Here is a 124,768-nt window from a genome sequence, read left to right as displayed (position 1 = left end):
TATATATATATATATATATATATATATATATATATATATATATATATTTATGAAAGGAATCTGTTAGCGGTCTTCAATCAAATTAAATTAGCGACTTTCATTCATAATTACATAAAAACTGCTAATTAAATATGCAGATATACATATGTGTATTTGTTGTTCGCAAAAGTTGCTGCTTTCATGCAGGTGTTCGTGCATGAAAGCAAAGTTGTTTACTTAAAACTATAAACAAAAAGCAAAAGTAGAACACTTGTACATACATAATTCTCCGAACAAGCTATTAAACCTTTTTGTATTTTTCTTTTATAGATGCGTGTAAGCTAAAAAAAACAAGTAAAAAATTAAATGCGGTCGAGACAGAATCTTTTATCATCGTTTACCCCAAAAAATGCCAAAAGAAGTAAAAGAACAAAATTCTCATGCTCTATATATAACATAGAGCGGGCGCAGTTGATTTCGTCTACTTTCAAAATAAAAATTTTTATCGTAGAGCCATATGGGCGTTGTAGGCATGCCCTTTTAAAAGTTTAGGTCAATCCCAAATTCTTTTGTAAACATGTACGCGTTATCTTCATTTTTTGAAATCGTTAACTCGATATCCACAAGTAGACTGAGCAACAAAGAAAGGCGTCTATCGATCGGTATATCGATATACTTTGTGGGGTCACTGATGCTTCCTTCTGGGCGTCGCAAACTTTTTGACAAAATCAATATACCGCTCATTCTTCGGTGATGGGTACAAGTAAAAATGTCCATGAAAAGAAGTTAAACGCATATAATATTGAAGAGATTACGTTCAGTTGTAATAAAAGTGAAAGTTACGCTATTTTTTCAAACTTCTTTGTATAATAAGAATGAACGCATATATGTAAGACCATAGCAAAAATCTGTCGAATGTCTGTTACAGCTTCTTGCAAAACATAACTAATGGGTACAGAAAATGATTTAGATTTGAGCTTGTCTGCCTGTTTCTTCTTTCTGCCCATCTAACGGCTGGCCACTTATTTTTGTGTTCAGCCTAGAAATAGAAAAATTTTTACGAAAACGAGGGGGAAAAAATTGAATTTGCTAAATTTGCACCACGTTATGCCGATGCGCTTTGCCCAACGACGGACGCTATAGAAAATAGTTCGGATCGGCCACTTTTTCACCCACTTCCTATATAACGCCTTATATTGAAAGGATTTGATATGAATAACTGAAGGATGGTGTCAACTATCTAGTGTGGAGCCGTAACCCATTGTAGTGTTTATAATTTTGGATTGTGGTAAGCAGAGTAGTGTAGAATATTTAATGAACGGTCTCGCCTGATTGTAACACTTTAGATTGTTTTTGTTAGTGTTTGCTCTTTCCTTTTTATTAATACTTGATAACCTTGTCTTTTTTAAATTTTTAGAAAGGAAATAATTGCGTACGTCTGAGAAATAACCCCTGGTACAGAGAAATAATTGTGTATGGATGAAAGATAATCCCTGGTAGAAAGAAATGGTAACAAAAAAAGTCGGCTATCGCATAGTTTCCAAATGGACGAAATAAATTCGAACTTTGCATGGCCGCTGAGTCCATGTTGTCGTTACGTTGGTGATTCATATCAATCATTGTGTTCTTTCTTCCACGAGTATCGATGCTGAAACTGGTTTCTTTTGTGTTCACAATCACTGCAGTTTCCATATAAATTTCGCAGTGTCTATAATTAGCAATTGTTTTTATATCTTAGTAGACTTTGGGTACATCTGAATGGGCGTTCGCGATGCATGTCGTTACGTCCTGCCTTTGGCCATTGCCCACTTGAGAAGAGAGAGAAAGCAGAAAAGTCAGCCATCGTCTAAAGATTGCCTCGGCCATCTTCACCAAGTTTTAGCCTAAAGGGAGCTGCTTCGTTCTTATGAACCAGCTTAACTTAATTTATTAGATCGGAGGAGATTTGAGCATAAAACGTGTGTCAAACGGTCAAAACTTTTTGTTTCAACCGTTGGTGTGGGGCGAGGAAGTCGAGAGGTTTTGAAAGTCGATAATTTTCTTTATGGTTTAATTAAGCTGAGTAAGCTAAGAGCTTAATGCCCTTTGCAATGATTTACTCTTGATTACCTTTTTTGAGCTCTTCGGCGCATTTTTATATCCAAAACTTTACACATGTTATTGATTGTATAAATTTTTGCAAACTCTACGTATCCCCTGGTAACTAGTATAACTTATATGCTCCTAACCAGGGATGATATTTATCAGCATGTCGCTTCATGCCTGTCTGAATAAATATCGCAATCGCATTTACAATGACTATATATATTGGTAAAATACTGTCCTAACGGTTATCTTAACGTTTTCATTCATTGTTTCTAAGGGTCGATTATGACATTTGTTGCAATTTTCATTGAAATTTCCACTTATCGAAAATTAGAATATATTATGAAACAGTAAATGCTTGAAGAAGGCTTTGTATCCAATAAAAAAGTCATATCTGCTCATAGAAATATTTCATGAGTTGACGGTAGCTTATTATTAGAATCGAAAGTGCTTTCCAGTTTGTGTAAACAGATGCAAAAGTTTAGGAAAACAAGAGTATGTTCGCGAAGAGAAAAACGTTAAGAAATTATGTTATACTTTCAGAAATAAAATACATAACCGAGAAGTAAAACAAATCAATGATTTCCTCTTCTTCTTTACTACCTTACCTAAATAATTTTAATAATTTCATCGATCAGCAAGATCGCACAGCAAAACCGACACCCATACAACTTTAACGTATAAATACAAAATTTTAAATGTATATTTATATAGGAGCTCTTGTACTACTACGCGTTGATTTGCATTCCACTTTCCTGTCGAAAAAATATGAATTATTAACATAAAAATTTAATCGTCGCTAACTCAAAAAAATTTAATCCAGTGCATATAAGAAATCTCTTAAATTTATTGTTTTTTATTATTGTTTTCATTTCGCGTAATGTGAATTAAAAATTTTAGAGTAGGAAGTAGAAAGAAGAGCAACAAATGACTTATTTCTTTCGATTCTCTTCGATTCACTGTCGTTCAATATAGCGTATGTAGCGTTTGAGAGACGCTTATTATTAACCGAGAGAGAAAAAATGCAAGAGATTAAAGGTGAACATTTTACTATGAAAAGTAAAGCCTTAGTGTAACGTAAGAGGGCGTTTTACGCTAAATTTAATACTATTGGAGTAGTGTTGGCAGCACTGCACATGTACACAGAAACTGTCAGAATTAGTATTTGTTAGTATTTTTAGTTTACAGCATTAATTCAAGAGTGCAGGGTGTGTGAACTGCGCTTGCACAGATGTGTATATAACAAACAACAATAACATAAGAATAGAAATAAAATTCTTTTATTTTCTGTTATAAATTTGGTGCGAAAAGTGGACTTAAAATAATAAAAACAAAACTAAAATTGGTTTTATACAATCCAATTATATTCAAAATATCTTTAAAACAAAATTAAAGGAAAATTTTGTGAACTAACGAAAACTAATTCGGCAAATGAGAGGAACAATGTGAAGAATACAGATTTTGGCTTTTTGTTTACGTTTATTTTCAATATGTATTGCAGTGTATGTGCCATTGTGTAAAACAAGTATAATAGAAAGAAAAAAGAAACGCATTGAGAAAAAGTGCGAAACATGAGTGAGCGCAGTGAGAGAGAATACCAGAGAACTTTTAATATAGCTGTTCTGTTTGCTTTTGTTTCAAAGGAAAATATTCTATTGTAAAAAAACAGAAAAAAAAATTAAACAAAAAAATAGTGATTACAGAAAAATAATGCTGTGCTTAGTGAAGTTGTAGAAAATTCCTGTAATAATACCTCAATGTACCGGTAAATAGAGTTAGTAATAATTGCAAATGAAAATTTATTTAAAAGATAGGGTCTTGAATACAGTGGGAAAAACTTAAATAGAAAAAAATAAAATGTTGTTACCTCCGTTAACATTTAACAGAAGCCGGTTACAGTCTCTGTCCCTGGGAATACTGTTATTATATATGGTAACCGGCTGTCAAAGCCATTTGAATTTGTATCTGAATCCGCAGGAAGTAATGCGTCTATTAGGTAAGTACAGCTCGTTAAACTAAACCATTATAAAATTAAAAGCAAAAGTATTTTAAAAAACATATAATAAATAATTTGAATTAAACTTTCAAGTGGCACCAAAATTGAGAGAATTTCTGTTAAATCCCTAATACTTCAATTACCAAGCTTTTTTTATGTTGCGATTGCTTTGCATTTATAGTGTGATTGCGTGTAAGTGTCAAGTGTTTTCTCAAAATTCTCCTCTGTTTGTATTTGTTTTTCTGAGTGTTTAACTCGGCACAGCTGCCTTTGCATACGCTGCTGGATATCGACAATGTTTTGTTTTCTTTTTCGTCTTCCCTTGGGTTTGCTCATGCTAGACTGTAAAATAAACATCATTATCATTTGTCTGTTAAAGTCAATATTAAATTTCATGTACATTCAAATTAAAATGAAAAATCTTATGAAGCAGCAACAAGTACAAACATTTGCCTAACTATTTGTAAGCTTTTTATAAGTAAATGAAGAAATTTCCTAAATAAAAACGCTTAATAATATTTGCGAAAATCCTTAAAGCCAATAACGCAGCGCATTGTCATTGGAAAATCTGAAGTTTATTGTGTGTCTTGACTATCGTAAAAACTTCAACAACAGTTCCAACCTAGGCTTGCTTTTCAGCCTACAAAATATGAAAAAGTTAGCGTAAAAATTACTGAGGTTTCTCACCTGGTAAAGATCATTTTTATTCACTGACTTTAAGTAATAGCAATTTAAAGAACTTCAAGATTAGTCAATTAATGAAATGTGACGCTTATAGAAACATTGCTTTAATTTTTGTGCCTATTATGTGCGCTGAAAATAACAAGTGATTATTTGACATAAACATAACATAAACGTTTCCTTATGTTCAATGTCAGCATAAATTCTTGCTATTTTTCTTGGAAGCTTTTCCGCATTTCCGCATTTAGGATAAGGAGTAAAATTTTTGCGTTACTTTTAATCTTACTTATGTGAAACATAATTACTCCATGACGGAAATGGCAATAACTTGGACGAAGGATGTTTAGAAATCTTTTTCGCAGAACAGCTGCTTTAGTTTTAAACTATGATCAGATGATTCCTATGATAAAATTAAAAACGACAGTAAGTCGATATGCACGTACAAGGACTCTTGTAGTACAATTTCCAGTTTCCTGGGATTTATTTGCTTATTCCATTATCCCTCGTGTTTCTGGCTACTATGTACTTGTTTCGCCATATAAACTCCCAATCAGTATTTTTGGCACCTTGGTATATAGATTTATGGAAAAATTTTACGCTGAACTTTCGCTTCACTGACAGTATAAGGATGTACAATCAATACTTCTCTATATTCAAAATGATAAACGCCACGGCATGATAGATTAAACTTTTCTTAACAATTATCTTGATCTAGAAGTTACATGAAAGTCCGGAGAAAGTAGAGCAGGAAAAGATTAGAAACTTTAACGACAAAAAAATGCACTTCGTTCATGGTTTGATATAAAAAAAGAAAAATGGTTAATTAAGAAGTAACAGTTACAAATTTGTATTCAAATACAAAATTTGCGTTAGGACGTATAGAAAATTAGAAGCAAAAAAGAAATATATTTTTATATATATACGCGTATATATAAAAAAAATTGTTGTCAGAACAGGTATACCTGTCGTCTGCGATGGGTTACTTTGCAGATTTTCCAGGCCATTGTTCTTCTTATGCCTCGGATATTTATTGAGGTCCTCTTTATTAACGAAATTAGCATGATTGTCAACGCCATAAAGAGTAAGTTTATAGTCCTCCTCAGGCAATTTAATAAAAATCCTTCTGGTTAAACGTAATACGGACCTGTCCTTAATGAGCGCCTCTAAATGCTCACCAAATTTGCAATAAGTGCAAACTTTTTTATTCTGGGGAATCATTCAACAATTGTTCCGCTATCTTTTGTCACATTATGAAACTGTTTTTGTCGATAAATAATTGTAGATAGAATATCACGGGTGCTTAATTTTTCATATAATTCCTCGTATGTTTTGTTAATTGAGGAGCGCGGACTGCACAAACGCTGTAATATACAACAACCAACACTTCCAATAAATTTAAGTAGCTTAATCTTTTGCATTATCTTTTTGGCCATTTACTTCACAGATATTAATATCTAGCCTCTCTTTCCAAATATTTCACCCGTCTGTTTTTGGAGAAAATTCTATTAAACGTGTTATATTATACAAAGTTGATGGCTGCGCACTATTCTCATTCTTTGTAGTCATTTCGATTTAGTTTTAATATATTGCTGCTTAATTCACGTTTTTACTATTTTGTGCATATATGGAAGAATTGTCAGATGCAAGGTTTAGTAATTAAATATAAAGGCATTGCCACACAATTTCTTTTTTCCTACATTGAAGTCTGGCAGCGATTTTTCGGTTGAGAGGCTGGTTTTCTTTTTCTTTTATATATAAAAAAAAATTTTTTTTTCGGTTTTATTGAGTTACTCTGCACAGGGGGATGCGCATTCAATGCGCGGCAAGACCGGATGAGTTTAATTAATTTCATTTTTTTATATGTTGCTGGATTTATTACTAAATTTTCTTTTGTATAAAATATTATGCATATTGGAAATTTTTTTAGTGAGTATTTGTTTTTATTGCCAAATTGGTGGTATTGAGCCATCCCATCTCACAACGAGCAAGTCCTAGACTTTTGATTGAGTCCCCGTGACTGTTGCTAAACTAAAGAGCAAAGAAGTAAGAATATTATTATCACGTACGACTAAATCTTTCGTACCCACCGCCTCTTTCATAGAAAAACCTAAAAAAGAAAAAATTAAAATTCCAGGTTCTATAATATTCCACGTCCGATAATACATTAAGATACACAAGAGAATTTTTATTGGATGTCTACGGTGGCCTATGAGAAGACCGGGGAAAAATAGCTATCGTTTTCAATGAAGGCCGTCTAAGTATTATTTTTTTCTTACTCTTTTCGCTTGCCAAGAGTAGATCCGACAGTTTGCTAAACACAATCTATACTTCCAGATTTATATGATATGCAACCTTTCCTTTGTTTGCTAGATCTGCTAACCATGCATATTCATACAAATTTCTAACAATAGATTACTCTGGTGTGGCGATGATAATTGATTATTATTTTTTATTTTCATATCGTTTGCTAATAGTTATTGTGTTCATATATTCTTGATCGAGTTCCAGTTCTGAACCAAACTAAGCATGTCTATCTGTCCGCCTGTGTAACGTTTGTTGTAAACATTCTTTTTGCCGCAAAATGGACTTCAAATTTGGCAGAAACATTGGAAGTTCTTGAACATAGGCTGGTATGGAAAATCGGTCGAAGGACACGCCTACAGGACTACTTAACATCTCTGTTTTTGAAAAGTAATAAAAAATGGTCTTTTACTGATTACTCATAAAGTACAACAATGCGCCATACAAATTTTCACAGAATAGGAAAATAGGAAAAATCAACCGCGCCCATCCAAGTGTGAACATTTAGTTCTTTTCCTTCTTTTTTCATTAGCGATACTTTTCTACGATCAACAGCAACTTCATGTGTATCATGTGTAACATGTGGACGAAAGTTAAATAAAAGGTGTATTTGTTTTATGACATCAGAAAGGTGGAAATCTCGCCGCGGCCCAGTGAGCCACAAAGACACCTAGATGATGATGTCTTATCTCGACAAAAGCGCTGCGAAGTTTTACTTCGTGGAGAAATGCTTGACAACAATTTCCTATAAATTATATATTATATTATATATATTATATTATATATATTATATTATATTATATATTATATATTCTCCCCCAATCTGCTGTTGTGGACAAACTCTTACTATAAAGCACATTCTCTGCGACTGCCTCAACTTTTCCTTGGCTAGAAGTATTGCATTTGGAACGATTAACCCTTTGTACATTCTACAATCAACTTCAGAACAGAATATCAATTCAATATTTTACTTTATTAATACTACTAAGCTTATTATCTAATATCCATTTTTTTAAATTAGAGCCGATAGCCTGTGTTGCTAGTGCTCAATGTCTCTTTTTTTAGTCTAAGAATTCAATTCATTAGTCTAAAATTAAAAATAATAATAATAATAATAATAATAATACATAAATACATAAATGGATTGCCAATTGTCTGGTAAAATTAGCATGAATAGCATTTCATGAAACACCGTCTTTTGCATCAATGGCTGAGAAAAGGATGTATCCCGTTTTTTTTATTTTGTCTCTAATACATGGTATTTCATCGGAGAATTTGTAAGGTAAATATAATTTTAGGTCGAGCCTGCCAAGGCATGACTGTCTTTCTCAAATATCTCTCTAGATATTTTATTAAAGGTTCAATGGGAAATCTGATATAAAAATATATTAATCGCACCTTACAATTTAATATTTTTTTATACAATTTCAAAGATTTTAGTGAATTTGTAAATAGAACCTCTACGGTAACCGTAATTTTGTTCTCTTTATGCTCTTAAGTACGTGTTATGGGTGTGCTTATAACATGAAGCAAAAAGTGTTTGCTGAATATTTTACTCTTCTACTCGAAATACAATTTATTTGCCTTTGCTCAGTTCCGCAGTTCAGAAGTGGCTTCGCGGACGATGTTTTGCCAGAAACAACCAGACAAAAACAAAAAAAAAAAGATATATTGTGAAGTTTGTCGACTTTTTCCATTTATTTGCAGATTTGTTGTAGGATCGTCCGTCACATACGTGCAAAAATTATTATTGTTGCATCTACTTCAATTATTGAGTAACGAGTAAAACCTGAATTTTTTGCCTTCGGAAGCGGAGATCTTCTCAGCTTAAGTTGCACGCCTATAGCGCGTCATTCAAGCAATTTCATCCTTTTTCCACCCATTTACCAACTGGCACGCGACAACTTCCAATGCTTTTGTCAAATGTGAAGGCAATGTTTTAATTTTTGCAACCCGAAGAATGTGTTCCACGTATGCAGTTTTAATTCGACGCACAGGGAAGCTTGGATCGGTGCAGACTTTAATATCAATGGCGCGTACATATTTTTTATTTTCTGAATATCTTTTCGGAGTGTTGCAACGCAACTGGCAAAATAATTGTCTCCACTGTGTCCCTGTGCAGGGTGTTGATGCGACTGATATTAATCTCCCGAATTCTAGTCTTGAAAAATAGACTACAAGAAGAGTGAAGTAATATCCCTGTTTTCTATACAAGAAAAAGAATACAAAATAAGTTAAACGACGTTTTTAAACAAAAAGGATACCCCTCCAAATATTAACGTCTAATAATATGCTGTTTTTTATCTTCGCGTCCTCCCTTATATGAAAAAAAAAAAAAAATATTAATGAGGCTACGTTTTTTGACTTCTTGAAGTTAATTAATTTTCTTCTCTACTGGAATAATGAACACATTAAGCAAAAGCTTGTCTCTTTTTAATATTTTAATATGTATTCCTTAGTAGTACAAAGTAGTAAAAATTTCCATTTTTGAACCATGGGACTAGGTTTAACAAGCGTTTGCGGCTTGTCGGGCGAAAAGCTCAATATTAATGAGACTCACTGCAATTAATTAATTAAACTGCATAATTTAAAAAGTTCCTAAAGTAAATCGCGTTTATTTATTTTATATACACTAGGCTCGCATGATTTTAGAGTAGAAGACCACGACTTTAAATTATGTCTTTTATCGGGCATTGAGAAGTGCAAAAATCAATTGTTCAAGCTTTGCGTTGATATAAGTTTGCCTTCAACGTAATAAATCAAGCAATGTGAAGAAGTTTTTAACTCGGCAAGTTTGGACTTGCTTTTTAAATTTATGTGCATTGTTTTCCGGATGCTCTCAAAAATGCAATCAAATCGGCTAGCAGCCGTTTCCAATCTTTGGGATATTTTCGTGGGGAAAAAATGTGAGCGCTCTTTCACTCTTTACATACTTTAAACAAATTTGCGCTCGGAAGCAATGTTGTGGCTTGACTACTTGGCAAAATGAAAACGTAAGCGTCTTTTTTATACCCTACTTTTGTGGGAAAGGCTTATTAATTGGCGCGAATGTGAAGAGCACCTGAATCAGTTTAAATTTAAATCTGTCTGTATCGCATCTATAATTCCCGAATTTTCAACATATATTCATGAAATTTAATACATATTTTGGCTCCTAAACTAAAACTCTCTTCTGAAATAGTAAATAATTGTAAGAAACACTAACTCTTAATTACTCTTAACGAAAATCGTTCAATAACAATATGGATCCGGGAAACATGGTTGGTACAGAATACGATATTTCGGAAAGTTTTCTACAAACTTAACGTAGTAACAAAGCTGAGTTTTTAAACTGGAGAACAGGGATACAAGTGAAAACGTTATAGTGGAGGGTGGCCAATCTTTGTTTTATTCAATTTATTTGTATAATGATTTTTCAAAATAGGGCGAAAAACTGGTCGATTCGAGAGTTCGCTGTTGGGCCAACACTGGTCCTTTATGACACGTTTTATCAAAATATCTAAAAAAGGTTAATTTCCAAGTTACCGAACAAAAGAATACAAGATACGCAGACGGACGAAGAAGAAGTTTAGATCGATTGCCGACGGGCATAACAAAAGTCGCATCTATCTCAAATCCTTCTGGGTATTTGCCTTTAGCCGAACAAACTTAATATGGCTTTGTGGGGCGTATAATAATTTACAAAATTTTCCGTATTTTGCGCCGAAAATAGATAAAGAATTCTATTAGCCGAAGTCTTGTAGTGGACTGAATGGCTGGCTTTTTCCAACTATAACGGTTTAATGTGCTTTGCTTATCATGTTATTACTTGAAGTTCGAAGTTCACGTTTTGTTCATTTGGAAACATCTATTCCAAACAGGACAGTACAGAAAGTAAAACAAGTAAGAAAATTATATTCGGTCGTGGCCGAATCTTTTATACTCATTACCGTTCTCATAAAAGAGACAGAAAAACCAAAACGACTACACGAAAAGACGGACAGTTTAGATGGATTCCAAATTTGAAACTGGTCCAGAATTTATATACTTTATGGGGTTTTGTTTCTGCGCCTTATGAAGGTATCGAAAAAGAATTTTTTTTGATACACTGTAATATTGGGTAGGCGTGGTCAGCATCGCCCATAGAATATATTTTCAACTTTTTGTAGACTTTTTGTAGAGATTATGAATAATAAACAAACAAGCAATTTTTCATTCCTTTTGGAAAACAGTGTTGTTCTCAGTTTTTGCGGTGCTGTAGGCGTGTGTTTCGACCGATTTGGCCCATTTTCAATACCAGCCTCTGTGCAAAAACTTGAAAATTTTCAGGAGAATATTTACAATAGACATTATACGGAAGGACGGACAGACAGACATGCTTAAATTGATATTGAACTTGATGTTGATCAAGAATCTATACACTTTATGGGATCTCTGTTGCGTCCTTCTGGGCGTTGCAAACATTTTGACGAAATGAATAAACCACTCACGCCTCGGTGTTGGGTATAAAAAAAATAAATAAATCTAAAAATGTTCCGAAAATTAATTAAAATTATTTTAATTCTTTCTCCAAACTTCATACTTAGAAATGTATTTATTTTGGTCGTGGTGTAGTAAATTGGCCTGGACTGAATTAATTTTTCAGTATGGCCTAAAAATGTTAAATAATTTATTAAGCGTTACGTTGTGTTTGTGAATATATGAATGAGTTTTATGTGCGTACATATAACCGAAAATGTTTCAACACATTTGATTTTCTTTGTTTTTTTTCTCGTTTTTTTGTCTGTTTTTGTTTTTGGTGGTTTATTTATTTTAATGGCAACAAATGTTTAAAAAGAACATTTAAAGTTTATTTAGTGTGAAATTGAAAACTAAACGGAGGAAAAAATCGACAGGCAATTTTTCCTTTCTTTTTTATCTCATTTGGTTTGTTTTTTTTCCGTTGTTTGTTTTTAAACCAACTAACAAATCGTCATAAATTTAAAGAAAAACATACACAAATCAAAATTAATATTTATGAGATGATTTGTATGCCAGAATATAAATGTATGCATGTGTGTGTATTTGTGAAAACGGAAAAACAAAGAACAAAAAGAAAAATTTGTTGATTTTATCTTATAATCTTAAATGCCACCGCAAGACTCTTTATATCATAGTGACAGTGATGATGATGATGATGATGATGATAATAATAATGATAATGATGATGAGGATAATGATAATGATGATGAGAATGATGACAATAATGGTGATGATAATGATCAATTCTCAAAAAGTGGCCTGGAGACATGAGGAGACAATCTGGTATCAAAATACCAAACAACAACGATAACAACTACCGCAAATGAAATATTATTTGCACAGAGAAAAGAGGTCCATGCATGGATACTCGTCTGCACAGAGAATGCATTCCTCCATAACACAAATTAACGACTGTGATGTGCTGTTTTTGGTTGAAAATAAAACCGGCAATCAACACCAATACACAACAACAGCAACAGCAACAAGAACTACAATAACAGCAATTAGAGCAACATAAGCATCAACTTTAACGAACAACGTCATTATCGTGAATTTCCTCTTCATATAGAGAAACTGAGCATAGTGAAACAACAAAAAGGGAAAAATAGCTAACGTTAGTAAGTGTATGTCTCCCAGTGCATATGCATAAAAATTGTTAAAGCAAATATAGCACAGAAAGAGGTAAATTAACATTCTAACGAATATTTTTAACAATGATACTAGCACGATTCACACACTATATAAGTCCCCATAAAGGACGAGAATAACTATGTCAAAGGATCAGATTTTGTGAAATCAAAATATGGAAAAATATTGCAAGAAATATGCGTTCGTGGCACAAAAAAAAGCTTATGGCAAATTAGTAAAGTCCGCTATGAAGAAGTCATCGGGCCTTACGGAAAGTTTAACCTAAAGCTGCTTCATCAATTACGAACTTTTGCCTAAAAAAATTTTAAGTCCGCATTTGAGTATTAAAGGAGAAAATATGGAAATGGTTTTCCAAAAATATGGAAAAACTGGCAATTCCGACGCCATCCTCACTATAAATCGTTCAATTAAGAATCTTTGCGCGGCCCCTTGTGTTTTTATTGCAAATTTGAATTTTAAAAAAATCATTAAATCCGAATCTCTGTAGCCAGACAAACACATCGTGGTATTTAAAAATGTTCATGTTTCTAGGACTGGCGAGCATCCAACTGGCGAGCGTTGATACAATTGCGGCAAAAAATTGATGTGGTCGTGATACGGTAAGCTTTCAGTATAAAGAAATTCAGCAAAACACGGCTAGAAAATGATTGCGATTCTAATCTTGAAAGTCTTGAAAGTTCCTGCTGCTATTAACAGAGTTTGCTCATTTGTATTAGCACGGGTTGCAATGGATAACTTATTGTTTGGTCGAACCGTGCTTTCATTCTTACGATGACACTCAGATACGGATTATTAGCTCGATAGCCTTAAAAAGCTAACGTTCTCAGCTTTCCTGTCACCAGGTCACTGACGCCATTTCGACGAATCTGACATTGGTTCTTTGAAAGTGCTTTTAAATGAACATAGACATAAACTGTTAAGCACATATGCAAGTGTTTGAGAAGTTGGAAATAAACAGCTTAAATTCAAGGCTGACACATCCAAGATAAGATACACATAGGCCTCGGGGAAAAGTTAGAAAATTCTAGGAAAACATTTTTGTTGAGCTAATGAATTTCTCCTCAGGCATTCTTAAGGATTCAAAGCATCCATTAAGCTCTTCTTCCCTTAATGGAACAGCCCATATCCGAAAGCAATCTGGGATGTCTCCTTGGCGGCAACCTTTTGTCGTAAGCAGAATATTTTTTTTCATGGACCGAAAGACTTTTTACGAATAAATAATTAAAAGACTAGAGCCACGTTTGAGAGATTAAAATTTTTGTGAAACGCTTTTTGCTTTCTTGAAAAAAAAGGAAAAAGAAGCGAATCATATACATCCAAAATAGAGGAAGTGGGGAATACCACGTGTCAAATGTGATATGATAAAGCTCTGTACTGTTCTATACGAATATATTCATTAAATGTCAACAGTGGTGTTTAGATAACTTTGTGAAAATATGTTTTTCTAGCTATAAAGGACAAACTGATTAAAGTCTGCAAGGCATCTAACAAGCTTAACGTAAACTCTAAACTCGAAAAGCATTCTACTCAAAGAGGACAAAAAATTGAAATAAATAAAACTTTAAAACGATTTAAGCCAATGATAAGTGCAACGCGCTTTTGTCAACATCCGCTCGTTTAAAGTGTTTAAAGTTTTTTGTTTTATGGCAGCAGTGTGATAGTTTTGCTTGCATCCTAAATGAAGATTCGCGTATGTTTCTAAGCATACGTACGGGATATCATATTTCTCAACATTTGTCATGATTTTATGGCACTGGAAAGTGTGTTAGTATTTAAACCACTTACACACAAGTCGTACGCACCGCGTATCTCAATTTTTTTTTTTGCTTTATACAGTCAAACCTATTTTTGTGCGGTTGATAGGGACCGCATAAAAAAAGTCTCACTTAGAAAATATGTCAAAGCTTTACGAAATAGCAAGAAAGTGCTTTCCAAACAAAATAAATAATTAAATTACACATTGAAACATTTAAAAAAATTTTAATTTCTAATTTTAAACAAGGAGAAATTTTCAAAATGTACATAATTCAATATGTACTACTCGTCGTAGTTCAAAACGCGCATATTTTTGCGATGAACTGGTTCGTAATCGCTTTCGTCACTTGAAGATACTACAGTTGATTTATTTTTTGTTAACATGTAGTCGGTGATAAGTTTTTGCGACGACGGTCGTTTGGTCAGCTGTTTGTAAACGTCGCGATAACCAGATATACACAATCGAAGCACTTTTTGGAATTTCAAACTTCTTTGAGAATTGTTATCTATTTTGAGAAAATGCTTTTCCAATTTGCTGCAAAGCTGGATCCCTGCATATATTTTATCCGCTGTAATAGATTCCGGTTCTTCTTGTCCGTCTTCATGATCTGTTAAGTTATTGATAATGTCACTATCATTTACGGTTTCGTCCTCAATCATTTCAATAAGATCATTTTCGCTGAAAGAGTCAAAACCTTCTCCGCAGATTTGATGTGCTAGCGCAATGATATCTGATGATAAAGTGGACGTGTTGCCGGTTACATTTCTATTAATGACACATTCAGGCCAGACCGCTTTCCAGCACGAATTTAAAGTGTTTTGTTTTATTTGAGTAATTGCTGATAGGCTGAATAGGCTGATGCAATAGGTATGAAAATGGCTGTTGCAATACACACTGATAGCAAAAAAAGTGATGCCAACACAGTTCAGATTGACCTAACCTCTCGGCGAAATTCAATGTGTCGATATTCATATACCGCACAAAAAAAAGAATCGCACAAAAAAAGTGCATAAAAAAACACCGCACATAAAGGTTTGATTGTAATCTTAAATTTGTGTATCCACAAAAAAAACAATATGAAGAAGAAGAAAAAGAAAAACTTTTTGACTCTTTTATTTTTATGTGTTAGTTGCGGAATTTGATATCACTTGGGTTATATTTATTACAGGGGCGAAGGGGTACTAGGAAGCAGCAGAGTTTGTCATTTCATGTAATTAAAGAGAAATTATAAATAAAAGTAAAATGTAATTGTTTGTGAATAAAAGATCATGTCTTTCATTTACGTTTATACGTAGAAGAATTTGTCTTGTTTGCTATTAAAGAAGTTTCTTAGTCCAAAAGATTTTGATGGCCCTTTACATTAAAAGTTACTATGAACTGTTGATTTGATGCAAGAGTTCATACAACCCTAAACCATTTGCGAAAACTTAAAAAATGAAACTTTCACCATAAGCTTCACAAATAATAAACTTATCCTTTAAAAATTGTAGGAAAAGTAACAAACTTTTAACAAATATTGAAAATTTTATACACATTATGAAAAGGCAACGTAGGTAGAGCTATGTGAATATTACTTTGATCGTCTGAAAAAGCTATTCAGTAAGTTTTTTACATTGTCTTAATAAATTCAAGTTACGAGTTAAGCAGCAGTAATAATAGTTCGTACTGGTTATCCGATATGGATATTAGAAATAACGAAAAACTAAAGCGGAAGTAATGCAATTTGTTTCTATTAACTCGTAAAGTAAAAAGAAAAACTTTTAGTATTTTATTGCACAAGGAATAAAGATTAAGGAAAGTAAGTCCTTGTAAAATTCGATTTCATTCGGCAACGTTATCTCCTTCAAGATGATACAGTCGATGAAGTTTTTCCAACATTTCGACGCCTTTTTTTAGAACTGCTTGTTAAGACATTCGCAATACTATTCATTTCGCAATGACTCCGTCGTTTGATCCACATATTTTTCACTGGAGCATCCTTTTGAAATTTGAAAACTGCGAATGGTCGCTGAGGGCCAAATCTAGAAAAAACGATAGACGTAAATGGCACTATAATCATTGGGACATGGCCTATTTGTTCTACTGTGAGTACGCACATACATATACTTGCAAACAGTTTAAAAGCAGCTTTCTCATTCCCCAATTTTCATGCAAAATAGTGAATACACGGCCTTTTGATATCTTTAGCGTGTGCATTATTTCTTACTACTTCACTTTTTGCGATTTTCGGGAACAATTCTCATTTCATGTTTTTGGCGTAACCACCTCCTGTCATTTTCCACTGCGTTTAACACCATCTTTGCCCATACGACCACTCACAAAGTGTTCTTTTCAGCGACAAAGCGGTCCCACAGCCTTTTTCAAATCAATACTGTGTTCGGAAGGTTCCTTTCGCATTCAGAAGCTCAGCTTAATCTACATACAATGTGTCAGCTTTTCGATTGCTTTCAAAATACGAAAAGTAACGTTACTAAAACAACTGTAACCTATGAAAAGACCTGAGAGACCTGAATGTCTTATAAAATCGAAAACCAGAAAAGATTTTGCAGATATCTTGAAACTTATATTGTTCGACATGAAAAACGAACGAGGTCCACCGACTGAAAAGCGATAAATTTGCCCCGATCTCAAACGTTTTGACTCCTGTCATCAAAACTTTAACCCGCGGGACCAAATGCCGCCAGAAAGACCTTTGATTTTAATCAACAGAAGAGCTTTCTACCGAATGCCAAGATTCATCCAAACCAGGAAACCTGAATGAACAACGGATGGTAGATAAAACTGCAAATTGTTCACGAAAATGCTATCAAATTGAACTTTGCAACGACAATAGAACCACTGATTGCTGTGTTGGTTACACTGATAAAATTTAAAAGTGAAATTATGATTTCTTAAATTTGTCATAAAAATTATGTAAACAAAAAATAAACATTATATTACATGTTTCTAAACAAGTCAGTAAAACTAAATAGTGAATCCTTTACTTGAAAAACCGTCTGCGTCAAAATGATAAGTTGAATATACATACACATGTTTCTATTGTACATTTTTAATTTATACTTAGATACTATTATTTTTTAAAAAGTTTCTACAACGCGTGAGTTGCGCTGTGGTCCCATAAACGAACGTTTTACGGAAATATCTGGCCGCTAAGTCGAGCCATTGAAGCTAATTGAAAGAAATCGTGAGTACTTCTTAGTAAGTAGTGGAGATCAAAGCCTCTTATAAGGATTTTATATACATCTAAAGAGTACGCTGATACTATCTTTGCTTTAACGGTGCATACAAATATGCATCGTACCCTTATAAAATTCGCACAGTCTTAATGAACACAAGCAAAATTTCAGTTGTGATGCGTTTTACTATATAATTCACACAATAATCATAAATATGTGTTAATGCTGTATTTAAATAACATTTAATCGTAATTTTTAACGTTTATTTGTCATCATTTATCCACGCCGTTATTTATACTTATATATATTTATGCGATGCATTTCCAGTTTCATTGTTTTCGTTACACTTGGTTTTTTCCTTTTCAATCGTAAAATTTTATTGAAATTCCTTTAAATGTCCGATATGCGATGATTGTTAATGACGGGGCTTGTGAGTTTTGGGCTTTTATTTTGTTTATGTTGACAACGCGCTTTTATGCAATTTATGCTTAAGTGCGGTGCATGTGCGCACTATGTTATAGTAACTGTGGTCGGTTGCCATTCGATCATAAAGAATCAAAATTTACGATATTTTAATTTTCAATAGAATTTCAATTTTTCCCCTTTTCTACGGTACATATTATATTATGCTACTGCTACTGCCATCATTTAAATCGAAACGTTTATTTCTTCCAAGTAAAGTTTTAATTGTGAATAATTTCATATTAAATAAACGTCAAATTAATTCGTTTGTGTTTATCAGCTATGTAAGCGTCCTTTTTTTTATTAAATATAGCATTAGCATCATTACATAGTTGAAATAAATTGGCTGCAAAGGAAATCTTAACTAACATATTACTTTTATGCTGTTTCTAGATGCAAATTAAGAATCCAATCATGAATGTATGTCGTCCTAGGTTCGAATGGGATAGAAAAACGGATCCCATTGGTTCTGGCCGTTAACGGTGAAAGTTAATGTCATTATCCAGAGTTCAATCAAAGGTTGAAATTGAAACTTTTCGTTAGTTAACAATTGAAGTTTGTCGACCACAATTTTAAGAAATATCACTTTATTAATGGAGGATCGGTTTCTAAAATCCAAATTTAAGCCAGTGTTAAAAGTTTACCTAGTGTCAAAAAAGAAATAAAAAGCTAAACCGAATTTAACTACACAGTCATCCATATCTAATCTATAGCGTCTAGAGTGACTAAATCAGGTGCCATTGTTGACAAAGAAATTATTTATCAAAACTATTGTTTTAAATAATTGCTTCATACATTTTTTAAGAGAATTTCCTGCTTTAATTTAATAAAGACATTTTGGAAATTGACCATTAAGATAGTATTCAATATAAACCTTATGGAAAGGTAGTCTTTCTTCTACAAGCTACGATTTGCTCAAGAAAGGCTGATTCGGTTTACTCAAGATATACGCTTTTTAAAGGTATCACATTATAAAAATAAACCTCAATTAGTTTTTTAAAGGTCTCCGAAAAGAAGCATGAAATTAGTTCAAGATTAAATCATAGCCGTTAGTGATAATGAACGAGAAATCCGAATTTTCAACTCGCAACGAAACCTTTAAAGTAAAATTCATCTTAATTTCTTTCGTCGTCAAAAGTAGTTTTCATATATATATCAATAGAAATGCCAATGATAAATAAATGTTGCTATTCTATAATTTGCCTTGTTACCCATCACAAGAAGGCTTCAATTTTTGGAGCTGGCGGCCAAACTAGAAACTGCCAACTGTTTTGTTTGACTATATATCAGACGTATCTATAATTATTTTGCTATAAGTCGTTTTACAAGTTTCGCAAATTTGTTAAAAATAGTTCTGAGAGGAAACACTTGTGCTCTATTCACGCTTTCGAAATATGCCTTTATATATACTTGTGTGATGCAGGTGAAAACAGCTGACATTTTCTAGTTTAACCACCACGAGGTGTTTAGATGGACTCTTTTTCGATGGTCCTTTACCATCAACTTGGCGGTTTTGAAGCTTCCATTAAAGAATGTCACGAAAGAAAAGGTTTCTTTCTTTCCAGTCATATCAAAACTATTGATATATAGATTTAAGTTGGGTCTATATATATCTTAAGTATTTTTATTTGCAGGGACTAAACTTCCAAATCTAGCCAAAGTCTGACGCTGACTATTTTACAAAGCTACGTTAGTGTCCTTGGCAAAGCTGTGCTAATTTATTCGAGACGCATTGCACATTCTAGGTGGGGCGCATTCCCAAAAAGCCGTCCAATGTAATTGCACTGTACTGATCAGTCAGTAATAAAAATGCAGTCATCAAGATAAGATCGATTTGATATAAAAAATATATTATCAGTGCATAATAATAAAACGTGGTACATGTTTCGCTTCTGTCCGTCAAAATGGATTGCTTAAGGCCAGGGCCATCAGAAATCTATACAAAGCAATGTAAGGCAAAAAAGAGAAAAATGCATTGTTTCGTTGAGTATCACAAAAATAAATTATTATTTATATAAATATAATGTTTTAGCACTAAACCAACTAATTCCAACAAATGCTCTTAACAATGCAATCGGCGAAAAATAAATTAAGTGGCCATACAACTATTATGACGAAATCTTTGAGATATTGCAGAGTACAGGGTTGTTCGGAACCTTAATTGGTTTAAAAAGCAATAGCAAAAGTAATACAAAAACAAAAAACAGAAAAAAATAAAAGCTGACGGCGGTGCTTCAAATAGTGCGGTAATCGACGTTCTGCATGCGGAGGGCGGCTTAAATGATATTAATAAAAATTAGGTTAACCATTAGGAATCAATTTAAAATGAGTTGAGTGTACAAAACAAAAATCTGTTTTGCTTTGTTTAAAATCGCAATAACAATACCGATAACTTTTGCTTCATTTCTTTTGGTTTTTTTTTTTTTTTTAATATTATTTTTGTTACATAAAATAATCAGTAAGAGTATGATTGTTTCATACGTTTCTCTCATTTATTTCTTGATTACTTTTGTTTACCATCCATTTTTTTCTATTTATTCCTTTTTTTCCCGCATTCTGCTTAATCAATATCGGCAGAATTTAATCCAAATGCAATAAAAAAGTTTCGGGCTGCGTGTAACAGTTTTAGTTTCTCTCTATTTCCCTTTTTTTATAGCCATTATGTTGCCTTCAGCTGATAACCTCTCCGTACGTTCAGTAAAATACGAGCAAAACAAAAGGAAACAAAAATAAAATCAAATGAAATGAAATGAATGAAAGAAAAGGCTGGTTTGAAAAAACCATCATAACTATGAGCTAAAAAATCCTATTAAATTATTTATAAGGAAAGCAAAACATAAATAAATAATAATAATAACAAATAAATAAATAAAATGTAATCAAAATGACTTTGATGAGTGCATTTGATAGCAAATCGATTTGAAATTTATAAACGCGAAGGATCGAAATTGCTTTGCCTGATTGAGTAGCTGACGTCGACCTTGCACACATCTCTTTTCGAATCTAAAAGAAGAAAAGATCCTATGTTTTCTTCCAATCTCTTTCCTGCTAGAACTCGTTCAACGTTAGATCGAATGGCGAAAGTAATAACCAGTAATGCTAGCGAAAATGTCAGTAATCCGTTGCGAAGTAGCGCTCGGAGGAAAAGAGCCCTCCTCACAAATAAATCGAATAAATGGATAAGGTGGCTCAATAAAGTAAGGGGTTTAATCAATTCCGAAATTCCAAAATATAAATACGTCATTTTTTATGAGGTTCTTTTTAATAATTAGAATATGGCGGAAAGAGAAAATGCTAAAAAGCTGTAAGCTTCAAGGTACCGATTAACTTAAGTTCGGACAGAAAAAGTGTGGTTGGAGATGAGAGAATTAAGCCGCCAGGTAGTTAGACGTATGGACGCTGCGACGTTGGGTATCACCATTCTACTTGACTTCGCCTAAATGCAAGAAAAAGCTCGCAAGGGTATTCGTTGTTTTCTTTTTCATTAAGGACATAGGCAACTGACTTTGCTATTGTGTTGCTGTGTGAGGTGGTCGTTCCCCGACCTGACAAATCTGTTGTACTTGAGTATTAAAACGTATAAAAAAAAAAACATACAATAGAGAAGCCTTTTTGATGCCTACCATATCAGATAAATTACTGGGTAGTTTGTTAAATGTCAGTTAACCAATAAATGCTGTTTTTATGTTTAATTTGCAAGTTATCATATGGAATAGTTGGATAAAACTATTGATTGTCATTTGCGCTCGCCGCCAGTGCACATTTTTATCGGCTGATCTATGTCAAGTTTTAAAAGATTCTTGTCGATATTCGAATAAACTTTCAAAGCAATACATATTAGGGATTGCAGGTTATAATTTTCTGTATGTAGAAGTTGTAGATGAAGCAAATTTATTTTCTTAATATAAGAACATTAATTAAGAAGATAAGTGCTTAAACGACAATACTTGACATTATACAAATCTGCTAGTAAATAAAAAAATCGGATTTAGAAACGTGGCTTAGAAATAGTTACAACGATTTATTTCAACAGCAGAGATACAATAAAAGTTTAAAAAAAAAAACAGCGATGAACAGTAGATCTGGTTCACTCTTAACAAATGAAAACCTGTTAAGCAAAGAAGAGAGGAGATCTTCAGTAGGCTAAGCTGGGTCTATAGACTGCCAAATCGCTTAGTTCTTTTTGAACAAATTTCACGCCATACAAGAACGAATACTGGAGACAATTACGCGAAATTCCTACTAAGAAATGTGTCTGACACGTCGGCAATGTAATTAATGATCTTTTAAACACGTTTAAAGCGACTTTCTATTCGCCCTTAAGTAGTCTAACGTGGAGGCCAATAAATAATAAAAGATGCAATTGAATAAGTATTGAATTGAATTCAACATACCTTTGATTAGTATATACATAAACAGCTTTGAACAAAATATTAAAATTAAAAGAAAAAATATTACCTTAATTTATAACAATGCTTATCTTGTTTAATTTGCCTGTGAAATGAACGAAACAAGAAATGAAGGCACGCGAGCGAAAGTGCTGCTTTTTTTACATAAAAGGGAATACAAAGGGAAATAAGACCAATGATAAAAATCTTGTCGATGAAGAAGACATAGAGACAACAAAGTACAAACATAATGTTTTCGATAAGCGTAAAGGATCTGTAGTAGCAATCGACCGGCAAACATAACGAGATAAAAGCTGGCATAACGGGCAGAAGCGAGAAAGTGGGAATAAACAAGAAACAGATTATATTTGACTTAAGCTAAATCTTCTGGAACCCATCACTTGCCTGCTTTTTTTTCTTTCCTTCTTAATAAAGACATTTCAAGATTAAATTTAAATTAAAGTTCTTCGGTAACAGCACAGTAAGCATAACTTGTTACAGCATGTTCATAAGCAAAATCAAATAGAATATAAGCAACAATGCATTATTTTCATCTCGAATATCTCTCAGATTTTGGAGTATTTACTGGTGTTTACTATATAAGAAACGATTATTTGAAAATAGCGCTAAGTGGTAATGTCGATTTAGCTCACTTCATTTTACAAATTCTGAAATCGGTGTACGATTGGCTAAAGCTTCTCAGCATGATTTCCGCAGACAATACAAATCTGTACTTATAAACTTCTAACTTCGATCGCACAAGGAAGACCAGTACGGATATTCACAACGCATGAAGTATCGTTGTCGTTATTTTACTAACTTTGCATGTCGCTATTCTTAGCACTCATACGGAAGTCCAGACAACTTTAATGTTGCTAGCGCAATTTCAACAGATAAAAGGACGAATATACAGATCGGCGAACAAAAGTATCCTTGAACTTTTAAATTCGCCTACTAATAATTTTTGAATACCTTTTGTTAATTCGAATATAAACACGCGCTCCCAGAAAGATCAACTAATGCATTGTAATTATGATTCTAATAGAAAAGGCAGACAGATAAATCGGTGAACGCCATCATTCACACCATTTCTGTTATGTATAAGTGGTGGAGAGGTTAAAGTTTTTCGCCGCCCGACAACCCACAAATTTTTCCCCTTTTTCTTCTCGTTCCCTTTTCCCTCCTTTTCCCTTTCCATATATATAAATATATATCATGTCAAAAAGAAAGGAAATTTTGAGGTCAAGAATAACCGTTAGTACCGTTTTTTTGTCCGTTAATCAATACCCATGGTCACATCGCTACGCGCACACGCACACACACATATGTCCAGTCTTCACGGAAAAACGTCAACACGACAATCAATATGCTCCTTAGGAGCTAAGTTAGATGATGATCCGCCTTTGCAGACAGCATTCAAGAGTTTTCTTCCACCAAATATTAATAAGAACAATATTCTCGAAGATGTGCCAATGCCAATGTTCAACTGTTATGTTGATAGCAAACAGTGGAACCATGGACTTACGAATATGATTTCCGATGGCAGACCCGCATAACTGATTATCCACAACCAATGAATTTTAAATCCAATAAACGCGTGCATAAATGGACATATCATGATCCATTGACAGTTGCGCCAACATGGTTTCCCATCAACTTTTGCGTGTGCTCTAACACGATTTCAACAAAGACATGCAGGCACGTTTATGCAGCATGCTGTCTCCTAACAGATAGAGGAAATAGTGCGTAGCCTGTTTTCTTAGGTAGATAATTAGAATGTAGTTCGCAAGTGTGGCCGGAAGATTGGAAATGTGGCTGGGAAGCCCGAAGATCACCTAGAGTAAAAAATACAGCTGCTCATGGGTGACGGGAGCATGTCCTGGAATTGGCTGCATATCGTACGACATATTACCGCGACTTTTCGTTCTTCAACCGCATTAGTTGGAAAAAACCCAATCAAACAACGTTGGCCTTCCCATCGTGCCTGACACTTTCAATTTTAGGTGCAACGCAAAGGAATATTGCTTCCCTCTTCCAATCCTCCTACCCACACCCACAGAGCACGTACAAGGTATGCTGATATAGGTGCAAATGTGGATAGAAAAATAGGCGCCAGGTCTACTTTTCACATCTATGCCATAGAAATTGCAAAAGGTAGCTTCTACAAATCTCAGGCAATGTTGTTACACGTAGGAAAATATCCAAAGTTAATTCTTAAAATCCGACGTGAGCTAGTTCTGGGAGGAAAAGTTGAACGCTTTGATGTTGCTAAGCGTAGGTTTTTCTACTGGATAGTGAAATAGGTGCGGTCTCTTTAATGTTGTGAACAGCGAAGTTTCTTGCAAAATTTTGATGCAAAGGTGGGTTGTGAAGGAAAATGGTATTTCTTGGAAAAAATCTTAGGATATGGGGTTGCTTTCCTTGAGAGGGTGTCGATTTGATAACACAAAAAACACTACGGACAGACTTATATACAAAACCTTTTGGAAACAGTAATCTTACCGCAAATCAAAGAAAAGGGGAATACCTAAGCGTTACGTTTTCCCTAGCATTAAAAAAGAGTTTGAATTAATTTTTTAAAATGATTGCTATTGAGTACAACGTTTTACGTCATTTTTTAACGTCAGTTTTTGTGTATACACCTGAGCTGAAATGAAGTTCTTTTTGCTTAAACTTCGCATACGGAAATGTTTCTAATTTTTAAAAATGAATGATTAACATAATGTATTATGGGAGCAAAATGGCAGAGAAAACCCGCCATAAACTTAAAATAACATACACTTATTTTTCTGTCTGTTATATATATATATATATATTTATATATATATTAGATAAATATATAGATATATTATGTTATCGAGGCTTTAGCAGAGAGAGATAGATTGGCAAACTAGCTTCGATTATGTAAACTCTTTTGACGTCCATTTCAAAGTATTTGATTTCAATAAGCGAGAAGACTGATTCTGTAGGCTACTGTATTTCCTTCTCTCTCTCTCTACATCTATCTATTTTTCTCTCTCTCTCTCTCTCTCTCTCTCTCTCTCTCTCTATATATATATATATATATATGTCTTTCTTTTTCTCTCTCTCTATATATATCTCTTTCTTTCTTTCTTTCTTTCTTTCTCTCTCTCTCTCTCTCTCGTGATTCGAACAGAGCAAAATAATTTAAAAAGAAAGAAAACGAAGATAATTTGAAGGTCCATGCTTCTGGGCCTATGCTATGTTTTTTAGCAAACAGAAGAAATAGTTAAACTAATTTCATTATTCATAAAAAAAATGTTAAGGGTCTTCAAATTTAAAGCATATTCGCAAATGTTTCAAACATATGATAGATATAATACAACCACCGCAGTCGATGTAAGAATTAATTTCAAACATATTACTAATATTTGTAAAATACCATTAAAACCTCAAAACCTACACAAAGAAAGATAAGTAATTGTGTATCTATGAACACTTGGGGTATGGGAGCGTGCTTAGGTATATATAATATTTGCTTAGTGTAGTGTTCGAATCTTGTGCTGAAGCATTTCTGGGAATGAGAAAGAAACCTTATATTGTTTGCTTACGCTTGAAAGTCCGGCTGCACATCATGTATTTTCGGTCAGAATCGAATACATTTCAATTTTCGGAAATAATTGTATCTTACACACAGGCTACCGAGATTTTAACTGAACAAGTACCAAGTTAAACGGGCACAAAACTTCCAAAAATAATTGTGTTTGTTAATCTTTTACAAACACATTTACAACCATGAACATAATAATATTCATCATAATTTGTTGTTCCAACTTTTCAAAAAACAAAACACTTTTGGGTTCATTTATGCGGAAACATGTTTGTGTGTGCTTTTGTATGCTTAAATATGATTTTCCAAAACATTCAATTCAGTGAGTTTCGTTCCTTTTCTTCGTTCACTTGTCTTAAAGGAACTTAAATACCATAGCGTAAGAATGGTAAAACAATGCTTTTCGTGAGGTACAGAAGAGCGGGTAGTTAAGGGTGCGTGAAAAATTTTCTTGAATTGGTGGAAAGCATTGCAACCACTTAAGTACTTAAATTCCACTACGGTTTTCCAGCTATTGTTGATAAGTTGCTGCTGCCCCATGTGTTTATTATTAATGGAAAATTATGTTTTTGATGCTCTACACTTTCACAAATCATTTTTAACTGCACAGAGCCTCAAACGCCAAACTCATTATTAAAATTTTATTTTATTTTATGTTTATTTTCTTGCTTCTTTTTTTTTTTTTTTTTTTTTTGTATTACAATGTTCTTTCAAACATGTGTAGTGCGTACAACGACCTACATTTTGTAAAGAAATGGAAATGAAAAGAGAGCAAAAGTTGCTTATTATAAAATTACATACAGTTGAAGAGGCAGTAAGTAGTGCTCGCGTAAAGTCCGCTTAATGCAATTGCTTGCCTAAAATATTCGACCTTAAACTCTTCAAAGCCATTAAGGCACGAAGCCAATTTTAAATAAACTTTTTCGCTATTATAGGTCAATGCGTAGCTTTAGTACTTTCACGCGTTCGGAATAATTACCTAAAATGGCAAAAAAAAAATTGCTTCTCCGAAATAATAGGTGTCCTAGAACATTATATATCTTAGTTAGTGAAATAGTTATTTGAAAGTGCACCAAAGATATTCGCTAAGCCGTGCTCGTTAATGATATACGACATTTGAAATAGTTTACGTTTTGCTTCGGAAAGAATTGTTTTTACTCTAATTGCAACACGGTGTTTAGTGTAACTTAGAAAGCGCATAAAACAATTAGCGATAGCCACTGTCACATAACAAGAGATGCGTAGATGCGTAGCTGCGTACGTTAACGGACAACAAACGCTTTTCTTTATTATACTTTGGACACACCTTATATAAAAAAAGGGTACAGGCAACACTTTTTAAGATTTTGGAAAATTTTTAAGGTTATTACATACACCAACAAATTTCGAAGGGGTAAGAATAGACCTTTTTTATGACTATAGCTTTTGTATATACCAGACTGGGTTGAACATGTGAATAGCAAAACAAAATTTTTAATTATACAATGAAAAGATTTTATTTACAGTGGACATCCTTCATTGGTAGCAGCACAAAAGAAATATTCCGATAAATAAGTATAACTTTAATTTACGAAATGTTCTTGACGTACAATAAACAACGCAAATTCAAAACATAACTTGAACAATAGCACTTAAACAATACGCAATAATTAAATGACTATATAATTGCCTAACAATATCGCAACGTTGATATCGAGCAAATATTGCATTGTGAACTTTAATTTAAATACTGACATGTTTTTAAGATACAAGCATTAGCATCTAAATAGCGCAACAATTTTTATTTAATGATAGTCTTTTAAGTACATAAATTAAGAAATTTAACAATTTTAATTCAAAAAGATTGGCTATGCAAAGTTGCTCTGCTAAATATTTTAAGTTCATTTGCCGAATGCTTCCCACGCAAGAAATTATGGATCGCAGACTGCGTAAAGCATTGATATTTTTGATCAGCGTCGAAATTTGAACATATTTAGCCAATTGTCACTTTCTGTTAAAATTATGATTATGATTTCGAAATTTTCTCTAAAAAACTAACCTTGTCTCAAACCTATCTTTACAACTTCAATTAGATTAAGTTTAAAAATTAAGAAAGCCGTTTGGTTCATGATGCCAGTTATTAGAAAGTTTCATTCTAATTTATAATATTTGTGTTTGTGGTGAATTAGATCCTCACAATTGTAAAGCAGTTTGAATTGCTATTAAATAATTAATTTACTAATATAAATGGTGTAAGCGTAGGTCTGCACTTGATTTTATTCAAAGCTGGCCGAAATACCCCTATTCGATGACTGTTCTCTATGCATCGTGTGTAAGTTCTTAACTTGAATAAATGTTGTGAAGATAAACTCGAATTTAACTAGCATAGACTAATACCAAGTCCAATAACAGAGCCCTGTTGAAAAGCTCGGAACAGTTCTGCAAGTCTGCACCCTGTGGTTGTGCTTTTTTTTGCTATGCTTCTAAATTTGACAATACTGCATATTATTGTTTTGAATGATTATAAGGCCTAAATTATTGTAAAAGTTGATAATAATCAAATGATATTGGAACTTATGTCCGTTCAACAGTTTCTAACACACATTTGCACACTTGGTGTTCTCAAGAAGTCGTCAAAAAATCTCTTTGTCGCCTTTTCTCACTCCTTTTTTAATTTGTTTTATTTAATATTTTTTTTGCTTATCTGGCTTTTGAGTTCCATTCGTAACTATGCCTTTCAGGTGCTTCTGGTCGGTGTTATTCATTGTGTTCAAACTCTATTTTTAAATAGATTTTGGTAGGCTTGGTTTGTTGTTGCTTTCCAAACGTTTTTTTTTAGTGTTTGCATCCTATTTTAAGTAAGCACTGTGAATACTTGGGTAAACACTTTTCTACTCTTTTGCTTTTCCTCTTATGATAAATTCTATTTCGTCTGTTTTCCTTTTAATATGAAATGTTTATTTACACCATGCCGTGTTAAAGCAGGCCCCTGCCCTTGAATTTACTCACTTAATCCATGGCCTGGCTATATTAAGGGAGGTATAGATTTTTACAAGCTTTTGATGAAGAAAAGAAAACGTTCTTCCGCAATCGGTAAAGAGCTCGCAACATTGGAAAATTTGAAACTGAATTGAATTAAACTGATATTTTTAATCAAAAGTTTTAAATACAATAAAATTCTTTAAACCGATTGCTTTCAAAACTTGCGTCTTTCGCTTGGCTTAGAAAATTTAAAAGGAAAAAGCTGGATTAGTGAAGAAAAAATCTACTTCAATAAAAGAGAGAAAGATTCCTATTTCAGCAGTGAGAGATTCGATATATTTAACTTAATTAAAAAAAAAAGAAAAAAAGGTTTAACTGAAAATGTATTTTAATACTACGTACCCATCAACATTTGTAAGAAATGTTTTAGTGTTCGCTGTGCAAAGAACAGTGATAACGATTTTCTCCCTCATTGTTATATTTTATAGTAGTTTTATTAAATTTTAAATAAATTTATAATTTTATGCTGAATGATACGGTAATTGAAGCTGGAATCTTAGAGGAAATTTTTAGAAAAATATTTTTAACGCAACGTCGCAATTTTATTCGTCGTGCTTCGCAATTAGAACACAACAGAAAAAGGTACACATATACGTACGCACATAACTCTAAATATGTTTATGAACAAGCCATAAATAACTTTTTTGTCGTATGTGGCACGCACATGTTTTGATAGATCGTTTGTCACTTCTTTCAAGCACTTGCAACAACATGGGGAGAAGCAGAGAATTTATTAAAAATAAAAAAGAAGGAATAAGAATATCGAGATGAACGTCATGTTACTCAAACGATTGCTATGAACCATTTCCTAGCTTAATAAGACTGTTTATCGGACACTTCTAATTAATTTACGGTAAAAGTAAGTTAGTTGAGACAATTTAAGAAACGCAAAAAGTCGTCCGAGTCTAATCCATACTTGAGGTAGACAACTGTTGCACGCTTTAGAGAGCATTTTTCAATAATTTTATGCAGATCCGTGTCTTTTTATCTATCGCCAAGTGTCTGTAGACAAAAATGTTTTTGTAGAGCAGAATTTATTTCATTACATTGCAGTCATCCTCACCAGATTAAAGTATATTTTTTTATTTTCCCATTATGTTTGTGACGCCGGGCAATGGTCACCGGATACACCCCTGTCTACGTCACATAACTTAATCGGTTAAATCGATATAACTATATTTGTCCATTCGTACTTTGTTGCTGTTAAAATGTTAAAATGCTAGGGCATAGTAAAATTACGACAAGTTAAAAAGGTGCATTGACTTCCATAATTTACAACTAGAAGCACATATACATTTGCAATTTTATAAAATAATACACAAGGCCTTCTGAATGACTTGTCAGTAGATAACAAACCTATAACTGTTTACGGCTCTCGTATATGTTTGCTTAAAGTGATGGTTATTTAAAATTCGACTTCCTGGTATGCATAACCTGCTTACTTCTTCCATTTCAGAATTGCTTTGATATGCGCACTAAAGTTTGAGAAGGGATAACTTACCTCTAAAAGCGGAAAAGATTGATTTTTCTTTTTCTTCCCGTCTTCCGCTTATTATATTTCTTTGGAGAGGAAACGAATGTTTTTCTTCTTAACAGGGTAATTGGATGATATCTCTTTTTGAAGCATCAAAAAAGGAAAAAATTTAATAAAGAGGTCGTGCGTGTGAGAGATAAATGAGAATGGAATGATATCCGTAGACTGAGTACTGCTGACGCTCACTTATATTTGTGTGGATTTTTTAAAGCTGGTATGCGTAAACAGGTAAAATGTTAGGAAGATTTACTTTACGCCTTACACGCATTAAGTTGCTGTTCAGAGATTTACATCAAAGCATTTGCAACAATTGACATTCCTTCTTTACCTCTCTTTAAATTTTCTTCTTCATTATTGTTGGCTTGACATGCCTTAAGTGGATGAGATAGGCTATTATTGTTCTCATTTCAGTTGCAACATTCAGCAAGAAATCTATTAATTCGGAACCTGACTGTGGTTCGTCTACTTGCTAAGTGAAGTCAAGACGGGCAACAAAAAAATTGTTCATGTTGTTTTCTAAAAGTTTATTGTTGAAAATTGCAATTTTTCAGGTGTAAGAGTATATTTTCTTGATATATGGAACTTCAAGAAAGAAAATCATTTGTGAAAATGTTACTAAAAACGCTATCACAGAGCAACAATATTTTTTCTTGCGACGCAGATGTCGAGTTTTGTGCAAATAAAGTGAAATCGGGGACAACATACTTTCTTCGTTAATGGGGATGAAAAGGTATCAAAAATTCATACATAGAAAAAAAAAAAAGAATATCAAAGAAAGTAATACAAAACAATTTTTCACATGACGTCCGCCCATCTATAGGTCGATATTAAGCAAATGTTGGTTGCGCTCCCTGGCCTGTGCGGCATTCTCTCAAGACAAGATGCGAAAATGGGTCAAACGAGAAACAGTGTCTGTCGCGTGGCATTTAAAAATTGTCGGATCGACAATTAGCGACGGGGAATACTTCCAATAATTTTTTATCATTTTCATGCAATAAAACTGTAAATGAAAAATGCGTTAATTCTTTAATAAATACGATGGGCACCGCGATGTGGTGGATTAAATTGTTGTTAATGATACCGCCGATATAGGTATCAAATGAAAGGACTTGAACTAGAATGCAACAAACTAAGTATGATAGTTCTAAATAACTTAGGGGGTATGTCACAACGAGGCGGATTATGATTCTTCTCTCACTAAAAAGCGAAACTTTATCACAGTTAGTTTTTTATGACCATAAATAAAAGCACGGGGTACTAAAGATTTAAATGCTAATGGCTCTGCGAGATTCGGTGTTGAATTGGAACGGGAACGACTTGCCTCCGAACGAATATACACCGCGTATCTATCTTAAAATACATTGATCCATGATTTGGCAACACTTTTCGAATAACTGTATTGAAGCTAATTGTAAACAAACAACGTCTATTTGAAGCAATTTTGAACCTTTGCATAGAAATTAAAAAAAGAATGTTTAACCTAGTATGCACTCTTTGCTTAAGAGATTTCATTGGACGGGTTTTATTTTTAGGCTTAACCTGATAAAAATGATATTCAAAGTTTTAATGCTTAAGGAATGACCGCAGGCGTATATAGTAATTACTAAATGGATTTCGAGATATACGCTGATCAGGAACAATCAGACTTCATAGGCACAGTGATGCACATTGGAGGCGAATGAAGATAACTGTGTTAAGAAAAATTTTAAATGACAACTGAAAGCTTTAAATTAAAAGCTTTGCAATTTTGAGACTACGATTTTTGTGACCTTGTGTGTTTACTTCTTCATTTTATTCCTCTAATAGCAAAGTTCTAAAAGCAAAGTTCGAAGTAAACAATTTTTCAGTTCAGGTTATGCAATATATTTTAGGCTTGGAATAGTAACAAGCGACTTATAGTTGAAGCTTAAACTTATGACACTATAGAGAACATATAAATAGCTACACTTTAATGGCGACAAAGTATTGTATATCTCCCCTCTTTAAGAGCAGAAAAAACTGCCTCTTTTTATTATGGATGTGCGAGACCGGGACTTTGGCAGAGATATTTCATTGCGCACATTATTAAGACCCAGCTTGGAATTTTAGGTTTCAACTCTTATAATTTGAAAACGATTACTTTTCCTTCCCATTGTGAATTCATTGAACTTAGCTTGAGATATATTGAAGACTGTGCCAGATTGATTTTCCTTTTGGGATTTTTTACGCATACTTCTTTGCCTCACAAACAGTTTCAAAATATAAAATTTTCAATATGTGATGATATTATAATATAAAATATTGTGAAAATATGAACAAACAAAAGTACGTATGAATGAAAGTTAGCCGGGTCATCCGTTACGTCAGTAAAGCAGAATGTTACGAAAATTTATGAAAAAGGATTTGGTCAAAGACAAGCCTAATTGATCGCATGCTTATAGTTTTTGTGTATTAATTTTTTATAAATTTCCGTACGTACAATCACATATTAATCATAAAGATCTCGAATCATGAAATATTTCATAGAAACGTATCGTAGCGGAAACTGCAAGGTGTGCCTCAGCATTAATAAAGCGTTGTCGTTTGTCACTAATTTTCAGCTGCCGTAACATGCAACAAGTCGGGCTTTCTCTGTGAGGTCCATATGAATTATGTGAAATATGATTCATTTACATTGCCACGAAATCCGCTTAATGAATTATGTATGTTATCAAAGCTTTGAACTTTACATTTTTTGCTTAATTTCTTCTCTATGCTTCTTCTTTTGTCGTTTTAGGTAAGAATATGTTTAACAAATTCATACACAAAACGCGTATGCTTTTTCGAGATAATAAAGGCTTTCATATAACTTTAAATCAGATCCTTTACAATGATATTTTATGTGCATAAAACTTATGTGGTAAGTAGGAGGGAATATGTATGTTTGAACGAAATATAATTAAAGAAAATTTGAATAAAATTCTTGTACTAGAAGTCGTTGTTGCCTGCTATTCTTTCTAGGAATAGAAAATTTGCAATTCAATTTGAGTTTTCTTCTTCATCGGCATCAGAAGACGTTGGTATTGCTGTTGCTGTTGCTCTTATAGTTTTGGTAAATTTCTGGTGGGCACAAAACACCAACTAATACATAATGCATCGCATTGCATGAAGACTTAAATTTTATGGTAATATCCTCTCGCCCCTTTTCTCCTTATCTCTCCGCCTCTCCCTCTCTTTATGCTAAAAAATGGAATACGAAAGATGTTAAAGGATTGTATAGATACATACATAAGTATAGTAATCATAAAAAAGGGTCACATTCAGATGCAAAAATAAAATGATTACAAGAAGTTCATGCAATATACATATGCATAATTACGTATGAGCTTGTGTGTGAGTGTGTGCATACATACATCCTCTATTTAAATTCAAATCAATGCGAATAGTTTTATATATGAAAATCATAGGCATGATGTTTACGAGAAAACGCACGTAAATGAATCAAAAGAGCCAGACTGAACAGATAGACTGACAGAATGAAAACTTGCACACAACTGTTTAGCTGACATTGTGACTAACTGGTTGTTGGTTTTCTTGTCATATGATTGGCCTAATAGACGCCTTAAGTGTGCGCACATATGAGCGCTTATCATACATACTCTCTACCGTAATGGTTTGCCAATCTTTTAAAGTGAAAGCATCATCGTACTGGCAAAAAGTTCTCTCCGTTTATAACATTTTGACAAACACTGCCTAAGCAGCTCCATCGTCAGCAATGGCAACAGCAACATTACATCAATTGGCCAACGTGTTTACTACTTCTTATTATTATTATTTGTATTTTATTTGTTAATGACGCCTAATCAATCTTCAGCTTTGTAAACGTCAAATGAAAAAATTAGCTAAAGGAACAGCAGGGACGATGTTGCTGATCTAAAATTCATAGATATGTAACAATAAATTCAAAGTTTATTTATGTGCGCTTCACAGGTACACCTAGGATAGACATAATATGACAACATTATTAAGGGGGAAAACTGTATCCCGAGTAATTCTGGTATAAAATCAATACATTTGTGCAAATATTGTAGAATTTTTTAATAAATCTATGGATGAAGAGGCATCTTAAAAGTATCCGATGAAAAATTGTGCCATTTGTAGTATTATCGCATTCACGTGTTTGGTTATGCTTCAGCCATCTACTTCCTAATTAGATTTTCGTTTATGCTTTCGTCACACCCTCTTCGATGTGGTCATTCTCACTTCGGAATCTGCAAACTAGAAATTTAGACAGGAGACCTAACCAACCTCTGCTGCGTTTTTATTTTCTAGTCGGTCATTGGAGAAATTTACTGCGGAATGGACGTTTTAAGAAATGCCGGCTTGATTGTCGGCTCTATCGTGTGAAACACGCCAGACTCAGACATGGGAACGTTGAGACTCTTACCGACTGTGTTCGTATCTAGCGTACTTCAGCGTAGATTTGCAGTGCAACAGAACTTGCAGAAATCACTTTGACAAAGGGTTGGTGTTACGTGATTACGTGAAGAGTGACCTCATTTTAGGTGCCGCTTTAGTTTACACAACAAAAAGACAAATTGTTGGGTATAATTGCAAAGTTGTACGAGTAAAAGTTCAATCTAGCTCCTGCGACTATTATCTGGTGACAAACCCGATAAAGGTGCTCAAAACGAAGAGATTTTTGTGAAATGATTAGATTATTGTAGAAATTGAAACATGCCTTGGGAAAATGTGTTTTTTTTTTATAAAAACAATTTGTACCGTTCTTGAACGAGATCATGTTAACGAATAAAATCCAGTTTTACGAAGAAATATTTTTTGCTTGCATCGAAAACATCTCAGACATCACTAGCAAAAACTTTCGTGCTTGTCCAATGTTTGTGGACGAAGGGAATAGATCTTCAACCCATCGCTTGTATGGGCGTTTCCTTTTGTTTCCAAAAAGTTTAACTGACGTCGAAAAGCCTGAAATACTTAAATATGTTCGTCAATTAAGCCTCTCCATATGCTTACGCAGCCTTAAGATATGCTGGGCTTTTTTAAGATTAGTAAAGTAAAGTAAAGTATCGTAAAGAGACCTGCAGAACTGGGGCATTAGTATTTGAGATTTTCCGTTGTTACATGCAGTTTGAACAAAGTTTGCCTGTAATTTAAATATTGAACTGGTGATGTATATTGAATGGATTAAATAGTCAAGTACATGCACATAAATATTTGTGTCTGTGAAAATTACTGGATGATTTTTATATTCGATTTCCAGCAAGTTGCAGATATAGGTGTATATAAAAGGCACATGTAGCATTTCTTCGTTTCATATCTTTTATACGTAAGAAGGGGCATACATGTTCACATATTCTTATCACTCTTTGCTATCACAATTTAGTTCAGGGGTCTATTGTTACTCTCAACACTTGCTATCAACAAAATTGGCATGCAATTGTGGCCTAAGGATTGAGTAAAACAACAACAACCAATAAAAAAAAATTTATATAATAATTTGAAAAAGAAAGGGGAAATCCAAAAACAAATCTAAGAAAGTGAATTCGGGCATTGTCGGACATGTTGCTTGTTTACAGTATCTGTCTGTCGTTGTGCCCGTCCTCTCGTATGACTTTCGCCTCATAGTGCGTGTGCCCGTGTTGATGTTTGACATTAGTGCAGAAACTGCTAGCAGTACTTTGGGCTGCTGATAGTAGTGGTAGCACTCGTGGTGGGTGCTGCTGCTGATATTGTTATTGGCTACATGTCATCAACAAAATATCGTATGGCAGCAACGTCATCATTATTCTAATCATCATCATCGTTCTCATGGCATGACAGTATATTAAGGCAGCCCTTCTCTACTCTAACAAGCGTACAAGAACAACGCAAGCAAACGCGCAAACAAGCTTATATATGTATGTATCGGGGAAAAAAAGTATATTTTTTCTACTTTTTCTGAGAGTTGTTTTCATTTTTTCTTTTTCTGACGAACGTTGGGTTAAAAATGAACATTCTTCTATAGAATGATGTTGAATGATGTTGAAGCCATTTATTCATGTGTGGTTGATGGTATTGGCAGTTGTTGGTTGCTGCAATCATTGCTGTGGTCGTTGTAGTTTTTATTATTGTTGGCTATACAAACATCTAAAATTAAAAACTTATCAGCTCGTGAAAATCTTATAAAGTTCTTTAGAGTCATAAGTAAATAAATGGTTGTATACTATATATATAGATATATTATATATGTAACGATGCGTTTGCGTGTACATTAGTATATAACATTGACTCTCTATACTTTCGTTGCCCTAAGGTGAAAACTACACATAACATTTCCTATACATATGCTTTAAACTTACCATCGTTTACTTACGTACAAAAATATAAGTGCTTTCATACGCACACATAAACGCACACGCATTCACGCATTGATATACATGCATACTGAATAACAAGCTTATAGCTGGATAAGTATTCTACTCTATGTGTAAACTCATGTGTTTGTTCAGAGTTTATGAAATGTACGATCTAAGGTCCGTAATGAAACACATACACCTTTAAGCCATTCCCTGCTAACAATTTTAACTTCAATTACTACTTAAGAAACAGTCAGGGCAAGAAGCTGAACGCAAGTAAAATCCGGAATGGTTGAGATGTTTATATTTGGGTTCATATAACAGGAAAAAGGAACGCAGAATGACTAAGACTTTGTTGTACATATGTAATGATAAGAATAAAAATATAGGGATATTGGTATTTTGTGATAAAAGTGGAGTGATCTTCATCGAATACATATAAAGAATTGGCGGAAAAATATTTTTAGTTATTCACTTAAAAGTATATATAAATGACCACAGCTTCTTTCTTACCGACTCACCAATTTATGCTTACATTTTTGCACTTTCTTGACCACAGTCTTCCTTCCTTATTCTTTAGCAATCGAGATTTAATAAAAATATTTATCTTTCAAATGATTTTCAGAATTTACAAATACATTTATTTCAATCAAAATGAAAAAATGAAAATCCTTTGCGAACAAAACGGGATATTTGCACATACCTTTGTACTCTTAAGCATTTAAAGGAAGCATTTTGATTAACTTTTACTTTAAAGAAAACAGGCGAGAAAACTATGCTCACCTGTAGCCACGTGTTTTGTAATCACAAACTTTATTTTAAAAAATCGAAAGAAGATACATTTTTCAACAGCGCTCACAGGCGCGCCCAGTTTGACTCATTTTCCAGAACTTTTATCTTACCCGGATGGACAGAAATGCCATTTTCGTGTTGCAAACGTTTTGATGCAGTGAATATACCCGCACCCATACAGTCATTTGGACTAAGAAAATTATTTGTATTATTTTCAAGATGAAATTCTGATATCAATGCCTTAAGGAACCAACAGTCTTTTGTCCTTCTTTTAGCACAATGTTTGCCACATTCCTTTACATCCTCTCTTTCAGTTTTCTACATTGTCTGCACTCTTTTTTTGTTTGTTTACATATTTTTTTATTCATTTTATTATGATATTCTGCATTTCTTACTTACTTCTTCTACTTGCACACGTAGACAGAAGCACAGAAAAGCAATTCAAGCAATGAAAAATGCATAAATCTCTTCGGTTTAATATTTACTGTCACCGGTGAATTCATCTTTTATAACATTGATGCTATATGAGGATAATAATCTTAATATTAATATTGACGTTATTACAATTGACCTTTCTAAGTTTTTTTTTTTCAATATCTGTGTTATCTGTAGTATGTACGTATGGATAAATACTTTGTATATTTTTGTAGGTATTTATGGGAAAGAAAATTGGCACTTGAAGTTTTGCCTTGCACTTAAACGGAGGAAATGCAGAAAAGTATGCAGAATTTGGGGGGAATCGAGATGGACTGGAAAGTGTAGACAAGTCGGCGGATAACCGGGTGAACGAAAAAGGATGGATCACATATTACTGTTAGAGGATAAATGCAGGTATTGCAGGCAGGCAGGTTGGCATTACAAACTGATAGACTGTTATCATAGATTTACTCCATTTTTGCATTGCTTGTTAAGGTCGCAATAGTTGTTTATTATGAAACAATTTTTGCTCTTTTATAAGATTTTACCAGGCCATTTAATTATTTATTACCATACCATTTAATTATTTATTATCCGTAATGAAAATTTTTAAAAATTCAGAATTATTGCTTTGCACGCTCTTGCATCCATTTATTTCTAACACGATGTGATAAATTGTGTTTTATTTCTATACATCTTGTGGTATAAAGATATAATGATTTGTGCGAATGTGTATAACATCCAAAAGGACCTAAGGTAGATCCATATTTTCTTGTGTTAAACCTATAGGTTGCATTCTTAAAAAAAAATGTAAGAAGCTTGGATTCGCAAAGAGGGGAAAGTGGAGGGCCATTCTTCGACTGGGGGTAGTATTTGTATAAAGATCACGTTTCAATCTACATATTGAACTTAACATAAATAAAGCAACGACTTCTTTCGGTTTTGTTAAAAGACGGTGCAGAGAATTTGACGACGCTTATGATACAAAAAGTTATACATAAGTATGGTGAGGCCGACACTGGAGTATGCCTCTGTTGTGTGATCCCCTTCTTATAGACTTTATGATGATGTTATGGAATCAGTTCAGAAGGAATTGCTACTTTTTGCGTTGAGGAATTTAGGGTACGATCCGATAGTCTCTTTGTCGCCGTATGCAAACAGATTGCTACTATTAGCCCGTCCTTTACTTGAGAAGCGAAGGTTTACATTGGGTATATCCTCCCTAGTTAAGCTAATATATGGCGGTATTGACACGCCAGCCTTATTAGAAAGACAAAACCTTAAACAATATCGGATTCGTTAAAGAACATCAAATTCGTGCTCCTTAATACGTGCAATCTGCCGATGTCGTGTTTGAATGGAATTTATTAGTAAATTTAAAATACTTTTCGTTTCGCAAACCTAATCAGCCATGTTTAGTATCAGTGGCCAAGTGGCTACTGGAAAACCTTGACATAATAAGATTTTTGCCTCAATTACATTGTTTTGAATTATATTCTTAAGAGTTTATATAAGTTGGCTGAGCACGTTATACGAGCTACCATTTGGTATATTAAATTAATTAGTATTTTGCACATCCCTTTATGTACTACCAGGTTTGGCAACTCTGCGTGCGTCTTGTAGTCGCGTTTTTATTCTGTCAACAAATATTTCAATTTTTTTAGTGTATTTCTTAGCTTTTTTGCTTTATTCGTGTTTAAATTTAAAAAATTCTCTAAAAGAATAAAGTGTGAATTTAATGTATATGGATTTATTAAACATTTATGTGAAAAAATCATTTTGGTTTATTGTAAGCAACAATTGAGCTCTTAGTAAAAGTCTCTCTTTTTGCCCGTTAATCTGTGTTTACAGTTTTCGTTAGTTTTTGCTCTACATTTACAGTGGGCAGGGAAGTGAGAAATTTGCTTTAATTTTCCTGAAAATTTGTGCCGTGAAAAAAAAACATTTTTTTTTTTTTTGCTTTTCTTTTTTTCCTTCATAAGCTCCTTTTTTTGTTTTTAATGTACATGGATTGTTTATTTACTCCATGTCCAAAACCGGCCCTGAATCTGAACGATTCATTTCTTGTTGGTTGTGTGATCGTTTTGGACATGCAAAGTGTGCTGGTATTACCGGCCGCGCTGCTGATGCAGTCCTTGACCCTTCTAAAGGTTTACGATGGTCATGTCCTGACTGTAGAAAGCGGGACATTGATTTCCACAAACTCTTCACGGAGACGAAAAATTGTTTCTCAGATTTGAGCAAAAATCTCGGCTCTTTGTGGGAGAAGTTTGAATTAATCAAGACTAGGTTTGATGAATGTCGGTATATTGTGCAGTCATCTTCCTCTCCAGCTAACAAAGTCTCAACGCGTAGCGTAGCGTGTGGTTCGTCACCTCCTAAGTCCGTTTCGTTGGTGCAAGTTAGCGATTCCCTAAAGGCTACAAATAATGTTAGTGTTTCTGCTACGGCTGAGTTGGTTGGTAACATAAATGTTACAAATAGGCAGAGAAGTCCTTCTGGCTTGAGCTATGCTGAAGTGGCAAGGGTATCTCCTCCCATAGATGTCACTCAATCTTCTCAGGCGTCATCGCCCAAAACTAATAAGGGTAATAGTAAATCGTCCTCTCCTCCTCGCTTTCGAGTGTAAATGCTGGTCGCCAAACTGAGCAGGTCGCACAAGCTGCTCGTGCAAGTGTGGTTACCCCCTTTATATTTTCCACAACTCATAACTCCCCATCCGTTAGCCCTGCTGCTCCCAGTACTGATGACATATGCTTGAAGGCAGTTCCTCCCAGAAAGGCAATATTTGTGTCAAGACTGGCACCAGATACATCTGTTGAAAACATAAAGGGTTATCTGGCAGCGAAAGCCCCTTCTGTTAATTTAAAGCGAGTTAGTATTTTCAAACCGGGTCCTTCTCAATCTAGAGCTATCTCATCTTTTAAAATTCTAGTTCCGACTGAAAATATGGATTTGATTTTAAGTAAACCTTTGTAGCCGGTTGGATCCTTAATTAAGGAATTTATCCCTCGGGACCGACCCCGTAATGCGAATGCAGTAGCTCTTTCCCCTTCAAAAAACTAAATATTTCTTCAGCCTCATTTTCTCTCATTTATCAAAATGTTAGGGGCCTAAATTCAAAAATTCGTTCTACGTGAGCACGGAGTTTTCCTGTCTGGTCTTCACTGAAACATGGTTGAAGCCGGATCTACATTCGTCGGAACTTTTCCATAATTCGTTTCACGTTTTCAGAAACGATCGTTTGTATCGCAATGGTGGTGGTGTTTTAATTGCTATTTCTACGGCACTCCCCACCTATTCGTTGGAATTTCCAACTACTCCCGATGTTGAATTTATCACCATTCGAGTGAAATTTCCTAAGAAACACTTATATGTGACCTGCTCCTATATTCCCCCAAATTCGGATATCTCAGTATATAAGAAACAGGCCGCCCTCATTTGTGAAGTGGCCAAGCAATCTAAACTTACCGATATAGTCCTTGCGTTGGGTGACTTCAATTTGCCTCAAGTCAATTGGTTTTACAGTGATAGTTCTGGCTGTTTGATCCCTTCCTCAACATCTGATAAAGCCGTTGTGTTCTTCAATGAATTATTTGATAATAATTTAGTTCAATACAATGGTACCCCTAATTGTAATGGGAGATTTCTTGATCTCTGCTTTGCAAATTTTCCTGAGGTTTGCGTTAATCGTTGTCTTCCGTTTAGTTTACCTAAGGATCCATATCATCCAGCATTGGGTGTTTCCTTTCATTACAAGTATGTTGGTTCGTTGAACTTCTATAACGTTCAAAATTCAAATTTTTCATATCAACTTTATGATTTCCATAAAATCAATGTTTCCATACTAATATCACATCTTTCTCATTTTGTGCTCGATTTCTCAGAGGGAAGCATTGATAGCTTACTGTCGTCGTTCTACAATATATTAAATCAAGCTATTTCTGCATCCGTTCCGATCAAGCAGTCCCGTCCTCGAAGCAAGGGTCCCTCGTGGTTTAATAAAACAATTAAATACTACAAGAATAGGAAAAACAAGCTTTTCAAAAAATTTTCGAAAAGTGGTTCTTCTCTCGACTATTTCGCTTACTCTGTTGCAAGGCATAAATTTAATTCCCTCAACCGCCAATACTATTGCAGTTACCTTCAGTTTGTTAAATCCTCCTTGTTTGCTAACCCTAAATACTTTTTCAAGTTCGTTAATTCCAAAAGAAAAATCTCCATAAATCCGTCGTTTGTGTCTTTTAATGGCTCCGAGTCCGCGGATGATTTTGAAACCTCAAATTTCTTTGCGGAATAGTTCCGACAGAACTTTTCAACTGCCGATTTTGATTTATCGGTAAATTATCCATATCCGATTTCTAATTCGATTTCAATTCCTAACTTTGTTATATCTGAAAATGACGTTTTTGAAGGATTGAGCTCTCTGAAATATAATTGTTCGCCTGGACCTGATGGGATCCCCTCATGTGTACTTATATCTTGTGCTGGCGAGCTTTGTGATGTTATCTCAAAGATTTTTAATAAGTCTTTGAATTTAGGTGTTTTTCCTTTGTGTTGGAAGATTTCTTTCCTTATTCGTATTCACAAAAGTGGTAGTAGGCAACTTGTAGAGAACTACAGAGGCATCGCCAAGTTGAGTGTCTTACCTAAACTGTTCGAGCGAATTGTGGCTCAGCATATAGCCTTTTCCATGAAATTGTATATTTCTCCTTTCCAGCATGGTTTTCGAAAGGGAAGATCTACGGTGACCAATCTGTTGGAGTTTACTTCTCATGTTTTCAAGGCTTTTTCTAGTGGTTCTCGCACTGATGTCATTTACACTGATTTTAGCAAAGCGTTTGATATGGTTAATCATAGACTTCTTAGATTTAAACTCCAGACCTCTGGCTTTCCTCTCTTCTTAGTGGAATGGTTAAGCTCTTATCTGTTTGGTGGATCATTCAGGGTTTTGTTTAACCTCATTACCTCGGATGAATTCCCCGTGACTTCTGGCGTACCTCAAGGTAGCCACTTGGGACCTATTTTATTTAATTTATACATCAATGATTTGCCCTCCGTGATTACATTCAGTGAGATTTTAATGTATGCTGGTGATGTGAAACTGTTTTCTTCTTTTTCCGTAGAATCGCAATCACATCATCTTCAAAGTGATTTGAACAATTTGGTTGCATGGTGCTCTCTCAATCTTCTGAAACTAAATCTAAATAAATGTAAGAAGCTTTATTTCTTGAGAAGGAAGTCGTTCAGTACTCAATACTTCATTGATTCGCACAGGTTGGAAGACGTCGATTCGTTCATAGATTTAGGCGTTCTATTCGATTATAGGTTACGTTTCAATTTGCATATTGAGTCCTCGTTAAGCAAAGCTAGGTCCGCGCTTGGTTTTATAAAGAGGTGGTCCAAAGAGCTTGATGATCCTTATATTACGGAAAGGCTTTACACGTGTTTGGTTAGACCTATACTTGAGTATGCCTCCGTTGTGTGGTCTCCTTCATATAGGTGCTACGTAGATTCAATTGAATCTATACAAAAGCAATTCTTGCTGTTTGCCCTTAGGAATTTGGGTTGGGACCCGATTTCCCCTCTTCCACCCTATGAAAATAGGTTGCTTCTGTTATCCTTACCGTCACTCGAGAAACGTAGATTTGTTCTTGGGGTTTCCTTCTTAATCAAATTAATAAATGGTGCAATTGACTCGCCTTTATTACTTGGTGAAATAAGCTTTAATGTCCCTAACCGTTTCTCTAGGCACTTTATGTTGATAAAGCTTAGTCAATGCAAATATAATTTTGAACTGTTTAACCCGCTCAGAGTTGCTTGCAAGAACTTAAATGATGTCTATCATCTATTCTCATTAACGGACTCTTTAAAGTCCATTAAAGCAATATTGCTTAATAAGCGCGATTTACCTATGTCATACTTAAACTGACTTAACCTTAAATATGTCATTATGAGTCGAAAATTAATTTGTTGTTAACAATTATCGGTTGCCAAGCTTATGCATGTTTGCTATGGCTTAGGGGTTCACTTGCAATTTGGTCCTGTATCGGTTGTGGGTGTGGCTCTATGCTAATTGTATACATGCTTTTTTTTTTTTTTTTCTTTCTTTTTTTTTCCTCCTTATTTGTTTTATTGTAGTTATACTAAGTTTTATTATTAATTAATTTTAAGATTTACTTAAGAGTCAATTGAACTCGACTGCCATTTTGTTTTAGTTGAGTTTCTTGTATAAGTGGAATAAATAAATAAATAAATAAATAAATAAAGGCATTACCAGTTTAGCTCTCGAAATTGTATATTTGCTCTTACGCGATCATTGGTTAAAATATTCGTATGAAAATATTTTGATGAAATTTGGTACACATTCATGCTTTGGAACAAGGGCGTACGCTATTGAAAATGTTTCGGGCCGGACGACTTTTTCGGCCATTTCCCAACTAATTCTTTACTTTGAAAAGTCGTTCTATGAACAACTATATTAAGCAGTGATTAAGTGATGACGGAAGTTAAATGTTTTAACATAAACTTATTTTCAAAGGACGTCCTTGTCAATTACTGGTATTTTCGGAAAAAGACTATGTAGTCAATCTGAACACAGAAGTGTCCATTCTAATTTTTCAAAACGGAATTCACTGCGAGAATTCACCGCATTTGCCGGATGCGAAGGAGGATGTTTCAATTATTTGCAACGTTTCGATTTGATGTGTCAATGGGCGAAACCAAAAGAGGAGGGGCCGCAAGTTATTCGTCCACGGAAACTTTCACTTGGCCGTTTAGGTATTTGTGAATTTGAAAGCCGTACATACGCAAGGAAAAGACCTTTTCTCTTTCTCAAAGTCACAGTCGCTGATCCCTATGCGAAAAATAACATGGAAGTACCTAGATCTTTTGCAATAGGAAACTAAAGAAGCTTCCTTATTGAATGCCTTCGAAAGTTTTAGGCTTTCCTACTTTAAAAATTTTTCTTGGTACTTACTTTAAGTTTCCACTTTTCCAGATTTTTATATTTTTTGAGATTTCTCGGCTATCTTCGCCAAGAGTCGACGCAAAATTTTAAAAGTCATGATCAGATTAACATATCGTTTCATTAATCGGATGCAAACAATCACTGATTTAACTGAACGCAAATACTGTGAAAATGCCACCAACAGACAAACGAGTCGACGTCGTATCACTGCTTTACGTGCGCATTTAAGGTGGAAGAGGAGCGAAACGTTTGGTACCATGTATATGATTGGGTTGTCTTTAAAAATTTATACATTTAAATATTTTGTTATACAAAACTTAAATAAATAAAAAAAACCATAAATAACTTTCAAACAACTTCACACATTTATATGTGCGTTTCTAGGTGTGCGTGTGGGAACGAGCAAGCTTTTTTGCACAAGAACTTGCATAAACAAGTATTTGAAGTGACACCAAAACCGAGCGCGATAAATGTCAAGGGAAATGACACTTTTGGCTCGACACTTGATGTCTTTTAACGTCCAGCATATACCACAAGCCGAATATAAGAAGAAAAAACAGAAGTTTAAGGAAACCGAAGGGACGGAATGAATAAAATGTTTTAACCCACCTAAACAAGCAATATGTCTGTCTGTCTGTCTGTCTACACGTGTGTATGTCTCTTTTGAAAATTACAGACAAACCGACATTCATTTGCCTCAGCTCTACAATATACATCAACAATTCTAGTACCTTAAAGAAAATATACACGAAACGAACACACAGACTCACCCATGCATACGTGCAAGCTATTTCTCAGTTAAACTTGTTATTCACTGCTTTATATTGTAATAAAGTTGAGAAAGAAGTAGCAAAAAATATCATACAATCGCATACTATCATATAATGGTATTGTGCGTATATGTATACGCCTATATAATCATGTAAAATTAAGCAAGACATAGCCACAAGCTTGTTAAAGTAGGCATTTATGGGTATGTGGTCCGTGTGGTAGGACGCCATGCCAGAGTCTCTCTTTCTCTCTGTGTCTTTTTCTCCCTCTATCGCTCTGTACATTTCTATTTCCATCTTTCTCGTTAAAACGCTATCTTCGTCTGGCTGTGGTGGTGTCTTATGAAATATGACTTTGCAACAAGATGATGACGAGGCGTATAAGCAGAAAATAAGCATTGCAAATGTAATATGAACAATATCCCTCTGACTGATTGTAGGTATGTGCGTGAGTGCACATAGCATCAATGGTAACAATAACAGCAAGTAGCAACCGAACGCCCATAATGATGGTGGTGTTAGTGTTTGCGTTGGTGCTGGAATATGGCGCTGTGTGCTATGTAAATGTGTGTAGAAACAGCGGTGGCAGTAGCTGCTTGCATATCTTTATCTGTGACGCTGAATATGCCCGATTTCACGGTTCATGCTGACTTGGCAAAAATATACCCATGCAGGAGCGACCCGTAGAGTTTTGAGATACAAATACACATGTCAAAAATTTGCAAACGCTTGTTAATTTATTGCAATACTTGTTAAATAATATACACTTGCTTATAGCTTTGCAAGCTCTCATTCATCCAATAGATATTGGAGTTGAAATATGCCTTAGGAACGTACGCGCAGTAGATTTCCTCCTCATATTAGGATTGCTAAAACTTTTTACTAAGTTCTTTGTGGACATCACTCACCGGATATATTGACTTTAACAAACGATTGTAACACATAGAGACTTTATTAAATCAATTTAGCCAATTTTCGCTATTTGTCTGTACAACTACCCGTTCACATCAAACTGCTGAATGATCTAATAGTAAAGAAAAAGAAACTATTGCTTTACTGGCTTCCTTGAGAACGTTTATAAGCAGTTTGGATCCTCATCCCAAGATGACTATAAAAAATTCGCGAATAAAAAGAAGATAAGATCTATTCGAATCGGAACGTTTGTGCTTACAAAATGAGTAGGAGAATTGTTCGCAAGACAGGCTAACGGTGGAATGAGGCAGTGTTCTGTGATTTTCGATATATAAATTAATATTTTCATGCAGCTTAGTCCATCTTCTAAATAGGTACACGCAAACATACTCCCCCTTCACTTACTCGTCGTACTTTTTAAATGATTCTGTGTAATTATATTAGAGCTGTTGAGCTTGTTTACCTAATTGTCCAAAAACTTTGTCCAAGAATATTTTTCTCAAAGAAAGTCCATAAAATTGAGATACCAAGGGAAAAGGTGGGTAAAAGCACATACGTAATGGTAGCCGTGTTTAGCTCTGATCTCATTAAAAGAATTTCCGCAATATTAAGACCAAAACATTTATAACGAGTGAACAAGACTGCTGGAGCATTAATTAAGAATTGTTAAAAATTGTTAAGAATATGTTTAGTTCCATTACAGATACCGGGCAGCGGATTCAAAAATTATATCACTTATAAATTAAAGTTTGAACAAAAATTAACAAGAATTTTTCCATTTTCTTAACGTCCAATAATTTTTCGATCGTGTTCAATGTATCCTTTCTTATCATGTAAAGTTTTAAATTGGTAAAAGACTGATGTAGCGCCTGCTTGACTGTTATCGACTTGGGACTACAACACTTTCCCAGCTACATATTGTTAATGAAGACCCGTTTTTGATGGTCCTTCCGCATTTCAGCATTTAAATATTTTGCTGCATTTAATTAATTAATTCTTTAATGCCCTTTTATACAAAACTTCACACAGACTCTTTTCCGACTACCTAACGAAATATATTATGGAAGAGTAATCCAAGCTTTCTCGTTGCTCGGTGGAAAGGCATATTAATTACCATAAACACTACTAACAATATTTGCTAACAGTATTATCAACTGAATACCTTAAACGGAGCCCAAAGAGATTTCAATATTGCCATAGGTTTTTCACCAAATCAGGCACATGTCCTTGGACGGATGAAGTTTTGGGTCAGGTTGCACATTTTAGTTATTTACTGATAAAGGTCTTGAAAAGTCATAAAAATTGAAACAAACCTCTAAAAGGCGTTGCCTATAATCTGCATTCACACATCATGTATGAAAATAAACTCTACACAAATCCACAATAGATGAGAGAAAAAAATTAAATAAAATTTGTTCAAAATATTTTTTATAACCTACAAATTTTAATCTGCAATTTGTTATGAATATTCAAGACAGTACGTCTCGATGCGAAAAAGAAACGAGGTCTGCAAAACGATTTGCAGTACGAACGACTGTAATTTTTTGTGTTATTTTATTTTTGTATTTACTTTTAACAATCTTCATAGTGCTGGCATCCTTCATATTTTTGTTCAAATGCATACAAATTGGGCTCAACTAATAAATAAATGAAATCCATGTGAGATGGTGGGCATTCAACATTCACCTTAAGATGAATGTTGCTTTAACGTTTTTTACATTTTGTAGATTTTATGTGCAAGCTTTACAAGGGAAAATAGAGGAAGCAAACGAAAGGCAGAATTTCTTTTTTTTCGCTCAAAAACCAATACATGCATATGTAGACGCATGCACACGTTTGTTGAGGCAATATTTTTAAACGGCAGCCAAAGTTATTCAATTACAGCTGAATGTTTTACGGGTTTTAGGTTTTATTTCGTTTCTCTTCTTTTTATGCATTTTTACATTTTGCATTTTAAACACGCGCGTCAATTCAAGTGTCAGTGTGACAAGACTCTTTCTACTATAATTTCAGGGCATTTTTTTTATTCTTTGTTTCTTTCGTTTTCCCCCATTTATGCATATATTTCCTTTGTGGTAAGCAAGCAAGCAGGCAGCGGACAGACAATACTAACAATCGCGGTTGCAATTGCATTTATAATCGGAGTCATTGCTCCTACTACGACTACTAGTGCCACTACCGCTTCTACCACTACTACTACTGTTACGGCCGCTGTTACTCTATTGCCCTTTGCTCTTTGCATAGCATTGCCGTCGCATTGCCAGTACAAGTGCAACATTGCGTTGCTATTACATTCCTCTTCAGGCTAAATTGCAATCATACTTGTGTTGTGGCTGTTATTATTGTTGCTGTTATTCTCCTTATTATTATTGTTGTTGCTGTGCGTCTAAATCACATAATTATGCTTGCTCGGCTGCTCTGCTTCGGTTAATTATTGTTCATGATATATGCGGATTGTGTCAGTTGAATTTTATTGTGAGCAAACATGCTGAGCATTTTGCATACAATGTCATGAATGTTTGTTTTAATTATCTTCCTAATAAATTATGCAAATAATAAATTTATTAATGTGTGCAACTGCTTGTTTATATATCTATATATGTATAAATAAATATGAGTTAGTTTTTTATGAAAACACATTTAAAACATTTCTCTGCTCGTTTATAAACTAAGCATGACTGTTAGTCGGTCTGCCTAACTGGAAATTTATTGATTTGTTTTTCCCATTATAAATTTTATTTATATATATATACATATTATTAATTGCTTGAAATCTAATTTAATGTCGTCATATAAAATGCAATTAATGATATTCATCGTTATATTTTTTTGTGAATCCTTCAAAAGCATTAAAAAATAAATTAAACACATTTAATATTGTCAATTAAATCAAACATGTGTAATTGCAGGCCTTTTTGCATACAAATGCGTTATCCATTAATAATTTCTATTAATTTTAAAATTGAAATTTTAAAAAAATCAAAGTTTTTTTAAATCTCGTTTTTTACACATCTGTACAATAAATAAGATTAGATTGAGTTGGCTGCCTGTAGAGGAGCTGCTGGTCTCATTTTAGTGATGCCATCCGGTCAGGATAATGAAATTAGATACGACAAATTGCATTATCTAAACCTAACTGTACGATGACTAAACATGCACTTACTGTCATTGAAATGGTAAAAAGATCTCCTCGAAATTCTTTCCAATAACAGCAAGGATGAGAGATGAAGTGCGATATGGTTGTGGTCACGAATGTTATACACAATTAAATGATCATTAACGCCCGGAAGTATGCTTAGAATAGTGTATAACATTCCCGCCATGACCACAACCACATGCAAAAATCAAAGTTTCTTTAAAACTTATGTAGTTTTGACGATCTTAACTTTTCGGCTCTCTGAAGCCATAAACGATGTTGTAATCGTTCACGGTGACGCTTAGGTTAACCTTTCGTAATGATCTCTCCGTACGCTACGCATCTTTACATGTAATTGTTTTTGCACGGGATTTTCCTGAAAAACGAAGCGCTTCTGATATGCGTTCGCTCTTGGACCAAAACATGTCACTGTACCGAAATTCGCCAAAATATCTCAAAATAGTACGGACAAGACGGGCAAGCGAATAGGTACGAAAATCAACCGATGTAATAAAAAATGGACCTATTTCGAATCCTTCTGGATATTGCGTAATAAACTTACGCCCTTGTATGTATCAATGTAAATTGTTTATGATTTGAAAACCATAGTACGTAAGAATTTATAAATGTTACAAATAATGAAATAAATAAACCCCTTTTTCGGCTCCGTGGTTCTCCGCATATACATTCTATAATTTACTTTCCCAATGACTAACAAGTAATTTTGAGTCGCGTTGCGGTCCGTTTGCGCTTTGGTTTCTGCAATTTCGCTGCATAGTATCTTGTATGAAGTTTTTACTTATCATAATAAAGGAGGATAGCATGCTATTGGACTAATATAGCAAATAAAAATTTTTTAAAAGAAAGGAGACAACACCCATCTGCAAGAACGCAAAATACATAATAAATTCCAACGCATTCAAAATCGTCTACTCCAAACTTTAACCTAACAATCGATTACCTTCGAAAGCTATTAAGACTTATTTATTGATACCCTCACGAACATATGAAGCGGTCGTTGCTCGAGCCACTTAAAATAATCAACATTCGTCTGTCTAAGGTTGTGTGCGTTAAACTATTGATCTTATGGGCTAGTGTTGACTATTAATAACTTTTCGCCGCTGTCGCAACCAATTGCTTACTACCTAAAGCATCAAAAATATTTGTTTTGCATTCTTTATCCTAAGCAATGATGGATTACATTAAAGTTTCTTCCAAGGTTTTATCGTAAAATCAAAAGAATTGATATCTTGACTTCAGCTTGAAATGCTTCAAATTGTTCTCTACTTACCGGTCTTAGCATTCGTTTAAGCAGCCACGTATCAGTCTAGATTGACGTAACTATTCTTGGTAAAAGCTGTGACTTTTGCAACCACAATTTTGTCAATAGCATTATATGCACGCTCTTTATAATCAGCATTGTTAATAGTTGGGAGTAAATTCTTTGCTTCTTATCTACCTTTGAATCTTTTCTTATCATTTTCATTAATTCCTAATCGGTCATTGTAAGCGCGTCGTGCAAAATATTTAAAGTAAGTAAGCAACCCTCGTTCACCATGGATTGTTTGGAGTTGTGATGATGGCTTTGAGATGAACTGATTTGCAAGGGAACAGCTAAGATACCTTTAAGTCTATATTTGATTAGAAATGATTTGGTATTTTCGCCCCAAACGAAACGATGTTTGTGGTTAAGATTACCTCCGTTTGCTAGCTTTTCTTTGCGATGTAACTGCTGCGAGCAAAATCAAGATGGATTTTTGATTTAAATTGGAAATCAAGAAATTATTTTTTTGTTGGTTGGTAGTAGGGCTCTGTCTTCGATATCTAGTTAGAGTTTAATATTTCAATATGTTTGATTACTGCAAGATAACACGTGTTTTTCTAAATATACAAGAGTAACTTTTCCGGTTTTTACTACTTCTGTGCAACAACGATGTCTAATTCGTGAAAAGTATTATTACGGAAGATGAGACTGCGAACTATGCATATAGCCCAATCGCGTGGGTATTGCTTACGGTGGAGATAAAATAGATTGTATCCCCGTATAGCTAAATATTCTAAACAATGGCAAACATGCCGGGCTCAATTTGCATTGCAATCGTATCGAGAAACGCTCGCAACGTCAATTTTACAGACTTAAAAGATCCAATACAAGTGCTAAAAAGAATATCGAATGAAAGACTAAAGGAGAAGAGTCTACTTTATCGAAAACTCCTCTTCAATAATCAAAATTAAAGTCCAAACCAACTTTTTTTTTGCAAATAATTGATTACTACTGGTTAGCCCTAATATATGCCTTTTGGCGCTTCAAATTATTTAATAAAATTATTATATCACCAGTGCGGACGGTAGCGAACATAAAAAGCAATGTGAAATTTGAAATGATTGACTGGCTTAAATATTCAACAGGTGCTCGTTTTTTTTTTTTTTTTTTTGAGTAATTATAACATTTATATACTTTTATATCATCAGTTTTTATCACAAAGCATGCAACGAAAATTAAAAATATATGAAAAAATGGAAAAAATATAAAGAGGAGTTTCATCAAAAATGGAAAAGTACGTTTAATATTTGTAGCTTTTTCTCACAAAAATGTATTCCTCGACGCCTGTGTATAGCTTTTCACTTAGCACCATATTTTCGTGATTATTCGTTAGCTTGTTAACTTATTTTGTATTGGCCGTTAAAAGAAGAGAGTAAATTAGGTTTATAATTGCATTCGCAGCACCCAGAAGACACGCATTAGTGATTTGCCCTCTTTGATCATCAATTTAAAATCTAAATTCGGCCTAATCGGGATGGCCCGTTCTTGCCACTAATCCACTAATCCGCTAATACCAATAAAATGAGAAATTATAATATCGACTTGAAATTTAGCGCACAATCGGTGAGGAGTATTAAGTCTAAATAGTGCGAAAAGAGGCGTAATGCCCGTAGCTTGCAGGCACAAACCAAAGGCTTATCCCCTAAGGCGAGCAAACGTTGCGAGAATGTTCTTTTAGATGTTTTTTTGGTAAATTTATCCCATATTTTTTGTTCGAGAGCTAACGAACGAACCCGAACAAATTTGAAATACACTTTTATAACATACCGGGCATGATTGACGTCGTCAAAGTTGGTTGGTTTCCATAGCTAAATTTGTAAAATGTAAAATTTTTTTCTTGAAAATTAAAAACCAACTCTCTAAATTGATGTTGAACATTGACAAACAGAGTCCATTTTTCTTTTGTTCTTTTGTTTTGTGACCCGCAAGTCTATAACATTTCAACACTTGGCGTATGGTTAGTTTCTGCACTCTTTTAAAAGCTCTCCTGTTTGGATCCTAAATAAAGCGCTGATATAAAAGCATTTGTAATTTTTTTGCTCTACGTTGTGTCTATTACTATAACTTTTGTGGCATAAGAACGCGATGTCGCGGTTTGTAGGGGTATTCAAAGTTTACCTCAAGTCAAAAGCATTCGTTTTCTTATTTGTTATTCGCTTTACGGTGATGCTAGTACCATAACAGACAGACAGTTAGATAAACAGGCGGTCGTGCCGTTTTGTTTATTTGTTTTTCTACATCAGCGTTTGCTAAAAATTTGTGTATGCGCGTTTGTTTGCAGACAAATATTATGTTGTACATGTCGCGCGATTTAAATTTGGTTGTATATGTTTTCCTTTATCCTTTATTTAAATCAATTTTTTTTTTTTTGTATACATTTTCGTTTCGTGGAAAGGGTTTGTATCTTTTTAACATAATTTCAACTGGTTGGCTTAGCGAAGTCTTGTTAACTACGAAGAAAAAAAAGAAGAAAACGAAGACGAAAAAGGGAACATAAAACGCATCATGAAAAAAGTAAAAGTCGTATTATGAACTCACATGTATTTATATATATTTATACATATATACATAGATATGTACAAACAAGTGTGCACAAGCCTGTTTGTATATATTGCTGCAAGTTGCCATAGCTTCACATCACATTTCAGTGTAAAAATTATCGTCTGTCTGTTACTGCCACCAACTGAGTGAAACTTTTTCTTTTTTTTTTTTTGTTGTGTTTTCCAATTTATACACAGACAGACAGATATGTGTTTTTGTTTGGATAACAAGGATGCTTTCTTCAATATCTTGACATTGGAGCAGTCAGGCAGACAAACGAATTGATAGGCTAAGAGGCGAACCAACGCACAAACCAATAAAACGTATTTTGCATTCGCATTGCTTTTTTGCCTGATTGTGTTAACTGCAGACATGTTTTCATATCTGCTTATACGTCCTCTTGATATATAAACAGGTATGTCCAACCAACATTTCCATTTCCTTTGTAAGCTTAAAAGAAGATCGAAAAAATCAATTCCAATCAATTTCATTTCATCAATTCATCAATGCAATCAAAAGATCAATTAATTTCTCTTACAATTTAATTAAATAAAATAATTGATTTTCCAAGGCACCTTTAGTTACTCTCTCACTTTCACTTCCTCCCAACTTGAGTGGAGGCAATTTTTGCGAAATATTTCTAATGCAGGAAGTGATTTATAGGAATCGTATTCGGAGACCTTTCTCCATAACGCGATAATCAAAATAATTACATTTCTGATTCTTAAAAAAGAGAGGATTCGCTTAAAAATTGTCTTGAGTTTCACAAGGCAAGCACATCCCGAAAATTCCGGCATTGTTGAAAAGCGATAAATTGCCGTTGATTTAGAGACGAAATATGGCCCATAGATGGCATAGAGTCAAATCTCATAAATTTCTTGTAGTGTACGTCTATACGTTATAATGGTATACACTTGGGAATGTATATCCCGTTTACGGAGAAGAAAATTAGTTAATATTTAAACTTGGTTTCTCAATACACTTCTTTCGCTTCTTGCGCTTTCAAATCTGATCTGAGTTTCAGATCTGATCATGATTAAAAATGTTATACGCTTCAGCTATTGCTAGCTTTCGCTTTCGGAAAAATCAATTAGCTTGAAGAAGAACGGAAAGATTTTCCGGAAAGTTGTGGGACGACTCACAATACTTTATATATTTACCTAACGAACAAATTAAAGAAGATTAAGAAACGGTCGCTTGGCTCACTTTGGTTATCTTGTCGGTTGCAAAAAAGCCTTAGTACATGTACGAACGTTACAATGAAGGAAAATACTCCCCAGTGGCTAATTGTAGTATGTAGGATTAATCTGTTGTGAACCGGCGTAACTGACGACAGAGACAGGAGTTTTCTGATACTTACAATTGCTGCGTGGTTTCTCATAAAAATTATTATTGTTTTATTTTCATTAGCACATTTTAAATTATTGGTTAGGAAAACAAAAGAAACCGTCTATTTGTAATGTATGTATGTATGTAATTTGTCCCCCGCGTTATTATTTGTTTAAAAGGCTGCCACTGGGGCCGAAGGTTAAGCAATCTGGGCAGACGTATACTATTGCAAATGTATGTTCACATGATTTGCTCGCATATTTGTGTCATATGTTAAGCTGATCGTAACGTTTAGCAATCAATAAGAGTAAGAGTTATTTTGTTTTAACAATTTTTGAAATTTTTTTAATAATTTTGAAAACTTTTTACTTTTATATAAGCCATCTTCAACTTATCGCTCTAATCATGAGCGAAAATAATTGGCAATCATAAAATCAATGTATGGTAATGGATGAATGAGTGCATGAAGATCGTTAAGGCGTCGAATTGAGCTGAATATTTCGAATATTTGTTTTTAACGCAATAACCAATAAAATCATTATAAAAATATTGCCTTCAGAAGACGGGATAGTATTTATTTAAAATTTTTGGAAATAACTTCCTTCGGTCAATTAGACTTTTACGCTCAGCATGTGGTTTACGGTAAGAGCACTTGCGACAAACGAGCTCTGATGTATGTTTTCGTTAAAGCAACATAATCCTAAATAAATGTTTTTAATTCTGTGTAGTATTGTTCCTTTTTATTTTAATATCTAAGAGAAATTGGTATGCGCAGCAAGCGCTGCTTTATGCTTTTTTGCATACTTCGAATTTGTTTTATAGCTAAAGTGGTAAAATTATGAGATAATCGGCTGTAAATCAATTTTTTTTTTTTTTTTGTTTTCGCTTCCATATCCTCTTCATTTTTCTTACTAATACACAAATATACTTAAATAAGTATATATATGTATATATTTATTTGCATATAAATTTACGTCTCTTTTTTACTTCTTTCAGTTCTTGTTGTTGCAGTTGTTCTTCCTGTCGTTTTCTTTTTTTTTCTTCGAAAATTGCTTCAGAATTTATTGATATCGCTGTGTAGGATTTTTTAAAATGAATTTATGTGACTTGCGAATTAAAAACCAGGCCGTCTCTTAATATTTTGTATGTACATACATTTTTTATATAATATCATACTTGTGTGAGTACGTATATGTTTGCTTGTATTTCCATTCTAAGCATATTTGCAAATAAATCATTTTTATTTATCACATTTACCACTAAAGTTATAAATTTCGGATTAATATATTTTTTTTTAGAATATTAATCTCAATATTTAATATTCTGCGTAGGCTTATGGTTTAGCGTAACGACCACAGATATGTTTCTATAGCATATTAATTATTTTATATTATTTTCGTTTGCGTTCTTTTTTTTTATAATTATTAGGAAAAGTGTTTGGCGAAATACTGAAAACTACTACTGAAACCATTCAACGGACTAATAGTGTACGTGCACGATCTTGCCTTCCTTTCAACTGACTGCTTTCCTGCAAGGGCTTTTCCTTTTTCTATTGCTCATTGGTTTCATTGAATGGTTTAGTGAAAAAGGAGTTCAAAGCAGCCCGCCTATTTTAAAACGACAACAGATTAATAGACCTTCCCCCTCTCGTTTCTGAATAAAGTCATTTCATTGTTAACGTTTCACGAATCGAAATATTACATTTTGCAATACTTCCTGACAATATATGCTCGAATTTGCAGAGTTCATAATCCGAATCAAACTCGTCATTTTCCTCGCAGTACTCCAGCTTAGGGAGGCAACAACAAAAAAGGCACTTTGGAGCGAAAAAACTTCGTGAGGAACGCATAAGAAGAATTATTTATGTAGAAAAAGGCAGCTTTACGGTGCTAGAAACGCAGACTAAAAAAAAACATGTTTCAAAAACACATTTCAAAATTGGAATGCATTTTTCTCGAAACAGGGTTTTTCAGAACCGCAAGTAGTGTAACTCCAGCAAGTTGTATTCATCGTTCAATCGAATTTTTTTTGCAAAGTGTTTAAAGTAATATTTCAAAGAGAAGCCAGCGGGCAGTCTCGATTGAACATATAAATATGAAATATTCGCAAAAATCGATATTTTTAAAATCCTCTGTTTACTGCTCCAGGTAGGACCATGTGAATTAACTGGCTTTCTTTATTATTTTTTCGATTCTAATTTTCATCATTTATGCCGAGAGCCGATTAAATTAGAATTGCCTTCCCCTTGCTGCTATTTAATATTTTACGTGTCAAAAATACACTCTTTTAGGCTTTTACAGTGTACTCACCCTTTAAAAATACGTAGCTATGTTCCGTTAAAGTCTGTAAAAATTAAAATTTAGGAAATGAAAACTTAAAATCGATAAAAGAAAAAGAAACGAATGTTAGCAGTAGTAAGTAAGTGCGAGAGAAAAACCTTGACTTAAGCACAAAGAAAGTGAAAACTTTAGCTATCCTCCCATGTGTAGCGACTCAAAAGTTGTGGTGACACGAAATTAAATTGGATAATACCTTCGTCGCCATAAACATTAACTTAAACTTAAATCGAGATCACTGACAAAAATGAAAAGAAAAGTCGACCGGGACAAACTGTCCCGCAATACATTCTAACTACTCCCGTTAAGCTTTCTTAAATCGAAAACTAATTCAAGTATAAATTTTTAATGAAAAGTTTAGGAATTTCTATAATACAAACAGCATATCACGTTTTGTGGAGACGAGTTTGTTGTGTTTTTCATTTCGATTAGACGATTAATTAAGATAAACTTGTCCGTTTTTCTCTTATTTAAGGAGGCAAACAACAGCAGAATAAACAAAAAATTTAGAACATTTTGCTTTGCAAAAAATAACAAAAACTTTATTTTACTACTTTTCCCTATATTTTCGCGGATTATTTATCGGTCTGTAGTGTTGCCACCATAACCGCAACCATTACATAGCCATAAGCCATAAACCGTCACTGACTGGTGGTGTTTGGTATTTGTTTGAAAAATGTTAATCCAAGCGATCTATATTCTAACTATATATATACGGGCGTCGATATAGTTATGCATATCTAACTATCGATGTTTTTCAACGTGTCACCTCATGCTGTGACCGTTCAAGCAATTAACAGATGTGTGTATAAAAACTGTTTTTATTTCAGTTTTGCTTCTTTTGTTCTTTTTTTTCGCTTTTTCGCCAAACTCTTATCGATTAGTCCGTTGTATTGTATTTTTATGTGCAAACTTTTTTCGCGTTTTATTTTTACTGCCCAGTTTATTTCAATACAAAATGTTTTGTTTATTTTCATTCCTCGACCATGAATAGCGGCAGTCATGGAACATTGACCGGTATTTGCATTTTGTAGCGAAACGATGCTCTTAACTAGAAAACCATAATATACCCCCCAAAAAAAAGCAGAAAATAAACAAAGCAAGTAAAAATATTATAGTCGGGTAACACCGATCATTAAATATTCTACAACACTTCGCCTGATCTTCCATTATTTTCATAATAAAATAAAAAAATTGTACCTTAATGTCATGTAAAGGCATTTTCTTCATGCGAACCATTTTATGAGAAAAGGCCAGAAAGGCGAAGTTAATTTTCTTGTCAAAGATCTTCTTATTCCTTACTGACTTTCGGCTTAAGGTTCTAAAAATTTCACATACATTTTAACCGATGTACTCCATTTTCATTAGGGGCCGTCCTTAGGCTAAAGAATGTCGGCACATCAAATTTCATCACAATAATTCAAAAATTACAAAATTTGGCTTACGTACAAGTATACCCGGAGAGACATTAGACGGACGGACGGACAGACGGTAAGCTTAAATCTATTCAGAAACTCGTTTCGAATTGCCTAATATTATAATACATGGATGAACCTGAAGCCCTTCCGAATGTTACATACTTCCGCACAAACGTAATATGCACTTTACCACAAGCGGTGTGCAATTTAAAAATTTTTCAGTGGGTTAAGAAGGATCTTGGGTACCTCATTATTACAAACAAAAGTGTTTAAAGTTATAGTTTTTTCATGTTGATTATCAGTACTATCTTAGTAGACCAATCGGGCCGATAATAAAGTCGATGGGCGAACCATTCCCTCTTAGTTAGCTCTTACTCTTATTTAGCTTCCATATTTGCGACCTGTTTGGTTTGGCACGATTTTACATCTTCATAAGTTAAAAGCAGAATACAGAATGTCTTAACAGGTTCGAAGATAAATTGACCAAGTTTTAACTTTATGTCACGATTTCCGACAATAGATGAAGAGGTGATCAGGTTGAGGTTAAATTGTACTACTAGCACTGAAATCTGGTTGTTACAAAAGGATGCGACAAATCCGGTATAACTGTCAAGTTTCGACATTTGCTACAAAATAGTTAATATTCACTAGGTAATGACGTGAATTGAATGTCACTGAAGCGAATGGCAATAAACGAATAGAGCAGCAACCAAGCGGTAAACGCTGAAAGAGTTGGTAGAAAAACCAAATTCGTATTTCTCGGAAAGTAGTAAAACATTGTTAAAACAACTAGCTATAGCAACAACAAAGGCATTTGACACTTTCACGGACGTAATGTTGCCCGGGAGACGGGGTCGCCCGTGTGCTCGTCTCTTCGACTGATACTTAACACAAATAATCTAAATTATTTCTCTTTTTCTTTGAACTATGTAAAGCTAATATTATGTTTAGAGATTTTTTTAAATGAATTGTCATTAAAGAAATATGTGTTTGCTTTTGTTTTTTGTTTTAAGCTCCCCTTCTAGAACGCTGGAATTCCCAGTGAAAATACATTCGCTCAGCAGAGGTATTTTCATTGAATTTCAATAAGTGCCAGAGATACGTTTTAATTAATGCCAGCAACATGTCACACATTTCCAACGTCGACATCACAGCATCATATCAACGAAAACCTCAAATTTATCCCATCCCTATGCAAGTTTCATTCATGATCATTGTTTATATTCTGCAGCCCGTTATCACCGTCTATGTATTCATTGGCGTTCTGTTATTTATTTGACTACGCCGAACGGTTTAAATGAATTAATGTTTGCTTTTTTTTGAATTGTTATGCGCGGTAAGCGTTGATGAAAAATCCGTTGAAAATTACTTTTGCCTGCGTTGTTGTCGACATTGTTTTTTTCCTTCTTTTGTTTTCTTCCATGTTATACCAAGAAAACATGATATAGGCGGGCTAACGTGTGTATATATTATGCGCGGCGTATGTACAACTGCCATGTGTATTACAATCTTTATGACATGACATTGATGGTTTTTGTTATTTCGTTCATATAGTAAAAAATGTCGAATTTTATTTTCATTTTCACATTTATTTATTTTTATTCTTTTTTTTGTAGATTTTCTCACTAACTCATAATTATTCTGAAACATAATTATTCATGTCCATCTGCAATTGGAGTTGAAATATTATTTGCTTTTTACACAACAAGAAGCCAGAAAATTTTCCATTATTTACACGCATCGTTAAGTTGTATTCAACTGAGTTAAAAATTTTTCGATTCCTAACCGAGTCTTTTCAATAAAATTTAACATATCGCTAATTAGCTTAACATCTGGTTGAAGCCCGCTTACATGCTAAGATTTCTTAATTGTTTTCTTTTGTCTTGAATCTTGAAAGTTAATGTTTGGCTTTAAAATGTTTCTCATAAAATGTTTTTTATTTTGTTCCTTTTTAATAAAACAACCCGCTGAGAGTTTTCTGATTATTTAACTCTGTGTAAACAGGCAAAGTTAAATTTCATTTGAATGTTTGCCTGTAAATTTTATTACTTCGTGCTAAAAACTTTCATTCGAAATTCGAAACTGTCGTCATTATTAGCTTGCAAGAGAAAGGGAAAAGAGTACGATGGTCAATAGAGCTCGATCATTATTGAGGACCAGCTCAAAGATAATTTTGCGCAACTTTTATGCAGACCTGTTTTGTGGTTAATATAAAGTTTAATGCCGCCAACTATTGAAACCACTAAAAAAAGCCTTTGGTGACTGCACTTTACCACAAACTCTAACCAATTTCTGGACGACACCAACGATTCCAAGAAGGCTATGAAGACGCAGAAAAAGGTTTGATATCTAAGTGTCCAAGCACGCGAATTCCTGACGAAAATAATATAGCGAACTACAAGAAACCTTATTAGAGGATTCATTGCAGAACCAACACTTTCATATGGTCCCTACAATGCTATATAACAAAAATGTGAAGCAAGACCAACATCATTTTGATGCTGCTAACCACCATATATGATCTATTACGTTTTCTTTTTAGAACAATGTTTGCGAATAGTGATAGACAGACATTCAGAGTGTGCCTAAAGTATATTTCTGATAATAAAATCTGATGCATATATGCAAAAAGCTGCTAAAATCCAGCAAAGTTGTCGGCATTGAAGATTACAGACAACTTGCATGAGATGGATCTCCATATTGCGTAAAAGTAGAATTAGCGTAAAAGTGGAAGTTGCATCTTACACAATAGTTGAGAAACTTTACATTGATTTGATGGAGACGCCTCTCTACATTTACCTAAGAGATGTAGCCTTAAGCCACAACGTGACCATTGCCTATCAACTTCTAGAAGTCTCATTCATTGTCACGAAATTTATGTATTACCTGCAAAGGTCTTTAAAAGTTGCAGAGTTGGAAACCCATCCAAAGCTGGGATTACACAGTTCTATAAAGCTCTCGTGCTCACAAAGACAACATCTTTCCCTATTGTGACCGAACATGTAAATATCTCTAGAATGTGGACATGCAACCTACAAATATCAATTATGCGAAATTGGCACTGCATCCCCAACCTTAAAGCAGCTTGCACTCTAAATAGAAAAACATCTGTTGGAGTAGAGTTTGCCAGTCGTATGATGAAAGAACGAACATGGCCATCGAACTACAGTCTACAATGGATCAATTATTTTCAAATTGAGGAAAGTTTCAGTGGTATTATCGCATTTACCGAACAACGCTAATGTCCAGTTCCACATTTACTTATAAACGTCAGCCTTCATGTCCTTGCTCGCAATACTCTGATAAAAAACTTCTACTATCAAATGCGGTGTTTTTCTAAAACAAAGAGAAATACAATCTACTTTTTTAATATTTGCAAAAAATGTCTTTGCTTCTAACAGTTACATTATTGAGTTCTGAAAACAGTTTCCTTTGAACCAATTATTTTTAAACTCAAACCTAATTTCTTGCTTTTCCAACTGTCTTGTCCTTGAGTAAAAAGTGCAAATTCATTCTTGTTGTTCGAGTAAATGCTAACGAATAACTTTAGACAATAAATCAAATCATCGGTGTGGAATAAATGCTTACTTATTGTCCTTCAAAGTGTTTTGCATTAGTTATATAAATGCATTTCACTTTATAATACTTGTCAACGTTACGACAATGAGAACGACGAGGCCGATTAATACAATGCAAAGATTTCCCTTTTTTTTCTTTTTTCCCTTCTTGTCATTATTTGCACTTAAAAGAAATAAGATACTACTAAAGAAATTATCCTAAAATGTATTTTGCAAGTAATAGCAAATTTTTGAGATGACGTTTTGCATGACTATTAGAAGTGGCTCTTGGTTCACACCATACACGTATACAATCAATCGAACATTGATTTCCATAAAGCTGTTTTGCCTTCGCCGCTTCAGTTCGCACTAGCAAAACACTTTTAGTTGAGATGTTATTCGCTGAATGTTGTGTAATACGATACGTATATAAGTGCATGTGTCGGTATTAGTTTTCCGGATTAAGTTTCATTTTGTTCGTTTCTTTTAAGTCTTTTTTTTCCATTTACTTTTGTTCTTTGGCTTTTGTTAAGAAATTTAAATTCAATTTGAACGGATCCTCCTTAGCTAAAATAAATAAAATAATTTTATACTTATCAAGTCGCAATAATGGCATACTAATTTGATTTTTGCGTTTGTAACCCGTGATTGTGTAAATAAAAAACTTGATAGATATCGTTATTGTATAGGGCTATAGTGCCCTATAAACATATGATTCAGTATACATTTTGCACAAAGATGAGGCTACGAAGATCGTCAAAGGTTTGCAGTCTGGCGATTAAGCTTTGTAAGTCACCCAACCCATGTTGTTGTGTAATTAACGGACCGAAACCAACCCAACAGAAAATGCTTGTCTGAGTTTTCTCACGACATCATTCCTGATACCACTTTCTAGTCACACGACTTCAGCAATGATCTTATCTGTTATTCAATTTTAGTGATACTCTTGTCGCACTCTATAAAGAATTCGCAGTACATATGCTATTTGATAAAGTTGAATCAATTCTATACAGAGTATCAATTCAATCAAAAAGTGGAGTTCTATGTCGAATTGATTCAATTCGGTATCAGTAGATGGGCGATGCCAAGTTTTTGCTCTACATGTGTTATTATAATAAAAAAAGTAGACCAACTGAGCTGGGCGGGAAAGTTTATGGACAATATGGAAATGGAAAAACTCCTCGAAGGACAACTAGAAAACAGAGAGAAATTTGCTTTAATAAACAAAATGTTGAAACGGAAAAAGAGAACAACAATAAGTTCAAAGAATACTTACGCATATAGGTGCAACGCTTCCTCTAGTAATCTCTGCTTCTTCGATCAGATTTATAATAAAATGTTAATATTTGGCGAATGTCGTAATTACATGCTTATAACTCTGCTATCACGTTACTGAATAATAGACTTTCTCAGAAGCCGTAAAAGCGGTACAAAGTCGAACGGGTGTCATCATATATAGTCTTAAAAAAATAATGCGTGCCAGCAAAAAAGTTCCTTTTACTTTGCGTTATTGCTCCTTTCGTATGCCGTATTAACGGCACGCAATTTTAAATTAAAATGATTACATATTTGATATAGACCGCGCAAATGTTAAACACAGACGTCTTTCCTCTAAGTCTTCCCCTAGCCTATTGACAGAACAGAGTACATATTGAAGAGATTTAGAGGTTGAATCTGAACTTACAAATAGACCTTAGCATCGTAATATGGATTAATCCGGTATCGAAGAATGAAAGAATATTAATTTTCCATAAGCATCATGAATCAAATCGGAGAAGCATACGAAATATGCATGTCTGTATAGCGTAACATACTCTGCAGACTTATCTATGTCATTATACAATTGTTTTTTTAATTTTCAGCCTGAAAACCTTAAATAGAAACGTGTGTCTTGGATCAAATACAAACGCTAAATACAAGATGGTATGAAGTAGCTTAAAAGTTGAAACCAACTCAAAAAGGAAAAATAAAAATGTCAGTACTCGGAATTTATATAGATATAAATATATAAATTTCAGATCGAATCTGGAATACTCTCCGGTTACTCAAAACTGTAATCCTTTCAGAACATGTTAATGTTATATCCTAAACGTGTCTGCGCATGCAGCAAGTAATAAGTTTAGGTGCCTGGAGGGTGCTTAAGATTCTGCTTGAAACTTTCTCACTTTTTGTTAAGACCTTATTTACAAGTTTTTATACTTTGACATTATCATCATCATTCTTATTCTGGCCGTTTTTTGTTTTTTATTGTGCATTCGTTTTTTCTCTTTTAATAATCGTATGGTGAAAATAAAAGAATTTCATCGCCTGCCTACCATTCAACAAGAAATTGTGAAGAGAAAAACAATAATAATAAGGAAGAAAAAAACTAAAGTAAGGATATTTGACACTTTTTATGAAATTCGATTGTTTCTTGTTATTTCTCTATGTATATAGTACAATAAAACGTTTACAGAAGTTGTTGACTGCGTACGCGGTATGCGGGTGCTCCTGATGTTTGATTGTCTCTCTTTTGTCGGTAATGGTAAGGATGGCGGTAAGATGTTTATGAAAATGTGACGTACATTGTTTTCATAGTTCAGTCACTCCTGAGATCTTGAATTTTTACGCGCGCGGTTTTGCCGTAGTGCGTCCATATACGTTCTATTATTTAATGTTTGCGTGCATGCTTTTATAACGTACATAAGATTTTTTAGAAATTTTTGATGTCTTTGTCTATAAACGTTTATATGCGGATGTAAGATTGTTTTACGTAGTTCTTTTTAAGTGCATTTAGTTTGCATAGCAACTTTTTTAAGCCACCAAAAAGGGAGGTGCAATGAATTTGTAACCGCGTTCGCAACAATCAAAGAGGCAGATCTTAGATCCAATGAAGAAAATCAAATCTTACTTCAGATAAAATTTTGAATTGATTAACGCATGTTCGTTGGAATTCTCAAAGTCGCGCCAACCGAAACAAGATGGATGATCTTCTTGTTGTAATTATCATGAAATCGTACGTTAGTTATATAATATCTTGTGAGGGAACATGCTTTCCTGGCTTCTGCACTTTTAGCGTTCCTAGGGGTTGAAATAGCTTCTTAATGCTAATAATGCTACTCACTTTTCTGGGGAAGGATTTTTTTCTTGCACAAAGGTTTCTATATAATTATAATACCGACTATAAACTCGTTGACCTTTATCGAAATAAATACCTTTTCTCAAAATTATAGTAGTGCAGTAAAAAAGTCATGTAATTCATTTCCTGTTCAGCTAACCACTCATGTATGTGAGAAATGTTCTCAACTAAATCCCAGACCCTTAAGAAATATATAGGCTATCTACTCTAAAGTTCGATTCAAAATTTTTTCTTAAACTTCTTTGGGCTTTTTTGCCGTAACACTTTTCGATGTGAACAATAGTGTTCCATGACATTCCAAATGTCCGAATATACAAAGAAAAGATAGATTTTTTACGAGTCCAAGAAAACGTCCTTCATGGCTTTGCTGGTCCTTTCATCGAAATTCTGATCACCAAAACACGAGAGAATATCCTATGCGGTAGTTGTTTCGCTGCATGTATGGATCGTGGCAACAACTTAATGAAATCACATGCCGTTCGCATCAATATAATCCAAATTAGTCTGAAAGAACTGCGTTATCATAGCGCGATATCGGGCATCAGTAACAGGCGTTACTTTAGCAGCCTCATTTTCGAAAATGTATGGCTCTTTCTCGTGCAATGCTTCATTTTTAATAATCCCAAGTTGTCAGCTGTCAAACTGTTTTCTTTTTTTTTTAAGTTGCCAACACTTTACCCACAAATGGTGTCAAATTCAAATCCTGTGTAATCGTCTAACTAAATGACCGATAATTCTTTCTTCGGAAAAGAAATTACTAAAATATACAAAATTTTAATTGTTAGAATTAGCAGAATTAAAATTTTATTTCGATGATTCCAAAGCTTTAATATTGCAAGTGTTTATAAGGACGTTCTTATTATTCTTTTTTCCCTTTCGAATCTTGATACAGTTCTCCTGGATTTCAATAGTCATTTAAATAAAAAACCTTTGTGTGGAGCCTTCGAGTGCTTATAATGTAATGAACTTTCATTTGCACCAAGAAAGGTAATACTATTATAGCCCAGTTGTAGGGATTTGTTTTGAGCAAGCCGCGATCTGGAGTACTGCCTTCCTTTGCCGATGATGGTTGCTACTTAACTAAACTATAGTTGGGCGATGTGATCGTATCTGTTAGTCGGAAAGATATCGTCTACAGACGTTTCTCGCATATACGTTACACTTACGAACTGCAGCGTCTGATTAAGGATTTAATTTGTACCGAGAATTATAGCGAAACGAAAAAACTGAAATTAGAAAAAATAGTTAGTACAGCGTAGAGAGAATGCTCTCAGTGGGATCATGCGTCGGAAATTCTTTGCGAAAATTGACCTCAGACGCCCGGTAATTAATGTCAATTGACAAAATCGAGATTAATAGACATAGGGCATAATTTCAATCAGCTCAATGGTATTCTGGTTAGTATCTGAACTATGTGCCGAGAGTTATATGCAACAAGTTGTTGCATGATTAAGTGCATGTTTTAAGACATTTAGCATATGTTTCCAGATTTACTTACGTTTAAAGCGTTTTTTCGCTTTGCTTGGAATTGAACTGTAGAGGCTTTTTAAATTGCGTTGAACTACTCGATTCGTGTACATTTTTATTATTGCTTTTTTGCCTTGAAAGATATATTTCTATTGGCTTTTTCTAAGTTCTCTTTTTATGGTTTTTATCCCTTTTTTTAACAAAGGATTCTTTTATTTTTTGAAAATTTATTCCTTTTTATAAGATTTACTTTCTTGAGTGCTTCCGCATTTATTGTTATTTTAGTTTTTTCCTTTTATTGTTTTCTTTTTCATGCTTCAGCTGAAATGTTTCTTTTTTCCCCCTTAAGCGTTTTCATGGTACTTCTTTACTAATCCATAAACATTTCAACACATTTTCCCCTCAGCGACGATAAGAAGAGCAATAATAAAGTAGCAGCATATGATAATATGACATTTCAATTGTTTTATTATAGCCATTTGTTCCAGTGGGTGTTTTCGTTTACTGTTCGCCTTATTTTCCACTTACTGTTTATGCGACTTCTGTTATTAGTCTGTTACTTTATATGAATTTTTCTATTGTCTTTACGCCTTATTCAAGCGTATGACACAATCGCATATTATTCAAACTGTGTTGTCTCGTAATTTTTAATTGCATTTCATAACAGAGTTGATATCAAAAATAATATTTTCTATCATACAAAAGTACCTTTTGAGTAAGAACAGTACTTTATTAGTACATAAATAATACAAAAACAAGCCAAAGCATTATAGTCAGGCAAGGATTACCGTGAAATATTATCATTGTCGTGATAAAATATCAAAAACTTACTTTACTTTACTCAACACAGTTAATTATCTCTTCTCGATTTGCCGACTCACAGAAAAAAAATGACACTTCATCGTATTCTTGGTAAAGAACAGTTTTCATGGCAGCACTTATATGAGAACGGGCATAAAACGTCAACGGACACGGTTCAAATGTAGCAGAAGTGAATTTTATTGTCAAATATATTGTTATTCCTTATCGATCTTCGTAAAGATTAGACCTTATTTCGATATAAACACCATCATGAAACTGAGAAGCAAGATAAAGTTAATTAAGTTTCATTTTAAATTACTATTTTGAATCAACTTTCGCCATGAAATATTACAAATTAGATCTGTTTGTCATATAAAGGGATACATTTCATAGAAATGTTTGTATGAGACGGAGTACGAAAGGTGATCCATCGGGTACAAATTTTTCTCATCAATTAAGTATGCCGAAATACTAACACTTAGTTTTTTTTGTCGAGAAAGTCGGACGGACGGGCAAAAAGAAAAAGTTAAACTGATTCAGAGAACAATTCTGAATCAACCGATTTAACAAACAATGCAGCCATCTTAAGCCCTCTCTTCTTCTAGTGCTCCGCTCTTCAGCAGGATCACAGACTAAGTAAAACAAATAACAAAGATGCTCTCACTTTTTTTGATATGTCTTATCTGGCCCGCATATAAAAATATTTTTATGTTAAAGACGTGCTACTACTATTAGTCAAAGCACTTTTGATTTAGTCAAATCAACTCAAAATTGCACGATTATTAAAAATATCACTACTTGACAGTGATAACATGCACGTACCAGGGTGTTGCGACCAGAGGTACAGTCTAGCAAATCGCCAATTAGGGGAATATAACAGAAAATCATAAGCGAGCTACTAAACACCCGAGCACGAAAAGCAATACTTCGACGCATGATGTTCGACGGAAGGAGAGAACTTAAGTGGGTATTGCTTCATTTAACTTGAGCCTTTGCAACAACGTAAGACGCCTGTGGCAAAAACCACAAATTTGCGCTCATGCTTAGCGGTATTCACTTTTATAAACGAACTTGTTGCAAATATATATATTTTCTTTTCATTATTCGAAGCCCTATATTCCTACAACCCTCTATTCCGTTAACCATCTGACGGCTATCTTACTAAATAGCATAAGTATTGCTCCAAATTAGTTCGGTGCTTTTCGTCATCATTGCGATTTATTTTCGTTTATTTTATTCGTTATTATTTTCGTCAGGATTTCGAAATATTCGTTTCATGCGCACTACTGTGAAATTGTCATCTTCATTATATGCATTACTGTTTTGATCCCTAACTACTCTTTTTGTTATTCTTTATTTTCTTAATGAAAATTGGGAAAAAGGCATTAAAAATTTTTTCGCTTAGATATGTGCGCGCGTGTAACGAAAGACTTATATTAACTATTATCACCTTAAACTTCAATAATGGCTTTTTGTTGTTCCGTTATTGTTGTTTTCAGTCTTTGTGTAATTTGTTTATTTTTTTCTCATTTTTGTGTTACATTAACAAAATCCTCTTAAGTCTTCACATTTCATTTTCTTTAGTGTCGTCAGTATCGGTAGTGTAGTTGCACATGATGACGAGAACGATGATGACGATGACAACGACAACGACAACCGTTATGATGACTATGGCACTGACAAGGGTGTGACATTATGTTTACTGATGTATGCGTATTGTTACTACAAACACATGCATATAGAGTTTGTAAATAAAATTCATGCGATATGTGCACATATCGTCGACTGCGTTTAGCAAGAAACGTGTGAATTGCCATAAACTACTCGTATGTAAAACTCCGTTTAGAAAAAGGTGTATAACATTATTCGTAAAAGAGATTACTAGTGTTTTTCATTCATCTATTCATTAATTTACATGAGCTCTTTAGTAATTTAGGATTAGAATAGATTAAATTAATTTGAAATTCCCGGGATGTTAATTTTCATGCGATTTGCATTAAAATATTCTGTAGAAAATTTCTTTCTTTTCTCTTCCTCTTTCTCCTCTTTTCCTATTTTCTGTATATTTCTGTTTAGTAAAACTCTAATACTAATTTAATTTACATTTAAGAGTAATACCTATTTGGTTTAAAGACTAGAAACAAGGTAAAAAAAGAACCAACATTTTCAACTGACTATGACTGACAAATTTTGAATTGATGGTTTTCCTAATTTGATATGCGCGCAGGGAAGGCTCGTCCTACCAGACAACCTCAGTAAAGCATTATTGAATGAATTCATTTAATCAGATCGTGGATACTGGCCCAAGATGGTCCAGGAAGGTTAAGCGTAGCACAGGAAGCAACTGTAGTGAATTACAAGGATAGACGATGATGACGAAGTTTAAACGAACTTGTTTTGCTTTTAAATTGAAAAAGAAGCAAGCCTTTCATTTGTCCGTCGTCCACTACAGATTAAACCATCGACCGGCCAAAGAATTTTTATTTATTGTAGAATTTGCGTGCGAACCGCGCCTTTCACATTATTCTGCTTTTGAGTCTACGATAAACTTTCTTAAATATCATTGCATAACAGACTTGGCCATGGCACACTAGTGTGTGTTTCAAACGATGTCAAATGAGCTCTTTGAGCAACATTTCAATAATTATGAAAAAATCTATAAATGATTCGAAAATGGTCTTTTAAAATCGAAGCCACAGAATCTCTGAACAACATAATAACTTTCTACCCTTTTGAAATGTTTTTTTTCCTTAAAAAAATCTTGATGGCCCGACTCAAACTGTTTTCAATAGCGGCCGGCCACAAAACACATCCGCAAGCCAAATTCATTTCACCAATATATCTCAACAATTGCGACAACAATACGCAACAATTTTCTTTTGCTAATGTAACCACACAAACGGAGATAAGCGTAATCATTAAAAATAATTTTGTTTAAGAAATTGTTGTTTTGTTTACACAGTTCCAACACACACTAAACGAATATATCTGAAAATCTTCCCATTAGTCATCGCAAGAACATTTAAGACGACATCTCTTGTGAGAAAAACCTACAATTTAGAGACTTTTGCGGAAGATATTTAGCTTCACTAATTTCACAGTTACTTATAATTAGTGAAATATAGTAACTGATCGCCTGAAAGTTGGACGCAAAGCTACTACAGCTAAATTTTTACATATTTGACTGTAGCACGTCCATCTGACCGAATAGCAATTTTAATTAGTCTAAAGAAAAAAAAAAAAATGGAAAATAGAAAATAGAAAGAAAAACACAAAGCTTACAAATCTTCACAGTTGCACACGCACCTACATACAGGCAGTCGGTGATATGCACTTAAACATGTGCATTACATAGTGCGATGCATACATTGGCTGTTATTGTTTTTATTGCTGCTATTGCATCGAGACAAGTCAAGAATTCCCAAATTGAAATAATGATTTTAAATTACAAGAAACCACAATTTAACTGAACAAACCTATTACCACACATACACAATAAACAAATTGAAATTTTAATTGTACCAGATTGAAATGGCTTTCTCACTCTCTCTCGTTCTCTCTTTCTCTCTCTCTCTTTTCTTTTTATTTCTGCTGAAAATCTATACGTAACGTCTATGACATTTTATATGCTTACACGCCAAGCCTGCTCGTATGCGTTCGGATGAACAATTGTGTGCGCCTGCACTTTATGGCAATCAAATATTTATTGTGTCTGTATATGTCATATCATGAATACGTTTACATCACAATCACTTGCATGCAGTGTCGGACGCAAGGCATATTACATATAACCGCATGCATCTCTTCAGAATGAATTCGTTTCGTTTATTCTGCTGATTCTTCTGCTTCTGCTTTTGTGATTTGACGTAGTTGACGTGATGCGGTCTAATGGAAGTTTAAAATTCCCAAAGATACCATTTTCATAGCCATGCATGCATACACAGGGATATGTATAACATTTATTTCATATATTTGATTCAAAAATCTTGTATGCCATGTTGTGTGCTGTGTACGTCCAGCTGACTGCTAACCATGAAGCCAGACAACAAAGTGTATAAAACAATTAAAATTGTTGTTTTTTTGTTTTCAAAATTGTATACTTGGACTGCAACTCGATTATGTGTAAATTTATTGATAGTGTAACAAAAAGAAAACAAGAAAACATACGCACACTTATAGCTAAGATGGCATGTTACTAATGAATAGTGCGTGACTTGGTTTGATAAGCTTTGGCATACGCAGGCAATATTTAATAAAAAATTACTACTATTATGAGACATTTATTCTGATGGATGCATCCGTCGCACTAAATTTTGTCATACTGTTGTGGTATGACCCAAAATTGTTTTCCTGAAATAAAGTTATCAATCATCGGAACAAACAAAATTCAGAATACAAAACCCGAACTGTCTGCCTTAATATATTAATAATAATTTGCAAAGATTGGAATGTGAACGTTAAACAAAATAAATGCCACGATGTCTGATATTAGAAGCAGTTGATATCAAATTTCTCCGGCTGTAATCGAATTTTACAATGACGTGCTTACGAGGATCAGTAAATTACAATGCATGATGATTTAACATATTGCAGTGTATTGCAACTAAGCCACATGTGCTTAGCGAAACTTTTCGCATTAAATTGCTTCGGATATTCCGACGCAGAAGTAATAGTATGTTGTATGTGCCTAACATAACTTAGGTAGGAAAATTATCGGTGTGCCTGTAGTGAATCTCTGAAGCGCGGGAGCTGTAAATAGTGACGTCCAGGTGGATGTCGACCATTCGCAAAAGTGAGATTACTGGCCCTACAGTTTAAATAAATCTGGTTTTCACAAGATTTATTGCAGGACGCCGGTTCATGTTTAAATAATTCTTGCGTTCGTCGACATAACGCGGAGCGGTTGCTCAGGTTGAACCGCTTATTATAATATATATGCACGCACCTGCGTTTGCAACCCTTGTGGTTAGCTATGTGATAACTAATTACCGAACACCAGTAAATAGTTGCTTTCTGTGCCTCGCACTAAAGGCGATAATGAGTATTAAGTAGTAAGGAACACCATCATGGTGGCCTAAAAAGAATGTTGTTCTTAACAACTGCCTTGGCATGAAACAAAGATAATAAAAGTTATAATCTTCGCTGTTAACCATACAGGTAAGTATTAAACAAAAAGGTTATCGGTGGCAAACACTGAAAAATGGCGAGCAAATCTCTCGAGGCGTATTTCGTGTTAAAAAGCACTCTAGCTTTCATAATGCAATGCATTAAACATATGGCTTGGATTTCATTACTGCAGCAAATCCGTAAAGACCTCGAAAGAAGATTAGGTTTTAGTTACCTAAACATAAAGTTGGCCATCTTCATGCATTGCTGAGTACTTTATTGATTCACACAAGTTGGAAAAGTAGATTTGTTCATCGATTTGGGATTCTATTTGACAAGAGATTGCGCTTTAACTTGCACATTGAGCTCTCTTTAAGTAAAGCTAGGTCCGCAATAGATTTCATTAAGATCCTTACATTACAAAAAGATTACACACGTGCTTATGCCTACGTGAGTAAGCCTCCCTTGTGTGGTCTCTTTCCTATGGGTGTTATGAATTCATTCAAAAGCAATTCTTGCTGTTTGCCCTTAAGAATTTGGGTTGGGACCCATTTGTTTCTCTGCCTTTTTATAAAAATCAGTTGCTTCTGTTATCCTTACTGTTACTTGAGAAACCTAGATTCATTCTGTTTTGGTGGTCCGTTGTTTCCTTCTTAATTAATTGCTTCGCTAGGCAGTTTATCTCCATGATGCTTAGTCAATCTCTCGTCGCTTGTGAACCTCTCACTAGGTACACCCAACTGCAGACTTTTTTTGTCGCGTAACGCGGTGACGGTCACAAAAAATGTGAAGAAAGAGAAACAAAGAAATACGGAAGTGGTAGCCGCAATCCAACTCTTTTTTAAATTTTTTACCCATAATAGGAATGGCGGCAAACACGATTAGAGCTGGTCAAAGGCTCTTTATGAGTATTCGTTATGAGGATAATTTTAAACCAGCAAATGAATTTTTATATATATTTGCTAGTCACCAAGGATAAAGATCGATTGTTATCTTAAACAAGTAACCCAAGAGGAGTGACAGCTCCTAGAGAATATAATAAAAATTTTAATAATCCGAAATTTGACCCGAACCTTCTACTACCACACATACTAATAGCTACTAAAAAGCTCTGCGCTTTTTTCCATTTTTTCTGAAAGCTTTAATCTTTTTTATTTGCAGGTGTATCAGCTGAAGTATATTATGTGCGTGACGGTCAAATCAACAATTACGCCTTGAATTTTATAGTACCGGTGCCGGCTAATAAACGTGAAATCAGTTTTACTTGGCAAAGTTTGGCCGGTCGTCCGCTGCCTTATAGCATCAATGTATTGACTTCAGATCAAACAGTGTTGCCACGTCCCTCGCTTAACATCTCACAAATCGGAGAGATTCCCACGAGCGTACAGACTTTTTCAATTGGTATGAAATGTTCAGGTGTACGAGCGGCCGAAGTAGATGTCACCATTTCCATTGAAGTCATATTAAATCGGGCTCTAAACAATGTAACTCATTTAGTTTTTCGTCGAAAGAAAATCTGTTTACTAGCGGAGGAAGAACAGGAAAGTAATCTTGATGATCCCTTATTGCTGGAAACACTAGTACCGCCTCCCACAGGCCTTATTACCCTAGCAGTGGGAAGCGTTTTAGCTTTTGCTTTAGTTCTAATACTTCTAGTCGCCGCATACTGTGTGCGCGGTTCAGCGAAACGACAAAATCACGGTCAACCCATGCGAACTTCAAGTTTTCAAAGGTTAAACACTAATCCACCGTGCCAATCTGCTTCGTATATAACACCGTCTGTAATAGCGCCCATACATAATTCACTGCCACGAAAACTTGAACCTCAGCAACCGGAAGAATTGCATCGTCGTATATCAGAACTTACTGTAGAGCGTTGCCGTGTTCGACTATCAAATCTTTTGCAAGAAGGTACTTTTGGCCGTGTTTATCGCGGCACTTACAACGAAAATCAAGAAGTTCTAGTTAAAACTGTCGCGCAACACGCCAGTCAAATGCAAGTCTCTCTACTGCTACAGGAAGGCATGTCCCTATATGGAGCCTCCCATCCTGGCATCCTATCTGTTTTGGGTGTTTCGATTGAAGATCATACGACGCCCTTTGTTTTATACCCAGCCGCAAACAATGCAAGAAATTTAAAAATGTTTCTATTAGATCCTTCTTGTGCCCGAACTATTACTACCATACAAATTGTACAGATGTGCACTCATCTATCAACTGCTTTAAGTCATCTGCACAGTCATGGAGTTGTCCATAAAGATATTGCTACGAGAAATTGCGTGTAAGTACAAAGCGAAATTCTAATTTTACTTTTAATATCAAGACAATGAAGCGAAGGTTGCTGTTACCCGGATGGCAAAGAGAAAAATCATTACTGCTTCCAAATAATAAGGGAGACAAAAACTTCAAAGACGAAGTTGTTTGAGAGCGCAGGTCCTACGCGGGATAAACACTTAACTCTCTTGCATCTCATTTTGTACATGAGTGCCACCTGTTTCAATACTTTTGTGTCCCTTCTACGAAATGTATATAAATTTATGAGTTCAACAATTAAAAACAGTAAAGCCCATTACTAAACAACATGCATCATTTCCCTTAATACTGCTGTTCATTTGGCGACTTCTTAAAATAAGATCCGAATCATTTTCAAATGCGTTGCCGTCAGTGGACCAAATTTCGTAAAAATATCTTAAAACTTGGAACGAATAGGTTGAACACAAGAATATAAGATGGACCGTACAATCATAGGTGGGACTACATACAATTTTTCCGGGTGTTGTATATATCCTCACAAACTTAATATGCCCTTGTACCACAAAAGCATAAAATAGCAAAAGCGTAAAAACATGATGAATCGGGAATTTCGTTCAAATAACACCTGTAAAGAGATAAATATGGTGTACAAGAAATATACTTTCCGTGTTTGGAAAAGACGGGGAAAACAAGTGCATTAGTATTTGCAATTGTTTATAATACCTTATCTTCTGTAGCATGTTGATCATGGCTGTGACATTTAGTGAAAGCAATCCTAAATTGCGCAATAAGTTTAAACTTTAAAAAACAGAAGATTATCTTAACTGCTGTTACTAGATTTATGCGAAAATACGCATCTAAAATCTGGAACCACAAATTACTATCAATTGGTTAGGTATTGGTACGACAAGCAAAGAAAGTGAAACAACGCTATTACTTCGTCACTTCACGGACAAAATATTCAAGCGTTCGTGTCCTGTTTTAAGAACTTGCCTAAAGAAAGCCATTAAAAATAAATTTAAATAGGATGAATATGAACAGAATACTATTGAATGAAAATTGCAGTGGGGGCTGGTAACGCGCTCACATATATAAGATATACTAGAAGCTGTCATTGTAGTTGCTTTGCCCATATAAATTACAAGCGAAGCTGGTAAGGCTTAAAAACTTTAATATTAAGGCTTACCAAGTCTGCGGTAACTAGATTTCCTTCGTAAGAGGTTACTTCCAACTGCCGTCACCCATTGGAACCGTCCTAGTTATCTATCGCAACGATCAAAATGCTAAACACTATCAACAAAAGTCAACAGGGTAAACATTTAAACGTTCATTTAATTACCCAGAGTTTAGTTGTAAAATGTGGAAGCATTTTGGTGGGCTATAGGAATTTTATAGGTTGTTAAACTAAAAACGGTTAAGTAGTAAATTACGCCTGCAACACGCCAACAACTGTAAGAGTGTTCTCTGGAAAGCTTGGATCCTTTTAAATTCTCTTCCAAGTTTGTAAGTGATACTTCCATTTTTACGAACGGGAGAGAGAATATTTACCACAGATACTACACGGTTGCACAAATGGACAGATGAACAGACGAACCGCAGGCATGCGTATGTACATTCCAAATTTCAAACTGGCTAAGAATTTATATACTTTATGTGGTTTTTGATGTGTACTTCTATGCGTTTTGAAAAAAAATTAAATTATGATGCATTAAAAAATCGAGTGACCGGTTTTTTTCAATTTATTAGAAGCACTACAGCATCGTCAATATACAATATACGTTAAAATTTTTTTAGATCTATCTGCTATTGCTTATGAGTAACGAGAAAAATATAAAATTTTTATTCCTTTTGAAAATAGAATAGAAACAGCGTCCTCAGTAATGCAAGCGTGTCCTTCGACCGATTTTGCTTATTTTCAACATCAAACTGCATGCAAGAACAGACTTAACACTGACGCACAGACAGCTAGACGGGCGCGCCTAAATCGATTCCACATTTGATGCTAATCATAACATGCTGATGCTAATCATATAAACAAGGAATGGACTGTACTATTTATATAACAGAAAAATTCGACATTTCAGAAAATAAATCAATGTCTTACAGTTTGATCTGAGAAATAAGTCGACTTGCTGACACAAGCAAGAAGAAATAAGTATTGTATAAAGTATGTAAAAATGTAATGAAAATGCTCGCCTTAAACGAGACGTTAAATATGAACAAATCTACAGTGGATAAGGAATTTGAACCATAGGTTCATTTAACGAAGAGGCTATGACCGAAATAAATATTCAGAGAAATTAACAAAAAACAAAGCAACGGAGTCGAAAATGCCAAAGAAACCTTCGATTTTTATTAATTTTTTGAGAGAACACTGGGTCTAAGTTTTGTTGCTGCACTTACAACCTTTGCAAATTTTATTCATAGAATGATTGTGGAGAGAATTTTTCCTTGAGAACAAATGTTAAAAGAAGTAAAGCCCACAACATACGTAAACTTTTCTAGTTATATAAAACCTATTTTTCCTTTCTTGATAACTGCAAGGCCTTAAACAATGTTGCTATTTTTTCCCCGCCTTATTTTTATAGAATCGATGACCAATTGCGCGTAAAATTATCAGATAGCTCACTATCACGAGATTTATTCCCCGGTGATTATAATTGTTTAGGTGATAGTGAAAATCGTCCTGTTAAATGGATGTCATTAGAGGCATTGCAGCAGAAACAGTTCTCAGAGGCAAGCGATTCCTGGTCTTTCGGAGTGCTGATGTGGGAACTGTGTACATCAGCCAAAACGCCCTACGCCGAAGTTGATCCTTTCGAGATGGAACATTATCTAAGAGACGGCTATCGCTTAGCGCAGCCTTTCAATTGCCCAGACGAGCTGTAAGTTATTAAATAAATTTTCTACAAATGTACTGCAAATGAAGTTTTATTTACTCTCAAGCTTTTGCTCTTAATGCTACAACCATTATAATTTATTCTCAATTTTTATGTTGACAGTTTTTTCTTTGTCTTTCTACTTTTTGTTTAATTTACAGTTTTACCATAATGGCTTACTGTTGGGCTCTGTTGCCAAATGAACGTCCAACGTTTTTGCAATTACACGGCTGTTTATCAGAATTTTATGCTCAAATTACACGTTACGTGTAATTTGCGGTATGTACATGTATACTCGGCCAACCAATACTCTTCATAAATACTGCTTCTTCTCGTTCTCTCTTCTACACTACTATGCTCCATTTCATACACTATTACTATTATTACAACTTTATCTAACGAAACAAGAACCATTTTATGTTTGGTATTACGTTTGTTAATATTTTCCTCTTTAAAGCGGATCTATAGTTGATAAGTGTTTAGTACCAAAATCCTCCATTAGTTTACGAATAAGAGAAAAAAAATTGAAAAAAGATATAAATTGTAAAACTACGATACTACTACTTAAAATAGTTAAATATATTTTATTTGTTGTGCGATAATTCATTACTAAAACAGTGTGTAAATATAAATTATATAAGTATCCGTATAGGGTATACATACGTATATGTATATGTATTTTGTCTACATATTTCCTGTTCGACTCGCCGATTAAGTTATTAGCATAATGTTTTAACAATAAATTTTATGAAATAAATATTTAAATAATTCCTTGTAAAAATGAATATGTGTTTGCGACAATTATTTCTTCTCATTTTCCAACACACACAATTCACAATTTTTGTTTTAATTTTTTTTTTTCTCCCTCACATTTTTACATTTTTCAACCGGCAAAAAAACACAGTCAGTAAAGATAGGTCCATGGAAAGTATGTGCATCCATTGTTAGAAATTAATGTTTATGGAAGGAACTACAGTTTCATCCCCGATAAATATTTCAATTGATCTCTGTGTAGCTGATGATGGACAGAACTTTGAACAAAGCACTTCCTCTTGGTGAAAAAAGTCCCTGATCACTCTGTAGATTTGCTATCTTCTGTACATTTCAAGCTCCATCGAAGTAAACAGGTCCATGTCATCTGCATAGCGGCAGTAGACAGACGTGCGGATACAAGTAGATCAATTACGAATATTTTGCTGCTGACGCTTATTTCTAAGAGAGCAAATCTGCTATACTTTAGTTAGATTGGACATATCTAATTTAATTCGCAATTTTACGCTGCTACAGTATATGTATGCTTTAGTACCCAATTCCCTTTTTTGGTAAGGTAAGCCTATGGAAGGCTCTTTCATCGGTAATGAATGCTGATCGAAAACATTCAAAGATTTTATCTTGATTTCGTTTCAAATTACAAATAAGAATGGATTCAGAAAACGAATAAATCCACGAATTGTACGAAAAATTGTTAAACATATGCGATGAAGAATTCTCCGCCCTTCATTTATTGCCGTGAGTTTTTGTATTTCCATTCGATTTAGAGTTTTAAGTACTTGAACACATGACTATAAAGTTAACTTTTGCTACGTTAACGCTTATATATATGGTTGAATTGTTTGAAACACTCAAGTCAATAATCATATAATTTTTCCATGGTTAACCGTTCAAACGATATCGATTTAATGAAGCGTTTAAAGTGTAAACACTTGTTAAAAACTATTTAAGTGTCAGTGCAAAACACTCTCTTTACTTAGATGACATGAAAGCGGTCAGCAGTCACGATATGAGAAATCACCTAACACAGGATTCTCAAACGTTTCGCTGATTTTTTTTTTTTTTTGAGTCAAAAGAAAAAAACGAAATGCAAATAATTTTCAATTTTGTTTAATGTAATCGTTAAAGGTCTAAATAACTATTCAGACCATGAATGGAATGCCTAACTAACAGCTCGGACCGCTTTGCCAAAAAGTTAGCTTGGACTCGACGTCAAACACCCGCATTTGATATCTTACCGAAGAGGGAAAATAAAACGCGTCCAGTGCATAAAATATGTAAAATTAATAGATGATTTCTTGATCACTTTATATAACTTATTTGCTTAAATAAATATTGGGTTTTCACTTACCTCACCGCACTTCGTTTTTGGTCACGCAATTTTTTCGCCAGATGCATAAGATATTGTCACAGAAATGAATTTCGTATAGCCGTTCTTTGTGCGTACGATCGTTCGAATTCATTTCAAGAATCTCGCTGGCCTCGTACTTTAACAAACGATCTTGCATTAACCGACAGGAATTGCGCGCTGTAAGCATGACATTTACGAACGTAGTTGAATGTTACGTTCGCCTTGCTTGACCAAATGATGTCGTCTGCGTCGTATTGGTGAATATGAGCTTGCGATTTCTCAATTTTGCATAAGCTCCAAACAGTGTGGTAATATTGCATGTTACTATTATTTGCGACCACCTCCTGAGCACGTACGGATTTAAAGTTTTGCCCCGGAACTAAGAACTGGTGTAAGTTTGTGAAATTTTTTTCAATTTCTCCCTTATCATCCAAGCACAGGAGCGTGCTTGAATATGATCGCCGATTCAAATTCTCTTTACAGAACATTGAATCGTCCGTTTATCTCGGCAATTGCAAGATTGATGCCAACGAAAGCTTGTTTGGATGTAAACTATGTACATTTATGTGCACTGTTGCGCGATTAAGTGGCACGGATCACGATTTAATCGCAAAACAAACAAAATAGAAGTATTGCTGGTGCGAAGAACGAAAATAATAAAAATTATTATATATCTAATAAACGCATTAAATCAAAAATTGTCAGACAACTCCATTATGCCGTTCACAGAATTATGCTAAACGAACACTTGAATAAATAGAAAACAATTCCAACTTTTTGCTGGAAGTATTGTAGGCAACACAACTTTTTCGTAACTCGTTAAAATTTCAAACGAACAAATTATTCAAATGGAAAATTCTGAAGGTCTACTTGGCGACTACGACTGAATCCAGCATTGCGGAAAAAAAGAAGCTAATGTGGCGTGACTCTTTCATCAGTACGCTTGTCAATAAAGTCTTAAGGAATTGCTTTACTAGCTATAATCTTTACAATTACGCATAAACTAGAACTGGTTGGAAGGTCTCAAACCAACTAGTGGGCTTGAATTTAATTGACTCTCCCTAGAGAAATTCTTCTCGTCATATATCTCTAAAATGTTTAGATCTTTTGGCCAAAATGACTTTCTCATTAAAAATCCACAAGTTTAATCAATAGACAAAGTTAATCCACACAAATTTCCACTTTGCTGAAGAGAACCTTCCAATCCATTACAGGAATGCCACAAGACATTAACACGATAATTTGAAACATTTCACTAACAATGTCATCCTTCAGTTCCGGGTGTGAAATATGAAAAATATTCAACTGTCTTCTGCAGGGATGGTTTCTCAAAGTTCGATGCGAACTACGCACTATTTGATAACGTTCATTTCACTTTGGTTCTTTCTGTTTTTCAACAGGAAACTTATTAACCGATATTTTTTATTCGTTGCTTTTAATGTGAATTTCGTGTATTTTAAATAATTTTATATTCATTTGAATATATCCAATATTAACAGCGTTTTTTTTTCATTTACAATAACAAGTAAATAAATATACAAATTACCGTATCAATAAACGGATACGATTGTATGTAAATGTGTGAGTCCATAAACTCATTTGTATTGTAATGATGAATAAAAAAAAAGAAAAATGGAAATATTTAATTATTTTTATTAAAACATTTCCATCCACTTACCACATGTAAAGAGGAGGACACATATAACATGTACGTAAATATTTGCATTGACGCTATCATAAAGAAAGCAAAGTTTTGCTCCCACTTTGGAATAAAATTATATTTAAATGAAAAAAAACGAATTCTTTAAAATTGACAGTCCCAGAGTTACTCTCTTCCATGTTTTCTGTTACATTTTTCAATCACACAGACTCTTGTTTTCCAGGAATTCATCGTCAGAATTTTTGTATTTTCCTGCTAATGCAATACAAAACAATTACCCCTACGATTTCAAGTATCGGATTAATTAGTAGCAGTGGAGGACAATTGCGTACGTGCACAGTTCGTTTGGAGTGCCACGTAATGAAAGTCGAGATTATGAACATTTTCGTCTTACCAATCATAATAGACTGCTCGGCTACATTTACTATCACTTTTCGCTAAATAGCATTTCAAGTATGGGAGAAAAGCTCTTCTTTCATTTCTGCAACACCCAACAAACAATTCGTAGTGCGCAAACTGGACTTGTAAGGAAATAACTGTCGGTTGATAACAGCAGAAACATTATTAATCTCAAAGTTAAAAAAAAATCCAAAACGTTCCACGGGTCGTCATCGCTGCCATCATCGTTGAGCATTAAGTTGCCATAAGAACGAAAGACTATATCATTCACTGAAAACGCAATGCACCTGATGTATCTTTAACCTTGCAAATTAAATATTTTAACACGATATCAACTTGGAGTTACAGCCAGCATTTTTACCATCAAGATACTTAGTTAATTGACGACCCATACTAAGGTCTTCAGTAAAACCACTTACATATTCACCCGAACTCATAGCGGATATACGCATAGATTTATCATGGTCGTGAAACGCCACTCGCTGCACGTTGGAAATGAGTTTGACAGAGGATGCCCAATTTTCATGGCTCCACGTTCAGTTGTAGGTCGTAGTTCAATTGACTAACTGATTGGATTAGTTACTACCAAAGTACCTTCGGATGAATCTACAGGTTTGCTCTACGCCGAAACTCTGCAGCAATAATTAATTTTGGTAACTTTGGTGATCATAAAAATAAATAGTCACCAAGTTGGAGTTTTGCGATCAGATGGCATAGTTAACATTATCAAGAAAAAGCGCATGCAACGATCAGGTTATTTCAGATCCCCTGAAGCGTCGGAATCGCTGCCACGTGTTGCGACTGGTCCAAACATCGATTCGTAAATTTCTCGGGATTCGTTTTTTGTGTTTATTTAATAATTTCTTAAAGAGATAAGTTGATTAAGTTGACATTTTTTTAAAATTGTCAATCATTATGAAAATTCCCTCCACAAAATACGCTTTCTTTGTTCATGTTATTAATTGAAATTATTGACAGAATTATTTTTTTTATTAATTTTTTGCCTTTATTATATTTAACAATATTTTGACCGGATATTTCAGTAAGTGCTTCTGATGTATGAGCAAAACCAATGTATATATATATATTTATGTATGTAATAAATATGACGGTGATGCGTTTGTAATTATTATCATAACAATGCGACTGAAGGCTTGTATGCTACCGTTTATTAATTAATTACGTGTGTATATGCGCGGCAGGTAATGTATAGGCATAACAAGCCCCGGGCACTTGTTAATAAACGTGACAATAATCCAATTTTTATTTCTTTCGCTTCTCTCCCTTCAGAGATGGATAAAAATACATTAGGCTTATCTACAGACTGGGTTTAAAAAATCTCAAAATGCTTATTAGAATTCTTGCATAATACCCCTTAGATTGCAAGCCAAGCGACAAGAGTCCGCAAATTCGATTTGAAACGCATATAAATTTCTAAAACAATTGTGCTTTCTTATCTGGTCTTCCGCTCAGCGTGAGGCAGCGACCGAAAAAGATGGAAACTTGTAATCTCCTCCCAAGCTCAGGGGTGCTGTGTGCTAGCTTCTCGTAGCTTATGGGTAGATTCATCTGCCAAAAAGGGCGATATATCTATTGTCGATAGAAAGAAAATCAACAACCGCCAAAAGACAGATTGAGTTGAGCAAATCGACTTCGATCGAATCGAATATCGTTATTTTGAACATATTCATAATAACCTTTCCAAGTATCTGAAACTTCATTTGTTCGCTTTGTTCGTAGGGAACGTGAATTTGTAGTCGTGAAAAACCTCTCTTCCTGTTAGTTTATTAAGTACTGGGCGCAGAAAATGTGGAAGTGAAGAATTAGGCCAATGAATTTCATGTAGAGCAGTGTGCAGCAATCGTTAGACGCCACAATTAAGGGCAATATGGACAAATAAGATCAAAATAGATTTCATCTTTAATGGTTTCTTAAAATGTCACAATCTTACTCACTAGCATTGAGTCAAAATAAGGCTCCGTTGCTGAGAATTCACGAATTCTTGTTTTTGCTAAAGGGAGAAATTGTTATTTTCGTATGTTAGTTTCTTATGTCTTTACAGAAAAAGAAAGGATTTTTGAATGTGTAGCCCCATATCAATAGTTAATCACCAAATGAAGATATGCGGCATATATTATTAGCACCTACAATAAACAGACGATTGAAGGTAAGTTGACCTATATCACCACACAGATTGCTATTCCTTCATCATCTCTTCTATCGACCACACATTTTTCTATTCAAGAGACGCCTACACATTGGTTTTGTGCCTGAGTGATATTTTTCGAACAGATTAGAAATAGTGTTCATTAACCAGTTCGTTTTACTTAATTATTCGATTGTACAAGAACGCAGTCGATGAGCAAAAATCTTTTTTCCATTCGATTGGCGTGAATGACAAACATAGTTTACATCCAAGTCAAACTTAGCCTAGCCTATTTTTATTTTAACAATATATGACCATTTCATATGTACTGGACATAGGACAAATTGTTCTTTACCCTCATGTGTTTTTCTATATTAGAATTGTGTTGCTGAAAAAATGCCTTGTTATTTTCTATGCTAACCAGATTACCTAACATTAGCTGACACTATTCAGTATTCTTTCCAACATTCGGTTCAGTGCTTAATATAATATTTAATTCAATATTCGAGCTAGTATTCAGATCAATAATCAATACCACATTCAATTCAACTAGAACCGGTTTTCTTTAGATGGGGTATGACTCACACGTTCCCAGCTAGTCTGTGTCTGGAAATTTTACGGGTGTGGAGTTATATTTAAATATAACTAGCAAAGACACAAACTAAAATGTTTTGCAGATCTCTGTAAAGCCGTTAACAGAATTCTGCTAAACGAAGTCTCAGAGGGATTTAACTCAAAATACAAGTAAAATAGAACTCTTCGAGAATTTTTTGGAAAATTCTGCAAATTTGAAAAGCTGCAAATAAGTAGCGGCATACACGCGAAACTTCGCTGTTGTGGGAGTAGTAACTATAGTAATAGTACTTCACACCACGTGTGTTACGGAGTTTACGGGTATCAAATTTTATGCAATATCCAGAAGGATATTAACCCAATATAAACCAAATCTTTTATTAAACCGAATCGATTTAAGCTTTCTCGCCGCCTGTCTCCACTTATTGTCAGGAAATTTTTCCGATACTTTGGTGAAATTTAGTTCGTTGACGTATTTTAGCCGAAAAGTAAACCCCTTTTGAAAATGGATTCGATGGAACTATTTTTACCACCATCAGCCATATAATGCGTTACTTAAAAAATAATAATAATAATAACATGCTGGCGATCGTAACGAAAATTGTCTTTTCAAAGCATATTCGACATGTGTACTTTAAGAGAAATGTAAAAGCTCTAAGAAAATCATATTCGCTGCCTTGTAACAACGCTAAAGCTGCAGTACAGATGTGTCGTGGTGACTGCGGCAGCAACAATTACTTATTTTTTGTCAACGCGAGATATTTTTTGTTAAATTTCTCCATTTTTTTCAACTTTTGTATAGATTACAAACAATAAATTTTTATAACTTAATATAAAAGCGTTTGTTTATATATGTGTCATATTGCACATATATATACATGCTTATGCATACGCTTGCGTATACGTGCACAGATAGTGTTTTTGTTAAAGTTTTCCTCTTTTGTTTCAATTTTTTTACGTTTATTTCATTTATTCAGTTGTCTATGTGTGCGAATGAATGTAAGGCTTTTAAATCCATTCATTACATGAAAAACACACGCTCACATCCATAGATGCAGAAAAAGAAAGAAAGGGGAGAGGTGAACTTATGTAGTGCGTCTATGTAGTTTTGCGCTTATGCAAAATCTGTTGGCGATGCCAACTGGCAGCTATCCATAGAAAGAAATTGTGAATCCATTTCCGTAGTTGCCGCCATTATAGTCGCCATTGCCTTCATTGGCTAACATTGTGCAAAGTATTTCCCAGCAAGCAGGCGAGCATAAGTTATTAACTGTAAATTAAATTTAAAACATGACTGAGTTTGCAAGCAACACACATCCGGTGTCCCATAGTGCCCGTGCTCGTACAAATACATAATTATATATTTTGCGCTATATAAATTTATAAAACTTCCACACAAACACGCGCACACAAAGTCACAAATGCAAAGAGGTACACTTACATTGTTTAATTATTATTTGCCTTAACACAATAAGATAATTAGCTCAACATATACGCAAACAAATAATAAAAAAAAATCAATATAACGGAAATTTAATACGACATTCATACACAAATGCATATACATATCCATACACGCAAACAGCTACCTATACACAAATACATATATAACCGCATCAGGCACAAATTTATATACATTAAATAAATGACAGTGTGACTGCCTGCCTGTTTATCCGCCTGCTTGTATGTTTGCGTATCTGCTTTATGGTGTGAAAGTGGTTGTAACTGAATGCTTTCAAATTTGTGAACATTGAAAATGAAAAATGCTCTCCGGTTTTTGACGCAGTTGTTCGTTCAGTCAGTCCGTCTGTCCTTTTGTGAGTTCTGTCCGACATTATCGATGATAAATTTAATCAAAACGTTAAAGTGCGGTGTGCACACGCACTCGATCACACATCCGTAAACATATTATAGAAATCACGTATTGTGTTTATATATGAGTAATTGTTGTTTGTATGTATGTGTACTTACGGGGACAAGTGCTTAAATGAAAAATGCTTTACATTTCAATATATTAACCAGATTCATGATATTTGGATTGTATTTAATAATTAGCCCCGTTGTCGGCCTGAGAAGCTGCCAATAGCTAATTTTATGCGAATTAAAATTTTTGCTTAAAAATTCTTATATTAAAACAATTTGAAATTTGACCGTACAGTGTTAAACGAACGTACCGTTTAGTATCAAACGAATTTTATAAAGAGAGCATAGCTTTCATTTTATATTTTTTACAATCACATCCTGGAATTTTAATGCCTGCAGGCACAAGGTACATTGGATTAGTTAACCAATTTAAGTAGCCCGCCTGGCGGCCTATAGCAATCGTGAGTGTCCCAACAAAATTTTGGTTTATCGAAACGAACTTGTTCTTCCCTAGCGTGATTAAATTAAGTTGAAAATCCACTCATGCCACTCTATACGTGACGACAACTTGTTGCTTTTTTTAGATTACGATTGTGATATATACGTTAAAATTCCAAATTTGGATTTAAATATTGAATTATTATAATGATGTGATTAAAGTAGAAATCGCTTAAAGGAGTCAGCCTAAGATTCCAAAAGAGCCGTATATACGCGCCCAGTAACCTGGAATCGAGATATAATACAATTAAACTTTTGCGTGTAATAGTCAGAAATTCGCATTAAGATATTCATAAAGTTTGTATGTTGTGACCGAAGTACAATTTGTGGCTGTCGCGTGTTATTGAACGCAGAGAGGTAAAACTTATTTGATGCTTCAAGCTCAATGAAATGTATACAGCCATGCGTACATTTGTACAAAGCGTCATGATCAGCATAAAATCACTCCCACGTTATTCAATAAACTTTGATTAGCTAAGCTCTAAAGATGTCTTAGTTCGAAAAAAACAGTGTTAACAAAATAGTTAGCCATTAAGAAAGCTGTAAAATTACCTTCTAATTTGTTGTTTTTTTGTTATTATATTTGTTATTATAAGGCGATATTTTCAAGAGCAATTCGTAAAGAAAGAGTTCGAAGCGTTAAGCGACCCAAAAAGTGCAATTTCCGATTACAATTGGAGACTCGTTTTACATGCATTTTGTGTGCACTGAACAGCCCACTAAATATAAGAGGAGGTCATTGTAGATAAAAAAGACTTTTTTAAATACATTGTCAGATCCATCACGCTGAATATATGATGCGCGTATTGCAGATTAAAAGTAAAATCAAAATGAAGATTTAAACGTTTAAGCCCACATTTCTCGAAACAATGGCTTTCGAAAAAAAGTTCAAGTTTATGCTATTCAGTATAAACCCTGCTCGCTAAATTCTGTGTAATATTTTTAGGAAATGTCTGATTTATTATCCCAGGCGCAAGGATTTGCAGCGATGCGGCTCGGTATACGAAAATCTCACGTCTAAACTCTGTTTTTAAAATTCCGAGCGAAGATTTTTATGCACTTCAGATCTTAAACTTTCACATGTGGGTACCCGTACATTAAAGCATTTGTTTCACTTTTTCTGCAAGCGATAAACTAAGAGGAGAAGTTAATTTTCAATTGTTTTTTTATATATTTTCTTTTTATTATTTTTATTATTAGTAGATACAAGACAATATTACCGCTAATAAATCATATTAATAGCAGACGTTAAAGTCTTAACAAATACTTGGCCTCTATGTGTCTACTTAGTGTGGGCAGTAAGGACACACTTTTCTTCTTTAATGGAAGATATATTAGCGTGTGAGGATGACTTAAGAAGACGAAACTCAAACCAGCTAGCAAGACAATTCTCGCAAGACAATGCTATATCGAAAATGGAATACCAGATATCAAAGTTGCGAATGTGTTGCGAACCGTTCCGTCTAGGCGAGGCCACCTACATGTTGGGGGCAAGTCTGATGTTTTCGTAATAGGGAAGCAGACGACTCCTGATCTCTTGCCGCCGGAATCTAAGCCGAAGTGGCACTACAAGAATATTCTCCGAAATCCGATTTCCTGACGCCAAAAGTAATGACAGCAATCATGTAATTGGAACGCGAAACACTCTCGCTTAATCGGCAAGTTAGGAATAAACCTGCGAAATGATGAAATGCAATAGAGAGTATGGTAATGAACCTTCCGTAAAGTATTTATGTGAAAGGGATATAAGCTTGTAGGAGAACGCATTCAATGAGGGAAAAATAACATGGGTATTACATAATATAGGGATAACGAATTAAATTCAAGTCGATTAAAGATACCATGATCTAATCGAATACTCAACTATTTTCTGCACAAGCACTTCGAATAGAACAAATAAAGATCAGTTTCTGTTCCTCACAAGTTACAAGTTAATTTTGTTGGTCATAGCGCAGACGAAGAGGTTTAAATCGTCTAAAGGAGGTTTGTCGATCGAGGTCTGCTAATAAAAATCTTCCCTTCTCTGTTGGTAACCGTAGTTTTCTCAATTGCCATCTCTCCGATCAGTTTTGTAAAAAAATACAAAATTATAGCTGCTACTTGAGTCTAACTGATTATAGAATTTTTATTTATTTTTTGCTTCCGTTTTGGATATATTTTGTAACCGGCGTCAACTGAAATTCCTGTTGCTTGAAATAGAATAAAATAAATGCCATTCAGAAGAAATATTGCTGCTACATTAATTTTTCAACAACTTATTACAAAATCAACAACATTAACATCAATAGCAACGAATGATTGTTATGTTTGCGTTAAAAAATATATGTACGTATGTAGCAGATGCCATTAGCGCCATTTTCATAAAATAAACAATGAATGTTTACAATACTTTTAACGGCACTTTATGCCGGGGTATGTTGTCGCTTCACTAGCCCTCTTTGGCTACGATTTCACTCTTATGTTTACAGGCATCATCAAGACAAAAAGCATAAAACTTTAAGAGCATATTTATGTCTATGTTTTGTGCAAAGTAATATGGTTATGAAATATATATGTATGTGTGCGAACATGTTTTCTGTTTTCTCTCGTTTTTAGCGAGTGGTTTATATCATAATTCTGCTATTGCGAAATACAATCTATATATGTATACATATATGTATAAATGTGTATATAAATTTTTATAGGGCCACTTGCTATACAAACTACGCTGCGCTCAGTGCAGGACTTATATTAATCAGATTGAAAAGTTTATAGACCGACACCTATAATAAAACGAGACAGATGTGCGAGCAATCACGTTTTAAAATTTCATATATTTTATCAGCTCCAATGCAAAATTTCAAATCAATCCGTCAATTAGTCAAGCTAGGAGGGATTAACTTTTAAAAATCGAAGCTATTGAATTTTATGGAATCGGGCAAGCCCAACCCCATATCACTTCGTCTAGCACAATCGAAACTTAAGAATTAAATAAAAATTAAGAAGTCCAGCTTCATAAAGCTTTATAAGGGCACCGTTATAATCTTAATTCTTCATTCTTCTGGTTAATTTTGGTTTGCCAAACATGCCTCTTCCTTTGGCATTAATTCCACAACATAAGAACTTTTTGTATATAACGCTTTTCTTGGAAGCTCTAAAAATGCAAAGGATTAAAGAATTATTTATGCCTCACCTATTTGTATTTGCTTATGAAGTATTTGCTCTTCATAAAACAGAGGGGAAGGCACTGAAAGCGGATCCTCGTGGTCCCTGTTTGGCTGATATCTCTTTTGAAGAACTTATTATACTTTACTTACTCTTTTTTTAATACTAAAAATAACACCTTCTTCCCTATCGACAAGGGAAATTATAAGATTTCTGAGACTTGAAACCGGTCAAAACGTGGTGTGAATTTAACACCGAATGTCTTTATGTCTTTTCAAACCACTTTTTCTCATCAAATGCTAAAAGTTACGTCTGAATGCCTTATGAAGGCTTATCGTGTTATAATAACTTTTATATACAAAATGGTCCTATCCCATCCATGTGTTCCGCATAAATTTAATATCTCAAGATCATATTATTTATAGCGCTGAATGACGAGCTGTCACGACAATATTGAATTGAATTTGACCTCAGGCCAAAACATGATAGTGGACACACTTCTTCCTACCTCGAAAATGCGACAAAGTCATTTAGAACTTCCCATGCACTCGCAAGAACTTAATAAACTCTCATATCACATGTCGTATAGAGTATATTTTAATTAAAGGCAATGACACAGTAAACGTACAATGGTGCGCAGTTTTGCACTTTCGGGTTCAACGGTTTAAAGGTAGCGACACCGACTTTTTGGCCACTTCTTGCAAGAGTTGTCCAGGCTACACTGTTGCAGCTCGAATGAGAAGTTCTGTCACACACAGCGTACGTACTAGACTTGGCGTCTTCTGATTACCACTCGTCAGATCGATACAGCATGGCTTGACTGGCATCCAGGTCCGTAAAATTGAAGAAGTGCGAAAATGGGCCCGTGGGTCGATCGCTGCCAAACCAATCTAACTTCTTTCGACATGATACCGCCATGTTGCCAAAATTATTGTGAAATGTTGTAGAAAATGATCGAAGCTGTTTTGATTAATATATATTGTATAAATTTCCCACAGTAAGTGCCTTTTTGACGTGAAAAGTTTTGCAAACATCTAATAGTTACCGAACAACCGATTCAATCTATATATGGTTGCGTTTTGAGTGAGTGACAATCGTCTTTAATAGAATTGCTGAAATCATTCCCTCCTTAATTCGCGTAGCCTATCAAACTTCGACGAAGATGAGAAGCTTGAGAATGCTGTGTATGCGGTGAATGTCGTTATTTTAAAACATTTCTGATGGAAAGAAATTTTTGGAAAAGATTTCGATGTTTTTGGAGCAAAGAAGAGAAGAGACTTCGATGGCCGTCTTTTAATTAATCGGGAGATTTGGGCTTAGAACAATAATCTTGATCTACAACAATAAATCGTTCTTTGGTTTGTGCATGGATATCGTCTTTCAAAGTTTTAGGTCTAGCAATGATGAAAAACGACTGGCTTGAAACGGCTAAAGTGCAATATACTCGCGCTACTGTAATCAATCGTTCGTGGTTCGCGATCGCTATCAACCATCAATGAGTCAAGGAACCGGGTGCTGGAATTAATGGCAAAAGGCATGATTTAGTGGCACCATAAATAATTTTTTGTGGGAGTCCTGAGATGTTGGATTAACCGAAGAAATTCACAAGGATATTTGGAACCTCTGTACTTCCAGCCGTTTTCAAGCTTAATGAAAATTGGAAAAAAAGCAAGCGCTTTTTAGCGGTTTTGATGTGTAATATGCGTTCTGCGAACTTTTCTATTAGTATTTCCAGTTGCCTTAAAGTCATACAGTAAATAATCAACTTAGAAAAGAAGTTCCTTTCTATACCAAAGACCTAACTAAAGGCGGAGCTAGATAGATAGATAGACAAAGCGTTTGTTTATCTTCTCGAGAACTATACCCATATCTTTAAAATGCTAAATTGTATGTATATGAAAGGTGCAGGTTCACATGATTTTCTTAATTTACTTACGGCTGCCATTGCCACCACTGCCATTACTCAAGTTCCCTCTTATCATTATTAAAAGAAATGTTGAAAAAAAAAAAAATTAAATTGAATTTTGTTTGTCGCCGATTTTTTTTTGTAATTTTTCAAAGTATAAAGGGAAACCTTCTGGTACGATAATAGGAAGAAAAGCCATTTGCCTGTTGTTGCCGATATACGCAACCTAAGATAACGTTTTTGTGTATTCAGTTGTTACTGCTCTCCAATTTCTCATCTTCCCAATACAAATTGCTTTTAGTCGCTGCGGCCTCTTTGCCCATTACCACCATCAACCATCCACCTACTATCGCGTCATGACATGCAGCAGTACACAGTACAATGATTTTATTATAGCACTAATCGTCTCTAATTGCTGCGTGGGAAAAACCAAAGTATACGCGAGTGTGTTGTAAAATGATATTGTGTATGAGTGCGTGCATAACATTTTTTTCTGTTCCCTTTTTTTTTTTTGTTTTTAGCATCATCACCATAACGGTGGAAAATCAAAGAAAGTATGCGATTGCTTTTCTTATTTCCTCCTTTCTTCTCTAATAAACATTCGCCGACACTCAATATGGTCGATATAAGAGCAATGGATGAGTTTTTATCGCAATTGTAATGTCTGCGTTTGTGGTCTTAGTTTATGAATGCGTGCAAACAAGATTGTAAAATATATCTAAGTAAATACTAGTCGGCATTATAAATGAAGTTTAATGAAATTAATTGCTTTTAAGTTTTTAATCATTCGTCTGCGTTTTTTCAATTGTTTCGGTGTTTTCGGTGTTTTTGTGTATTTAACTTCTGTCTTTTCAGTGTTATTGCTAAAACTGGTTAACGCGGATATCGCGTATGTGCTTTTGTTTCGTCTATATATAATAAAAAATAGAAAACAAAAAAACAAAATAAAAAAAATAAAAAATTGAAAACATTTGACACTTTTCTTTAGTAGTTCCCAACCTTCTTGCACAGTTCCCAAACCTTTTCAAGTGAGTGGTTATTTCAAAAATAATAATAAATAGACAACAATAAGGCATAACGGCCCCGGGGCCGCCAGACAAAAACCCGAATAGATTTTATCTATTAAGTGATACATCCCCCCAAAGAAAAAAAGTAAAAAATCAGATTTTCCGGTGTTGCCGATCAGCGATATAATCCCTATTGATAAAAAATATATTGTTATTTCTTCAACCGATGCTCGAATAACAATTTCCCAAATTAGCCCTTTTGCTATAAAAAAAGCTCTAGATAGCATTACAACATACATCGACTCGATCTCGATTCTACGCCATGGGAATTTACTGGTCCTCGCTGGGAACCCGCCCGCAACCGAAAAACTAATAAAGGCCTATTCTTTAGCTAATCTATGTGCTATTTCAGCTAAACTACATGAGAAACTTAACTCGGTTCGACGTGTAATTTATGCCCCTTGCTTAAAGCATGTGCCGGAAGATGAAATTGTTCGCGAAATGGGCATTCAAGGAGTGACTGAAGCATATAAATTAACCAAACTGAATGATGACGGAAAAACACGCTCTCCTACAGGAAGGATTATTTTAACTTTCGATCGCTATCGATTACCGCGAACAGTTGATGTGGCGTGGTATAAATGTGAAGTAGAACTATACATCCCAAATCCTATGAGGTGTAAAAATTGCCAACGCCTGGGTCATACGGCAAAAAGATGCACTAATGCTGCATCTTGTGCTAACTGTGGTCATCCTCCACATACTGAAAGCTGTACCCGTAGTTTCTGCATAAATTGCAATGATCAACACTCAGCGTTAGACAAACAATGCCCACGTTTTGTACAGATGCGCGAAATATTAAAAATCAAAACAGAAAATTACTGTAGCATGAGCGAAGCGCGACGCACATACCGGGAAAGAAATCCATCTGTAGCCCATGGAATTGGCAAAAGTAATACCTACGCTGCTGTTGCCTCGCAAATCGAGCCTAGTAACACTTTAACTGCAACTGCTTCCAATGAAAAACCTGATCCAGCATTAACCAAAAATTATATTGCGAAACCAGTTACATCACTTGCCAAAGATAATATTGAAAAAACCAAAGCAACTGAAAAAATCCAAACAACAACATATATGATAAAATCTAATATACCAAATTCTCCAGAATCTCCAGCTCTCAACTTTACTCAACATATCACAAGTGGTAATGAATCCATTCTTTCATCCATTAATCAACCTTCGAAAACCAAAGCAACTGCAAATATTGAAAAAATTAAAACAACAACACATTTGCTAAAATCTAATATACCAAATTCTCCAGAATCTCCAGCTATAAACTTTACTCAACAAATCACAAGTGTTAATGAATCCATTCTTTCATCCATTAATCAACCTTCAATTTCAAATTATTCACGTGCGCCAACTCGTTGCGCTTCAAATGTACCAAATCACCTAAGTACAGATTATTCTGCTGGTAAGAATAGATCATTCACGAAAAATTCCTATAGCGACCTTCTCGACGGAGACGCTGACATGTCAACTTAACCCTCCCTCCACTCTGCTTACATGTCATTACAATTAAATAAAGTTTTTAAAATTCTACAATGGAACATTAAGGGACTTATTAATAATTTTGATGAACTCCGTACACTCATAAATGATTTTAATCTAACCTTTTTATCGCTTCAAGAATCCCATTGTAGAAGCTCTTTTCATCCTATTCCACCCAAATCATATACTGGATACTTCACGAATGCTGATCAAAATTCATATTCCAAACAAGGAGTAGGTGTTTTTATAAAATCAAGTATACCTCACAAACGCATAAATTTAAGCTCAAATATACAAGCCGTAGCGATGCAAATAATGTTAAATATAAAATTTACAGTGCTTTCGCTCTATATTCCACCTTCGCAATCGTTTTCTCAGCAAGAACTCTACAGTTTATTCTCCGTACTTTCCCCCCCATTAATTATATGCGGCGATTTCAACAGCTAGAATACCATCTGGGGCTCAACAGTGAACAACACTCGCGGTACTGTTTTAGAAAAGGCCTTTTTTCAAAGCAACCTTTGCGTTTTAAATGATGGATAACCAACGCACTTCTCAACTCATCATACTTTTTCACATATTGATTTAACATGTTGCTCTCCATCACTTCTTCCTTTGGTGTCCTGGTCTATTTCTGATGATCTACATAATAGTGATCACTTTCCAATCATAATCGATCTTAAACTTTTAACGTCCTCCGCTACTCCAGCAAAACAGGCCAAATTCCTCCTAGATAAAGCGGATTGGATAAATTACTCCAAACAGGTGGAGTCATTTTTGAACTCAAAGCCATTTAACGCAAACTGCAACCATGATGCTGCTATTATGTCTAAATCGATTCGCACGGCTGCTCATCTTTCTATTCCTCAATCCAACACCTCTTTTAAACGAGCTAGGGTTGCATGGTGGAACAACACGCTTTCGTTTTTGAGGAAAAATAAAATGGATCTATGGCACCGCTTTAACAGATATCCTGATCATACATATTATACAAAAAGGCCAATGCTCTATTCAGGAAGGAATTACGAGAATCAAAGGCACTTAGTTTGGAACTTTTTTCGAGAGGAATTCACAGAAATACATCAATGAAAGTTGCCTGGAACAAAATCAACAGATTTAATGGGACTTCAAACCTGAACGAAACTTCTGCCATCTGCACTCTCAATGGAACTTTAACTGACGCACATGATATTTCTAATTACTTTGAACAAATGTGGTGCGAGTACTCCTCTGATAGCAACTTTTCTAGTGCTTTCATCGAAAATAAAAGCCATCCAATTACTCTTTCAAATTGTATTGACAGATGTGCCACCTTCCTGGAAAATTGCATATCTACCTTAGAACTTGAATGTTGTCTCTCCAAATCGAACGGGAAGACACCTGGTCTAGACCGCATCTCATACCAAATGATCAGTACGCTGTCTAATTCAAGTAAAAAGAAATCACTGGACCTACATAATACGGTATTTTTGACTGGCCGTATACCCTACATGTGGAAACTGGCAACAGTTGTGCCAATTCTAAAGTTAAAAAATGTCTCCATCGCATCTGATTATCGCCCAATTTCTCTTTTATCTTGCCTCTCTAAGGTTTTAGAGAAGATTATGGCATCTAGATTATCTTGGTTTCTTGAATCCAAGAACCTGATAACAAAGCAACAAGTTGGTTTCAAGCGGGGTAGAGGATGCATCGACGCTCTGTTACATATTGATTATTTCACAAGCAAAGCAATTTCCGAACGAAATCACGTAACAATTCTCTCAATTGATTTCGAAAAAACATTTGACAGAGTTGGTTTTCATGTTATCTTAAGACTCTTCAAATCATGGAATGTTGGACCCAAATTCTTCAACTACATCAAATCATTCATGTCGCATCGGCGATTCAAAGTTAGAATCAACAATCATCTTTCTGATTCCTTTCCGCTAAAGAATGGCATTCCGCAAGGATCTCCTCTGTCTGTCACGCTTTTCCAGATCGCTTTCAACGAAATTAGCGAAATTCTTTGCCGTGTACCAAGAGTGGAACATTGTCTCTACGCGGACGATGTATACATTTTTACAAAAGAAAAAGACAACACGAAAGCAATCAACATCCTCGAATCTATTGCATGTGAGATCTCCACATGGGCAAACTCGTCAGGAGCTATAATCTCTATACAAAAATCAAAAAAAAATGCACATTTGTCGAAAACAAATGTGCGATGCAGGACACCTACTGATGCATATTAACGGCTTACCAGTACTAAATGTGCAGACGCTCCATGTTCTCGGGCTCACGTTTTCCAACAATTATCGTTGGAAAGCACACTGCCTTCGTTTAAAAAACTCCCTTTTAACAAGGGTAAATTTCATACAGTACGTTGCTTGGAGAAGCCATGCGCATATTAACACTATCGCTTATCTTACCAAAATGCTTGTGTTAAGCAAGATTTACTATGCTTTGATAATTTATGGCAATAGCTGCAAATCTAATATCAACATCCTTAAACCGGTCTATCACCAAGCCGTTAGAGCAAGTTGTTATGCTTTTCGGACGACGCCCATAAATAATATTATAATTGAAACTGGTCTCCCAACCTTAGAAAATAGACTGTATGAGTTAAAAGCTAAGATAGTCCCTAAGCTTCTTAATTCAAACAAATCCATTCTCGGTGATGACGTAAGAAAGATTATTATTGCGAAGACAATTCCAAAGTCACCATCTGCAATTGACCATTGTTTGTGCATCGCAAAGGAATTAAATATTCCCTTAAAAGTCTTTCGCTCTTTTGCTGTTAAACCTCCCTGGATTTTGAAAGACTGCTCTTTTGACATCTCGCTGTCTATGCACAAGAAAGAAGATACTCCAAATTGCGTCTTCGGGAATCTAATAGCTGAAAAAACCCAAGTATTGGAGAGTACTGTTTGGAATCTTTCGTACACAGACGGCTCAAAATCTCCTGGTCTGCCTCCTGCTTGTGCGGTGGTAGATGCTACAGGACGGGTTCTTCTCAACCACATATTTCACGAAAGTACTTCAACTTTCATAACCGAAGCCAGAGCTATCCTTCACGCTGCCAACCTTGCCCATAAAAACAAACTCAAAACCGTCATTGTAACCGACAGTTTGTCTGTATTACAAGCTGTTCGGAATCCTTCGACTTCGAGATGGAGCACCATCAACAAATTAAGGAATATAATTACTACACCCGACGGAAAAATTAAAATGTTATGGGTACCAAGTCACATCGGTTTACTGGGAAATGAGCAGGCTGATCGAGCGGCAAAGTATGCTGCCTCTGCTCCTCTAATTATGGATGATGTCATGGAAAAGTTGGATCTTCAAAGATACATTGGAAGGAAAGTTAAAGAGAAACTTGCAGAAGGAAATTTACAATACCATCATCAACACTACTCTTGCATTAACCCTCAATTAGCTCCACCTCTATATCCAACAAATGTTGAGAAAACCAAGATCCAAACATTTTCGAGAATTCGCCTTGGTCATACAATTGCAACTCACCAATGGATCCTGAAGAAGTCTTCTCCCCCAATTTGCTGTTGTGGACAAACTCTTACTATAAAGCACATTCTCTGCGACTGCCTCAACTTTTCCTTGGCTAGAAGTATTGCATTTGGACCGATTAACCCTTTGAACATTCTACAATCAACTTCAGAACAGAATATCAATTCAATATTTTACTTTATTAATACTACTAAGCTTATTATCTAATATCCATTTATTTAAATTAGAGCCGATAGCCTGTGTTGCTAGTGCTCAATGTCCTTTTTTTAGTCTAAGAATTCAATTCATTAGTCTAAAATTGAAATAATAATAATAATAAGTTTTTAATATTTAATTGACGAGAAGTGTACTCGTGTCGATGGTATCTCATAACCTTAGAGATTATTCCACATTACCTAAATCCTGTAACCGAAATAACGTCTAAGAATTTTTTACTTTGGAGTATGGTATGAAGGCTAGCGTGAAAACTGATCGAGGGAGACAGGCATGGAGAATGAAATTCGGTCATTCTGGATCCGATAATTACGAAAATATGCGAATACAATCGCTTTGTTCCCAAGGCAACATTTTAGTGAACGGGTATTAGTAGTAGTAAGCCTTGTCGAATATAATAAATAGCCCTAGTGCTCGAATCTGCTTACGATACCCTTTATTGCACTCACGTCCAATATCATTGCCAAGAATTTGGAAATTTCACCTATTCATGCTTCCAGACAAGCCATTGAACAGCCAATTATGAGATGAACTTCTATGGCTGCACAAATCAAAGTGTGTGCGAAACAACATTGTTGTCTTTGTGTCGTTTCCCAAATACTACCGCGCACCGTACGGTCTGTAGCTAAAAATTAAGGGTGGTTAACATTTGCCCTGTCTATTCGTCATTCATTTTATTTAGTCATGTCTTGCTGTGCTTCCAAATGTCTCTCTGTCTATCTAAAACTCTCATTCGCATTTCTTTAATCATCGGTCTGTTCACCCATTATTCTCTCTACCTATTTAGCAGTATCAATTTTTTCGTTCGTCCATTTGCTCGTTGATCTATTTATTTCATTTAATCACATCTATTTATGCATCGGTTCATTCACATCTTTCCACTTGCGTTTCATTATAATATCCGACCTAGGATTAAGACTCGCTGAACTAAAAATAGAAAGTGATGCGCTGACACCATGAAGGCGGACAAACTCGGTAAAATATCAGCTTATTTTCACTACAAAATTACAACGTATGGCAGAGATCACAAAAAACACAATAAACAGCAACCATAGTAAACAAGTAATAAGAAAATGGTTGCAGTTTTCACATGTCCAAGCGAATTGTGGAATCTTCCAAATTTCGCCTTGAGGACTATGTGCACAACCTTCTTGGACAGCATTAACTGAAGCTGAAGATTTCTATTATTTCGTTTTGTAATAAATGTAATTAAGAACGTTTTGCTTTTCTTAAATTCCGCTCTTTGCCTTTTTGGAACAATACGCAATCCTTCAGTAAACTTCACTACCAAAGTCTGAAAACTTATTAACCTCCTAACCTAATACCATAGTACGAAATGCAATGTATTACAATTGCATAAATATTTGACCTACATATGCTTAAGAAAATTTGCCTTATTATTGAGCACGTTGTGTAAACGTGAATAACTCTGTTGATGGTGTTTCCATTCATCTGCATGCCAATATTCCAATTACTTTTCACAAATACGTTTACATTTAGTAGAAATACATGAGCATATACATGAAGATTTGCACAAACGTAATAGATTTCAATTTCCAACGAATGCTGAAATACGTGACAACAAACTACGGAGCAGAGCGGAACAGCATGCAGCCAATACTGTGGTACATGCGGCCAAGATTTATATATATAAATTTTTGAATTCTTTAAATATAATCAATAGTGAGAGATATGTGAAAGATAATGCTAGTCATCATAAGCATGAAAATTTAAAAAAATGAAACATTTTGAAAACGACAGATGTGATCTGCTGCAGCTCTTCGGCGTTTTTAAATAAGACAGATTTTCGAAGATTTCATTTTCATAGAAATGTTCTAATAGTAGCCAGTTGTTAGAATTTAATCATATGTTTACAAACATTTCAGGCTATCACGAGAGTCATGTGACAGATGAAGTGCTTTGAAATGACGAGTTGACTGGACGTCAATATCATCTAATTTGTACGATTACCTCATCACGTGCTTCAAATTATGAAGAGCAAGGCGCAGACTGAGAGTTGAATTATCTCCTATTCTCCCTCACCCTCCCACCCACCCTTTCTCTTTCTCTCTCTCTCTCTCTCTTTACGCACCTTCTGCACTTACTCTTCGGTCAGATGAGTTATTGACGATGATAATATAATTAAAATTGTTGCGGCTTTAATGCCTATTAAAGTAATTTTTAAACCCCGAGCACCGCACGCATTCCCACCAACATACAGAGAGTAATACATAATCTCTCTAATACTCGTAATAGGAGTACAAAGTATATTATATGTGTAAATATGTTGCTCGTATTTCAAATGGGAATTTATTCAAACTTCATTTGTAGCTTCGCTATCTTTAACTAACTTTTTCTCTTCATTATGTCTCTTTTCTTTATACTTGCTTGGTATTGATATTAAGGTATTATAAAAATATTAAAAAGTATGTAACTTTTTATTGCAATCGCTTTTAATTTGTTATTATTATTATAAATTTAGCCAGAGAATAAATCCTAAGACCAAAGTCTTAAAGCACTAGCATCTAAGGTCTTTGGCTTTATTAAAAACTCTATCGCATCTGAGATGTGAGCTCACGACCATTGATTTGTTAGCCGAGACTCTTGCCTACTCGGCCACTCAGGAGGTTGAAATTGCTTTTAATTATTGTACGTTACTTCATGATCTTGATCTGAAGTTCGATCTCTCTCTCCTCACTTTTTCGTGACCATGACCATATTACCTGTGTAAACATTGGTCTTGACTAACTCGCTGGAGCGCGGTTGGCAAAACAAAATGTGCTATTTTGTTTCGGTAAACTTTGGATTTTTTCTCATATTTTTTTTCTATATCCAGTTAATAGGATACACAACTTCATAAATATTTTTTTTATACCCGTCACCGAGCGACGAGGGGTATATTTATTTTGCCGCAGCGTTTGCAAAGCCCAGGGACTTTAGAGACCCCACAGATTATATAGATTCTTGATTAGGAGCAAATTCCGAATCGATTAAAGCATGTCCGTCTGTCCGTCTGGGTGTCGGTCCGTCAGTGTAGTGACCGTTATTGCACGCAGGTTGATATTGGAAATAGGTAAAATCGGCATAGAAGCAAGATCCAAAAACTCCATAAGCCTTGGCCAGTTTCAAATCCGGAATGCAACTAAGCATGTCCGTTCATTCACCTGGTAACCTGTCCGTCTGCGAAACTGAGCATTATCTGTGGTAAACGCAAAAAGGAAAATGTTGCCAACTTGCAAAAGAATTTGAAAATTACCCTAACTTTTCAATAAATCCGCAATATAAATCCGCCCGCAATGCCCATACGTCTATGTAACAAAAACTGTAAACTGCTTGTTATTCATACCCCATATAAATTTCCACTTTTATTCTAAAAGTTAAAAAAAAATGAACCACGCCCACTTAACATTACAAGGCATGAAAATGTAGTTCTTTTCAGTTCTTTTCTTTGCACGGTGATGGATATAAAGGATTAGGCCGCAACCGAATGTAATTTTCTTATGTCTTTTTTTTCTTTTTTCTTTGACGATCAATCATTCAGCGGATGATATCCCTCCAATACCCTCGTAAGGGTAACGGTCAGAAAGAAGTGAGAAGAGAGAAACAGTTAGGCTGTAAGCCGAAGCCTAGCGATAAGTAGCACTCTCAAATTGCATAGAGTTAGCAGCTTATTTGAATGCCTCGTTTTAAATTCCTAAAGTTTAAAATTCCTAATTCGAAATACGAACTCCGCATATTTAGTTCACTGTTAGAACACTGTGCACTTTTTTGAGCGCCCACTATTTGCAGTCGGCTATACTCTCGAAATTTTAAAAAAATTTTAATTTTAGTAAAAAAAATAAGAGAAAATCGTTTCTTTCCTTACTTCTTATTGTCACAATCATTCCAGCCAACGTTAAAGTCTGCCGGGAGTGTTGGAATTAAGATAAGGACGCTGCTATTTTGAAGAATTTATTACCTATTACTAGCTCACACAGTGCAGTATTCGTTGGACGCTACCAGCTAACGGCGGTGAAATAAGATGTTAAACTGTTCTGCCATAGAGTATCCTCTTGTCATCCATTTGCTGCTGTTGTCTGTGAAAGTAATTCGATAGCCTTACTATGTGGTGCCAATGTGTCCGTTTGCTATCCCAGCATTGATATCCCGACAGTCGTCTTCTGAGATCGAGTCTTTGGACGCACCGCATTATAAATTTATATGTAATGCAATTATATAATCTTCTATAATCCTTCAGGATTTTACTCATTGATTCCTCATCACGTTTGGTAAAAGCGAACAATATTCGTGCTAAAAACATATTTCAGCATAAAACTTTGTGACTAAGCAATAGGCAGCAAACGTGTTGATTTTCTAAGTGTACCGAAGGACTGATTCACAGCATAAATAATGCATTTAGAGATAAACTTGGATGAATTTCGCCACTTAATGTTCACTGTCCTTCGTCTTTTGTGTTGTTCTCAAATCGACATCTTAATAATTAAATGCTAAATCTGAAAAAATACTAAATACTCACTCTTAGCATTTCTGCGTTAAATTTTCTACGCCAGAATCTTGAGAGCTACAATTAAGGAAAAATTCTGTACAACTTTAATGGGTCATGTCATATAATAGAACAATGTCAGATATATTGGTTTAAGCTGGATTTTTGCAGAATTTTCAAAATCTTGGTCTTCTCTTGATGGATCTTGAATTTTTTATCAGTTTTTTAATTTCCTTCCATATGTAGTCCATTCATTCATGTGCTTATCGTGCGGAATGTTTATGTTGATGAATTTATTTTAAATTATCTTCCGCCGCACGCTCTTTAGACATTGTGCTCTATTATAATGCAAGCATAATTAACGGAATGGTATATATAAGCCGGTTATCACCGCTTGCATTTTTTATTTGCAGGAAAATGTGAAGAGTTTTTACTTTTTTTTATTTTATTTATTTTTCCTTTTTTTTTTTGTTAAAAATTGTCATTTAAATAAAATTTCCATTGCAGGTAAACGGTTGCTACTGGGTAGCAACTGTAAATTATTGTATGAGTATTAGTTGGTTAGTTAGCACTAAACTCTGGCCGGTAATTCTTTAGGCAGCTCGTTTTCTCTATTTGGTTTGCTTTGTTTTTTTTTTTTTTTTTTTTTTTGAGCAAAGCGCGTTTATGAACGCATTTGCTGTGTTTGCCATGAAAGTCTATTATGAAGTCCCAATGTAATGAAGGTATCAAGTTGGAAATTGCATCTATTCAAAGCCATTTGCAAATTGTGTGGTTAAAGCCTTATGCTCGTTTTTTTATTTTTCGTTGCTTGAGTTGTGACAGTCAGACGACACTAACTGCAAAAATTCCACATTTTCCGCACTCACACACGCTCGGCCGTACATGTGAATGCATAAATGTATGAACGAATGAGTGAATGAATAGGATAAGTTTCATGTATGTGCGCGAATATATGTGTGTGTTTATTAACGCAAAGATGCTTGTTTGAAGTCAAATACGTAGCCATATGCACACTTTCACAAACGCATAAACGCATACCGAAACAAATCTGTCGCAATGTCAACCATAATGTAACTGAAACATGTTTTTTGCATTTTCTTTTCTTGTGTTTGGTTATTTTCTATGCCAAGTAAACTAAAAACTACTAAACCCTCTTTTACCAAAAACCATTACAATAAATATCGATGCTATATCAGCGTCAGGAGGGATTAGAACGAGTTTTGCTGCTATTTGGGTCTAACAGGTACTCGGACTGGATTCTTTCGTTCGTGAAGCGATATGAACTTTTCGCAAATCTCCCCTTTTTTTTTAAAAAAGGTGAAATGCTAATGGCAGTCAATTCTGGGGAATTTCGATGGTGCAACTTTTTAACGAATGGGACAGTTGGATAATATTCTGCCAATAGTCAATGAATATCGGCACGTTAGGGAAGGTGATATAGGCGAAAAGGTAAATGATCAAGCAACGTGCTTAAGAACAAACTTCGACTCGAAAACTTTGGCTCGGGTCGGTATTTTTATCTGCGAACATTTAATATGATCCCAGACAATGTTTGAAAAATGTTATAACGTATGAAAAAATTGAGTTGTCTATCATGAAAGTGTGTAAAAAGGATTATTGTCGAAGCCAAGGGAAACACTACCGTTTGTAGTAGATCAGCCTTTAAACACTCGGTAGGGACTGCTGTATAACATGTATATAGATGCTGAGACATGGGTCTGTGACGACTCTCACGCAAGTTTCAAGGATGATTAGAACAATCACAGTTAGTGATTGTTGACAATTGGCTTTTGTCACTAGCTGGGCTTTGCCATATACATATTAAATGGACCATCAAAAATTGAGAAAACTTCAAGTCGGTTGCATATATATGTGTCGGACTAAGCTAAATGCGGGATTAGGATCTAGGATTAGTATTTGAAAAAACATCAAGACGATTAGACTTCTGTCAACAAACCTCTACCAAAGCTAACGAAATCGGAAAAGATAAGAAAGCTTAGGTAAAAATAAGAAAAATGTATGATAAGCATTTCATTTAAAGTTTAAAATGTTAGGACTACACAGACAAGGTAATCATGCATAAATTTGACGCAATTGAAATTGATACTGTCTGGCCAATGGACAAATTAAACCCTGAAATAACGATAATTAGAGCAATTATATATCTGGGGGAAAAAAAGGCGCTAAGCGATAAGAATTTACAAATAGAAGGCAACGTCCATTTTACTGCTTATGTATGCTATGATCTGTGCGAAAGAAAGCACTTAACTTTAAGTAAATATTGATTTATCAGGTTTAGCTGAATCCTAACGAACTTGAATTCCATCGAATATCTATCTGAAGGTTATTACTGAATCGTAATGAATTTGAACAATTTTTGCAGCAATTGTTACCGAATAAGCAATCGTAGACGAACCAATCAATTCCATAAGGGAAAAAGATTGAGCAGATTGATTGTAGTAAGCACACTCGGGGAATGAAATTTTTTGCTGAGCATTTGATAATTGTAGAATTGTTTTTATCAGACAACATTACAGGCTGGAAAGTAATTAGAACTTTGAGCAAAAAGTAGTTATCGATTAGGGTCGCTACCATGTAACATCAGCTTTATCTTTAAATTAAGTTAATATGAAACATGAAAAGTACTTCGCTTCGAAAATCTTACAACCTAGACTTGAAATTTGCAAACCTCGAAAAATAGTTCAATAACGTCTATGGAAACTTTCCGTCAAAATTAGATTGGATGCGTAAGTAGAGTAACCTAATTATGATGTTGATGGACGATTGATTCAAGATAACACATAGGTACGTACGAAAAACGTAATTTTACCTAAAAAAAATCTTTTAAAGCTCAATATTTTTATCGAAACTTTAAAAATTGTATTTATTTAAATTTTGTCTTAATTTTCTCTTCGGAGTCTAACCGGTAAATAATTTTTATTTCACAGAACTTTAGAAACTTTCAACATTGAGTTATGTAAATAGAAAGCTACATATGCGGGCGTTTATAACGAGGTATAGGTACGTAAATATGAAGAGGTAGAAAAAATCCAAATAACTCGCGCAAAGAATCCCGTTAATTGAAGCTCATACAAACTAATATTTGGGAATCAATTATTTTTAGGTTATTCATTTAGCCTTTGGGTTACAAATTCATTGCTATCCAAAGTAGACACATATGATGGTCACATACGGGTAAGCGTAAATACTGGTTTTGTTCAAGTATTGAATATATTCTTATTTTAAGTTATTTTCAAACTTTAATTCATTTAAAGAATTTTAATTTCGTTTTCTTTTTTCAGCTCTTCAATGAAACAGAAAAAGATGTAAAATCTCAGACAAATTTATTTACATTTGTTTGTCCTCCCCCTAACGTGCTATTTGTTCGGGCTCCTTTTATCGATATTATCACATTTCCTCGAACATCGCAAGCTTATTCACAAAACATATCCATTCATCGTCTTATACGTGTCTGCCTGCCCATGTCTATAAGTGTATGCCATCATTAGATACGCAAATTTGTGTCTCTGGCTGTTTGTAAGAGTCTATGCGGGTGCGTGTGCATGTGTTTGCACTTGGGAATGTAAATGAGTGAAAATAGCAAAGCTTTTTTAAAACAAATACAATCAACAGATTTACAATTAAAATTCTCGGTTTGTTTGCCCACATGTTAGATGTATTTTATCACATATTGTTTCGGCAAATTGGTCAAGAGTGGATGCGATTACATCCAAATTTGTCACATCAAAAGAAAATATATAAATTTATATAAAACTTAATTTCCTCATTTCCCGTTTTTTATTGCCCATTACCATCATACTCAAGAAGAAACAAGCAAGTATAAACCCAGAATTGATGCGTTAGTCAACCCTAGATTAACGGTCGGCCAGTAGCATTTAGTACACTGGAACAATGTCTCCGTCAGTAGTTGCAGCTTTTAATGCTCCGGGGGTTCACTGCGACCCGAGCAAATAACACCTAAATAACACCTTCTTTTGGTAACTTTGGCGGCAAATATTGTCGTTTACGCTTCAGGTCGGATACTTCTCAGACAACATACATATAAGTGCTCGTTTTTATTGTTTTCCGGTAAATATCTCTCATAAGTTACCTAAACTTAATATCGATCACAGCATTAGCCACATCCGCATGTTTTGTTCTTTCTTTGTTCTCTTTGAGTGAAAAGTGCTGATAAATCATTGTTCATTACTGAAAACAGGATACGACAGAAGACTCGAAAGCGTATAGTCGTTAAAACTAAGGTTCAACAGGCCCGCATTTAGAATAAACGCTGGGTGTATGAGAACATATTCACATCGAATCAATGAAATCGTTTATGGTAAACCTACCAAGAACATGTTATTAAAAAGAAAGAAAGTAAGGAAATTATATTCGGTCGTAACGAATCTTTTATACTCCTCGCAGTTATCCTAAAAAAGACAAAAAAAAACCAAAACTACTAAATTTTCACGATCTATAATAGGGAAAAGGCGCTGCTGATTTTTCCCGTTTTCAAAATATAAGTTTTTGTCACATAGGTGTGTAGGTGTTGTGGGCGAGTCCTTTAAAAAGTATTGGTCACTTCCAAATTCTTTTGCAAATTTTTAGGCGTTATCTTCATTTTTGGGAACAGGAAAATGTTTATCACACTTGGGCAGGCGGACAGATGGACATACGAGCAGACGGACATGCTTAGGTGGTTTCCAAATTTCATACTGGACACCAATTTATATACTTTATGGGAGTTTTAAAGCTTGTTTCTGCGTCTTATAAACGTATTGAAAAAAACATAAAATTTTGATGCACTATAATATTGGGTACACAAGGTCAGCCTTCTCCATTTTTGTTAGTTTCCTAGCAGACCCGCCTTAATGGCATTAATTTGTGTTAATTGAATACACAATAGATCGCGAAGTGTTGAATATAGCTTTAAACTGATGGATATAATGCTTCGGATCCGATATAGAAAGTTATCCATGATTTTGAGGTTATCCTCATTTATTCCAGCTTATCTAGGTATTTCCGTAGTTTTTATCAAATAGTCGTCTGCAACAGCTTTTTCTCTTTCGTGAACATCTTTTATTGCGCATAGTTCGGCATATTCAGTATCCGTTCTGGCGCAAAATCGAAGGATAAGACCTTCAACATAGAAATACAATATCGATAACGATATACGACATAGTGTAACTTACGTCATATCTTAAAAATTTTAAGTTAACGCGTATTTTTAATACAAATATTCTTTATCGATCGTTATTCTAAATAGTATTAGTCGCGTTTGCATGAATAAGATTTGTGTGCTTGCTTAATGAAAATGTGAGAGGCAAATGAAAAAAGTTCGCTCATGGGCACAATTCGTTCGCACTGTTCTCAACCAAAACTCGCTGCGAACACCTTGTGTTTTATCGATATTTTCTTAAAACAAAAGTTTTATGTTTTTTCTCGAACGCACACGCAAATACATTCAGCCCATAATTAATTAAACTGTTATGAAATTCATTGAAAAGAGTTTCGTGATTTCGGGTTAAAATGTTCATGGTATAAATAAGTGATTGAAACTAAAATCAAATTATTGCGCTATGGGTAATATATTTAAAGAACTTGTCCCTCTTGAAGTGGTTTTAAACTCTCTTTGTATTAATCATTTTTTTTCTATCAATGTTTTCATACAATTACTTCCTTAATTACTCAAGAAGAGCTCTTGTACCTTATGCAGGCACTTACTTAACTATTTATGTAGATTTCATCACAAGAACTATTGAAACCTTTTGACTTTGTTCATTGATCTATTGAACCATTATTAACGATTTTAACATCATTACCATCATCATCATCATCATCGTCATCATAATTTCTCATCCCAGTTACTAGCAGAGGGCACGACCAATGCTGCCCTTAAGAGATTTTATACAAAAAGTTTGAAAAACAAGTTTATCGCAAAAACAAATCGAAATGTGCTTACCCGCAAGGAACGCCCAACAACGTAAGCATAGAAATCATTTTCTCCTTTTACTTCGGTTCTGTACATATTTTCATGTGGTCTTTTTATCATGCAGCAAACAAGTCATAAAACTTAGCGACAGTCACGACAGAATGAATTGCACGAATAGTACTTTGAGGTAAGAGTACGACACAACAAATATTGTATAACTAAACGTCACCTTTACAAAAACAAGGAAGATATTTAACAAAAACGAAGCATAATGAGCAAAAAAAAAACAACAAAGAAAAACGGCATAAGGAATAAAAACTAAAGATGTAATGAAGGAAGAAATATAAGAACAAGAGCAACAAAGAAATGCTTTTTATGTATAAGAACAATTGGATACTGAAGCTCGACTCATTTGTACCCTACTTAGTTGTTCAGAATTTTAACAGTTTTCTTCGAACTATAAACGTTATGGTAGACTAATATCTGCTGGAACATGCCTTTTTTCTAAACTTGAAAACAGTTAAGTTAAAAATAAAAACTCTCAACCCTTGTATTGAAATTGGCATTCGAAGCGATTCTTCGACAACGAGACTTATTTGCTCTCGAATCAACTTGTAGAAGGAACGAAGTGAATTATGATTAAAGAGCGATAAGAATTGTGCGTGACTCGAAATTTCCTCTAAATAAATAAATAGCTGGTCACAAGCCCAAAAAAAATGCCGCAGAAGAAATCAATCAGGGAATGTATTGAAGACAATAGTAAGTGTCGTGAAGCTAATTAGGTCAACGAGGAAACGGAATGCCAACGATAGTGAAAAGGAATTAAGTCAAAAAAGAAAAGAAACATACATACATAGTTCTCAAAAGCATATAAAAGGAATGACGTGTTAGGGAAGATTTCGTGCGTGAACTAAGTAAGTAGAATAATTCGCAGAGGCAATAAGACAGAGGCTTGGAAATATAATTAGTTGCGAAGGAAGGGGTGCTCGTAACGTGCTATGAGGCTTCGAAATACATAGAGCCGATCCCAGGATCACGATAGTGTTCAACTCAGACATAAACTAACCCACGGTGCAAAGAGGACAATTCGAACAGTGGGGTTTCGCAAATTCGCAGAGGGAAGGATATAACCAACATGGTGTAACTGTTAGAAATACCCGTAGAAAGCTCAGGAATTGTATTTTGGTAGTAAAATAAAGTGCTTAAAAACGAGAGGATCGCAAACGTGAGCGTTCCAGGACTATACTATATTGCAAGGAAAATAGTGTAATGGTACATAAAATGGAAAAAAAATGATACGCATAGGACAAGGAAAGAGGACAAAAGATTCATAAAAAGGGGGGTTGTGAAATTGTATTTAATCGGCCAAAAAACCTCATGACCAAGGCAGTGAAATTGAAAATAAATTAACATTAAAAAAAGAGCGATCGCATTTGTCTCAAATTTAAAGTAGGTCGCGGATGAAACGACGTGATCAGGCTAACATTTTGAAATTGACTTAACAATCTTTACGTAGCTGCCTGATGTGAGCAGACATGGATAGCTTTGGGGAAAGGAGCCGCCAGCGCCTGAACATAAGATTAAAAAGAGAAGGGGTTAGTACTGCTATCCTAGCTACTGTAAGCTTGCTTTTTTTAAACACGTTTCTTTCGTCATAAATTGTCGCTATTCTTCGGCTAATGTGTCCTCCAGCTCCTAATTTGTTCTCTACTGTTATTCTACCTAAAAGGACGAAAGAAAATCGGAAAATGTCTTTCAGCGCTTTTCTTCCATAAAAAATTATGAAAAAAAGTCGATATACCTTAATGACCGCATCGAATTGCCCATTCTGTTGGCTGTAATTTTTATTTATTGGTAAAGATCAAACCCCTTCTACACGTTACTTTCTCTTTATAGTAGTCTGTTGTGGTCTACGTGTAGATAGTCGTATATTGAGGGTAAGTTAGATGTAAACTCACATATTATTGGGAATCGCATGAAGGTACAGAAAGACATCGGAAAATGTACTTAAATTCTAGATGATTCCGACCTTGCAACCGATAAATTGAAAAAGTTAGCATACCCTTTTCCTACGTTAAGAAGATGTGTAAAGAGAAAAAGAAAACAATTGTACTATGAGCAACTTATATTGGAGCAGCCACAGCAGATTATTCTTACGGCAATACCTTCGCAAACATCTTAAGTTTTAAGGTTTAGTATACATATGCATTTAAGTTTATGTTATGTTGTAATTTAGTTATCTTGATAAACGATAAAAAAAAAGATCAACGACAACATTGAATAGCCAGGTATAATAGTCGACCAGCCAGGCAGAATAGCTTGCTTCACTGTTAAGCATGTGGCTGAAGTAAATGCGTAACACGACACCGCCTCTATGCGACGGTTGTAAATCGTAAATATTTGAATAGGTGGCAATTTCGTTTAATAAAAAGCGTGCCCTCTTATTACCACCACATTATGCATTAACTGGAAATGTGCATAGACACACGCAAGTACGTAGCTCTGCATTCTTAGTCCTTAAACTTTGTGGCTGAATGTCCCTCCACCGCTATCTGTCTATACATAGTTGTTATTAATGCCACAAACATCACTGTATTGAATTGCATCGCATTGTGACTGCATGATGCCTCTGAAGTGGAATGGGTATCAACTTCTTTCACTTCATGCTTACATACATACATATATTTGAAACTAAATTCAAGTGTAAACAATAATGAGTAGGATAACGAGTTCAGTTGAAAGGAGGCTATCTTGCCGGAATACAAACACAATAAATACATGAATTTATGGGTAAACAGATAACGGTTACATTATAATTATGTGTAGCTGTAAGTGCATTTGCTATAACATTTCTTGCAAGCAGACAGCCAAGTTAGAAGGCCGTTGGGAATATAGAGCAGAAAACATCTTTTAAAGGACTCACAACACAACCTAAGATATGGAAAAAGTGTTTACGGTAATGTTTTTTCACTGATAACAAACATAATTAAGTTGATATAGTAGGGAAAAAAATGTATATATATATTTGTGAATGGCTTTTGGCCAAGTTTTTATTGTAACAGACCAGAATTTTCAATAAATGATACCATTACTTGATATTTTATTATAGTACTTATGTCTATTAAAGATACCAAAGAGGATGACTTAACAACATTTTCATGTTTATTATTAATAAACAATTTGTCCCATTATAACTGCTATAGGCGCTTTTTTTTCTTTGTTGGATCGAATCAACTTTTTTTAAAAGAAAAAAATGTCGAGTTTTTTCTAAATTTCTAGAGCTAAACTTTTCCTTTTATTTGCTCAATTAGCGTTCATTTGTTTATTTATTTGTAAAATGTTAAGCATTAAATTTATCGCGATTGTTACTTTTGCGATTTTTTATTTGTTCTTAATTTAGTATATGAAAGTGTACTTACTAGGCATCGCAAAGCAAAGGGAATAAAAACGAAAACCACTTTGTGAGTAAATAAAACTACACACAGGCATATACATCTGTCGAATTACGGTAATCATTGAAAAAATGGGTTAATTAATGCTCGTAGATTAATGTCGATGTTGATTCACACAATACATCTGCTTTCGTTGCAGTTAACAAATGTCAAATAAGCGTCTGTGTATTTTCAAAATGGTTATGGAATGAGATGCAAAAGTTTGCGTAAACATCCACTACACAAGTTTTACTTTTACTTTTAGGGTTAGTTTCCTATTTACGGCTCTAAAAACCGATGTATTAGATTCACCTTCGTTTCACGCGTTCTCATAAAAGCCGATTAACATCAACGTCCGTCTATTACAGATATTCTTGAATTGAAATGTTCATTAAGATAAGACATACAATGAGATGCAAGTAAAAGAGGACGAAAGAGATGAATTGTCATCGCTCAATTAAACAGCTCTTAGTTAAAAACGAATTTAGACGTAAATTGCGTAAATGGTCCTTAAACATCTAATCGGTTGCTCTGCATTCGGTCGCTCAGAACATATTGCTCAGTTATTGCGCCCATATTGCTTTCGTTTACAGTAACAGATGCAAAATACGCGATAATTGAAAATCTGGCAGAAACCTTAGCATAAACATCAGTCGTCTTATTAAGAGTGAATAGAGGAAAAAAGACTTCCTAACGATTATCCAGAAAACATCTCCGCTAATTTATGTCAACATTTATAAGACTGTTTCTAGACTTTTGCTTGTCATCGTAGTCTTCGTTCTTCATTCCAAGTCTCTTTGTGCAGATAACTTTGCGGTTATGTTGCATTTTAAAAATGAAATGCATAATTAGTAAAACTCTTGTTAAAACGAAGCGCACATGTATCCTTATTTACGTACATGAACGCACATATACATATATCTAAATGAATACAGTAAGATCTTGTAGTAACGGGCATCGTCGGACGAGTACTTGTATAAGAGCACGAATGGAGTTTAAAAATTCAAAGCATTCGTTTCCTTTTGCAAAGCGCTTATTCGAAAACTACTTAAGGACCACCCTGTGAATTGCATTTTTCCCCTTAAATTAATTGGTGCTATAAGTATAGACATATTTTGTAGTAAAACGATTGAGTGTAAAACAGAAGAAAAAACTAATTTTAAAATGGAAAAGAAAAAATGTACAAAGAATACGTGCAAGAGCAGGGAAATGGATATAAGAAAGTATCTGCATATAGCGTTGCAGGAATTAGAGTAAAAAGCTTTTAAGGTTCCATCAACTCCATTATCATAGATGTGGTAACGCTTTACAAGCAAGTCCCCAAACAAAACGTGAATCATTCTTACACCTGCACAGTATTTACAAATTGTTTGCATATGCAAAAAAGGAATATATATATACATGCATACAAGGATGTACGTACATTAATGTATGTTAATTTGAATATAAGTCTTTAAAGCTTCCTGCTATATAAACTTATTGCTGTTCCATAAATTGATTGTTTTATTATGCGCCCCTAAAAACATTTTTGAATCAATAATTGAGTGAAGCTTGAGGCTGTCTTATGAAAGGCAAGGCAGTCGTTGATTAACAACTTTACGTATATTTATCAGTTGCTCACCAAGAGCAAAGCTATTCATACTATTGCTTGCTTCTATGCTTGACTGAATATTAATGAATTTCCTATCCAATCAATGCGCTTGCAACACAGCAACTAGAGGTAACAACACAAAAATAAAAATACTCTTTGCATCAAGGTGTTATTATAAAAAAATTTACATAGAAATTCAAAGTGGAAATTGTTCACATTACGTAAAATTTTTTCACTATTTGCACATAGCTCGTAATTCATATTCATATTTCGTTAACAACAAGTTATCACATGAAAAAATGTTGATTCGATTGAGCGAGTGCCGCAAATACGTAGTACGTGCAAATCACTTCTTCCATGGTCCCATGAATTCATTCAACATTCCTGTCATTTCCGGCAATCATCAGAGTATTAGGGTATAAATAAGTCTACCCGAGCACAACTTCAACCGAAAATTTGTGCACCACTTGTTGGTGGTTAAGAGAGATTATAGGTAGATGAGCGAGGAAACTGGGAATGGAATAGAAAGTATTGTCTTTTTTGTTTTATGTAACGGCATATGTTACCCCTTTTAAATATATACAACATATTTTGTTGGAATTCTGAACAAATCGAGTTGTGTACCAAAGAAAAGCCAATCCGGGTGACGCTACTACTGCCAATGGCTGAAGGCATGTTGTCATGTCATTTTAGCGTGTTCACGTTCGTCCGATATAGCAAAACTCAGCTGGCCAAAGTTAGCAACGTGGAACCATCCTTCCTCGCTGAATGTGCTACCCTTCTCTGATATATTCACTAGAAAATAGTTTTTCCGATTAACGCTGGCATTTCCTGTTTTCAATCGACTCTTCATTGTTTGCTCGCAATATGCTTCCATTCGTATGGTGACGCTCAAAAAGGATGCTTTAGTGGATACCCTCAAAAGATCGGGCACAAGCACGTTCTCATAGAGCAATAAAAGCAACGTCCGGCTTCCAATGGAAAAATACGAACGCACTATTGCGTTCGCCATCGTATTATCACAAAAACATAATAAACAAATTGTTAGTTCTTGGATAAAATATGGCAAACTTAATTCTAAACTACTACACTACCAGGTAATAAGTAAATTACAACCAACGACTCGGTAAAACGATGCCAGCTCATGCTTAATTCCGGATTTCAGTCATAAAAAATGCGCCCCAACCAGTAGAACTTTTCTCTAAAGGTTTCCTTCTGGTATCTAAATCCTCTGGCGTGGCGGTTCACACTATCTACTTTCAATTTTTTTATTTACTTAGATTTATGTTATATGTTTTAAGAAAACATTTAATTATCCAATAAATTAAAATTTCCAACTTAAAAGCCGACATTCTATAGTAAATGTAGCACATAACGTAAGAAATTTATATAAAAAAAGGGACTTTCGATCAAAATTTATTTGAAAATGCACATCTTTTATGACTTGAATTTTATGATAAGTACTTTTAAGATTTATGGGTTGAATAAGACGAGCTAAAAGATTGCACTTTCACATGCAAGAAAATCGAATAGCAGTGAAACTCGTTTTCGTTCGCTAAGGACGCTGGGTATAAGTTGCCGATGTCACACTTGCCGGCTGATAATTCATGCATATACCTTATATTAATACCTAAGCTGTCTTATAAACAAGTCTTTTTCCTCTACAATAGTCGGTGAGGTGGAGAGCATGATTCCAAAGAGGGGTCAACACCTTCTCCTTCATCATTTCGAAATGTGTGGAAATTTGAATCAAATTTCAAGTGTGGTTATAACTTCTCTCAAGTGTACCTATGATCTTTCAAAAATAACTTTTGATACCACGGGTGCCAACAGACTACGCAGAACTTGGGCAGGAGGACGCGACGCCTTCTGGAAAAATATTTAGGCGGGCGCAAATGCGCATTCCTGTGTTCGTACCCGCGTGAATTTCTGACGGCTCCAATTCGTCACCTTTACTGAAATATACAATATTGAAATATACAATTATTGTGAACAAAAGCGTTTACTTATCGCTATTTTCAGTTAATTCTTGATGTCTCAATTATTTGATACTGTTTGCGATGTTTAAAACAAATATAAAAAAAAAAACAAAATTTATTTTTTAAGAGAAACAAAATTTATTCACACTACTGTCAATTAAGTAATTTGGTGGTGAATGGGCGCAAATTCTTACTTAATAATTCAGCTTGGGCGAGTGGTTAGCTAAAAATATTGATAAGATGCAGGAGATGAACTCAACGCACTTTTGGATCATATTTAACCCCTCTTAACACCTCGCGAAAGAGTTCTTTCTTTAAATTACGCATAAAGATGAAGATTCGTTACTGTTTTCATTAATGCCTTAAACTGGGAAGAAAGTGATTCCGGAAAATGTGCTTCAATTTAAAAATACTTTTGCTGTTAAAAATATATACACGCATTTATTGACTATCGCGGGTAGTGTCCTGCTCAGTTACGTCCTCCAAAGGCAACTATGAAAAGTCATCGGCTTCAATTAGCTGGGAAAGACGTCTTGAAACCTATTCCTTGGCAACAGAAGTAAATAATTATAAAATTTATAAAATTTTGGAAGCAAAGGATAGGTAAGCATCCTACAAAAATTTAAAGAAATTCAACAGCTTTAACGTGCCTTTAAAAAATTGTCACGTTAATCTTTTACCCAATCAATGATAAGAGTATTCATCTCAAAAGAAAGTCACTTAACATTGTCATGGCTGAGCTGTGAGTTCATCATTTGAAAATGCTACCCTTTATCTACTCGGTCCAAAGCCTAAACGATACGGTTTTTTGAAGCTTTGTTGATCTTTTCTTGAATAATTTGAAGAATAACGGAGGTAAATACTTACGAGGGATCAACAATGTCCGCGCTTCCAGATACGAATCCTAAATTATTATGATGTAGAGTGTCTGAACCAACCATAACATAGACGATAAAGCCGAATATCCATGGCTGCCCAATGGTTTTTAACAATGACCGACGCAATAGAGACGAAAAATAGGAGCAATATGCCAAAAGCCGTGATATCCTGAGTTTCCAGTATAAAGAAATTCCGCCTCATATAGAAAAATTTTATAAGAAATTTTTTAAAGTCCTGACCTGGAATATCGCTGTTGCCAGCAGAGACTACTCCTACCGATTAGCACCGATTTCAATTCACTACTTGTTGTTTCTTCGAACGGCGCTTCCATTTTTCTGACGATATGTTCATATGAGTTTTTTGCGGAGATGCTCAAAAGAGGTATTTTTTCAAGAGCGAACTCGAGAATTGCCTGAATTGTAGAAAACGCAGTAGCCGGCGATAGATAACGCTTTGAATAATCTGTTGATTCACGTTGCTGTGAAATAAATGCACTTTTGACGACAAAAAAAGGACTGATTTGATCTATAGTCCGAATATATTATAATTTTCCTTTACTAGTTTAAAGTATTGGGCATTGAAAGGGCACTTTAATATTTTCTCACCTGCTGACTTGTTGTCCTGGAACTGAACAGCGGACGGACTTTGGATTGTCGCGAATGGTTTTAATAGTTTGCTTGCAAACATTTTATTTTCAGCGGTTGAACGTAACATGAGTACTCTTCTGCATTTATTCACTTTCTCTCCTTCAAAAAATCCAAATGTTTCTTACAAAAGGAGTTTGTTGGGTAAAAGGACGTTGCATAGTCATTTCCAATAAATTGACGAGTGGATGAATTTGAAAATCGTTGACACGCATTAAACGCGATTATATTTATCAAAACCTAACTGTTCGGTGCGAATCGTACGAACTTTCATGTTTTTTGTTCTCAAGCAAAAAATCTTGACTCGTAGCAACCCAACGGTCAAATTAATAGACGAACATTGCGAGTTCGCCTTAGTCACAAAAATTAAAAATTTTAAAAAAATTTGTCGAATACCACACATGACTTTATCCACAAGTATACGAATTTAAAAATCTAATATAAATTGGAAACGTTTTTTTTTTAAATCAAAGGCCTATTTTTCCAAAGACTTCTTTGTGAAAGATGATTAAAAAATTCATCCAGATCGTTCAGATGTAATGGCTCCCATCTTTTCTGTTGAAGATATATTCCTTAGTATTTTGTCGTCTAAAAATTGACATCTTTTATCAGGCTGTGGCTCCTTTTATTTGAAAGGCGATATTAAAAATGGACTAAATAAAAAAAAGATGTAGTAAATTGTAGATGTAAATAATTTAGATGTAGTGTAGTAAAGATATTTTTTTGGAACATTTTGATTCTATACTTATTTACGCCATGAAGTAGCTAAACTTAGTATTGTTGCCATATAAAGTCTTTTCATGATAATTTTTATGTATCAAAAGCTCCAAAACATATGCCGCTATTGTCCAAATGGAGCAACGTAAATTTCTCAAGCGTCAAATCACTATGCTAGGCCGATCGTCGTCCTAAAGTATCGAGATTCAGATATCCTTTTCATTTGAACGCTTCTGCTGGGGTAACGGTTATAGGAAGAAGGGTTCAAAAAATTGTGCAATCAAGTGCAAATCTTCTACACTTCGTTAGCTTGTAAAAATACTATTTTTACTTGACTTTTATTGAATACGAACGACTACATATTTTCACACAAATAATTCGATCAAAATAAAGCATTACATGGGGTGTTATAAGTCCAATTTCAATAGATTATAAAGTCATCAAAATATCGCAAAAATATTATCTGGAAAAACATGCACATTCATTTAACGGACAGAAAGCCTTCCAATATTCCACAGGTACAACAAAGCATTCGTTCTGAACTATTTTCTGGAAAATAATTGCTCAGACATAATTTGATAGCACCTTAAAAATGGAACAAGTAAGAAAATTACGTTCGGCCGAGACCGAATCTTTTATACGCATCATCGTTATGCTAAAAAGACACAGACGGTAAAAGAAATAAATATAAGTAATAATTAAAGCGAAAGTTTTTGTCGGATAGACGCGTGGGTGATGTAGACGTGTCCTTGGAAAAATTTAGGTCACTTTCCTTAGATCACTTCCCAATTTGTAGGCAACATCTTCATTTTTGCGAATGGTAAAATGTTTACAACAAACAGTACACAGACGGACAGACACACAAACGGACATGTCTGGGTGCAATTGGTGAAATGAAATTGAAGTTGACCAAGAATATACACTTTATGGGGTTTTTGAAGCTTAATTCTGCACCTTATAAAAAAAAATAAAATAAATATTAAACATTGATACACTATGATACTGTATAAGCGTGGTCAATTTTATCTATTGCACAGCCGCTACACCATTGCCCATAGAATATATAATCAAATTTTGTATATTTATCGGCTATAATTTATGACGAATGAGCAAATACCCAACTATTTATTCCTTTTGGAGAACAGAGGTGTGCTTACTTTACGGTAGTACTGTAGGCGTGCTCTTCGCCCAATTTTTCCCACTTCGTTCGGTCGTTTTGCGGCCAGGAGAATCTTTACAATCGACATTATATAGACAGACAGACGAATATGCTTCACCTTTCGGTGATGTTTTTTTATTTTATTTTTTTATTTAATATCAAATATTGTTTTGCATGATTGGGGAGAAACTTAAGCAAGGTAAATTGTAGTTTTGCAAAAAATTAAGTAACCATTATTAATACACTGGCAAGTGCAACTAATTTTCCGCGTTACATTTGAAGATCTAAACAATTTTATTAGTCGCATTGGGCTAAGAAACTTCAATATCGAGTTTTGTGAAAAAAGCGTATCGTGTTGGCTGTAAATTGTTTCAACCCCTGTCTCTATTCGTTTCTTTTATATAAAATTTATGTAACATGCATACGGTTATTCCGATTGGCACAGCAGCGACACGGTCACTACATGTGAATTTTTTAGGGTACAACTTAAATTTTGCTTCACTTTCCCTATACATTGAAGATCGTATGTAATGGAGTAAGAATACATAATAGTTAAGTGAGCTTCTATTGAGCAGAAAGAACAAACAGCGCTTAAACACCCGTCTGGAGATCTTTCTGGAGTTTATTCGTAAATTTTACATACGGATTAGGATTAATAAAGCACGTGTACTCTTCAACGGCGACCATAAAACCGCATATTTACTTTCGCTTAAGAGATGTACAAAGGCATTTGCAACTGTACGCATATGTGCCTTTATGTAAATAGTCCTTTTTAGTGCAAATAAATCACTATGCGGTAATTTGCGGTATTGATTTGTTTTATCCTTTATTGTTTCCATTTACTTTTTTTTATTTTCTTTTTTTGCACTTTGATTATTTGTGCAATTATTAAATTTTTATTTGCCTTTTTTCATTATTTTGCGTTCATTTTCACATCTGCACAAAATAACCATTAATTAAATACGTGTCGTGAATTTTACATATTATACAATACATTATACAATATATATTGTCACTTTTTTTATTGATTCTCAAGAAAAAAAATCCTACTTAAGAAGTATTCTTTGTTAAAGGTTATTCAAGTTGTCTGATGATTTGTTCATTTAATGTTTATTGCATCCCGTTGTCTAGACCGCTGACGTTTATAAATTGATACTCGCCAAACAAAGTGTTTATCACCTCATTTTATTACGAAGAAAGGAGACTTAATTTGAGAAATGTTTAAAAGGCTGCAACTTGTTTGCATGTCCGTAAGCACATAATGTATAAATTTTTTTGGAGTATCAAACGGCATTTGCCATCAGACTCTTAAGACAATTGGCAGTTTTATGATTTCTTTAAAATACTTTACATTTTGTGAACCGCTCTGTTTAGACAAATCGGTTGTTGAGAACGTTCTTATATTAAATTGTATTTTTCAAGGATGGCCAAGACATTCAAGGCTGTCTCTTTCTCGTTTAAACAATGCGAGTGACAAAAAATCAGTTTGATTTGAACCAAGTCCGAAAACTCAAAGAATCGATCGTAAAACATATGCAATGAGAGACCTTGATGCTACATTTTTGGTGCATGTACTTGCTATAAATTGTTGCCAGTAAATAGCACAGAGTATTTGCACCTTGCCCCTACCGTAGCCCTGAAGCCACTAGCTTAGTCAGCTATCTTCGGAATACACTTGAAAAGAATAAAAGTAGGCACTATGTGGATGTTTCCTATATATATGCGCGATGCTTATTAGGAAGGATTAAAGATGGAAAGTTATGAGTATTGGCTTAATACGGCAAAGAAATAGAACAATTTCATTGTCGGTTTTCTTCATCTGTTATCTTTGTCGGTTTTCTTCATCTGTTACCTTTGGGGATAGCGAACAACCGAAACGACGTTGAAAAAATTCTCCAGGCTCATAAGGAAATGCAATGACGCACTTGTTTTAAATACGCTTAGAATACGCTCGACATCGCGGCATTACCAGGTTCGTTAAGCATCACGAGTAACGAGCTCGTGATCGCAGCACATGATATCAACTGCAAATAGCTCAAGACTGGGAAGACGTTTGAACAACATGATAGACTGGGCAGTTAATTTGAATTCTTGCAAATTAATGATAGCACGGAACGTTGCGATATGCATTCCACTCGATACAAGGTTTAAAAGAGAGGGGAAGACTTGATAAGCGTGTTTTTGGATTTAAAATCTTTTAGGGCAATAAAAAAATTTTGAACAAGTCGTATGTGTTCCAGATCATTTGAAGCCTTTCGGAGTAGCAAACACGTACATATCGTACACATATTCTATTTGAGCGCATCTACTCAGCTCACCTACTTAGCGCCATTCAGAATACCGGATATACGACGTGATAGGAATGTTGCTTAGTCTAAGTTCCCGCTCATGCGAAAAGTTATCGCAGTAGACAACTCAGGTAAAAGGTATTTTTTCTTGAATTTTTGGTTAGTACAAAAAAAAAAATCAAAGCTTTCACCTGTTGTGTACCTGATAAATGCCATCGTCCCATACTAACGTTTCATGTGATAGTAATTGGGTTAGCGTAGCCGTTCGAAATATATGTTATTAGTAACCTTGTAGTACATATGTGTATAAAATAATTTATTCGGTTATTTACAAAAAAAAAAAAAAAAAATTGCATATGTAAATAATGTTCTCAATTAACGGAAAAATGATTCTAAATGAAATTTATCGTTTTTTAAATTCATCATATAATTCAAAATTTTTACAACCATAGACCACCCATGTGCCAAATAAATATTTAAATATATTTGGTTTTCTTCCCTCACTCCAAAAGAGAATGACTACATTTGCTTTAACAATAATTATCATAAATAAAACTTAACATTAAAAATGTGACAGTTTTCTTCACAATGAGGGGAAAAAACAAGAAAATATAAAACGCATTAAAGTAATTAAAAAATTATATTGAAATACTTAAAACAATAAGCGTGGGGAAGTGGAAAGTAAACAAACATTGGCTTCATTTAAGAGCAGATCACATTTTCGAAACTTCAACACTTCAGTGATTATGAGCTGCCAATGCCTGAGAATAGTACAAAATATTTCGAAGAAAAAGCAGCATGTATTTTCGGTTTAGCTCTGAAATGTTTGTCTACAGTTAATGTAAAGCTAAGAAAACTCATTCCAATTTTGGCAAATAGGCTCCACGGGTAAATTACACCGTGGCAAATATCGTACCAGGTATCCGGCTAATTATAAGGGCAAGAGACAAAATTTTAACATTGAAACAGGGTGAACTATCGCGGATGTGTGTGGAAAAATATCGCGGAAGTAGAGAAAAAACACCTAATGAAAAAAGCTATATAACCCATTCCTAATGGCCGATCGTTTCGTATCTTATAACTATCCCAACGTGGCTAGTTGCCTTAAAATACATTTAACTTTGCAACGGATCCTCTATCATCCAACCCAACTAATGATTTTGTTACTATCTATGCCTGTAGATAGGCGGATTTTGTGAAGAAATCCAGAACTCTGATATTAAAATGGCAAAAATTGTTTATGATAAGCTGAAATACTCAGGACATGTTGCTTTTACGTTCACTAAGAAAGCAAGAGTTTTTTTCTTTTATTTGTGAAATCTCTAAAAGGATGTTATATAAAAGCATTAGACACAGTGGTGCAGTTGTAACACGCTGCCTCTTTGCATTTTAAGCTTCGCAAAATTTAAGGGCTTTGCTTACTGGAATCTATCTACAGGAAAAATATTAAAATAATCCTATTATTATGGCATGTATATTAAAGAAGACAACATAATTGAAGGAAGATTGACATTAAAGATGGACATTAAAGAGAGACAATGGAAGCCCCTTGATTTTTTTCTTAATCAGTGAGAAGATTTACTCTATCGTTTATATACTCTACGCCCTTTACGATTATTACACATACCTACACAAAACTCACGCGAATGCATGCAACATCCAAAATGACTTTGGGCTTATTATTATGAACGAGTTTTCATCAAGAAGCATCGAAAATTGCCCTTTTTACCATACAAAAAATCGGTTTACGTAAGAACAGTAATACGGCAATGGTTAGAAAAAATTGTCCTATCCGTTCGAAATTTTTCCCACCAATTTAGAAATACTATTACTAAGCGGTTTTTGTTGCAAAATGCTAAAAATTACAATAGTCTTGCCTATGACCACTAAGCAAAATAAGATGCCAAGAAGATTTCATTGGCGTTCCTTCATCAAAATATCGCAAAAAGTACAACTTGCAAGTTAAACACCACGTCAGGGAAACAGACGGACAGACAAGCTAAGATTCATTCAGAAAATGATTTTCAATCGATCGGTATAATAAATCGTTCAGGGCTTTACGTAAATCCGCGCAAACTGAATACATTCTGTACCAGAAGTAGTGTAGCGTACAAGAGAAGGTTTACACATCTAGTTTAGAAAGGAGGACAAACCGACCGACGAAACTTACGGGCTGGCCTTGTCCCCACGGCACATATATACCCTGCCTTGCCTATAGTCGCCATCGGCCCACAATTTTATATGGGAGACCACGAAGTCAAGTCCGGCTACCCCTTTAATCACTCCTCCTCTCAAAAAAAAAAATTAATTTAATACATTTTTTGTTTTTAAATTGCTGTTTGAATAAAAGCATTTCATTTTAATTCTTTTTTTACATAATTGTTACAATTGTTTTATATATTGGTATACAAAGTCTTTTCTCTTTTATTCGAAAGCAATTAGGGTTAAATGTGGCCACGCTAGCTATATGAATTTACAATTTGTTTCCTAAAATATCTTTGAAATTTTCTTATTAATTTTTAAATAAGATATTTACACGTCAAACCTTTTTAAGATGGAAGGCCTGCGTCATATTACCGAAATCTCGTACTCCTCAGTATTCAAAGCTGCATCCCATGAACTTCCCTTTTTTTAATGGAATGTTGATAAAGACGAAAAGAAGCAGACTTCCAAGGGATTTTAACTCGGTTTCAACTCTATTATCATTTATAACCGAGTATTTTCTTCTTTTTTTTTTTTGTTTCGCACAGTAGGTCAGACAATAGTTTGGAATAGTTAGTGTTTAGTGTCTTTCTTTAATACGTAAACTGTTTTAAAGATTTATTGTTATTTAAAAAAATCTAATGCGAACGCAGTGCTTATGTGTTTTTAGATAAAAATTTTATTACGCACCAAAGAGTTTTCATATACATATGCATATGATGTAACCAAAAGCGCGGCTGTGTTATTTAGGCATACAAACATGTGCATGCATCCAACGCTTACAGCATATGCAAGAGTAGGCTTTAGGCTTGTGCTAACTTATGCAAACAGA

At 34.5% G+C, this 124,768-nt stretch overlaps 1 protein-coding gene across 1 annotated transcript; it reads left to right on the top strand.

Moving 5' to 3' along the window:
* Positions 1-3,233: 3,233 nt before the first annotated feature.
* On the top strand, positions 3,234-78,571 carry LOC119640433 (tyrosine-protein kinase Dnt). Its single transcript, XM_038038479.1, has 4 exons — positions 3,234-4,060; positions 74,069-75,188; positions 77,749-78,045; positions 78,201-78,571. Exons 1-4 carry the CDS (start codon positions 3,922-3,924, stop codon positions 78,310-78,312), a joined length of 1,668 nt encoding a protein of 555 aa, XP_037894407.1. The 5' UTR covers positions 3,234-3,921; the 3' UTR covers positions 78,313-78,571.
* Positions 78,572-124,768: the final 46,197 nt, after the last annotated feature.

The sequence above is a fragment of the Glossina fuscipes genome, unplaced genomic scaffold (genome assembly GCF_014805625.2).
Source record: "Glossina fuscipes isolate IAEA_lab_2018 unplaced genomic scaffold, Yale_Gfus_2 121, whole genome shotgun sequence".
Taxonomy (NCBI): domain Eukaryota; kingdom Metazoa; phylum Arthropoda; class Insecta; order Diptera; family Glossinidae; genus Glossina; species Glossina fuscipes.
Note: the sequence above shows the minus strand (reverse complement) of the source record. Positions and strands in the feature narration are given on the sequence as shown.

Bases quoted from the DNA above. Each gene is read 5' to 3' on its own strand.
- LOC119640433 (XM_038038479.1), top strand. From the start codon at position 3,922: ATGTTGTTACCTCCGTTAACATTTAACAGAAGCCGGTTACAGTCTCTG. The intron at 75,189-77,748 runs GTAAGTACAAAG...TTATTTTTATAG, and splicing joins ATTGCTACGAGAAATTGCGT to AATCGATGACCAATTGCGCG. The intron at 78,046-78,200 runs GTAAGTTATTAA...TTTAATTTACAG, and splicing joins TTCAATTGCCCAGACGAGCT to TTTTACCATAATGGCTTACT.